The following is a 143,870-nucleotide window of genomic DNA, read 5'->3' as shown; positions in this document are numbered from 1 at the left end:
CCAAAGAAAAAAAAAAAAAAAGTATATTGACCACCGTGAAGGAAGGAAAGCTTTATAAGAAAATATAAAAACCTACTACGAGCTATCGAGACATGAAAAGACACAGAGGAAACTTAAATGCACGTCACTAAGCGAAAGAAGCCAATCTGGAAAGGCTCCAGACGCCGTGTGATTCCAGCTCTATGACATTCTGGAAAGGGCTCAACTACAGAAGCAGTAGAGGGATCATAGCATCAGGGGCCGTGGTCTCTTCTCTTCAGTGCTCTAGCCCAGCACCACTGCTCAGCCTCATCAAAAATACCTTTTGATGAATGAAAGAATGAACAAATGTGTGAATTAGCAACAAGTAAGTTTTAAAAATACTATAGACACTATATAGAAAATAAGCAAACAATAAGGCCCTACTGTACAGCACAGGAAACTCTACTCAATATCTTGTAATAATCTGTAAGAGAAAAGAACCTAAAAAAGAATATGTATATATATATACAAACTGAATCACTTTGCTGTATACTTGAAACTAACACAACATTGTAACTATACTTCAATTCGAAAAATACTATGGAATTTGCCAACCTGACCATTTTTAAATGCGCAATTCAGTGGGATTAAGCACATTCCCACTGTTGTGCAGCTGTCACCGCCATCCATCTCCAGAGCTCTCTTCGTCTTGCAGAACTGAGGCTCTGAACTCCACCCCCTGCAACCACTGCTCTACTTTCCGTCTCTATGAATTTGACCCCTCTAGGGGCTTCACAGACGTGGGATCATACAGTGTTGTTCTTTGGGGAAGGCTTATTTCACTTGTAATGTCCTCAAGGGTCACCCACGTTGTAGCATGTGTTAGGATTTCTTTCTCTTTAAGGCTGCATCATATTCCACGGTTTCCACCTTTTGGCTGTTGTGAGTAACGCTGCGATGAACATGGCTGGCTGTACAACTATCTCTTTGAGACCCTGCTTTCAATGCTTTTGGGTATATGCCCGGACGTGGAATTGCTGGAGCGTATGGTAATTCTATTTTGAATTTTTTTGAGGAACTGCCATACTGTTTTGTAGCAAGTGGTTTTGAACGAAAAGTATTTCATAAATGGGTGTTTCCCTGCAAAGCTAGACCTCAAGAGTCCTTCATGGTAGGAACCAGGTTCTTGGTCCAGGATAGGAAGCCTGAGGCCCAAGGACGAGGCACCACTTGCCCAGACCAAAGGCAGAATCAAGCAGCATCTTTACCCGAGAATTAGACGGGTGGGATCTTTGTACCCTTGACTTTTAAAGGGACCAACTGAAAAAGGTGGGCTTTTAAAAGACCAACTGAAAAAGGTGGGCTTCCAGGGCCGGCAGGTGGCGCTCGCTCTCCAGCCAGAGGCTCCTTCCAGGCGGCTGACCACCTCGGTCCAGGAGAACCCTTCCCAGCCCAGAAGTGGGGAGCATTGATGAGTGAAACGGGGAGAAAGTGGGGGAGGGGGTCACCTTCCACATTATTAACTTGTCAAAATCCTTGCTGCACTTCCCCCCCAAGAGGCTGCTCAACCATCCAGGAAACTCCCAGCAGCATATTTTCAGGCGGGGGCCTCACCAGACCTGTCTCTCTTCTGCACCCAAACATCGGCTGCTCCAGAGACAGAGATCAGCCAGAGGTCACCAGTGGAAGCCCCCTGCCCAGGTCCCTTGAAAGCTTTGCAGAAGACAGAACTTTAAAGAACTCCATTTTAATTGGAAGGCAGGGCTGGCTGCCTCTAGGGCTAGTGTTCCATGTGGGGTTCCAAGGCTAGACCCAAAGGGTACCCCTTTCTAGGCAGATGATCCAAGAGAGCATCACACCAGAAGGCCCCCTCAAGTGATGTGAAAGGGCCCAGGCATGGACTGGGGTCTGCAGAGGGTCCCCCACGGACAGACAGGCAGTGGGGGCCATAGAAGTAATGGCAAGCCACCACGCGCCAACGGCTCTACACGCCCCGCCCTGCACCCAGAACATGTCTCCTGGGGGGTCTCCCACAGCCTCCTGCTACTATCACCCCAATTTACAGGCGAGGTCACCAGGCTTCAAGAAGCTTAAGGACCTGGTTAGATGGCCCAGGTGGAATCCAAGCCCATCCTCTTAACAATGAATGTTCTCCATGTGGAGAGAACCACGACACGGGCAAAGCCAACAGCGGCAGCAAGCCCGCAGGAACAAGAAAAGGAGAACTCAGCTCGGGCTAGAAAATGCTGATGGGAAGCCACCCGTAATCAGTCTCCACCCGCTTCCTCTCACCAAATAAATTCCAGTCTGAACTAGAACAACTAGAAATAGCTAGAGACAGGCTGCAGATCCAGCATCAGGCAAGTCACCCTGCCAACCAAGTCCACCCCTGGAACCTCAGTCCTCCCCCAGAAACCTCGTGGAAGTTCTGTGGTCACCACTGGGCGGCAGTGGGGCTGGACCTGCCCCTGGAGTGACAGGTGGCCATGTGACACTGTAAAGTCACACTCCCTACTGCTCACCCCACACGGATATAAGTATAAACCTCCGCTCACGTGTGATGCACACACGTGCGTCCTCACAGCAAATTTCCAGGAACACTGACAACAAATTCTCACAAACCCACAGGCTGAGATACCACCATTGATCCTATCGTCCAGAAATCAGAATCCAGCCCGGGTGAGAGTCTCCCAAGGTTGGAAGCAGGTGGCAGTGGGGCCAGGTGCCTTTCTGGAGGCTCCGGGTTTGGACGAACGCAGTTCCTTGCTGGGTGGAGGTCCCTGCTTCCTTGCTGGCTGTCAGCCAGGAGCCAGTCTGTCCCTCAGAGGCTGCCCACATTCCTTCTCGTGCTTTCCATGTGGCTTCCCTGCCAGGAACAGGGATGGACCTCCCATCACACTCCACCTGGCCCTGCTTCCTCTTCTGTGGCATCTTCTGCCTCGGAGAAAATTCTCTGCTCTTAAGGACTCGTGTGATTAGATTGGACCTGCCCGTATAATCGAGGATAACCTCCCTATTTTAAGGGGCATCTCTCTAATCACTTCTGCAAAGTCCCCTTTGCCATGTCATGTAATATAGTCACTGATACTAGGGGTTAGAGTGTGGACATCTTTGGGGGGAGAGTGGATTCTGCCCCCAGTGGGTTTGGAGCAAGATTTTATGGACCGCACTGATTTGAGATGATAAAAATATTTTTCCAGGTTGAACATGGCCTGTAAGACTCCCCCACTTCTCAAGTCTTTTCTTCAAACAGATTCTAGTATTCGTGGTTGCCTCCAGGGAGGGAGGATGGGGTGGTCAGAGAGAAGCAAGACAGGCGACCTCCTTTCTCTGTTTTCTCTTTTGTATTTTTTGACTTATTCCACAGCACTTTATCACCTGTTTAAAAATTGTTTGTTTGTTTTTTAATTTTTTTTTATTGGAGCATAATTGCTTTACAACGTTGCATTCGTTTCTGCTGTACAGTAAGTGAATCAGCTGTCTGTATACCAATATCCCCTCCCGCGGGGACCTCCCTCCCACCCACTCCCATCCCACCCATCTGGGTCGTCACAGAGCACCGAGCTGTGAGCGTCCTGTGCTTTATAGCAGGTTCCCGCTAGCTATCTGCTCTATGTGTGGTAGTGTATACACGTCAATCCTCATCTCCCAATCCGTCCCACCCTCCCCTTCCCGCCCTGTGTCCACACGTCCATTCTCTATGTCTACGTCTCTATTCCTGCCCTGCAAATAGGTTCATCTCTACCAGTTTTCTAGATTCCACATATGTGCATTAATATATGACATTTGTTGTTCTCTTTCTGGCTTATTTCACTCTGTATGACAGACTCGAGGTCCATCCGCATCACTACAAATGACCCCAGAATTGGTTTTTTTTTTAATTCCACCTTCTGCATGGCTATGCATTTCTCATTATCAATGATGCCCTCCCCCAGAGGATACACCCCCCAAATGTGACTGCTATTTGGAGTCGAAAGTTGTTGGCTTTCATAAAAATTGCAGCCTCTGGTGTGGGAGGAGGAACTGTTTAATTCTTTCATAACTATTAGGATACCGACACTTAAATTTATTTAAAAAATCACTTAGGGAATTCGTTGAAAGTGCAAATTCCTAGACTTCATTTAGGAGCCCTGGAGGTTCTGATGCAGGTGGTCCATGGACCCACTTTTAGAAATGTTACTTGGATGAGCTTTTCACCCCTCATCCCAACTCGCTGTGAGACTGGACAAAGTCTTCATGTCTTCGCATCTCCAGGACTCAGTCGCCTCACCTGAAATATTGGGGTTAAAATACAGTTGCTGCCTGTGAACAGGGGGATGGGCTCCAGATGCAGGGCACAGGGTCCCGGCACTACCAGTCTGTGGTTAGTCAACAAACATATGCTGTCTGGGGGAACTAAGACACCCAGGATAGGGATCCTTCACAGGTTCAAGAAAGAACAAATTAGTAAGTGACTCACAAGTTCAGTAGCAGAATTATCAGGCAGCGGTTCAGAAAACTGTCTTTGGAAAAGCAATTAGTAAGAAAGGAAGAGAGGGAGAAAGAAAAGCAACCACACTGGATTGTGATGATTCAAGTACAGAAACCGTAAGAGCCAGGGCTTTGCTCCTCTGTGCAGTGTCCTTGGGCGTCAGTGTGTTGTTGGGCATCAGCCAGCGAGCTGGGAGAAGCTGGTCAGCTGGTGAGCGCTCCTCTGGGGCCACATCCTATGCCCAGAATCCCGAAGCATCCCTGGAAGCCACGCACATAGACTGTTCCCTTTGAAGTGAGTTTTCCCAGGATGCCATCTTCCTCTTCCATAGATAAGCGTTTACATCCTCCCTGTCCCATGCCTTAAATAGAAGCACTGATCAACAAAGTCCAAACTTCAGCTCTGTTGACTCAAACATGATCCCCCGTCTCTGAGGGCCAAGGAGAGAGCTGGACTAGGTCCCATATTTATGTGACTCGGTTTAAAGTAACTTGAAATGCCCTGATTAGATCTTCTCCCCGTTTATCGGTCTAGTGTAAAACAAAATAAAGAAGGGAAAAAAAACAACCCCCAAGAGAAGGCTAGCTTGAGACACTTCTCTGCACAATAATTTCCTCTTCAAGAGAAATGCCTGCCTGAAAACTGCCAAATGAAACACATGTTACCAGGCAGAAGGATTCAGCCCTTGGCATCCTCGGAAAAACATGAATTCAGGCGTCAATTCCTCCAAGGACAGATGTGTGTCCCCCAATTCCTCACACCCGGCGAAGGCTCTGTTGTCAGAGCGCTGCCTTCTGACGGGAGCTCCCACTTCCCTGATTATCCTGGCCTTTCTCTCTAGGACCCTCGGGCTCTTTCTCATCAGATGAGGTCGGAGGGCAGATTGGTAGGAGTTTTAGTAGCAATTTCCCTCCTTTTTTCCTTCGCAGACTCCATTTCTTTAAATGCAGAAATCAGCATTTAAGAGGTTGAGGGCAGGGCTTCCCTGGTGGCGCAGTGGTTGAGAGTCCGCCTGCCGATGCAGGGGACACGGGTTCGTGTCCCGGTCCGGGAAGATCCCACATGCCGCGGAGCGGCTGGGCCTGTGAGCCACGGCCACAGAGCCTGCGCGTCCGGAGCCTGTGCTCCGCGGCGGAGGGCAGTTTCTTAGTAGCGTGCTGGGAGCTCTCGCCCTGCATCTCTGGGCAGTGTTACTCTTTATGGTGGACTGATGTTTCACAGGATGCCGGGAACTAAGTCCATTGATTCAAAAGTGGTACCTTTGCCCCATAAATAGCATTTATGGACAGACAGTCTCAGGTGGGTAAGTGTTGTGAGTCTGCTGTGCTGCAGGGGGAGGGAACAAAGCATTCCTGGATGTTGGACAAGGAGGGGCCCGGATGATGCTGGAGGGACCTTGGAAACTCTTTAGCTCATTGTCCCCAAGGATCCTTTGGTCATGGTCTTTCTTTTACAAAGAACCTCTGCTGGACAAACGTTCTTATTAAATAATTATGTGTCTGTTTTCAATGCCTCAGTTACACAGATGAAGGGCATAATAAGATAACCAGCATTAGATCAGAGCTGCTGTGGATCCAGCCCCAAACAACAAACGTCAGGTTTAAACTGGAATGTCTTTGCTTCTCTCATGTGAGCCCCACGTGCTGCCCCACTGCCCCTCACCTCCGTATGGAGGGTCAGGAGGGGCAAGAAACGTCTCCCACTTGCAGCTGCCCTCAAGCTTCCTGCCGGGCCCCACCTTAGACCCTGCCTGTGTCACACCTGCTCGTTGCCCGGAAGTCCAGGGTGGCCCCCTTGAGGGCGACACGCCCACACTTCCCCGCAGGGACAGGGCGCGGCGTGCGGTGCGTGGAAGGAGCGAGTGGCTGGGATGAATGCGAGCCTGGCGCCAGGCTCGCCACAGACCCCTTGTTCTCTAACTGTCCCACCACTGCCCCTGGGCTGTGCCTGATAACAGACGGGGCGCTGGTCATGACTCTACTACGGGGAGACGCTCTAACATGTGATTCTAAGGATCACTCTTCCCAGCGTCCAGGAAAAATGAGATTCGCCGTGACCGAGCAGTCTAAGGAACCTCCTCCTTTCTTCCGCCTCTAAGACACGCCTCTTCTGAGGCCGTCAATGCTTTTCCCTTCCCTAGGGCACATCGCCCCTGCCTCTGGGGCTGGAATCCGCCTAGATCAGTTCCCCTCCCTTCGGCTGTGCGTCTGGACACGATCGTGATCGCCCAGGACAGGCCATTTCCAGAGTCTTTGAGTACCTGACCTGGGAAGCCATGTAGCACTTTTGCACTGAGGAGCCCCTCGGCTGGCTGGGGGCCTCCCAGCCTAGTCTCCTGGGGGGGTTACCAGCCCCTCAATCTCCCTCTGCTTTCCTTGTCTTCTGTGGGCAGCTAGAAATACACACACACTCCCCACATATGTATATACACAGAGACCACACATATGTACACACAGCTACATACCTACCCTACATATGTACACACACAACCATACACACTCCTCACATATGTACACACACATAACCACATACACCACATATGTCCACACATAGGTTACACACAGAGACCACACATATGTACACACAGCTACATACCTACCCTACATATGTACACACACATAACCATACACACTCCTCACATATGTACACACACCCCACGTATGTACACACACGTAACCATACACACTCCTCACATATGTACACACACATAACCACATACACCACATATGTACACAACTACACACACAGACCACACATAGGTTACACACAGAGACCACACATGTACACACACATCGCCACCTGCATCACACATACACATGCACATAACTACATACATGTCCCACATGTGTATACACACAACTACCCACACCACACATGTACACACACACAACTACCCACACAGACCACACATATATACACACAAACCACACATATGTACACACACAACTGTATACCTATCCTACATATGTACACATATAACTACACACCCCACGTATGTACACACACATAACCACACGCACTCCTCACATATGTACACACACAACCCATACACCACATATGGACACAACTACACACACAGACCACACATAGGTTACATACAGGAACCACACATATGTATACACACATCACCACCTGCACCACACATACATACACACATAGCTACATACCTACCCCACATATGCACACATATATAACTACATACTTACCTGACATATGTACACACACAACTACACACACCACACATATATACACACACAACTACACAGAGACCACACATATGTACACACAGCTACATACCTACCCTACATATGTACACGCACATAACCACACACCCCACGTATGTACACACACATAACCATACACACTCCTCACATATGTACACACAGATAGCCACATACACCACATATGTACACAACTACACACACAGACCACACATAGGTTACACAGAGAGACCACACATATGTACACACACATCACCACCTGCACCACACATACACATGCACATAACTACATACATGCCCCACATGTGTATACACACAGCTACCCACACCACACATATACACACACAACTACCCACACCACACATGTACACACACACAACTACCCACACAGACCACACATATATATACACAAACCACACATATGTACACACACAACTGTATACCTATCCTACATATGTATACATATAACTACACACCCCACGTATGCACACACACATAACCACACGCACTCCTCACGTATGTACACACACAACCACATACACCACATATGGACAAAACTACGCACACAGACCACACATAGGTTACACACAGGAACCACACATATGTACACACACATCACCACCTGCACCACACATACATACACACATAACTACATACCTACCCCACAATGCACACACATATAACTACATACCTATCTGACATATGTACACACACAACTACACACACCACACATATATACACACACAACTACACAGAGACCACACATATGTACACACACAACTACACACACAGACCACACACATGTACACACATAACTACATGCATGCCCCACATATAACTACATAGCTACCTGACATGTGTACACACCGAGACCACACGTATGTACACACACAACTACATACACAGACCACATATACATATGCACACAACACATAGTATGCACACATAACTACATACATACCCCACATATATGCACACACAACTATACACACACCCCACGTATGTATACACACATAACCACACAGATGTACACATCCATGTACACATATACATGTGCACACGCACACATGTATACACACACACACACACACACACACACACCCCTCAGAAGAACAGTAACTCTCAGAGATAGTACAGTCTAATGTTCCTTTGAAGGAAGAGAATATGTTTCTGGAGGCAGCGTGCACTACAGGTCTCTCCCCACAGAGGCAGCGGTCTGCACCCCCGCACACGGTCTTGCCCAGCCTTTTCTCTTCCTCAGCCTCTGACCACGTGGGAAGACCCACCTTGCACGAGGGTCATTGCCTTTCAACAGCAGCCCCTCTTCCCTACTGACCCTCTCAAATACACAAACCTCAGTGGAAGCTTTGGCAGGATGGGCTTCGCTTTACATGGGGCTGGGTCAGTGCTCGGGGACCCCAACAGCTCTTCACAACACTGACAACTGGTCTCTTTCCAACACTATTTTGTTTGTGGAGCCCGTGTCCCCAGGTTGGAAATCACTGCTTGAGCCCAATGCCTTCCTTGGACAAATGGGAGAAAGAAGGCTCAGAGAGGCACAGCAATTTTCTTGGGGTTGCACAGCAAGCCAGTGGCAATGAAGATAGCTTATCAGTAATGGGTTGGGACTGTCACCCCCTGAACTATATCCCATGATTTGGCAAAGCTCTCTGATCCCCTTTGAAGAGTAACAACTTCTTACCATCGCTCAACAGAGGGGGTTACTCGGGGACTTCGTTCTTTTTCAATGATAAGTACTCCTCCCAGGGACAGTGCCCAGGACCCAGGCCAAGCTGCTCTAAGCTGTTCAGCACAGAACGATCTCGGTTCCTACAAAATCACGGGAGCTTCCCGCCCATCCCCCCCACCCGGCCTCCTGCTGCTGCACCGCCACGTGCACAGCTGGGCCTCGGTCCACGCCGCTCCTGTACCTGGACGCCCTCCCCAGGGGTCTGCGTGGCTGCGACCTCACTTCTCTCAGGCTTTGTCCCAATTCCATCTCATGAGAGAGGCCTTCCTGGACCACCCTTTCTAGGACACAAGCTTAAGAGGGCAGGGGATTGGGTGTTGTTCGTTCACTGCTGTAGTCCCAGCATCCCATGCATGAGCTGCCCAGTGGAGGTGCTTAATACACGATCGCTGGGTGGATGAACTGTCCTATCAGGAAGAGAAGGCAGCCTTAGTGCATATTTTATAGACGAGAAAAATGAGACCCAAAGAGGTTATGCAGCTTGTCCGAGGCCCCTACTTGGTCACCTGTCAGGGCCAGGAGGTGGATGCACAGGTGTGGAAAGGGGCACACGCATGGTGGGAATGGATGGACAAAAGACAGGCTGGAAACTCGGACGAGGCCACGTAATTTGGCCAGGGTTTAAGCAGGTGAGTGAATGTTCACAGGAATAACTTTTACAATTGAAAGAGACAGGCTAGGGGATTATTGACAGTGTTTTAAAACAAGAAGAAAACTTAGGGAGCAATTAGCCTCATTTCCTCATTTAATAAGGTGTAAAATTGGCACCAGAAGTAATAAACTTACTGGTCCAAGTTAGCCTGCCAGTAAAGAAAGGGCCAGAACCGAGGTTTTCTTAAAAACTCTCAACACGGTGCTGTTTGTTGTATAGATGCATTGAGATTGTTCAAGCTTTTAATCGAGCGCCAGCGATCCTCTGTCCTATAATAGAGGCATACAGTTCTTTTTAAGAACTCTTACTGAGATAAATTGTGCTGGCTTTCTGATGTGGTCTGTGTTCTTTTTCTACTGTCATGTAGGAAACTGGCCCCCCCTCGGCGACTCAAAGCAGCCCCTTTCTTATCTCGTAGTTTCCGTGATGACGGTTGGCTGGGTTCTCTGCTCAAGGTCTCACCAGGCTGAACTCAGGGTATGGCCACAGGGGCTGACAAAGTCTCAGGGTGCTCTTCCAAGCTCTCCTGGTTGTTGGGAGAGCCCAGTACCAGCCGCCTATAGCCCCAAGGCCCCGGTTTTCTCGCTGACTGTCAGCTCCTGGAACCTCCCCCAGGTCCTTGCCATGTGGCTCACAGCTGTTTGCTTCTCACAGTGGTTTGCGTCTTCCAGGAGGTGGGGAGCCTTAGAGAAGGTCACGCAATCACCTTGTCATGTAATGTAACCAAGCATCCATCCTCTCCCCCATCCTCACGCGTCCACCGGGAGGGGGTGTCAATGAAAAACAACGTTGCCTGCCATATCAATAAACAAAGGCTGCTGCAGCCGTCAAGCCATCACATTCCAGCCATCCCAATGGCGAGCCCCAAGGGAGCTCAGGATGGAGACAGGATGCCTGCTCTCAAGGCATCGGCCACTGCAGCCACCCCTATCCAGCGCACCCTGGGGAGACTCAGGATGAGAAAGCTCAGGAGACCGGCCCCAGGGAGCTGAGCTGCATATCAAAGGAATGATTTCCAGCAGCTCAGAGTTTTGCATCCTCCCACACAAAGAAAAGCGCTAAACTCCTTAACTTAAGATATCTGTGTTTTTTTTGTTTTTTTTTTAAATTTATTTATTTAATTTATTTTTAACTTTTTGGCTGCGTTGGGTCTCCGTTGCTGCATGCGGGCTTTTCTCTAGTTGCTGCGAGTGGGGGCCACTCTTCCCTGCGTTTCGTGGGCCTCTCATTGTGGTGGTCTCTCTTGTTGCGGAGCACGGGCTCCAGGCACAGGGGCTTCAGTAGCTGTGGCTTGCGGCTCCAGAGCACAGGCCCAGTAGCTGTGGCGCACGGGCCCAGTTGCTCCGCAGCATGTGGGATCCTCCCGGACCAGGGCTCGAACCCGTGACCCCTGCACTGGCAGGTGGACTCCCAACCACTGTGCCACCAGGGGAGTCCCTGGTTTTCTTTAATTAACAGTAATCTTTTGATGTTCCTACACCTGGTCTTTGTTGCAAAAACTCTAGCTCCTGGCTTCTCCCTTCCCTCTTTGGAGCAGTCCCTCAGAGCTATGAGAGGCCGTGTCCAGGGCTTAAGTCCTCAGTTTTGTCTGCCAAATAAAACGTAATTCTCAGCTTTCATGTTGTGCATTTTGTTTCAGTAGACAGGGGTTATACCCAGGAGTACCCCAGGGGGGCTGGAATCTTGCAGGCACCCTAAAATCCTGCTATAACACAACTGGTGAAACTGCTCTCCTTCTGTGGCATTTCATCAGGATTCTTTTGAGTTCATTTCCTACCTGATTTCTGAGAAAAACTTCTGGGGGCAAATTGAAGAAAACCTCCAAGTCGACCTTTGCAAGAATTTAACAATTTAACAACATTTCATGCGGATGTTAATGCTGACCTCTCTTTGAACCTCAGTACATTGACTCCCCACCAGAAGTGGCATGTTTGGAATGCGATTTTGTTTTATATCATGCATATACCCAGCTGCTGCACCAGCACAGGTATCTCTCAGGGCTACTCAAAGCTTTAACTTTCAAACCCCATTTCTACCACATTTGCCAGAGCCCCCGCCCCTCTGTGAGTCTGTGAGCTGTCCTGCCCGCTTCTGGGAGCCCCTCCGCCCCAGGTTGACCTCTAGCCTCCTTCCCTGGTGGAGGCCTCGTCCGGAGAGGAAGATGGGGAGAATGAAAGAGCTTCTGAAAACTTCTTTGTTCGCTTTGATGTTTTGGAAATTCCATGAGGAAGGAATACAAAGTTCTTTTGTCTCTAGGGCACTTAATTAATGAAGAGTCACCAAGGGGCAGAACTGAGGGATTAAACCAACAAATGCCAAATCTAGGAAGCAGATGCCTGGGCAACCTATGTATTTATTCAGCCTTTGTGCTGTTTGTGACTGAGCTCCATAAACGCTCTTACAAGAGGGGGAAATCCTCCACCAAGAGGGTTTCATACCAGAGAGGGAAAGAAGAGTCTGTTCTCCTGTCCCTCCTGGCTTCCCAGATGTTCCTTTGATGCAAACTCCCTGGCTCTGGCTCCCTACCTTCAGCTGATGACCCAGCTTGTCACAGCAAATGCCCCCGAGAATAACACAGCTTATAAACTACAGTGGCTTCTGTTTGTGTTTGTCTCTAAGAAGAAACTGTATTTCTCTATGAAAGTGGTTATTCTACCACAAACTATCTCCAGCTAAAATTATTTTAACAGAGTATTAAGCAACGATTTTAGAAAGTTTAAGGAATTGTGGGGAGCAGCCATTATAAATCCGTAAAAGAATGATTTTTAGGGCTTCCCTGGTGGCGCGGTGGTTGAGAGTCCGCCTGCCGGTGCAGGGGACGCGGGTTCGCGCCTCGGTCCGGGAGGATCCCACGTGCCGCGGAGAGGCTGGGCCCGTGAGCCATGGCCGCTGAGCCTGCGCGTCCGGAGCCTGTGCTCCGCAACGGGAGAGGCCACAACAGTGAGAGGCCTGCGTACCGCAAAAAAAAAGAAAAAAAAAAGAATGATTTTTATTGCGCAGCTCTGGATTGATAATAAAATCAAACTCTGATTCTCAGAATGTTTTCTGATTTGACGCTCTGGTTAATTTAGTTTTCAGGTGACATAAAAGCCAGTCTAAATACTTGTTTCAGTGCTGATGTGGAAACCGTTCCTAAAATGTGACGGTTGGAAAACGTAGACACTCCCCTTTTGGAAAAGAAAAGGTGGTTAATTCTCTTGCCTCCCAAGTTTACTGGACGGAATAGGAGCCCTTTAAGGACTCTTGCGATAGCTACGTTTTAGGATGTCTGCCCAGCTCAGAAGGACCGCTTTACACTGTCCTACCCTGGTGAGCTCTGGCCGTGCTTGCGGAAATGACCTTGGCCGCTGGTCGCGCGGAGCTAGCATCTGCCCAGGAGACCCAGGCAGAACATTTTCCCTGGGAATTCGGGACTAGGACCAATAGCAAGAGGTCAGCTTCTCCCAGCAGCAGTGACAGCCCGTGAACTTGGGAGCTGACACAGCCATTTTCTATAGAAAGTCCACCGTGTGAGCTAAGGAACAGAGAAAGCCGGTCTGTTAGGGAAGAGGATTGAAATAAAGGTGAAAGTTGGAGAGTGTGTTCACCCTGGTCCCAGCTCCAGCTTTTCCTGAGGCCCAACTGCATTTCTGCCTCTACCTTCCATGGCCCCCCTTCTAGACTTCCAGGAAATTGCCCATTTCCACTGAAGCTCATTCCTGTTACCTGATGTTACGGATGTTACCAGCATCCCAAAGGAAGAGAACCCAGTCCCTGAGGCCGTCATGCTGACCGCTAGTCCCCTGGGGGGCTGGATTTAGCTCCTCTTCCCCGTCCTCTGTTTTCTGGTTCCACCATCTCCCACCATCCTGGCATGAAACTGGGATGTTGCCTTCAAGGTCTCCCTCTGTCCCAGAGCCAATCAGATGCCAGGACCCATGGATTCCTCCTCTCTCCATCTCTCCCTGTGCTGACTTAAAATTTTTTTTTTAGTTTGAGATAATTGCATACTCATATGCAGTTGCAAGAAATAAGACAGAGAGATCTTGTAAACGTTTTACCCATTTCCCCAAAGGTAGCGCCTTGCATAACTATAATATAATATGGCGCTGATACAGAGACACAGAGAAGACCATGGGAAGACCAGGCAGAGGTTGGCATGATGCTTCCAGAAGCCAAGGAAGCTGTGGCCACCTGAAGCTGGAAGAGACAAGGATTCTCCCCGAGACCTTTCAGCAGGAGCACGGCCCTGCTGACACCCCGATTGCAGACTTCTGCCCACCAGAACCAGGAGAGAACAAGTGTCTGCTGCCTTAAGCCACCTGATGGTGCTGGTTTGTCACAGCAGTCCTAGGAAACTGATGCTAACCTCACTCAGCGTTCCTCATTTGTGAAATGCGCTGTGTGTGTGCTTGTTTTTGTGCAATTTTATTTCGTGTGTAGATTCGTGTGACCACCACGACAAGACAAAGAAAAATCAAAGAAAAATCCCATCCCAAGGATCCCTTGTGCTGCCCTGTCATAGCCAAAGCCACTTCCCTCCCTTCACCCACCCCGGTCCCTGGCAATCACGCATCTGTTCTCATCTCCATAACTGTGTGCTGTAAGGAATGCAATATAAATGGACTCACACAGCATATAACCTTTGAGACTGGCTTCTTCCACTCAGCGTGGTTCCCTTGGGATCTTTCCCAGTTGTGTGGGTACCAATGATTGGGTCCTCTTTATTGCTGGGTAGGATTCCAGGGTATGGACGTGTCTCCGCTTTTTAACCATATTCACCTGTGAGGGACCTTCTTGTTGTTCCCAGTTTGTGGATATTATGAATAAATCGACAATGAACATTTATGTAATCATGAGTGTGGAAAGAAGTTTTCGTTTCTCTGGGATAAATGCCCAAGAGTGCAACGGCCGGGTCATATGGTGAGTGCATGTTGAGTTCTGTAAACAGCTGCCCACGCTCTTTCCCAGGGTGGCCGCGTATCATTTTACATTCCCACCAGCCACGTGTGAGCGACCTGGTTTCCTCTCATCCTCATCAGCATTTGGTGCTGTCATTATTTTTTGTTTTAGCCGTTCTGGTAGGTGTTTAGTCTCCTAACTCGTGGTTTCAGTCTGCATCTTTCTGACTAATGGTGTTGAGTATTTTTTATGTGTTTATTTGCCACCTGTATGTCCTCGACTGTGAAATGTCTGTTCGTGTCTTTTGCCCATTTTCCAGTTAGATTGTTTTTCTTGTTACTAATGAGTTTTGAGAGTTCTTTATTTATTCTACATGGAAGTCCTTTGTCAGATATGTGGTTTGCAAATCTTTTCTCCCAGTCCGTAGCTTGTCTTTTCAATCTCTTAACAGGGACTTCTGCAAAGCAAAAGTTTTAAATTTTGATGAGGTCCAATTTAATCACTTTTTCCTTTTATAGATTGTGCATTTGATGTCAAGGCTAAGATCTCTGCCCATCTCTAGATCCTGAAGACTTTCGCCTAGGTTTTTTCTAAAAAATTTTTTTTCTTTCTTTCTTAGATTTTTTTTTCATTGAAGTATAGTTAATTTACAATGTTGTGTTAGTTTCAAGCGTACAGCAAAGTGATTCAGTCGTATATATACTCTTTTTCTGATTCTTTTCCCTTACAGGTTATTATAAGATACTGAGTATAGTTCCCTGAACTATACTGTAGGTTCTGTTGCTTATCTATTTTATATATAGTAGTGTGTATATGTTAATCCCAAACCCCTAATTTATCTCCCCGCTTCCCCTTTGGTAACCATAAGTTTGTTTTCTATGTCTGTGAGTCTATCTGTTTTGTAAATAAGTTCATTTGTATTATTTTTTTTAGATTCCGCATATAAGCAATATCATAGTATATTTGTCTTTCTCTGACTGACTTACTTCACTTAATGTGATAATCTCTAGGTCCATCCATGTTGCTAAAATGTTTTAAATTTTACATGTAAGTCCACAGGCCACTTTGAGTTCATTACATAAGATGTTAGGTTTAGGGAGAGGTTTGTTTGGGCTTTTGGTTTTCATGTCCACAGTTGCTCTGTGCTAACTTTTAATAATTGGTCCCTGTCCTGTTAGTGTTCCTTTTGAATTTCACTCCCTTAAAAACCCCTTGTTCTGCGTGTGGTGTGGAGGGTCAGGAGGGTGGAAGGTGGGATGAAGGGGTGGGAAGGGGAAAAGAGGAGCGGAAAAAAGGGGCGACTGTCTGGTCATGGTTCAGGCATTCTTGAATCAAATGACACAACATTCTAACCCTAATTCCTGCCTGCCACTGCCCTGCCCACTTATGGTGCTGTGAGGATAAATTGAGGGCATGTATGAGAAACTAACTTATAACCATACAGCCCTTAGCAGACCTGGAGTTCTTTTTGTTGTGAGTCCTGTATGTGGTCAGTCAGTGTTATAATGGAATCCCACCGGGTCACTTACAATCCTCCCGTATTTATAAAGCACACTTCTAAAGTGCTTTCATACACTATCTGCCTTTGCTCTCATAGATATTTATTCATTTTCAGTCAAAAACATTGAGACTATTACTCACCCATCCTTTATTAAATGAGCATGTACTGAACATTTTATTTGTGCTCACAGTGAAATAAGAGGGAAAATAGACACAGGAAGCAAAGTAAAAGGACAGATATTTACAAAGAGAATTGGAAATGTTAAAAAAATGATTCTTCAGTGATCAGACACTGAGTCTCAAGGGCAAGCAAGCAAGCCTCCGGGGCTGCAGAGCTGGCCACACAAGCTGGTGCCCCTGGGGGGCTCTGACTCTGGTGAATTCTCTGTACTTGGTTTCCAGTTCTAGTTTCCAGAAACCTGATTCTGTTACTGCCCTGAGAGTGGTTCTATCTCGCAAGGACAGACACAAGTTAACTAGACTCACAGGGACTGATGTATAAACCTGAAACTGCTTTCTCCGTCAATCATGGGAGATGGGATTGTTGAAGGGGTGGCATGTCTCAACTTACAAGGCTCATTCTTCTGCAGGCTGGTCCCAGGGCAGCTGGATGACACACGCTGCTCTGTCCAGATAGAACTGAAGCCAGGCCGGTCTGGGGGTGTGGAAGGTCTCTCACCCACTCCTGGGCAGTGAACCGAGAACGCTTAGTCAAGCTCCCCTCACCCCCGGCGGGGCTGGCGTGGCCCTGCCCATGTTTGAGACCGGATTTCTATGGCTGATCAACAGCTTTCTTCCTCTGACACGGCCTGATACAATTCATCAGGTTTCTGTTGCTTAACTTAAAATCTGGTCTGCCTCGCCTCCCCAGCATCACCGCCAGTGTCTCCCAGCTCATCCTCCTTCCGATTTGGGCGATCCCCCAAGTTGGCTGCCTCAGTGGCAGGTGATGTCCAGTGTACGGAATTGACCAGCTCGACCCCTGGTTTTTAGGAAACCGTGTCAGCGCAGCCCTGAGTTCTAGCTACAGATTGACACACAGGGTTTCTATTACATTGGGATAGACTTTTCACTGAAAAATTGAGACTTTGGAGAAGCTGTGAGCTTTATAACAGCACTTTCTCTTCTCTTTTTCACCGCCATGTGTGGCCCTCTAGGGATTCACCCATATGCCTCGTTCCAAAGCAGCAGCTCGTCAGCAAGAAGAGGTACACGGGCTGAGAAGGAAGAAGCACAGGGGTGCAGACAGACAGGAGGGCCGGCCCGCTCTGGAGGCACCAATACGGTGCCTGGCGAGCACTTTTCCTTGTTTACGCCAGGTCACTCTGGCGCCGGGCAGCTGAAGAATTCCGGCCGTTAACCCCAAATCCGGATAGGATGGCTCCTAGGAGGGCTTCACACTGCAAGGAAACTCACATCTGATTAACGATCACTTTCTGCCAGAGACAGGCATCCCCTCCAGCCCGGCTGCAGCTGTGTGTGCAGAGAAGGAGGCATTTTCAAATGCTCTTTCACAAACTTATTTCACTCAGTTTATAAGCGCCCCAAAGGGCAGACAGAAGTATCCATCACATGCGAGAAAGTAGGGCACTGTGACTAAATAAAAGATTGCCCAAGGTCACTCTGCAGCTGGGACTAGAGTCTGAGCATCGGGGCCCACTCTCCTCGGGGTGACCCGGGGAAAGCCCTGCACGTTCTCAGTCTGCCTGACCTTGACCTGACGTGCAGGGCAACAGCAGAAGCAATGCAATTTGCCTTGTCTACATGGCCTTCCTGCTGGTTGGAAAGTGTTTGCTGGCGGGTGTGAACAGGAGCTGGGGATGGGGTAGGGTGCTGGTGGACACCATCAAAAGTCTGTGTCTTGGGACTTCCCTGGTGGGACAGTGGTTCAGACTCTGTGCTCCCAATGCAGGGAGCCCGGGTTCGATCCCTGGTCAGGGAACTAGATCCCACATCATGCCGCAACTAAGAGTTCGCATGCCACAACTAAGGGGTCCGCCTGCTGCAACTGACACCCAGTGCAACCAAATAAATTAAAAAAAAAAAGTCTGTGTCTTTGCAAAGTTATTAAACCTGTGAAATTTGCACAGTGTCCAGCAGATATATATTGCGATTTGGGCCCTCTTCTGCCAACACAGGGTCCTAAGAAAACCTAAAAAGTGGGAATGGGGATTCTAAACGGGCCTGGAGAAAGTCAGCCGAGGATCCTCAGGGTGGAGTCTTCACGTCCTCCTTCTGGGCAAATGGGCCAGGGGCCTGTGGCCTCTCCCTTACCCTTCTTGGGCCTTGAGTGGAGGGTTTAGAGTTGACTCCAAGCCCTCAGTGGCACCCGCAGACCCAGTTTTCTGTGCATTTGAGCTCTGGGCTTCTTTGCCGCGTGGCTTTCCTGGTGTTGTGTGGGGAGGGCTGCCATCTGCCCCTGTGCCCGTTTTCAAGGACTCTTAGGATGGGGAAATCAGTGATGCGATCCTCCCACCTCTGAGCCGCATGCCTGAGCCCTCCCACACACAAAGCTCTTGTGCATGTGACGAATCACACTTGCCCGTGTATGTGGGGGTGGGGTGGGGGGAGCAGGGTGTCACCAGGAGGTGCCGGAGGCCAGTTCAGTTCATGCTCAGAAGCTTCTCATCCCTGGGCCCTGCCGTCCTTGTCCTTTCTCGGCCGGCCTGAGGGTGGGCACCAGCTCCCGCAAATCTGAGTTACAGAGAAAGCACCTCTTCTGTGACCTGTAGGACGCTGCGTCAGGGATATGAAAGCTAAGATAGCTTTCAACTTTCCCAACTTTTTGTATTGAAAATTTTCTAACTTACGGCAAAGTTGAAAGAATAATCTTGACATTGATTCATCACTTAACATTTGGCCTCATTTGTTCTCTCCCTGTATGTGTGTATATATAGACATTATTTTGCATATATCTTATGTATGTATATGTACACGTACGTATGTCTGTACCTATATCTGTATGAACTTGAATTATTTGATATCTAGAAGTTGCAGGTATCCTGATGCTCCACTCGTAAATATTGGGTTGGCCAAAAAGTTCGTTCGGGTTTTTGGTACGATGTTACGAAAACCCTAATGAACTTTTTGGCCAACCCAAACTAAAAATAAAGACATTATCTGTTATCACCATTTATACTACTGTTGCGCGCAAGAAGTTTAACTTTAATATAATAATACTATCTAATATTCAATCCATATTCAAATTGCCCCAATTATGTCCTTTATAGATTGTTTTAAAATCCACGATTCAATCAAGAATCATGAATTATATTCAGTTGTCACGGCTCTTTCATCTTCTCTAACCTAAAGCAGCCCACTGTTCTCTTGTCTTTCATGAATGATATTTTCAAAGAGTCCAGGCTGGGCTCTGTTTTTTCCCTAGTGTCCCATAATTTGGGACATTGTTTTCTCTTGATAGATTTGAGGATGGACGTTTTCGGCAGAAATACCGCACGGATGAGGTGTGTGGACAAGTGCACCCCATCAGGAGACACACGCGATGACATGCATTTGTCCCGTTGTTGGAGATGTTAAATTACCATTTAAAAATATACCTTATCCTTTAGTAAGTAATCTGTGAAGTGACATTTTGAGATGATGTGAATATCCTGTTCCTCAAAAGCCTTCTACCTAATGGTTTAAGCGTCAATTGTGATCCGCACTTGAACAGGTTATTACATCAGTGGCTCCAAAACGGCGCTTTTTCTAATTCTATTGTTTCTTCTCTATTAATTAGCTGGCTTTATTCCTTAAAGAAGACCTGTCCCTTCACCGCTTTTTTTTCTTTTTTTTTTTTTTGTGGTACGCGGGCCTCTCCCTGCTGTGGCCTCTCCCGTTGCGGAGCACAGGCTCCGGACGTGCAGGCTCAGCAGCCATGGCTCACGGGCCCAGCCACTCCGCGGCATGTGGGATCCTCCCGGACCGGGGCACGAACCCGTGTCCCCTGCATCGGCAGGCGGACTCTCAACCACTGCGCCACCAGAGAAGCCCCCTTCACCACTTTTTAAAGATATTATTTTGGATTCATGAGTACTTTTCTAAAAAATTCAATGTGTTACAATCAAACATCTTTTTACACCCAAATCATTCCAAATTTGTACAGTGAGAGGCCCTCCACGTCTGCTATTTTCATGTGCCCTCATGCGTCTTTGGACACTTCCTTCTTTCTGACATTGTAAGACATTTCGGACTGACCTTGTACTTTCCCTGCTCCAGGCCTGGAGTCTCATTTTTCTCTTTGGTGGAGAAAAGTGTTTAGAAACCAAGATCTGGGTACTAGGTGTGCTCCCTGCAGCTGTGTCATTGTTTCCTTATCTCTTCAATGGAAAAGGACTCTCTCTCTCTCTCTCTCTCTCTCTCTCTCTATATATATATATATATATATATATATTTTATATATATATATATATATATATATATTGTGTGTGTGTGTGTGTGTGGTACGCGGGCCTCTCACTGTTGTGGCCTCTCCCGTTGCGGAGCACAGGCTCCGGACTCGCAGGCTCAGCGGCCATGGCTCACGGGCGCAGCCGCTCCGTGGCATGTGACATCATCCCGGACCGGGGCACGAACCCGTGTCCCCTGCATCGGCAGGCAGACTCTCAACCACTGTGCCACCAGGGAAGCCCCAAAATATATATATTTTTAAAAATCATGAGCTCATACTGATGGTGCCTTTACCTCCAGTGCAATGTCAGAGGGTTTGTCCTCACATTCCCACATCTCATATTAGTTTATCTCCCATCACAGCAAGAATCCTTGTTTCAAGAATCCTTGTTTCCCGACTTCCCTGGTGGTGCAGTGGTTAAGAATCCGCCTGCCAATGCAGGGGACACAGGTTTGAGCCCTGGTCCAGGAAGATCCCACATGCTGCGGAGCAACTAAGCCCGTGCGCCACAACTACTGAGCCTGCACTCTGGAGACCGAGAGCCACAACTACTGAGCCCATGTGCCACAACTACTGAAGCCCGCGCGCCTAGAGCCCGTGCTCCACAACAGGAGAAGCCACTGCAGTGAGAAGCCCGTGCACCATAACGAACAGTAGCCCCCGCTTGCCGCAACTAGAGAAAGCCCGCACACAGCACTGAAGACCCAGTGCAGCCAAAAATATATAAATAAATTTATTTTTAAAAAAAAGAATCCTTGTTTCCAACATTTATATATTAACTCATTTGCCCAGTCATAGAATACATGCAAAATAGTTTTGTAATTTCTACCCCAATATCACTACTGAAAACAAACTTATTAAGTAAATTCCAACTTTTTTGTGGTTCTTTTGTCCTTAAAATATATCCCACTGGAGGGTCCATAGTCAGAGAAAACTTTTCAAAAGTTACTTGAATTCACTGTTTTTTTTAATGTGGTTATGATATCAATTTGATCTATAGTTAAACTCATCTATTTCTGCTTGTAGTCAATTGTATTTGATCCCAATAACAAAAGCCCAGAAAAATAGAGTCACTTTATATGAAACATGCATACAGCACCATGACAATGAAAGATATTATTCAGGAATTCAAAATTAATTTCAAGTAAACAGAAGATATTTCTCAAGAGATTTGGAAACATAAGGTTGACCAGACGTAGAGGATGTATTTTTCCATCACTGTTCTTTTGAGCTATCTTTGGAGGTGTAGGGACACTTCCTAAATAGTCACACAATAAACAAGGGCAAAGATGAATTTGAGATGCAGGAGTAAACCCTAAAAGATGATCATGGACCAACCAAGAAAGGAAAAATAGTGTCTGCGGAAGGAATACACAAGCGCCTAGTAATTTCAATGGATGCAAAATAAAATAAAATAAAATAAACCCTAGGATGCACTGGATATTAAGACTTGCCAGACTTTTTTTTTTTTTGGACTGGTAAATAAGGTATAGAAGTAACTGACAAGATAGGGTCACAGTGAGGACGGTCCGTATGAAACATCGATGTTTTGGGTCATTTTTCCACTGATGTAATACGCTGTTGCATTGTTTCTGCTGGAGACGCTGCTGCCTTTCGATTTACAAATTGTTTTGACCAAAATTTGGCAGCTCAGTGGCTACCTTACATCTTTATTTTCCCAAAGTGTGATACGTAATATTAATTAAGATTTCGATTCTCATGGGATTCAAATTCCATAATTTTTAAACTTTGTGATACAAATAACTCCGACCTCCCCAAGGAGCTACTGCACATACAACAATAAAATTAAAATGTCAGATGTGAGTGAAATATGCTTTTCTGCCTTAATAAATAACTGAATACATGCATACTGTGAATTCAAATAAATTCCCCTGTGCCTCCTCTTCAAGTTACCTAGCAAGACGGTGATTCATCATCCCGGGTTTCCCTGGAAACCATTGATAAGATTTCAAAACACTTCAAAACAGTATAACCCTTCTCTTGAGATGTTTCCTTGCTTGCCTAGGAAACCTGTCTCTTATTTTGACTCGGGAGTGGACGGAATGGAAATTCTTATGCCAGGAGCAAGACGGTTTCTGAAAATTCCTGAGAGGAGGGTCAGCCCCGAGCATGAGGGTCCACAGACGTTTCCATCTCTCCACCCACTGGATTTAGTCCACCGCCCTCCTGTTAGGGGCCCTCACGTCCAGGATGACAGGGATGTGGGAGATCTCTGCCCCGAAGGCCACAGCCCTCATTCCTCACCATCCTCCCGCACAGCTGGAGGTGTCAACTTTTGGGAAACATGGAGGTGATGCAGTGTGTAGTATCGTGGGTCCCTCTTCTAGGTTTCTTGCTGTTACCTAGATAATTCATAGAAACCAAGCCTGGAAAAGCACATCCCACCCTCTCCTCCTCCAGCCCAGAAGCTGTGGTGGTAGGCACACGTCTGGGGGAGGGGGGTGTCTATCAGAGCCTCCCCTGTCCCTTCCAGCCAAGGTCCGGTCCATGTTCCCAGCTCCCCAGGGAGCAGAGGGAGTGCAGCACCGAGGTCAAGGTCAGCCTCTCCCCCTGGTCTCATCAGAAGGTGCCTCAGGGCTCCAGGGGGCTGTGGGGGGGGGGCGTGGCGAGTGTCCCGTGGGGATGAAGACAGGGAGGCAAGTGGAGGGAACTGTGTGGAGACCCGACTGGCCGTGTGTGTCCAGGAGTGGGCGTGACTGGGCAGTGGGCCAGGATGGGCTGAGACCAGAAGGAGAGGAGTCCAGCCGCCACTGGTGGGAGGCTCCGTGGGGGAGGGGAGGGAGGGGAAGCCCAAAAGGAATGTTCCAGAAGGAGTTGGAAGCATCAGTTTCTAGCAACAGGGTGAAGAGCCTCCTTACAAACACATAAATCCCCTTTTTAGAGAAAGCACAATGATTTTCAGGAAAGTAAAACTGTGTCACTCAGGCTCAATTTTGTTTTTTGTGTTTTTGGGGTTTTTTTAAGATTTTTTTTTTTTCTTTTTGATGTGGACCATTTTTAAAGTCTTTACTGAATTTGTTGCAGTATTGCTTCTGTTTTATGTCTTGGCTTTTTGACCACGAGGCAGGTGGGATCTCAGCTCCCCAACCAGGGATCGAACCTGCACTCCCTGCATTGGAAGGTGAAGCCCCAACCACTGGACTGCCAGGGAAGTCCCTCAGGCTCAATTCTGAGTGATGAGTTTGCCTCAGGGTGAGGTCTGATTCCCGGCCGCCCCAGCCCTGTCGGAGGGAGAACCAGGGCCCCGGTGCCTGGGAGGGCAGAGGAGGGTTTGGGGAGCCTGGCTGTCCCCGGGCACACAAGGTGACCGGACACCACTGAGCCCTTGGGAGACGTGGGTGGGGACCTGGGGACCCTGCGTGTGGGACGCAGCATCTGCAGGAAGCCTGAGGTCGTATGAACTGTTTCTTACCCTCGAGAAGGAAGGAAGACACCCCCGGAGCAGCGTGATGGAAGAGTTGAAGGCCCAGTGTCTGGAGCTCAGGGTTCTGAAGGGGGAGATACAGGTGGGTCCCAGCAGGTACAGCGAGCCTTGGGGTCCCTCTGCAGACAACTGAGGGAGCCCACAAGCCTGGCGGTGGCTTAAAGGCGGCTGAATGTGCCCCCCTTGGAAAAGTGGGAGATCTTCCTTTCCCCAGGAGAATGGGGGTACAGGCTGGATTCAGAGGAACCGCAGGCAGGTGGAGGGCATAGCTTGCGTCTGGGGCTTTTCACATTCCCGCAGGTGCGGCCAAGCCTTCCGTGCGCCCGCAGGCCGGTGTGTAAGGGAGCCGCGAGGTCTCAGTTCACACCTGGCACCACGCTCCCCTGATGGAGGACCACACCTTGTCAGGTGGGGACGGGCTCCTTCGCAGGCGGCTCTGCTGCTTGGGAAGGAGAGTGGGTCTGCTCCCCTAGCTCCAGGTCACACTCCTTCTCACCTCCTCAGGGATGTCAGTCCTGAATCTCCCTTGATCCTGCATCCTCCGTGTTTCCAGCTACTGGGTGATTCCCATTAGCAAATAAACTAAAAACAAACACACACAAAACCACCTGGGGACCTTACCTGCTCCTCTGGCTGCTCCCTTGTTTTCTTCTCCCCTTCACTGCCCAGCCTCTTGAAAGAGCTGCTTTTTGCACCTTCTCTCCTCCCATATCCATAGTCTCCTTCTGTGCTCTGTTGGGCCTCGTGGACACAGAATCGGATTCACCACAGTCCTCGATTCCTGGTCTACCCTCGTGGTCGATCCGTGGCTGCCCCACATTTGTTTATTTACTTACTAGTTAATGTTAAGCACCTTTGAACTCACCACCCAAAATGAAAGCTGGCACATTGACAATGACCTACATGTCACCACATGGTCTTTCTACACCTGCCCATCCCCTGGCTTCTGCCACCGGAAGCTGATCATCACCCTGACCCTGGGTGCGTCCTTCTCCGGCTTTCCTTTCTGTATAGTTTTATCACCTTGCTGGGTAATAATGAAGAGGTCTTCTCTCCCATTCCCACGTCTTTGCTAAGGCCCTAGGGCCGCAATGAACATTCCTGTAAAGCTTCCTGTGGTATGCGAGCACCGTCTCCAGGGTTTGTCTCTCTTCTTTTTAAATTACTTTATCCAGAACTATTTTCAGTGTGCACAGATCTGTCTCCCTCAGGAAATGCACACAACAGCATGTCCTGTTTCGACTGTCCTCATGTAAAGTTGTCACAAAGTCCACTGCAAGGATGTGGCCCTTTACCTGCCACCTTCCTTATGGGATGACTCACGGCTGATGCAAATGATTCCACCATGAGCGTACTGATGGCGTAACTTCCTCTGAACTCAGAATCTTTGAATCTAGGATCTTCTGGAAGCTTCTTCACGCACACGTCTGGTGCTTGCGCTGGGGTGATTTGAAGGCTGATGTTTGACCAGAGCTCTTCTCATGGCCCCCCATGTGGCTTGGGCTTCCTGCAAGCATGGCAGCCCTGCAGGACCCCGTACATGGCGGTCAGGATTTCAGGAGCAAATGTTCCGGAGAAACGGCAGAAAGTAGGTGGTCCCTTCTGTCCTGCTTCAGACATCACACAGCATCACTTGGCCATACTCTGCTGGGTGAAGCAGTTACAGTTCTTGTAGCTTCGAGGGGAGGGTGCAGAGAATGCACATCTGGATGGGAGGGGTGGGTTGGTGTCATTTTTAAACCACAGACAGCAAGGGAAGGAAGTTCAGTCTGAAAGAAAGGGCAGCTCTGCTGTGCTGAGAGTTCCAGGAGAGAGCACGGTGGGCTGGAGGTGGGGTGGTGGGAGCCCAGCCTGGGAAACTCTGAAGACTTGGTGCCTTGGTCACATTCTCCCAGAACCTGAGAGCTGGGCGGCTCCACAGTGCCCTTAATCCAGCCACACAGGGAGAAGGACCGACTGTCCAGACTCAAAATTGCTGAGGGGTCCACGCCTCATGCTCTTCAAGTGTCTTCCCCACTGTCGTTGGGGCTTGACAGCAGCTCCCTGAGTAAGATAAAATGAGTTGAGGTTTACCTGGAACAAATCCATTCTAATGAGAAAGAAGAGGATCGGACAACTCTAGTAAGAGTGTTTGGGATCCATTGGCTGTTTGGCTGGAGAGAAGGAAGCAGGCTGGAGCTGGCAGAGGGGAAACAGACTGAGGACGGGGGCGGCCAGTGGCCTCAACGGGGCCGTGGGGTCGGGAGCTGAGTGGGAACTGATAGTTTCTTAATTGTGAAAATGGGAACCAACGCCTCTACGTTACTTTTCCAAAGATAAAATAAGCGTCTATGTGAATGATTAGTAAGAGAATCCCGTGTCCTTCATTTTGCTGTTTTTAAGGTGCGAATAATTTCCCCCTGGGGGCCTTTTTGAGAGAGGGGTCTGGGACACAGGGCCACTCAGTGACAAAATCCTGCCTTCACAGCACTCCAAACTCAACCGTTATCCCCCTCTGTGCTCCGTGGATGTGTAAATATTACTGCTGCCATGGTCACTAGCTGGAGTCCATCCCCGTGCCCCTCACCATTCCAACAGGGACTCTGTATTGGAATCCCCTCAAACGAGTAGATGCCAAAAACTGGTAAAAAACCAAAATACACCAAATTCCAAAACATGTCCTTGATCAGGACCTGTAGCTCAAGAGAGTTTCTCGTGGCAGGGAACGGAAATGCCTGTCTTGTAGTTGTTCTACACGCTCCCCGTGGGGGAGGGGTGGGTGTGGCAGCAGTCACAACAGTGTTTCTCAAGTCTTTCTTTCCTACAGAGTCCCGCGGGGGATTTTCAACATTTTTCACAAAGATACCTGGATTACTAAGAAGATTTTTTACATTATTTTCCTTTTAAAAAAATCTTTTGGTAGCAGTGCCTCATAGCTCTGAGAATACCAACCACATTGCTCTATGTCACTGTTTAGTGGGGACAAGGTTCCCGAGGTGCAGACTAACTTGTGCTCATCCCAAGAGTCAGACAGATTTGGGCATGTCTCTGTGGCCTCTGGGCTGATGTCACCAAGGTCATGTTTGTTGAGAGCCTTGGAGCTTCCTGGGAGGTAAGTCATCTGAAGGGGAAGAGCACAGGGTGACCCAAAGCCAACTCGGGAGGGGAGGGGCCCCTGTGATCCAGGACAGTGTCTATTCCACAAACTGCTCATGGCCCAGCCCATACAGACTCAGGCCTGTGTCTTAGAAAGAGAATCTGGAAATTAAGAAGTGAGCTAGGAATGAACAGACTTAATGTTCCACTAAACTTCTCCCATTCTGCAGTGTGGACCATGACAGGGACAGGATGTAGAATGGGTGGCCTTGTAGCCTGTCCATCAGTGAGCTGGAATCAGGGGCTGACATCTCAAACCTACCTGTGGCTCAGAATGTGGAGACAACTCCTAGGAGCTGTGCATGGAATGGTTTCTGCATCAGGCAGTTCAAAGGGCTTGAGGAGAAGGGCAAGCCAAGGAATAGACCAGAGATGATCAAGGCCCAGCAAGGAGACCTGGCAAGGAGGCAGGGAGATGAATCATGGAGGACTTCCTTGACTTGAAAACTAAGCAACAACTAACATCAACCAACTAAAACAGACGGCTCTCATTTCTCAGCTGTCGAAGTGGCAAAGATAATTTAAAATGATCATTCCAAGGGGCAGCTAAAACCATTAGGGGAAGAGTTGACAGGCTGACAAGAGCTGATGCCTTTCATCTACCTTAATGTTGCCGAAAGTGGGGAAGCTAGACATCGTGTACCCCCTGAAGCTCTGCAATAGGAAGGTCTCAGACCCACCTGAGAAGTACTATTGCTGATAGATTGAACCTGAACCCAGTCGAGCCTTTAGACCTAACTGCCCATTCACAGCAAATGGGAAGTTGAGAAGAGATTTAAATGATGCCCCAATGCGTCAGACAGCCAAAGCCAGAAGTGAGACATTCTGTTGGACAAGTGACCCGGAAAATGATCAGATTGTTTCTAAGAAATAACTGGCATGGAAAAACCAGAAGAGGATGTAAACTGTTAAGATTACAAAAGAATTAAGAGTCATATTATCTGAAAGCAAAGAGTAGGGCAAATGAACCATAAAGGCACTTCTGAGACAATCAGGAAAATTAAAGGTAGATTGGTTATCAGGCAATATAAAGAAACTATTGCTAATCTTTTGGGTGTAATAATGGTATTATGTGTGTGTGTTTAGCCTTGATCAACTATTTGGTAGAGATGAACACTGGAGTATTTATGAGTGGAATGATATGCTATCTGAGATTTGTTTTCAATACTCCAGAGTTTTTTTAAAAAGCTTTAAGAGGTCAAATGAAACACAAAGAGTAGAATTTGGGTGAAACGTTGACGTGAGTGATGAGCTCAGGGAGTTCATCATACTCTTTTCTATACTTTTGTGTATGTTTGAGATATTTTCATATTAAAAGATAAAAAGAAATTAGTTCCTCTGGATTGGCAAAGGCGTGGAGAATTTTTTTTTTTTCTTTTTTTTTTGCGGTACGCGGGGCTCTCCCTGCTGTGGCCTCTCCCGTTGCGGAGCACAGGCTCCGGACGCGCAGGCTCAGCGGCCGTGGCTCACGGGCCCAGCCGCTCCGCGGCACGTGGGATCTTCCCGGACCGGGGCGCGAACCCGCGTCCCCCGCATCGGCAGGCGGACTCGCAGCCACGGCGCCACCAGGGAGGCCCTGCTTCAGGTCTGTATTATCCAGCTTATCAGTTTCCTCTGGTTTTATCTTCCATTTCTCTCTTCATTATGTTCTTATTTTCCTTAAAATCCTTAAGCATATTTATAACAACTGTTTTAAGGTCCTTCTCTGCTAATTCCATCACTTCTTCATCATCTGCATCATTTCTGGGTCTGTCTCCATGACTGATCTTTATCACGGTGATGTGTCACGTTTTTTCACACCTTTGCATGTAGTGAATTTCGACTGGATATTGGACATTGTGACTCTTGCATTATTGAATGTCCAGCTTTTTGGGGGTTTCTTTGGTCTTCCTTTAAATAGTATTGCAGGGTTTTTCGGCAGTCTGTTAAGTTATTCTTGAATCAGATTGATATTTTTGAGTCTTGCTGTTAAGTTTTTAATGCCAGGTTTAGAGTAGCCTTTACTGTTGGGCTAGTTTTATCTATGACTAATGCATGACCTTCCCGAGCTCTTTTCTGAATGCCTTGTACATTCTGTGAGTTCTCTCCGCTTGACTGGTTGGAACTGTGTGAGGTCTGGACATGGTTAACCTTACCAACCCCCTAATAGTTGTTTCCCTGACCTTGGAGAGTTGGTCCTATGCAGGCACGTTATGATTTTCACCCAGAGACTCAAGGGCACGGAAGGAGGCTTCGCAAAGAGCATTGTTTTCTGTGTAGCTCATTCCACTCCAGTGCTCTGCTCCACAAATTCTGGCCTCCTTGGCCTCTCTGAACTTCCATCCCTGATGCTCAAGTCAGCGAGATCTCTACGACCTGCTTGGATTCCCTCTCCCTGTGCTGTGGTCCAGAAAGTGCCTTCCGGTGGAAAGCTGGGGCCATGGTGGCATTCACCTCCTTTGTTTTCCTTCTCTCAATATCCTGCACTGACACACCGACTTTGGTCCAGTGTCTGAAAGCTGCCGTTTCCTGTATTTTGTCCAGTTTTCTCGTTGTTTATGGTAGGTAGGCAAGTTCAGAGCTGGTTACACCTCCTGACTAGAAACAAGAGTCCAACTTCATCATTTCTTTTAAAAAAGTCATATAACCAAAAAAAAAAAAAAAAAAAAAAGTCATATAACCAGTCTAGAAGCTTCTTCTACAAAATGAACCAAGACAGAAATGAGATCTAGTCAAAAATAGAATCAGTGTTTTATGTCCAATATGAGGGACACTGAAGGGAAGAAGTGACCATGACTCATTATTTCTTCATGTGTTGTCTTTAGAGGAAGAAAAAAAAAAAGTGGACGAAACGAAACAACAATAAACCAGAATAGGAGAGGGAATCAGTTCCTATATGCCTGAAAGACTTTTCAAGAATTCCATCCTTAGAATGAATAATCAACAAGCTCACTGTTTAAAAACAAAACCAAAAATAGAAACAGACGTATCCTTTGCTCCCCAGCCACTGACCAAGAGCAAGTTCGGAAGACTTGGTCTACTACCCACATATAATAGTATCTGGATTCAATACATTGCAAACTTGCATTGACCTCCACGGCAGGCACAGAGGGCTTTGAATTTCCAACAACAGTGCTTGAGTGGAGAGGTGTTGGTACAAAACCACTTTTACTAAGAGTGTGAATTCGAAACCAATGAACCTGTTTGAGAGCAGTCAACAAGAAGGGAGGATGAACAGTGAAATGCCCACTCATTTTCTCTTTAGGAAACTCCCCACTCTCCTCTCTCGCTCTCTCTCTCTCTCTCTCTCTCTCTCTCTCTCTCTCTCTCTCTCGCACGCGTGCGCGCGCGCTCAGGTGCAGGGCAAAGCAGGCTTCTCTAAGTGCTGGGAGAGTTGTTGGCCTGGTGGAGATCACATCTGATCTTCCAGGGTGGAAGTGGGTTTTCTAGAATGTGGTTCAGGCCAGCCAGGGGGATACGAGCTAGCCACAGCCACCCATGTTCGCAGCTGCAGCTGTATCTCCAACATTCTGAGCTGACCTCCTCATGGACTTCCACTTGTAACACAAAGAATCAAGTGTTTTCCCCGATGTGAGGTTCAGGTTGACTTTGCAGAACTCAGGCAACATTTTGTCTTTCTTCATTTAACACTGGATGTGTATGGATAACTCAGGAGGAAAAAGCAGCAGTGGAAAATATTTGTTTTGCACAGCCAAAGGCTGGTAAGAGCAGTTAAAGTTCCTAAGTTTTCCCAGAAGACTAAAAGGAACTTCAGCTGAGCTCCTGTTGGTCTACGGCAGCCCCTCTATTTTGGTGAAGTTGAGCTGTAAAGTCACAGGCAATGGTATTCAAACCAGACGCCTGTAGGCAATTTTCAGAATCGTGCCGTACATTCAGATCTCTGGGTGTAAAATTATTTTTATAAAACGTGATGGCGGTTTCGTTCCTTTAAGCAACTCTAGGCACGACAGACGATGCTGCTTGAAAGCGACATTAAAAATGGTGCAGGAGCCGCAAGGAGGTTGGCCGAGTTCTCCAAACGAGGGAAATTCTTGCTCTCCGGCTGGCAGCGGCTGGCTGTCTGCCTTTGGATATAATCAAAGCACGCAGCCAAATTAATTCTGTGTTCAGCTCCAATTTTGAGCTCCGTAGGGGCTGTCAGACCAGACCATCCGTGCGGGAATTCGGGCGGCTCAGCAATGTGACCCCACCCCCGACCACCGCCCCACCCTGTCCCGTCCCCAGCAGCCCTCTCCCCTTCCCTTCCTTTCTTCCTCCACAAGTGTTTATTGTGCAGCCAGGGCTGCAGTGGGGAGCAGAGCCCCGAGTCTCATGGGGGTGCAGACGTCACGGAAACAATCATAGTAGAGAAGGTGTAATTACAAAGTGAGATCAGTTCTCTGGAGGAAAGGGTCATGGGTCTAACAACGGAAGCAACCAAGGCCAGGGATGGAAGAGCATCTCTAGGACACGCTGGGGAAGAAGCTCCCTGGGGGCGGGGCAGGAAGGAGACGATGGAGAGAGACCTGTCTCCAAGGAGGGGACCCCACGCATGCCAAGGAGGCGTCAGGGAACCGAGAGCAGCTCCCAGATGTGATTTTTCAGGTCTCAAATGTGACCCTCTGTTCATCCTGTCCCCAAAGAGTTCTCTGCTAAGGTATAGCACTCTATGGCCTGACAATGCGTTATTTTGGTCCTCCTGAGTCTGTCCAGATAAGGAAATTCTGGCTGTCTCCCATCGGAGAGACCAGAGCACCTTGAGGAGAAGCTGTACCAGACACCCAGCACATGTTCGTGGGCTGACTTTGCCCATGGCACTCACGGCGCCTACATTTTTTTTCTCGTGTGCAGCTCCCACCGGGACATTTTAAAGATTCACAAGCTGTCGTAGAATGCTTCGAAATACTCTTAAAGAATCAGACTACATGAAATCTACCTCTACAAAAATATTTTAGAGCCGTGATAAACAAAGAGCATTTATGTTAAAGAAACAGGGATTTAAATTTATCCTCAGAAACTAAATGAAAGGCCTGACATTTCCCAAAATTACAGCTTTTGAATTACCTTACAGTTATTCCTTTGGGTGTAGAGAAAACATAAATCAAAGGTACTTCGGAAGACTTAAAACATACCAGCGTGTGTCACCATGAAAGAGAAGCTATGATCTGAATTCGTTCTCAAATCATCTCTCTAAAAGGCTGAGTAAGTATTTTGAGTTTTCTCTTCTGGAAACAAAGAAAATCTTACTCTTTTTTCTTAAGCCGTGGGTACTTCTGTAAGGATATTACACTCGGTATTTTTTCCCTCATGTATTATATTTTGATCCAGACACATCTACCATGTTCAGGACAACTATTATATAGTCATAAACAGGAGGGAAAATCTGAACACTATATTTTCCAGTAGCATCTCTTTAAAATACAAGGTTTTCAAATGTAAAGAAAATGGGAGTTTCCCAAGGGAGAGAATGCTTTCAAGTTTATATTCATACTTAGTTTCTGGTGAAATGCTACCATTAATTAGTGGGTGCTTGGCCTTTGGAGAAACACCACATTGCAAAAGTTTCTTAACAAAACGTCCCCCAGAACAGAGAGAGAGAGACGGGCAATGGTAGGTGTGATCCCAGGAGGCTGGCTGTTATCCTGTGCGGAGAATGCTTTTAGTTAGAATTCGAGGCATCATCACAATAATAATGTCAGTATTATTTCCTTCAACTCAAATTCTATATCACTGCCTGAACAGTCACTTTCTGTGCATTTATACACCCGTTTGGTCATTTGGTCCAAGACCTACATCTCATCACTTCCGGCACCCACTTTTCTTCCATCAAAATTCTTCGCGGGTGATCCACATCATTGCCGGCCCCAGCCCCAGGCGTAGGGTCCTAGTTCGGAGGCTCATGGCATTTTTTGTTGATAACAGAGCTGCCCTGGAGAGTCTGCGCAGAATTGGAACTTTGGCTGAATCAGGCACAGGTGGTTGCTTCATTTACTCTTCTTGTAGGTCTTTTTTTTTTTTTTTGCGGTACGTGGGCCTCTCACTGTTGTGGCCTCTCCTGTTGCGGAGCACAGGATCCGCGGCATATGGGATCTTCCCGGACCGGGGCACGAACCCGCATCCCCTGCCTCGGCAGGCGGACTCTCAACCACTGTGCCACCAGGGAAGCCCTGTAGGTCATTTTTATTAAAATGTATTTTCCATTAAACTTATAAGCTTAACTCGCTAAACTCATAAACCTTCAACTTAGACAGTGCTGTACGTCGATTATATCTCAATAAAACTGAAAAAGAAATGCAGTTTGCTTCCATCAGGAATTTTTCACCACGTCCCAAGCTGTGTCATGCACTTTTGTTGGAGTTACATTGGAATAGTTTAAAATCATATGATATTCAGCTTTGACTCTAATGGCATTAATGGATGCAGGTCTGTAAGTTACAGCCCCAGGCTGTACTTTCACAATGAAAGTATTAGGCCAGTTTTCAGGCCCAACTGACCGAATAATGCATGCTTGCTACTTCACGGTGCAGGAATAGGTCCAGACACACACGCTCCCGTGCCTATGTACGGGCTCCACTTGGGGTCGTGCAATTGGCACTGGTCCCTATTCCTCCATCCTATAACAGGATTTCTAGTTGGTTTATGGTTACACGACAACCAATTAGTGAACAGAATGCTCCCAGCACCAGGCTCCCTTATAGCTGGGCGGGGGGCTGTTTGAGTGTGCGATAATGAAACACAAAGGAATTCTACTGAGTGCAGTTGCCAGGAAGGTTCTTGTTTTCCTTGTGAGAAAAAGACAACTGGCAGATCCCATACCCTTTGCCCTCTCCCCCTCTTGCTGACTGGAAAATGGACCTGGTACCCAGAGATGCAGCATGAAGCCACAGCCTGAGGATGGCTGTGAAGGGAGATGCAAGTCTAGTTCCCTGAGCTTGTGCATCAGCCCTGGACCGTGCACTCAGCCTGGGAACTGGTCAGGTTAGAAAAATAAACCCCTTCTTCGGCATAGCCGCTTTCCGCCAGGTTTCAGCTGCCTTCAGCCAAAAGTTGTCCCGGCAGACTGATCGAATGATGCATGTCATATGTGTGATATGCACAAGACGCAGTTGCTAGAAACATCCGGGAAGGGCGTGCCCTGGGCGTGGGTGGGCTTCATTTGACCAAGGCCAGTACCTATGAGTCCCTCTCATACTCATTAATGCTCTGCATACGAGAGTCTTTTAAACGGACATCGCCTTTTTTTCACAGCCTCTAGGCTAGTGGTTGTTGAACTTTGGGGGTCATGAACCTGTGTGAGAATCTAAAAAAGAAAACCTCCGGATATCCTCCTCGGAGGACACACAGACCAAAGTAAAGAAAAGATAAGCGCACCATTTGAGGGTTTCAGAGAACTTCCTAAAACCCATCGAGGGGTGCTGGCTGCAAACGTTCTGTTCTGTTCAATCAGTTTTGATGATGCCTCTCTAAAGGCTCACCATGCTAATCAACAGGATGCTAATTAGGTACTTGTCTGATTTTTAATTTTGCAAATTGGGGTATTCGTTTTATTCCTTGCAATTTACTAATTCTAAATTATTCTCATTTCATAAATCATTATCTATAGCAAAAAAAAAAAAAAAAAAAAAAAAAAATCACCGGTACAGCGTAGGAAATCAAATGGCACAAAAACATATACAATGAAAACTGAGTTCTTCCCCCAAAGGCAGGACTCCAGGCCCTAGCAACCCCATGACGGAGCTCCTTGGGTGTCATTCCAGGAATGTTTTGTGTGTAACTTCCATAAATGGGAGATTTTATAGTCACTGTTCTATTTTGTTTTCCACTTAGTATATCTTGGAGATCCTTTCGCACCAACTATTATAGATCTGCCTATTCCTTTTAATGGTCGAACAGTGTTCCATTGTGTAAGCGTACTGTGATCTATTTAACCACCTCGGTACTAATGGACATTTCTGTTGAGGCAGATTTTAAACTCACTCTTGGTTCAGCAGGCTCTGTGCTGTCTCCATGCCAGCCATTGAAATATGTGGAGAGAATACAAACTAATTACATCTGCTTAACCGAAGGAAGTTAAAAACAAAAAGCCTGTTACAAACCCCTCCCCACTTTTCATCATGTCCATGTAGAACATTCTGAAGTCAGAAATACAATTTCTGCTCTTTGCCACTTTCAGTTATGCAAGTCCCCGTTTCCTCCTCTTGCTGGGGTTTTTGTTTCACAGGGAAACATCACCTGGGTATGGTAGGAACGGGGTTCAGCAAAGACCTTGGAGCCAGACTGCCTGGGTTCGAATCTCAGCTCCACACTTTGTAGCTATGTGACCTTGGGAAAGTTACTTAACCTCTCTGTGCCTTACTTTCTCATCTGTAAATGTGGATAATAATTTTACCGGTTGCACAGGGGTGTCAAGAGGATCAAATGAGTTAAAATCTCTGAAGTTCTTAGGACTGTGACACACAGAGAAAGCGCTAAGTGTTGGCTGTTACTTGTCTAGGTGGCCGTGGAATAAAACTGAGGGGTCAGTGGCTTCTGCAGTGGTGGTGTTGCCCACGGTAAGGAATGCCTGGAGCCTGTCTCAGAAGCCTCCTTGACCTCTGGTGCAGAGGCCCACATGTGTGCTTGCACACTTGTGCACACACAAGTACACCCCACACACACCGCCCAGGCCCATCCGAGGTCTATTGAGCCAGGGATGGTGTGCAGGAGGGAGGGACTTCTGCAAAGTCCTCCTGGGGACCAGCATTAACCAAATGAGAGACTGTGCGTCTGCCTGCACGGTGCCTCCCATGGGGACGGGAAATCCCTACAGCCCTGGGCATTAGCCCCTGAATGCAGAACACGGGGTAAGGCCCAAACCCCGGCCTGGCCTGGGGGGCACAGTGACCAGCGGGGATAAACATCACTACCCCTGATGAATAGGAGGTCTGAGAAGGCCCATGGCTGAGCACTGCCCCATTTATTCCTCCCATCGGGGACAGTCCAACAAGCCCTAGAGACATCGTTCGTATTAGAGAAGCCTCCCTGAAAATAACTGCCTGGATTTTAATTAAGGTTCAGCAGGAGGTGACTGAAAAGTGGGCCAGTGAGGAGAAGCCAGGATGCCCAGGAGAGGAGTCTGGAGCCAAAGCTGGGAAATATTTAGAAATCACAAAGCGAAATCCATACCCATCCCCTCCTACTCAGATATCATTTACATTTCCTTTCTGTCTACTGTTTTACCATAAAATGAAAAACTGAGCTTGTCTTCATGCTTCAGAGCACCCAAGAATCAGATGGAAAGCTTGGTAAATACAGATTTCCTGCACAGGTCCCACAGCATCTGACTCAAAAGCCCTGGGAAATCTTGGAATCTGCATTTTTAATACAGATGAGAATGCCTGCTGGAGAGGCCTATTCAGGTGGTCCGTGGATCACACATAAAAAATCAGGCCAGAGCTTCCCTGGTGGCGCAGTGGTTGAGGGTCCGCCTGCCGATGCAGCAGACACGGGTTCGTGCCCCGGTCCGGGAAGATCCCACATGCCGCGGAGCGGCTGGGCCCGTGAGCCATGGCCGCTGAGCCTGCGCGTCCGGAGCCTGTGCTCCGCAGCGGGAGAGGCCACAATAGTGAGACGCCTGCGTACCGCAAAAAAAAAAAAAAAAAAAAAAAAATCAGGTCAGTGGTCACAGCAATTATGTTTTTAAAAATGTCCTTAAATAGTGGAGCTATTTCATTTTCTCAAGGTTACCAAGCTGGTACCCACTTCACTTCCTCCCAGAGCTGTGGATCCAAACCTATGGGAATCCCAAATAATAAGGATATTTTAGCTAGAGCTCTGTTCTGATCTGACTGACTTGCAAAATACCCAAATAAGAGTAAATATTATAAACCTTTGAATAATGTATATATTTTGAAGGCATTTTGAGAATAATTATACTAATAAACCACCTTGTTGGAAGTGAAATATATGAGTACTGTGCAAAGTTCTTTCTCTCAGGGACAGAGTGCTGCCTGATACATCCAAGGTATCCAATCATACTTCCAGCAGAATTTTGGAATATATCACGTCACAAACAGAAAATGGAGTCGCTTTTACTTGGATATGAATTTCGGAATGCAAAACCAATTTATTTTTGTTTTGACAGTTTTAGATACATTGTGCATGGCATCGTGACACCAGCCATCAGGACATCTCTATGCGTTTTCCACAAAGCTAATATTTGAAAAATGATCACTGTCGCCCAGGTCCTGGGAAAAATACATAAACCTCCAAGGTCTGTGTAAATTATTTCTAACTAGGTCAAGTGCCCTGAGTCCCTCAAGACACATTCAGCGCCTTTTCTGTCTTTCTCAACTCATCTACCACCTAGGAAATGTGATAATTAGAAATATGTAAAGGTGTTTTGAAAAATGACTTGCAGAACTGGAATATGATTTTCCAAATTATTTTAACCCATAATTGTTTTCCTATTAATTCACTAGTGGCACAAAGAATACACCTTCCTACAGCACTTCCCTCTACACGCAGGAGGTTGCATTTGTACATTTCAATCTCACACGTCATTAAGCTGACTTGGCAGCGAGGATTTTACTATAAATTCTGCAGATGTTGATTCTAACCAGGCTCAGGGTCAAAAATGAAAGTGACTCGGTTCTCCAGACCCCTTCTCTTCTAGGATTCCTTAGAGTCGCCAGGCAACCACCCTGCCTGCTTGACTCAGGTGACCGTCCAGGGAGGCAGCTCACCTGAGGCTGCAGGTGTTGGCCTTGTGTACCCACGCCTGCTATTCTCACCTAGGTGTGATCATCCACACCTTGGGTGTGAGCTGATTTTGTGCTTGGAGTGTAGAAAAATATGCTGTTGTGTGAAAGATAAAACAAACACTCTTTTTTTTTTTGTCCTAAAGTGTGAGCTTCCGCTGAGCTGAACATATGTAATGTTATAGTGGAAAGACCAGTGAACTAAAACAAGTAGAGATAGAACTTTCTAGAATAAAATCCAAAATGGACTCGCCACAAAACTTTCATTTGTTTGATTTTTAAACGTCATTACAATGACACACAAACCTGTTCAGGCACTTGGTACTTGGCCTCCATCCTCCCAAGAGAATCGGTCAGCAGTGGTCATTGGGAAGTTGTTTATTCAACAAGTCATTCATCCAAGAATGCATTGAGTGTGAGTGTGCGTTTCTCGAGCGTGAGCTGGACACTGTCGCATCTTCCTTGCCCAGTGTACAGTGTGTGAGGGCACAACAAGCAAACACACGGCTCTAACACGGGCAGATTCGGGTTATATTTGTGGTAAGGGCAGAGGGCTGGCACGTGGGCTTGCGTTTTCTGGGTTTCACGCGTAGCAAGCATGTCCTCAAGAGGAGGACAAACTGACCACCTGGAAAGCATAATAAAGCCGCTAGCTCAGTGAGGTCGAAACAGCCGCAAGAGCAAAGAGCCAAGGAAACATAGTTCACCTTGTATCTCCCTTATTTGTCCAACGATCTGAGTCGTGAGCGATGCACGGGTGTTTGTCAGCAGCCAACGTTGTACGTTGCCAAGAAAGGCATTAAAACAACTACGACAATTTACTATCTTTATCAGTTGCCCAAATAAAGGACACGTTAACACTAAAAAGGCTTAATCTCAGGATCAGGGAGCGTGATCTGCTTTCTGTAAATCTGGCTTTCATGAAAGCCCTCCGGGCACTGTCCTCATTCCTCTCATTTTGGGGGGACAGGTGGAAGCTTAGCAGGGCCAACAAGAACCTGTGCGCCAGCATCTGGGAGACACCCCTTCGTCGGCCCGCGAGGGTGGGGGTTATGGGCATGGGTTTCTAGTTCACAAGGACCATGCTGGCGGCTGGGTGGAGGATGAGCTCAGGGGGTGGGGCTGGAGTTGCAGGTACAGGGAGAGGTGATGGTGGCCAGGACCAAGGTGGAGCCCCGGAGAGAGAGGAGAAGAAATGAGGGGGCGTGACCCGGAAGCCTTAGAGGTCCATGTGATGGCGCGGGGGGGTTGAGAGGGGAAGCCCTGTGGAGGGTGTCCGTTCAGGTTTCCACACTGTCTGCTCCAGCTTCTCACTGGCTTTTTTGGTCTAAAATATCTCAGTGACGCCTTCCATTCTTCTGTTTGGAGCCTAGAACTGCTCACCCCTCACTGCTCCCCACGACAGCCACGTCCTCCACAGCTTCCCTCCCCGACCACGATGCTTAACCAACCCCTCCCCACTTCCCAGTGAAGCCGTTCGTCAACGCCTGGGACCCCCCCAGTCCTGACCCGCCGTGTTCTCAGACGCTCCTCTTGGCCTCACTGCGCGATCAAAAGCCACACCGAGCCCATCTCCCCCTTCTGTCGCCCACACCCTCCGGCCCCTGACATCCAGGGCAGTGCAGGGGCTTTGGGACCCCGGGCTTCTCCGCGGCTAATCCGACCCACACCTCCTGTCCGGGTCTGTCACCTCCTCACCCCAGTCCCCCAAAGCCTTCCCTTCCCTCTGGGTCTAACCTGGCATTAAGCCCGCACACGACCCTTCGTAGAGCAGCGTAAACCCCAGCGCCTCTGAACCCCTCGCTTGTCCCCAGACTTCACCTCATCAGAGGCCTTCCAGGCCGTCCTGATCTACACCCGCTCCTTCCCCTAAGGTCACGGTTTTCTCAGGGTCCCTCATAGCGCTTAACCTCCACCTGATCTCACACTGAACATTGATCTTGTTTGCCGGCTGTTTCCCCACTAGCGCGTGGGCTCCATGGGGACACGGATTACACCCCCCGGGCCTGGAACAGTGCCGGGCAACAGAAGGTACTCAATCAGCATCTCTTAGTAACCCCCTTCCCCTGCCCTTCCAGAATCTTCTCAGGATTTCCCCTCCACCTTGGGGTTTCTTCTCAGAACCCCCAAATATACAGCCACACTCTCATTCAAAGCCCCGTCACCCAACAGGCTCCCCGCTCCCTGGAATTCTTTCTTGGTCCACTCTCATGACAGTGCCTCAATCTCCCTTGAGTTTTGAATATTTGCCCCTGCTCTGGGCTACAAACTCCTGGAAGCCCAGGAACTGACTCCTCTCCCTTGTTGGGTCGCCCTTGAGCCTCTGCGTGCCCACGACGGCACCCAGACCACATATACCGATGAGCAGCCTGCTGGCCCTTCTGCCAAGCTGCCTGCATCCCGCTGAGGTCCATGCTGCTCCCTCAGTTTTGGTGGTTCTTTTGCTGTCCCCAAACTGGAAATTGCCTTGAAAATTGTACCATATACATATGACATGAACATAGATATTCTTGTATTGATAAAAAGTAAACCAATTGAAATAGAAAGTTGAGAAAAATGACTCGAGATATTAAAAAAGTCATAGACACAACCAGCTAATTTCTTCCAGTTTTTCTTCTCCCCTGTTAGGTACGCTATTGGCTCAGAGAAGCAAAGCTTTAAAAAGACTATTCTGCCAACCTGGGGCAGAAAATATTAATACAAGCAATTCAAACAACAGGTTAGCAAATCTTGGTGATTCACTTTCCTTAGGAGGAGTTTTTTTTTTTTTTTTTAAATAAGGGAAAAAATTGCATCTTTATTTTCATGAACTTTTAACTGAACATTAGCATTTCCTTCAAGTATGCATGGAAGCAACGAACCTCTGTAATATTAGAAATTCCTGTGATTTTGTAAACAACTGCTAAATCTCAGATATTTTTATGCCCATTAATGTGTTTGCAGCTATTGAAATCCTCATCACTACCTGGAGCTTATGGGGGATACGAGACCTGCTACTAGACAGTGCTATTTGGTACATAAGGCACATCACAATTTAAAAAAATCTTTGGGTAACTGTATGTAAGGATAATTGCTTTCATTTGTGATCCCAGGTCACGAATGCACATCACTTGATGCATTTATGTGATTCTGAGGTGTCTACAGACTTCAACACACTGTCAAGGGGGTCATGGCACAAAAAGAGTTAAGAGCCCTGAATCTCACTCCCTAGTTTTCATAACCAGACCCTGGAGGTGCAGGGAACTGGAGCTATAACTTTTTTCTTTCACATTAAAAAAATTGTGGTAGGGCTTCCCTAGTGGCGCAGTGGTTGAGGGTCCACCTGCCGATGCACGGGACGCGGGTTCGTGCCCCGGTCCGGGAAGATCCCACGTGCCGCGGAGCGGCTGGGCCCGTGGGCCATGGCTGCTGAGCCTGCGCGTCCGGAGCCTGTGCTCCACAACGGGAGAGGCCACAGCGGTGAGAAGCCCACGTACCACCAAAAAAAAAATTGTGGTGAAATGAACATAAATTTACCATCTTCCTGATTTTTAAGTGGTTCCCCCAGTTCAGCAGCGTCAAGCACACGCATATTGCTGTGTAACCCACCAAGGATGAGCTCTCGGGTGGAAACGACTGGGTCTTAAAAAAGGAAAACTTTGTCTATATGTTCACTGTACCTCAATAAAGCTAAAATTCCAAAAACAAACCCAAAAGGGAAAACTTTGGCTAACTGCAAATATTTTAAATACTCCTGATTTTAGGGAAACAGCCACAAAATAGTAATGCCCAGCGTGCACACACATCCCGCCAGAGATCTGTGAGGGCAGAGTGGAGACACCCGTCTAACCCTGACCCACAGCCGGGTTGTCAGTGAAACTGCCCTCTGGCTTTGGGCATTTGCTTCTCAAGCAATGGCCTTTACGCCATTTCCTGCTTCTGATGTGGCACGGCTGGGGGCGGACAGAGCTGGGCGTTGGCCACTGGGCCAGCTGGGCCTGTTCGCTTTTCCTGAGTCTCAGGGCTCCCATTTGTGAAACCAAGGTGGTCCGGGGGGTTAAAGAGAACCAACCTTTCGTAGAGCACAGGCGCTAAGCAAAGCCTGGGCACTTGGCATTCCCTTTTGCCCCAACATTCAGGTTACTTGACTATTTAGGATGAGGTCATTTCAATCTATTCTATGTAAAACTCAATTTTTATTACAGCAAAAACCAAGGTCCAAATATACGTTGCCCTTGTGCCAGGAAATGAATCATTAGGGCGTGTCATTTTTGTTGGTGTACACTCCATTGAGTTCCATCCCTGCCATGCTTTTCCCTTTGAACTCTTTTTATTTATTTATTTATTTTGCGGTACGCGGGCCTCTCACTGTTGTGGCCTCTCCCGTTGCGGAGCACAGGCTCCGGACGCGCAGGCTCAGCGGCCATGGCTCACGGGCCCAGCCGCTCCGCGGCATGTGGGATCTTCCCGGACCGGGGCACGAACCCGTGTCCCCTGCATTGGGAACGCGGAGTCTTAACCACTGGACCACCGGGGAAGTCCCTGAACTCTTTTTAAAATATGAGCTGGGTTTGATGCCTTCACTGCTGGACAAGTTCCACTTACTGTTAACACTGGTTGTAAACCCAACACAAAGCCCATTCTACGCACTCCAGTAGCCAAAGTCATCCACATTCTGAGATGCATTCTTATGGCAGAGATACGGGTAGTTCCCTCATGCAACACTCATTTATTGCACAAAGCTCTGGGGACTCAGAGACGAGTTTAGACACGGTCACTGCCCCAAGGAGCTCAGTGTGGCTGATGAAGGAAGGACAGGTGTTTCACCTCAAGAAGAGCCCAGGCAAAAGCAGGGAGCTCTGAGAAGGGGAGATAGTCAAGGGAGCTCTGCAATTGCGGGTGGGGAAACCCAGAGCTGACTGCACAACGGGCACTAGGAGTGTCTCTGGGTCTTCCTTTGTATCCCATGGAGGGGGGAGGAGCCTAGGCAGGTGGACTTATGTGAGAGGGTGCTGGAGTAGCTTGGCCATAAAAAGGAATGAGAGCAGAGACACAAGGCAGAGGTCGTTAAGTCCAGGCATGGCAGTAGGAATGGTTGGAGGACCAACTATGGGCTGCGGGGATCTGCAGACCAGACCCCTGGAGGGGAGGGTCCCAGGACTAAAACGGGGCTTGGCGGCTGTGGCCAGGTGACCGGAGACTACCTGAGGGGTGAGGTCTTGGTGACCACAAAGTAAACGATTTGGTGCACGCCCCGTCTGAGGTGACTGCTCGACAGTCAGGCGAAGGCCAAGGCAGGAACTGACCATGCGCAAAGTGGCCCTTTTCCTGGGAAATCAGAGCACAGCTTTTTTCAACGAAGTCTTTCTTCTGAATATGTGGTCCTCAAAAACACCTACAAATACCATAACTGTATATGCCAATTATTACCATTATCAATGTCAAAATCAACATCAATAAAGGACTGGAAATTTTAACCAAGCTTCTTGGAGTAGCCTAGAGAATATTCAGTACAAGTAGAAAAGTCGTTCACGTTCAGACTAGTAGTGCCCAATTCCGGACGTGCGCAAGCCAAGGAAAACTAGTGTGACTAAGTTCTCTTCATCTTTACCTGACATCATCCAGGTGTGAGCGGGATGTTTCCCTTTTAAGAGCAAACCCGTCAGCCCTCAGCTTTCCTGTTTACAGCAGTAATCTGGGAATACTGGGACCTGAGATTAAAGGGATGCCGGCCGCCATAACGCCACAGCCTCCGGGGCCTGGAGGTAAACTCTGGTTGCTGCAAGGAAAGCCTTCAAAGGGGTCATTCGGGGACCTGGGCTTTGCTGCCTGACTCTTCCTCACCTTTAGGTCCCTGGAATTCCTTCTGTTCAATTGGGACAGTGGAGGGCTGCCCGGAAGGTTCTATGGGACCGGCCTGATGGCGCCTGTATCACCAACACTCATGTGCCACTCGCTGAGTCACTCGGCCACACTTACTTGCAAGGGAAGTTGGAAAACACTTGAGCTGTTTGCTCCGGAAGAAAGTAGGTTTGGTGACCTAGCCAGTCCCATCCCAAGTAGTTTCCCCTTTTAAAGATTTACCTTCCTCTGCCCCTCTGACTTTTGCATTAACCTGGGCAGAGACCTCCAGATACTTCCAGCTGGATTCCTTCCCTACCTTCCCCCAAGCAAGCCACATGCAAAGGCCTTGGAGAAGGAGGCGGGGCTGTGAGTTGACTTCTGTCCTTCAAGATCTGTTGGAGGTCCCATCCCCCCAACCTATGAATGTGACCTTATTTGGAAATAGTGTCTTTGTAGAAGTAATCAAGTTAAGATGAGGTCACACTCAATTCAGGTGGGCCCTCATCCATGACTGGGGTCCTTAAGAAAAGAGAGGTTTGGATGCAGACACGGGGCAGACGGCCAAGCGATGCCTTGATCTTGGATTTCTGGCCATCGGAACCTCAAGAAAATAAGTTTGTTATTTTACGCCACCCGGTATGTGGCACTTTGAGACAGCAGCTCTGGATTAAAACCTCCACTTCTGCCACTGGCCGTGCAAGTCAGTCAACTGCAAAATGGGTGTCAGGATACGGCTGGCGGGGCTGGAACTGAGAAGCACGGAGGGTACAGGTGCACCCCGAGGTTCTTGCTTGTACAACATGCCCCAGGCCCGTGGTGGGGAGGAGGTGAGCCTTTTGTGGTTCCTGTACTCTCTCTCGGTGCTGCAGACACCCTGTTCCCCAGGTCTGGCCTGGCCTTGGGCTCACTGGTGCCTACTCAGCCTTTGGCCTTGGATTCAAGTTACTTCTCAAGGGGGCTCTCCTTAGCCCCACTCCTCCCTGCCACCTGCAGGTGGGGCTGGTCTCCATCAGTTGCCCCCCTACCCTCATCCTGTTCTCTCCCTGGGCTTGGTGAGCGCAGGGCCCGTGGGAGTCCGGCCTGTTGTAACCTGATGAAGATGCCCGGCCCTGCCCGGCCCTCAGCTGTGGATTGTGGGTTTGGGATTGGCCAGTTCCAGGTACCCAGGGCCAAGAAAAAGGAAAGCCACCCACTTGAACCTTTTGGGTGCTCTAGGCAACACTGATTCCCATTAGTTAGTTGATGACTGAGATCCCTATATTTCAAGAACAATTAAATCAATAGCAAGAAAACAGATACCCACTAAACCAACTGTCACACTGTCACCTAGGGGAGACCGGGTTGGGATGGAGCCATGGTTCTATGCACAGATACTTACACTAGGTTTTGTGTTTTATTAAAAGTCTGGGTGCGTACGGAAAAAAAACACACACACTTATGTTAAAATATCCAAAGAAAATTTACTGCAACTTTCGTAGAATTGAATTTGTCCTACAAGACATGTTGCATAGGAAACTATTTAAAGCCCCTGAGGAAAAAAAATCTCAGTATTTAAGGTGCGACTGGTTTTGTTTCTTCTTTGGGGAAGAGTGAGAGACGCTCTCTGGGAAGACTGAAGGCGGAGAGTGAAGAACCAGTACGTAAGGTGATTTCGTGTGATGATTTGGGGGAATTGTGTATCTTGGTTCTTGCAGCATAAAACGTGTAGTGTTTTTTTTTATTGTTGTTTTCTAGTCAGTTGGCCTTCCGTATTTGAATCAATAGATATATAAGAATGTTTTAGCCCAGTAAGGGATTTACATTGATTATACTAAGTAATTAGCATGTTTCCAGAAAGCAGATTTAGAGAATGAGATGCCAGAACCCCAGATGGCCCAGTATCACTCACGTAAGCACAGCGCGTATCCTGGCCCCTTCCTGGGGATCAGCTCTCTTGATCTGCCAGTGTTTCTTCATCCCTGTCCCTCACTCCCTTCCAAGATGCACGCACAACGCAACTGTAGAATTCAGCACAAGTTGATCTCCGACCATCAAGGTTATCAATGCAACAGTCCGCCAAGTCCCAGATTTTATGTGGGAAACATTTTCAGATGACATTCGTCCTGCTCAGATAATCTTCATATTGTTTAAAAAAAAGAGATTCCTCTATGCTATTTATTTCCAAGGAGAGACGGGCACACCGGGAGGGGAGCGGGGTTACGTTTTAGGTGGAATGAAGTAGAGAGTTTGGCAAACGGCAGCAGGAACCTCTGGACGTCAGCGTAGGGTGTGCTTGTGGTGACGTTTTCTTCGTGCCCAGAGGAGAGGCTTCGAGCTCTGCAGCGAGCACTCCCCTGTCCCCGGGGAGAAGCAGGACCTCTCAGAGCTGCAGGGGCCGCCTCTCTCCACGTGGCGTAGCTCTTCTTTTGGATTAAGGGCGCACAGGCAGGGGCCGTAGAGAATGCCACCTGCCCGCCGCCTTCTCATCTCAAGCGCACCCAATCGCTCCTGCTGGATTTCACTCCTCCTGCTAAAGCTCAAAAAAGCTTCCCTTGTGCTGTGGCCGTTCCTTTACTGCAACACGAGGCCAAGGTACAGAAGGTAATAAAAATCACAGGGAATCGCAGGCCTAGGACAGCCTCAGAAAGAAGGCGCACGGACCACACTCATTTACTGAAACACCACGTTTCCTATTTGATTTCTTTTCTTTTTCTTTTTTACAGGTACAGAGGCAAAAAGGTCCAACATCTGAACGAGTGTCTTTCCGTGCTAAGTGTTGAAATGCAAAGAGAATCCGGCAATCAGAAATGCCCCCATGACCCTTAAATACATATATACATCTGTAACATAATTTAAAAAGGTCTTTATAGAACATAAAAACCTCAACAGTATCTGCCCCTATGAAGTATTTTCTTTCTCTTTTTTTTTTTTTTTACCTTTATGGTCCATTAAAAAATTAGATACCACCTTTCTCGTACGCCCCCCCCCATACTTTAAAAAAAAGTTATTTAAATTTATACTTAACAAATAGAAAGCTATTTGATTGGCAACAACCTGCAGTAGAAATTCCCTCCAGGTCTCTCCCGTGACAGAGGAGGCGGGTGGAACATCGCGTGTGCTCGGTCCTGGGTGTGGATCCAGCCAGGAGGGACCCTGGGTCTGTCTGAGCTGACCTTCCCTCCCTCCCCAGTTCTAAGTGCCCGCCTGGGCATCCGGGGCAGACAGAGGGCACGCACCCCGGAGCAGCCCTCTGGGAGGGCGTCAGAAGGTCGCAGACCCGTTCAAATCACGAGGTCGTCGTGGTCCACGGGACTGAAAGCGGCCGCTCGCAGGATGTCCAGGGAGTTGACCATGATCAGGGTCCCTGTGAGGTGTTTCCAGCGCTTGGTGATGGGGTTTTTCATCTTATCCAGGCCAGTGTGCAGCTCCTGGATGACATCCCGGTAGCTGTCCCCGACCTGGTGGCTCCAGGTGAGTAGAAAGTCGTACGCAGGCTTCCACATGGCCTGGGTAGTGGAGTTGTCCAAAACCAAAAGAGAGAGAAAAGATTAGGGGACACTGAGAGACTGGGTCCTAGAAGCTCTCCTAGTACCAGTATCTCTGTTCATCACTGACACAACTTTTTTTTTTTTTTTTTTTTTTCAGTACGCGGGCCTCTCACTGCTGTGGCCTCTCCCGTTGCAGAGCACAGGCTCCGGACGCGCAGGCTCAGCGGCCATGGCTCACGGGCCCAGCCGCTCTGCGGCATGTGGGATCCTCCCAGACCAGGGCACGAACCCGCGTCCCCTGCATCGGCAGGCGGACTCTCAACCACTGCGCCACCAGGGAAGCCCCACTGATGCTACTTTTAAAAATTTTATTTATTTTATTTTATTTATTTTTGTTTTGCGATACGCGGGCCTGTCACTGTTGTGGCCTCTCCCGCTGCGGAGCACAGGCTCCGGACGCGCAGGCTCAGCGGCCATGGCTCACGGGCCCAGCCGCTCCGCGGCACGTGGGATCCTCCCGGACCGGGGCACGAACCCGGGTCCCCTGAATCGGCAGGTGGACTTCCAACCGCTGCGCCACCAGGGAAGCCCCCTGATGCTACTTTTTAAAGAGTGAAATGAACCCAGAGAAGCCGCCTCCGTCCTGGGCCAGCACATTTCAGAGGGAAGAACCACACACCTCGTGTGAGAGCAGGTGTACAGTACCAAGCAGTGACCGCACAGATAGAAAGGGTTTCTCTCTCCTCCAACCTCCCGCAGCACTTTCCGTTTATTTAGAAATTCATCACATCCATCAGGGATGCCCTTATTCTTGGGACTCCAGCTTCCGAGGTCCTGCAAGGCTGACTGTCTTTCCAGAAACTTAAAGTGACCACCACTAGACAAGTGAGAAAACAAAGACTCCCTGAGCAGGAACCCAACCAGCCTTGGCCGAAGCTGACAGCATCCCAGGCATGCATTTCACACCGTGTGGGGCAGAGCCCCAACCAGAACTGATCACCAAGGGCTCCGTCAAGCACCATCGGGCGGAAGGTAATTTAAGGTCAGGATCAGGGACGAATGGGCAGCTCCGAGGATGCTGTTCCAACGCCCCACTTGACGGGAGAGTGGCCTTGCCGCCGCCAGGGCCCGGGCTCACAACTAAGGATCCCGGGAAGGATGAGACTCGCTCCCGCTCGGCGAGAGCCTGCTACGTGCCCAGCACCTGCCTTCACGTTTTACCTATGTTGTCCTCGTAAAAACGCTGTACAGTAGACATTGTCCTCACTGCATTTTACAGGTGGAGGGAAGGGCAGCTCCACTCACCTCGCTGTCCACCACCCCATTCCTGTCCCGGTGAGGAGACTCGTATGCGTCCATCTGCTGCTTGGACACCTTGGCGAGCTTCTCGGCCAGCTCCCTCCAGCGCTGGGCCACCTCGACCGCCGTGGTCAGAAGCACGAAGTCCTGGATGAGTCTGACCACCAGGCCCTGGCAGTCCATCTTCAGTAAGGCCTAAGGAGGAAGGAGCAGGCATGAGCCAAGACACAGGGCAGGCTCTGGTTTCACGGGAAGCCTCTGCACTGCAGAGACCACGAGCCAGCACCCTCAACACTGCAAGGCCTGAGCGCCAGCACTGCCGGGACTCCCAGGTGCAGGAAAAACCATGATCTGTGGGAGGTACTGGGTCCCCCGCCCACAAATTCTCGTCCTCCTGGAACCTCCCAACGTGACCGAATGTCAAAGTAGGGATCTTTGCAGATGTAATTAGCTAACATGAGGCCCCATTGGACTAGGGTGGGTCTCTCATCCAATGACTGGTGTCCTCATAAAGAGAGAAACAGACATGCAGAGACAGAGAGAAGTAGTCCACGTAAAGATGGAGGTAGACATGGGGTGATGCAGCCACGTCACTGGAGCCACCAGGAGCTGGGAGAGGGGCACGGGCCAGACCCCCTCAGAGCCTCCAGGAGGAGCCAGCCCTGCCGACACCTCCAGACCTGTCACAGGATAAAGCTCTGCGGCTCAGAGCCTCCCAGCTTGCGGTACTTGGTCGCAGCAGCCCCGGGACGCTGACAGGCAGGGTGCGTGGGATGACAGCTGTTCATCTGTTCCCTCCCCGACTGGGGCACCTGGAGAGGTGATGCCCTTTGCCCAGACAGCCAGCTCGGCACGGCCTGGGGCTCAGGGCAGGACAAGCTGACGTCTGCAGGTGGGGAGCCCCAGCGGGCAGGAGAGGTACAGGTGAGGGCTCAGACCCAGGCCTCTCACGTTCTCGAGACACACGAAGGCCTCGCGTGGAGGGGAGGCTAACAGGACCAACAAGAAAGTCTCCAGGATTGATGGGACTGTTCCCTTGGCAAAGCTGCGAGAGCCTTCTAGTCTCTAGGATGGGGATCACTAACTATGGAGGGACAGGGGCTCAGGAGGGAAACGAACGCCCGTCAGCCAGGAAGGAGGCAACGGGCAGAGCCTTGCCCAAGTCCCGGCACGGCCCGAGCAGCACAGGGCCACCTTGGACTCGATCCCCCATCCAGGAAAGGGGCCGGTCAGTCAGGTGGGCTTCCAGCACAGCGCTCGACGTCCTGTGGGTTCTGTGCGGCCCCAGGCTGGAGGCTGTGTCACATTAGCATTTCTGGCTCAAGGAAACAAAGCCACATAAGCAGCACAGACCCGCAGCCCTCCTGTCCGCACGCATCACCCCAAGCACAAACCCGCAGCCCTCCTGTCCGCACGCATCACCCCAAGCTACGAGCTGCACGGACGGCTGCTGCGTGTCGGGCTGCGGGTCCGGTGAGAGCCGGTACAATGAGTGTGCAGCTTTGGGCGGCCAGGATGGAGCCCCAGGCAGGGGGAGAAGGCGCGGTGAGAACCAGACTCTCATCCGCAGAGCCTCTGCCGTCCAGCACATCCTCGGGCTACAGCCTGACACCTGCAGAAGCGACGGGGTCTGAGACCCCCTTGGGTGCTCGGACGTCGAGGATGCAACCAAAGAGACGCTGCTACCAGTCACCGGGCCCGGCCTTCTTTCTGTCCCTCTATGCTCTGTCCAAGCACCTGACGTCACTTCAAGGCTCCGAAGAGAAAGTGTTAAAAACAGCAACTGACCAGGCAGCAAGGCCCTCCCCAGCTGAGCCAAACGCACGGCTCACGCGCTCCCTCCAACATCCCGTGAGGACGCAGGCGGCCTGGCGTCTCTGCAGCATCAGTCTGCGGGGCTGCTACTTGAAAGAACGCCGCTATTTCTGAGTATTCTCACCTGCGTTTTATGTTTATTTGGGGGGAACTTAACAAATGAAGAAACGGTGACTTTTGGGGGAGTCCCTGAATGCAGAGGCTGATGCCCCAGCATCTCAATCTTTGCCTTTAAAACATAAGATCAATCTGAGGCCGTCCTGGGTCCGAGGGGGCCATAAAGGTGGGAAGGCAGAAGGGAGCTTGAGGACCACATGGTCCTTTTCTGATTTTTGTTTTTGATTTTAAATAAACTACCTTCATTGAGTATTTCCAGTGAGCCAGGTGCAGGGCGCATCTACCTCTCAGAACCCCCATGAAGGGAAGCCAAGCTCACCCCAATTTGCAGGTAAAATCGGAGGGAAAGGGAGGGGCTCCCATACCTGGTGAGGGGCTCCAGGCAGCCTGTCCCCAGCTGCTACCCACCGTGTGGGTTGCACGGTGTCTGTTTTATAGACCCCGAAGAGGCTGGGTGGCTTGTCCAGGGTCCCACAGCTCGAGGGCACAGAAGTGGAGGCAGGCCCAGACCTCCCGGTGCTCAGGCCAATGGCCTTTCCAACTGTGTGGGCACCGCGTGACATCAGGAACCGGGCACGAGGCGTCATCTCAACGATTTACAGACTTCAGAAAATGGTCTCTGAACTTTGGTATCTTCAAGTGAAATTGTTTGAAAGAAATTAAATGTTTACTAGATTTGTGCTGCAGAAGATGTGAAGAGTATACAGGGGTGTGTTTGTGGTATGGGGGAGACGTGTGATAAACTGGTAGAATTCTGGATTTAAATTCTTTTGCCTGAATAAAAAACAACAACAAGGTCCTACTTATAGCACAGGGAACTATATTCAATATCCTGTGATAAACCATAACAGAAAAGAATATGAAAAACAATGTATATATATGCATAACCGAGCCCCTTTGCTGTACAGCAGAAATTAACACAACGATGTGATTCAACTCTACTTAAATAAATTAAAAAAAAAAAAGTTTCAAAAAAATTCTTTTGGCGTGGTGTGGTTTGAGCCCAGACACACAGGAGAGGCAGGGTGCCCTCCAGCCACGCCTGGTGTCCTGAGAAGGCGTCTGGCCAACCTCCCGTGACAATGGTCCCACCCAGGCTTCCTCACAGTGTCCCAGCAGTGTCTGTGTGCTCAGTTACCAGGCTCCGCAGGTGGCCTTGTTTTCTAGGTAACAGAACACTTCAGAGTCACCTGCTTCTGATTCGGGTATCCCTGGCGGGGGCGATCAAAGCTGCTCTCTCCCAGGACACCGGGTGCAGGCACAAAGGTCCTGAGAAACTCAAACCCTCTCTCTGGCCCCGAGCGGTCACAGCTGGGGCAGAGCGCTGCCCACACCACCGCCAAGGGGTAGTTCATGCATTTTTTTTGTCTGAACGGCACATTCTGGGTGCCCACCAAGTCTCAGCAATAGAAAATTTCTCAGGGGCAGGGATACGGTGCTGGAACCTTTTCCCTGTAGCATCCTCTTTAATTTCTGCACACACACCGGTATACACAGGTGATACCAGAAATAAAGCACAAGGCTGGTTCCAGCTGGACTCTCGCGAGCTGCAGTGACCCATGACTTAAGTCAGGGTGGCCAAGTCTGTTCCAAGGGCAAGACAGGACCTATTTTTGGCTTTGCGGGCATGGCGTCTCTGCCTCAGCCCCTCGACTCTGCCCGTGGGGCGTGAGAACAGCACGACAACACTTGAATGAGTGGGCAGGGCTGCGTTCCAGTAAAATTTCATTTACAAAAGCAGGTGGCCCGCGGGCCAGTGTGTCAATCCCTGTTTGAAGAGACATTCTTATGAAAATACAACAAAACATCACTTTGCTGTATGTTCACTTCACCCCAGTCGTGCTCCCATTCCTGAGATGCTGAAACACCAGAAGGGCAGTCACCATGGCAACCCTGCTCCTCCCTGTAGTAGCAGCCTTGGGCTGTGGGACCACCTGGCAGGAAGTCCCCAGGAACCTCCCTAAGTGCACAGCAGGTAGTTAACTGTGTCCTCTTCTGAAGGATAAAGAGATTTTGCTCCTGATTCAGAGAATCCCTCCACACTGTCCTCTCCAGCCCTAGCTCTCCCCGATCTCAATCCCCCCTTATTTCCATTAGTTTTCAAGGTTCTCAGTGTTGATTTCACCCTGCACCTCACTCCTAAAGCAACCACCCACCTTGACTTATATCCTACAGTAACTTTCCCTTTTTCAGAGAAACTTCTCTGAGAGCCCAGAGCATCCATCCTTCCTTCCTTCCTTCCTTCCTTCCTTCCTTCCTTTCTTCCTTCCTTCCCTCCCTCCCTCCCTCCCTCCCTCCCTCCCTCCCTCCCTCCCGGCCAGGAGGACAGACACCCTGCCTCTCGTAATCCCCAAAGTTGCGAATAATCTCTTACACTGAAAGCGTGTTGTTGAACGAAAATACTTCCAGTTCAAGGAGAGCTGGGTTCCTCAGGGTTCTGTCTGCCACCCTCCACACACACACACACACACACACACACACACACACACGTGATGGCCATCACCCAAATCCACGCAGCTCTACAGCACGAGCCAAATCCTCCTCTCTCCTCAGTCCTCAGTGTTGTCATTAAGTCCTGGTACAAACACATAGCAACGTCTTCTGCTTGGGCTTTCGACCACGCTCAGAAAACCCTTCCCCAAACCCACAAAGTGTATGAGAAGCAACATTAATGCCCTAAAAACAGAGGAACGTACTCTGTCGTTTCTTGCCTTCATGAAACAAAACAAAAACCGACATCGAAACCCAAGGCTCAGAGAGGGGAGGAGAGTTATACACACACCAGCAGGGCTATTCAGTCCGGTCGCTGCAGTGATAGCTCTCGACACCAGCAGGGCTGTTAAGGCATCCCCTGTCATTCTCAGGCCTTGCACGCCCCGAAGTGACACCCACTGCCACGCGCCAACGCTGGCTCCTCCTGTCTCGGGAGGGCTCCTACAGCTCGCAGAATGTTGTCACGGAACGAACAGGGACAAGTGTGCAGAGCCACGGGGCCGGGACCCGGCTCGGAGCAGAGCTGGTAATGGTGAGACCAGGCACCACTGCCCTGCCGGAGACCGAGGACCAGAGCACCTGCCCGGCTGGGGGGCGCGCAGGCTCCACGCAGACACAGAGCCGCCTGCACATGCTCTCCAGGCGTGTACAGGATGCAGAATATGGACAGCGCAGGGCAAACTCAGGGGACTGAGGAATACCGGCAGTGTCTACACTGCAGACCAGTAACACGGGCCGCCTCTGGGAGACGGGCCGGGCACTTCTGCTGCTGGCCCTCAGGACAGGCAAACAGCACCGCAAAAAGCAGCATCTGCTGTTTTCACAAACAGAAAAGTCAATGAGGATGATCTTCATTCTGGAAAAAAGCAAAACCCGGGGTGAGCCATGGCAGCGGGGCCGACCCCAGGACCCCAGGAGCTCTGACGGTCAGCACCGGCGTGCACGTGGCCTGGGAACTGCCACAACCCAGACCCAGGGCCGTCGGCCATCCAATCCCCACCCGCCAGGGCAGGATGCAAGAACACCCCGGGCTACGGCACAGGGCGCCCTCTTGCTACGGTCGGCCAGGTCTGAAGGTAGATGTAGGTAAAAGCCAAGGGATCCAGGCACAAGCGTGTGAGGGGCTCCCCGCCTCGCAGCACTTCCGTTTGACCTGTACTTTCCATCTCTGACCTCTGCTAAAAATGACCCGCCCACTCATTGCCTTAACAAGAGGAGAATCCAGGGATGTGTGTGAAAATTAGATCCTCCACTGCCAGGTGTCCCGGTATTCTGAAAGAATGACACTCAGAGGGTGTGTGTGGGGGAGGGGGAGACTGGCTGTCACCTGAGTGGCTCTGAGACTAGAAGGCAGCAAGGAGCAACACACCTGGGTAGATCTCCAAGGAGCAGGGACACACCTGGATCCCCAAGGAGCAGGGACACACCTGGATCCCCAAGGAACAGGACATACCTGGATCCCCAAGGGGCAGGGACACACCTGGATCCCCAAGGGGCAGGGACACACCTGGATCCCCAAGGCGCAGGGACTCACCTGGATCCCCAAGGAGCAGGACAACCTGGATCCCCAAGGAGCAGGGACACACCTGGATCCCCAAGGAGCAGGGACACACCTGGATCCCCAAGGAGCAGGGACACACCTGGATCCCCAAGGAACAGGACATACCTGGATCCCCAAGGGGCAGGGACACACCTGGATCCCCAAGGCGCAGGGACTCACCTGGATCCCCAAGGAGCAGGACAACCTGGATCCCCAAGGAGCAGGGACACACCTGGATCCCCAAGGCGCAGGGACACACCTGGATCCCCAAGGCGCAGGGACACACCTGGATCCCCAAGGCGCAGGGACACACCTGGATCCCCAAGGAGCAGGGACACACCTGGATCCCCAAGGAGCAGGACATACCTGGATCCCCACGGGGCAGGGACACACCTGGATCCCCAAGGCGCAGGGACACACCTGGATCCACCTGGCTCCCCTTCACGTCCCCTAAACACTTAACACCCCCCTCCCCAATGCCCACAGAATAAAGCACAAGCATTATCCAGCCCAGGTGGCTGCGTGCCTCCCTCCCATCCCCCCATGTATCATCATCTTGATTCAACCCAGCCTCCGGCCTCTCCCAGCCTCTGGTTCTACCCCATCCCGTTCCTCTGTACCCTTAGCCCTTGCCCATACTGTACTTTCAACCCGACAGCTCCTCCCTGTTGGATGGGATTCTGCACATCCCTCCCTAAGTCAGGGGGGATCTTTGCCTTTCCCTGGTCCACCCATGCCAAGGGGATCTTTTCTTCGGGGCCCATTACGAGTCTGTCTTGCACTCCTGTGGTTGTTCACTCGGCATCTCCCTCAGGGGAAGGCCCAGCACCCAGCACCCGCACTGAGCACACAGTAGGCACCCAAGAAGTGCTGAATGAGTTTGGGGCGCAGACACCTGCCTGGCTGGCGGCGACGGCTCTTCCGAGCTCCATCAGAAGCTGCAGCCGTATACCCGCCACCCGTTCTCGCTGTGCCCATTCCAACCCACAAGTCCCCCCAGCTAAGAGATCCCCAGGGATCAATGACCTCTAATGCCTGGGGACTCTGGGAGCCCTGTCCACCCTGGTCACTCTCTTTGGGGTCAGCCCAGCATCATGCCTCCCCCCATTTTCATTATAGTCGGGGGGGCATCATCGGTGTTGGATGGCCATCCTCTGTCACAGACATGCATGGCTTCTACTGGAGAGCTGGGCAGACCGGGGACAGAGGGGCATTTTCCACGGTGGTCACACCATGCGGGTGAGCAACGCAGCAGAGGCACAGCAGGAGGTCATACGGGTACATAAGATGCCTCTGGACCAGCTCTGAGATTGAAAATATGCACTAAAACAACAGAAAGAGGGGACGGAACCAGAGAACAGAAACATGTCTGACCTCACGAGACTGCGTCCAGATCAGATTCTTAGCCTGCATCCGTTCATTCATTCACTCATTCATTCACTCATCAACCATCTGGTTGTTTCCTATGGGCCAGCATCCCTTCCCTCGTGGAGTTCATATCCAGTTAGGGTAATGACAAGAACCATGAATACAAGTAAACAAGACCATTTCGGATTCGAGAAAGCACCGTGAAGACAATGCTACAGTAACACAGACGGTCAGTGACCCAGAGACACAAGGTTGCTTTATCCAGGGTTGCAGGAAAGGTCTGACAAGAGGACATTTGAGCTGGAATCTGAAGGACGATAAAAAGCCACGACGTGAAACTGGGGGAAGAGAATTCCAGGCAGAGGGAACAGCACGTGCAAAGGCCTGGGGCAGGGCAGCTGGGTGTGTCCAAGATACAGAGAAAAGGCCAGAGTGGCCGGTGTGCAGGGGCAGGTAGGGGCCCCCGCGCTGTGATAGGCGGGGCTGGGTCTTACAGGGCCTGTGGGGCAGAGGAAGGGGCTGGACCTTGTGCTGAGAGCAGTGGAGGGATGGACAACTCAGTTCTTGATTCTTTCTTCCTTCCCATCTCCCCGCAAATTTACCATCCAAAACCTTCACCACTTCTAATTCGTTCAATCACTGCTTCCAAACCAAGGAGCCATACTAAACAGAAAACTACCTTCAGAACGAGAGCGGTGGGGAAGAGGTGGTCTGGCTGCGACACGGCCGGAGCGGGGGCGGGTTAGATCAGTGGCTGAGGCCCCAGGAAGCCCGAGTGCTCAGTGGTTTGTGCTGCGACAGGGCTGGAGCGGGGGCGGGTTAGATCAGTGGCTGAGGCCCCAGGAAGCCCGAGTGCTCAGTGGTTTGTTACGTCCCTGGAAAAAAAACACCTGGTTTCCAGTGACTCCTGAGACATGCTGGGATAAATCAGCCTGTGGTTTCTAGAAGTCTGGCCAACCATTCAGATCTGCCAGCCCACAAGATGAAGAGATAGGAGAGGGGGTGGTGGGGTGGGGGGTGGGGGGGAATGCTGCAAAACCGGTTTCACTTCTGTACCGCAAATCTAACCTGTCTCAGGGCCACGTTCCTGCCAAGGTCAAGGTTCATTTCCTCCTCTCTGGGAGTCCTGGTGGCTGTGGGCCTGGCGGGGGGTGGGGGTGGGGGGAGGGGGGGCAGGGAGATGGTCTTGGACGCACACAGACCCCCGTCCTCACACACAGTAACCCAAGGAAGCCACCTGAAAAACCTGCTCTCAGGGAAAGTTCTCCAAGTTGAATAAAACAAGATGGAAAGAAATGAGCAGGAAATGGAAGTGAGAGCCGCCTCTGTGCCGCCCAGGTTGATGCATCCTGCACCTCTGCCGGTTGCAGGTGAGCATCTTCTAGCTGTGACGAAGGAACGGTCGATACCCTTTATGTTCCATGAATGCACATCATTCCACCGTCCACGGAGGATCCCGGCTGGACGCTCACCCCGGCCCGCTGTGCGAGGTCCATCGCGAGGGCACCGGGCAGCTCGGGCTGCAAGCAAGCTCCGGGAATCGATCTCACAGGTGGGCCGGCGAGGCGAGCCCCTGAGGGGAGGGTCCTGGGGCCCAGCTGTGCAGGGGCCCCATCCAGCGCAGGGGTAAGCTTCCTCTGCTGCCCATCCCCACCCCCGCCTCACCCCTCCCCATTGCCATGACAGCCGGCTTCCTCCCCACCTCCCCCAGCTGGAGCTGCCATCGCGACCCGTCAGCGACGGATGCCCCCAACGACCCCCTGGATGCCACCTCCAGTTCCCGTCTCCCTCCTCCGGGCAACGTCAGGTTCTCGCCTTGCTCCACGCATCTGGCACTTTCTAGTATCTTGGGGCCACCGACAAGGGGTCTTTCTTCATGCCCCGATCCCTTGCCGGACTGCAATGCATACTCCCTGCAGCAGGGGTCATGCCACCGTGGACCGTATTCCCTTCTGTCCCCCCAGCCCCACGGGGCAGCCCAGGACGTGCATGCAGTGATGACCCTCGGCTGTACACCTCCGCCCACGCGTGCATCCTCACTCACGCAGACACGCCTGGCCCATCCGTTCCAACAGGCATTCACTCAGGATGGCAAGTGCTGGGGGGAAGGAGGGGAGTTGAAGCGGCAGAAGTTCAGGGGCGCTGGGAGTCACACCTCACAGAGATAAGGAGGCGAAAAGGACTGCGTGGGGTCGGAGGAACATGAGAGAAGAGCCTGTGACCGAGGCCCGGGGGTTTCCCGTGGGAACAAAAACTAGGGGCGTGTCCACATCACGAGGACCAGGGAGAGGCCCGAGTCGGCTTCTATCACAGAAAGAAGTCGACAGAGAATGTCCGGCACAGATCTGACTAGGGATGCCCAGAGGACATCAGGCTTCTCCCAGGAATAACTCCTCCAAGGCCACCACAGCCGAACTGTGGTGAACAGTTAAGAGTGGACTACCTGAGGGCGTCATGACCGGCGCAGAGCCCAAGCCTGTTGGAGGCCGTGATCGGGTCCAGAAAGCTTCCCATTTGGCTTGCGGGCCGGCTGTGCCCAGCAGTGGGACTCCCCCCTCTTTACTTCTTAGGGTCCAAGTTCCCAGTTGTGCTGGCAAAACAGAGGCCGTCCTCACCCCAACTCCAACACACGCAAGAAGGAGGAAGAGGAAATGACACAGAGAGAGGAGAGAAACTTCAAGTAAGGCCTGGAGAGAAAATTTCACAATAAGATAAAGTCAGACTTTGGGGCGAGTCACAGATCCCGCTGGGAATCTGATGAAAGGATGGCTCTTGTCCCAAGAGATCTAAACAGGGGCGGGTGGCGCACAGGGTCCCCCCTTGCGTCCCCGACCGGGCAGGCAGAGATGCATTCCGGACCTCCAGAGGAGCTCACAGATTCAGCAGGAGGAGACCTGGACGACCCTCGCCGCAGTGGCTCCGAGCTGTTTGGGGGCCCCTACCGGTCCCACGTCAATGCCTATCCCCAGGGCGTGTGTGAGTTTCAGGGAGCAGAACGGGGGCCCAGACCCCGGTCCACTGACTCCCGACGCCACACCCGTTCGCACACGCGCAAGGGCAAGGCTGAGGCTGGACCGAGCCCCATCCTCTAGGAACCCAAGCCCCACCGGGCACTTACCATCATGAGCTCCTTCTGGAAGGATTTCCGGTCTTTGTTCTCCGTGCTGTTGCAGTCCTCCTTCAGCTTCTCCAGGACGGACGCCACCCGCTCGGGCTCGCTGTCCAGCTCTGCCCGGCAGAAGAAGGTGAGCGGCAGGTTCCCGTAGCCCAGGGCGTCGGCGAAGGAGCGCCAGCTGCTGATGTTCTCCATGAGCAGCGTGCGGACGGAGGCGTAGATGTAGGTGAGGAACTTGCACGGGCGCAGGATCTGTTCCAGCAGCAGCGACGTGCTCAGCTCGGGCCCGGAGAGGAGGCTGGGCCGCGCCTTGCCCACCACCAGCACGTTCTTGGCGTGCACGAGGCCGACCCTGCCCTGGTGGTAGCCGATGTACCACTCCTTGGTCCACAGCTGCCCCTTCAGCCGGATCTTCTCCTCGCTGAGCAGGGCGATGGCGTCCCCCTTCTTGTACTCCAGCAGGTAGTGGTTCTTGCTCTGCCGCACCACCGTCTTGAGTAACTTGCCGAACTTGAGGCTGGACACAGGGCGGTCCTGAAAAGTCGGGTACTTGGTGGTGGCAGCAAACGGGGACAGGATGATCTTCCCGACCTCGTTCTTCTTGAGGAACCGTCTCTGCCCGGATGGCTTGACGGCACTTTTCGGGGGTGGCTGTGGGGTCTGGACGCAAAACTGGGTCAGGATGGCCTCCTGGTCGTCTTTCACCTGGACCCGCAAGGTGAAGTCGGAGAGCTCGCTGGCGTTGTGGCAGCTGATGGAGAAGATGAGGCGGCTTACCTTGCCCAGCTTCACCTGGAAGCCTCTCACGGCCTTGGCCTGCTCGCTGGCTTTGACCTCGTAGTTGGTCATGTTGGAGAACATGCAGACTCGGAGATCCTGGGGCCTGGACAAGACGAACTGGTGCTTGCCCCAGAGCTGCAGTGCCACTGGGGCCGGGCTCGGGGCCTGGCGGGTGACCTCGCTGACCAGTAGGGTCTTGGGGGCACAATCATGCCCGAAAATGGTCACCACCGTCTTGAAGGATGGGTGGATGTGTTTGGGGCCATAGAGACCCACGGTGACTTTCTTATTGATGAAGTCCCAGACCGTGGAAGGGTAGAGGATGTTCGGGCCGTGGGCAACGATGGCCAGGTACATACAGGGCTCCAGGTCGTCCAGCTGGGCCTGGACCGTGTCCCCATAGCTGTAGGTGTGTGGGATGGGGACATAGGGCCCCTCCTTTGAGTCGCTCCTCAGGCACTGGAGGCCCACTGTGCTTTTGCTGAAAATGTCACTTTTCACCTCAGCTGAAACCTTCATCTCCAAGATGATGTGGGTTTTCACCTCCAGGGTGCTCAGCTTCACCTCCAGCACCGGGCTGATGCAGCTGCACCTGTCGCTGTTGAGCTCCAGCGGGGGGTCCAGCAGAGCCTTCATGGAGATCTGCTGCGTCTCCCCTGGAGCCACGTGGCCTTCGGGCACGTGGATGCTGATGCTGGTGTCGGGAAGCTGCACGGCGCCCCCCGAACTCTCCAGCTTGCACACGATGTTCGTCTCCACCGCTTGGGTCTGGCCCCAGCCGGGACTTTGGCCCAGCAAGTCCAGGTCGTGGCAAGACCGGGCCAGCTTCCGGTGGCTCAGCCAGGCAGCCCGGAAGTCCTCCCGGCTCTGGAACTGCTCGGGGGCCGGCGATTTCAAGCCCGTGAAAAACCCCGAGGATGCGGGAGTGTCGGACTTGGCTTGGAGGACGGAGAGTTCCGAGAGGCTGTAGGAACGCTTGCTCCGGAAGAAAGGGTTGTCGCGCCTGACCGTCGGCTCCGCGTGAAGGCGGCTGGTGGCCGGCAGCTCGCCGAGGATGTTGGTCGTCGCTGAGCTGGACTCAGTGCACGAGGACGTGCCCGTATCAAAGAGGAGCAAGCCCACGGTGCTTTGGGGAGTCGGTAGGTCCACGCCGGGCAGCGCTGGCACATTCCCATTGAGAAACGGGTTTGTCTGGACACCGTTCCAGAAAGGATTATTACTGTAGGTTTTGCTCGACTCCCTCCTGTCATCTGTCCATCCTCCGAGCAAATCTAACTCCTTGGCTACTTCGTCCGGGCTGTCTGGAAGATTGTCGATCATCCCACTGTCACTTAAGGTGGAGTTCCGGTAGTTTAAGGGCTGCACGTAAGAGGAAGGGATGTAGCCCATCTCCGTGGTGTTGTGTGCGTACCACCACTCCCCGCCTGACGTATCCAGGACGTAGAGGTGGTCGCCCTTGGAGAACTTGAGGGTGGTGAAGTTGGTTGGGCAGTAGTCCTTGATGGCAATCACTTCCTTTGCATTTCCAAAGGGCGTGGGATTGTCTACTAGCAAGGCACTGGGAGAAGGCACTGCGTAAAACACAAAGAACAGGAGGTGAGGGCGGGCCCTCAGGGCGAGGCAGAGCATCGTCAAAACCAGGGAGAAGAGAGGTCTGGAAAACCATCACCCCCGACAGGGAGACGACGACGTGTGCGGCAAGTAAACGACAGAAACAAACCAAAGTAAAATCTGGTGGGCGATTCACCTGACCGACAGCCTAAATCGAGCGCTGTCTCCCCAGATTCTATCACATCCCAACGCACGGCCTGAGTCAGGTGGAAAGGCCACAGAGAGTCTCCACCATCCACAGAAACATGAATCAGCATAATGGGATTATCAATATGTCCCAGGTTTTAAACATCTCATTTTGACCCAACTTTTCTTTACTGTTACTAACTTACCGGGACTGCTGCTAGGTTGAAAGAGAAGCTGAAAGTGATTTACTTAGAAAACACAGTGATGCTGCGTTAAGTGACCCACTGCATGTAACCAGGGACTGGAAAAGACCTGCAACAGAATCTCTCGGTGTCTAAGAGCTGATTCCATGTCCTGCCTTCAGCATAAAATACATAAACCAAGGGGAAGGTTCCCTTGACTATCAGGCCCGTTTCCTAGTTTCCAAGTTGAACCCATTCTTCATCAAACTGTTTATATGAAATAAGATTTTTGAGGTTGGTCTCTTACAACCTCTTTTTTTTTTTCTTTCTTTTTTTTTTTTTTCTGTACGCAGGCCTCTCACTGCTGTGGGCTCTCCCGTCGCGGAGCACAGGCTCTGGACGTGCAGGCTCAGCGGCCATGGCTCACGGGTGCAGCCGCTCCGCGGCATGTGGGATCTTCCCGGACCGGGGCACGAACCCGTGTCCCCTGCATCGGCAGGCGGACTCTCAACCGCTGCGCCACCAGGGAAGCCCTCTTTCAACCTCTTTTAAACGATCATTCAGAACAACATGGAAATGGTCTCTCTGTTACCCCTTGAAAATCAAAGGTTTAGGTCTGGTTGTAATTCACATTCTTTTTGAACAACTCTTTAAGCAATCTGAAAAATGCCAACACTTTAAACAGCGACTCAAGCTAATTTATGGTTCTTGGCGTTCAACTGCGTGTTACCAAGGTAGACAGCAATTGGAACAGCAAAAAAAAAAAAAAAAAAAAAAAGTCATCTAAACAAGTAGGGTGTGTTTTGAAAAATAACAGATAATTAGAAACCTAAGTGTTTTCTCTCCCTCCCATACATAACAAAGTACATATACTCAGAGGATGAAGAAACTTCTTGCTGATGGAAATAAGCCCATATATTTCTCTCCAACCGCCCCATCCCAACCGTCCCTTGTTTTACGGTGTTTGCTGCCTTCCTGTAACAAACAAATGAAAGTAAACTTCTTTTAATTGCTTCTGTAAACAAGCAAAGAAAGGACTACATTTTGAGTGGAACTACACCTACATCTTGTCTAATATATGATTAAGTCAACAGACATCCTATTCTACCAAATTGGTCCTCCTCCCCCCCAAAAAATCATTTGCCAGTTTCCTTTTCCTTTAAAAGGAAACAGTGAGGGGACTTCCCTGGTGGTCCAGTGGTTAAGACTTCGCCTTCTAATGCAGGGGTGGTGCGTTTGACCCCTGGTGGGGGAGCTAAGGTCCCACACACACACACAAAACCCAAAACATAAAACAGAAGCAATATTGTAACAAATTCAATAAACACTTAAACAAATAAAAAAGGTCCACATTAAAAAAAAAAATCTTTAAAATTCAATAAAAGGAAATAATGAAAATTAAAGTGCACGTCCTCAGCAAAGTCTCAGGCAATAGAGTAGGAAGCTTCTATTTATTTACACGAACTAAATTACAGAGATATGCTTCTTAGCAGGGTGTGAACCTGGGCCTCGAAGGCTGTCACCTACCACCCTGTCTGGGGTGTCGGGGAGAAGCTGGTACTGGGATCACCAGACCTGGGATTTGAATCCACACCCTTAGCAGCGGTGTGATCTCTGGAGCCTGACATTCTTCACGATGGATGAACCACCTTCCCTCGACGGGCTCTGGCAAGGATTAAGCAAGACGATGGTGATGACGTGATTAGCACAGTGATGCTTAGTACAAGGTAAAGACTCACACGATGTTATGTTTAAAGAGACATCTTCGGCCCCCTCCTAATGTAATTTTTCTCCATAGCACTGATCATTGACCAATATAAAATGTACCATACACATCTGGGTTGGTTTTGCCGGGGAGGGCGCCATCGCCCCACTAGGGGGTAAGCTCTGTTCGGCTATGTTTTGCTCGCAGTGGTGTCCTTGGAACAGGGCCTGTGTCACGTAGCAGGTGCCCAATAAACACCCGTGGAATGAATGCTCATCCTGTGCGCTTACAACAGAGACGCCACATCCGTGTCACTGGGACAAGGTGTTGTCCAAAGGCTAAGTTAGAATCCTCCTGGGCTGCGCCCTTCTGCTATAAAATCACACTTGACCCTGAAGGGGGGCAGGGACTAAGAACAGCCAAGTCAGAGATAATGGCTTCGAGGGGCGGTGGCAGAAGGCAGATGGGTTGGCTGGGGTCAGGGGATAATATAAGATTTCCCCTCCCACTTTGTTTTCCAGCCACAGGCTCCAGTTTCCTTGACACATCTCATGAAAATGTCACGTCAAAATTAAAACCAAATGAAGATCAAAGAAAGCTGGCCAGCTACTAAAATCTTGTTAGAATTCCTCAAAAGTTATATCCCTATTGTGTCCCTCCAGAATAATTCCCTTCCAGTAATATTTTTTAAATTAAAAACCAAAGCTATTAGGCAGGCTGTGTACATAACCTGAGAAAACGTATCAGTGCCAATGATCACTTTAGTCTTCTTACCAGACCAGAGAATAAAACTGGTTTTACTCAAAATTGCAAGCACTCTCCTTAGGAGAGGAGCAGTAATAGATATGTCACTCAAGGATGAGGCTTGTCTGATGGGAGACGGCGCCCCTTCCTGTTGGGCCCCCCGTGGGAGTGGACCGCGGCGTGAGCTCCCTTCCAAGACCAGCCCTCTGTCAGACAAGGGCCACACAGACACCTGGGGTGTACACAAGGCTGGGGCTTCCGGCCAATCAAACGCAGGGAAATCCGTATCGAATTCCATCTTAATGAATTCTGGAGAGTGTTGCCAGATTCCCAGGTACCTTGATTTTAATACAAGAAAAATATGCCTGGGTGTCAGGAGGTTCAGCTCACTGAATAATACATTTCCTACCCTCTGCCTCGGGTCTTATGCAGGAAAAACATTCATTAGGGCAGAAGATTCTGCAGCAGATATTCTGGTTGGAATAGATTCCCACCTTGAAGCCGTTTCTACCATTGGCACGTGTGGGGAGCAGCTGGGCCGAAATGCTGCCTGGGCCACAGCCTGCCCCTCGGCAGTGGAGTCAGGGGGTCTCTCCCCGCCCCCTCTGACCCCCCCCCCCCAAGCTAACCAGCCCCTCCTCAGCCTTCCTCCCCCAGCTGCAGTGTTCTTTGAGGAATAACAGCTCCTCCTAGATCAACATCATCATCTTTTAAAATTCAGCTCTCTGCCCCTCGTTTCAAAATCCCAGCCCAAACGGCATGACTTGAGCTCCCAGTTTCCCACTTCAACCATGACTAGCTGGGTTACAAAGTAAGAAAACAATGCCCATCACCAGACTGCGAAAAACAAACGGCGCGATTATTCGCAGGAACACCCCGTAGGTCCACTGCTCTTATTAATAAAACCTCATGATTCCCTTGCTAGTCTTTTGTTTAAAAGAACATTTTAAGCGATGCTCAGGGCCACAAGCCTAAAGGACAGACAGGAAAGAAGGGGAAGTTGAGGATAACTGGAAGAGAGAAGAAGAAAGGCAGAAACAGGCACGGTATGATTTCAGTACATCGGGGTCCTGCATCATGATTTTATCTGGGAGGTAGCAGATTAGCTCCGGAAATATTTATTTAGCACCGATTTTGTGCCAGGGGCTAACGATACAAAGGTAAAGCGAAAGCTCTTGCCGTTGAGCCGTCTGTGGGCAGCGCAATGGATCATTTCAACAGAATTCGGTGAACGCGGTGGGAAAGTCAACTGACGGTGGTGATGGTGATGAGGGCGATGAAGTACAAGATGCCAGGAAGCTCACGGGAGACACTGACCGTGGCCAGTGAGGGCAGGATGGACTCTAGAAGGAAAATGACCCGCTGGCATCCACCTCGGTGTCCAGAAGATAGGCTTTATCACCAGCCCAGTTTTACGCGGCTGTTAGGGAAACCCCGGGGCCACCTCTAAACCAGGGGTTGGCAAACTCTGGCCCCCGGGCCAAATTCAGCCGGCCGTTTCTGTAAAGTTCTGCTGGAACACAGCCATGCCCATTTGTTTTCTCTCTTCCGTGACTGCTTTCTTGTTACAATCTCGGAGTTAAATAGCTGTGACAGAGGCCGTAGGGCCTACACAGATTCAAGTATTCACTCTCTGACCTTCTGCAGAGAAAGCGTGCTGACCCCTGTCCCCGGACCCCCTTTTATTCTGCAGTGGCTCTCAGGACCTCATCGACTTAGTACGCTCTCCTTCCCCCTACTTTTGTACACCACCAAGCTCTTACCTTAATGTCACCAAAACTCATGGAAAGAGAAACAAATTCTGCATTAAGAAGAAGTTTCATTACAAAGAGGAAAATTCAAAACAACCTCCCAACCCATCAAAACAAAACAAGTGGGTATTGTTCCAGGGCTGAATTCATAACATGATGAAGTTTAGAGAGCTAAGATTTAATTCTCTGAACGTGAACTTGGCAGCCTGTAAGTAGAGGAGTCCTTGGGTCTTAGAGCTCTTGCAAACCCCAGCCAATGCTATTCCCAGGAGCTCACCTTTGACATCATTAAAGCTTGTTTCTGAAAACCCTTCACTCAGGTCAATCAAGGTCCCCTCGGACTTGCACCGCGGGAGGCCGCTGGAGTTGGCAGCTCGGATGCGCTGAGCTGCCATCTTGAAACTCTCTTGCCGGGTAAACGGCTAAGGTTTCATATTTCCCCTCCAGTTATTCCAGCAATTGCTGAAGCTTCTGTCTCAGGCAACCATGCTGCGCTACGGCATCAGCTCTGCAACGTGCTTCTTCCTGTGAGCAGGGGAAGAAGAAAGGAATTTCCCTTGAGCAAGTGAAACACGGTTAAAGAGTAAACTGATGGCAAGTGGGAATCCTCTTTCTTCCAGAGGCCGTGTCACTTTTCCTGGCCCGAGGGAGCAGAGCAGGGCTCACTCCCCGGATTCTATGCCCACTTTATGCCCGTCTCATCTGTTCTCTCACTGCATACAGCCCCGGCAGTGTTCCCTATCCTGCTGTTTGCACTCCCTCTTCCTGGGGCACAATGAGGCTTGTGAGATCTGCTTGAGCACCTGGCCGGCCCATTCATTACAGTCAAAGAGGAGGACAAAACAGGATCTGTCCACACCGCGAGTTCCAGGGTTCAGGGAAGGGGAACTAAATCTCCTTCTGCCCAGAAAGTGGCTGGTCCCATCGTAGGAACAGCCACCGCTGGGCAAGCAGCACTTGGCATCGCTGCAGTGGGTTTGAGGGGACGGCTCCCTGCCCACACGCTCCCTAAATCCTCCCTGGACCCCAAATAAACAAACACAAATAAGACACACGTGGCCACTTGTGGATATAAGGTATTCTTGTGTGACTTCTGCAGACGAAACGTGGCATATTCACTGGATCACTGTGCTGTTACCAAGCCAGCAAAGGAAATGTTTGTGGGAAAGAACACAGATTCTCTCCTAAGGCCTCGGTTTCTCTGGGAAACGGGCACCCGGGCATGTGGCGGGTTCTGGAGGTGAACAAGGTGACTGGCTCCAAGCAGACCTCTCACCAGGGCCAACGGACAGGAAAGGACCTGCCAGGAGCCAATTTCAGAGCAGGGAACTTCACATGCTCTCCCAGAGCGGACCTGGGCCGGCAACGCTCCAGCTGGCCACAGCTGGCCACAGCTGGGCCGCAGCACTTGGAGCAGAGGGGTACCCAAGGGCAGGTGAATTTCACCCCAGTATGGCTGGGTTCATGTAACCTGTCCTCAGGTCCCTTGTTCTTTGACTGCTGTCCACAGGCAGCTGGAAATTCGTCTTCTGACACAGGTGGGTGGCCCTACTCATGCGAGGGACCTGGGGGCCCAGCGCCACCCTCTGCAGCTTCTGCAGTGGGGATGACACGGCCCGGCCCCAGGCTCTGCGTGCAGTAACCATGCAGCAAGCAGACGGAGTTTGCATCCACACTCTGTGTCTCCCGGGGATGACCCTGAGGTAAGCAGCTTACACAAGATTCACTTTCATCTCTGTAACATGGGGTAGTAACAGCACTGTTCTGATTCGATTTGCGTGAAGGAGAAAAAGAGAACCCAGGCAAGGCGCTGAGAACACGGGGCAGGGCTCAGTGCCTACGGGAACCCCCCCACCGCCTTGGCCAACGCAGGCGCGCATCAGCAGCCCCAGTCCTGGCTCTGAGGGACCCGCTGGCAGTGGCTCCAAGGTGGATTCCAGGTCATCCCGAGGCCACAGAGGCCGCATTCCTGCACCTGAACACCCTGAAGAGAAGACCTGGGTTATGGGCTGAACGCGTCCCCCTCCAAATTCATTTGTTAAAGTTCTAACACCCAGTGTGGTTATATTTGGAGGAGAGGTCTTTGCCGGGGGGCGGGGAGGGATGAGGTTAGATGAGGTGGGTGGAATCAGGGCTCTTACAGGAGGAGGCACCAGAGAGCTCGCTTCTCTCTCTGCTGTTTGCCAGGTGAGGACACAGCAAGAAGGCAGCCGTCTGCAAGCCAGGAATCGGGCCCTCACCCAAGATCCAAATCAGCACCTTGGTCCTGGGCTTCGCAAACTCCAGAAATGTGAGGAAATAAATTTCCATTATGCAAGCCCCCCATCCTACGGCATTTTGTTACAGCAGCCCTAGCTGACTCATACAGTGTGTGAGGAAGGCAGAAGGGGAGAGCAAGGGCCCTGTCATCCTCAGGGCCAGGGGGCCTAGACACACATGCACAGGAGGCAGGACAGCAGTGGCTGCCTCTCTGGGGAGGGAGCAAAGATGGGCCCGGGGGTGACACGTCCCTTAAATACATGCCCAACCTGCGCCCAGACCGCCGTTCCTCCCACCCACATCCCATCCTGGAGTTCTCCAGTCCATCCGGAACACCCCCCGCAAAATACACAGACACAGACACACACACACACACACAGATACACACAGACACAGACACACACACAGATACACACACACACACACAGATACACACAGACACAGACACAGACACACACACACACACACACACACACACACACTCTTCTATTTGTGACCATGGATCAGCACTCACAAACATGCCAGTTATTTGAAGGAACGGGTGAAGCACCTGGATGGTTTCCCCAGCTGAGCGGGATCCCAGATTACTTCCATGCCTGCCCTGTGAGGTTACAACGGATGTGACCACGCGCTCGGACTCCCTTTCCCGCCCCCGGGCTCCTCTTTGCACAGAACTGTGCACGGAGCTGGGCCTCCAGGAGAGGACAGCACTGACCCAGCTGGAGGCACGAGGCAGCTGTGGCCAGGCTGTGCTGCCGGGCTTTGTCTCCCGGTCCCCACGCAGTTGCATGGCTCCTCCGCATGCAGGGTCCACCCTCTAGCCGGGGACACCGGCCCCCACCCATCAGCCGCTGTGGCCGCACGGCTCTGTCCGCACAGGCTGTGTCGGAGCCAGACCAGATACCTGGTCACCAGGCTGTCACGGCTCTGCCCCGACCAGGCAGCCTGTGGCCGCGTGTGGAGCTGTTTACTGAGATGAGAGAACGTGAAAATACTTTGGATCCAAAAAATGAAGCCTTGTTTCCTGGCGGGAATCAACGCAGAGGATAAAATGGGATTCGTGGGTGGGCGGGCGGGGAGGAGAGCTTTATGATGGTTTTGAGCCCGCAGCCTGTGTGTGACGGGTGGGCTGTCACATTAATGACAATTCCTACCTGAGATTCTGGGTCTGACCGGGCCTCTTGGGAGGCGGCAGCCAGACACAGGGGAAGGAGCCGGGAGGCGGCACAGGGGAAGGAGCTGTGGGTTACGGCCAGGGGATGCGGGTTACGGCCAGGGGATGCAGTCAGCTGCGGAATCTGACGGCCCCCGCCCAGGCCAGGCTGCTCCCGGGACTGGGACTGAGAGGCACGCCCAGAGAGGGGACCACCCTTCCTGCTGCACGTCCTTCAGGCCCCTCACCCCACAGGCTCCTGCTCAGGACACGGGAACCCCAGCAGCGGGGTGCGTCAGGACAAAGGACGCCAGGGCTCTCCCGGGGCAGCGCATCCTGACCACGCTTCGAGAGATGGAGTGAATGAGGCCCCGGTCCTGGCCCCCACCGCCCTTGGGAGTATTCCGAGTCCCACTCACTATGGGGGTGCGGAGCATCTGGTGGGGGTTTTAGAAGAAGCCCAGACGGGCGCAGTCTCGAGGCCTTACTGCACAGCCCTGCTCCCGAGGACCCCAAGGCCTGCTGTAGCAGCGAGGCTCCGCAGAACCGGGCCAGCTGCCCAGAGGAGGTGAGGTGCGCCTGGGTTCTAAGCGGGGTGGGCGGGGGGCATAGCCAGGCAGCGCAGGGCACGCAGGCCTGGAGGACACGGCGGGCTGGGCACAGCAGAAGCTGGAGGGCAGGGGCCAGATCGTGACGGCCAAGGGTCTGGCCTCGGCCCGGGACGCTCCGGGAAGCCACAGGAGGCTTCTGATGACATAAATGGAAGCAGCAATGCCGTTCTGTCTTTGAAAACTACTGACACAGTTTAGGAGAAGCTGCTGAGAGAGCTGGTGGAGGGGAGAGACACAGGTGGACATGCCAACGGGGAGCGGACATCCAGACGAGCCCCAGCCCGCCTCAAAGCCCCGCACAGACGGCCACGTCCTCAACAGAGGAGCTGGCTGAAGTCCGGATGGGGTGGATTTGACCCAGGGCTGGGAGAGCGATAGCCGAGAACTCAGCTGAGGCCCCTACAGGACACCGGGACAGCTTGCCAAGGGCGGCCAAGGAAAACGGAAATTAACATTTAAGAGCGATCAGATTCCTGCCGCCCCTGCCAACAAGGCAGGAGGGCTGGGGGCGAGGGGGGGGAGGGCCGCGGAAAGCAGGGCCTCAGGGCTGGGCAGGGAGAACAGAGCACAGACCACCACTGGGACTCTGGGAGACAGATCCTTGTTTCTGTTTTGTCACTGATGGGGGATACAGTGATTACCCTGAGCCGCTGTGTGTTAGCAGCTACATAAAGAGATGTGCAGTCCTTTTAAAACACAGATACACGCACTGAGCTTGCCATTCAAGGAAGGTGGAAGCCACTAACTGCGCGGCCCTGACAACGTCGCCACTTACCAGCCAGCGACTGAAGTCTGAGTCTGATTCCCGGACCACCAGAAGCCTCGTTCACAGGAGCTTCAATGCGCCCATTCACTCTCTCTTCCTCGGGACCAGGACCCTTTTGTCCCGTGATGCTCAATGCCCCGTGGGCTGCCCAGAATGGCAACTTTTCCCAGGGCCAGGGGGAGACCGTCCTTGGAGCCAGTCCTGACATCCACCAATACATTTGCAGAGAGTGCAGACACCAACCTTCGCCTCGGGCATGTTACTTTACAGCAGAGAAAGACAGGCAGGCAGCCTGGCTGGGCCACGCCTGGGGGCTCGCCCCTCCTGGCACCTCCGTGAGCTGACACCCTCAGGGTGAGGGCTCAGGGCTGAGGCTCTCTGTCTCCGCCTCCTCCAGACCCCAACGGAGGCGCAGCTACAAGATGCTGTCAGCTTCCCGCCCTGCTTCACAGAGCTCACCACACCTTTGCGGCTGCCTGTGGCAGTCAGATCCCTGAATACTCCCTCCCTGGTGCAATCCATATGTGACCTTAATTTTCTCAAAGGTCCCTCCTGCAGCTCAAAACCCTCCAGGTGTGACTTGCTTTTAAAGGTGGACATCCCGCCCTGGCACTCAGAGCCCTCCACTGCTAGGCTCACCTGGGCACCCAGGTTTATCACTTACCTCCACCCTCATGTGAATCAGGGACACACTTCTCAAGCATGTGTGTTTCACCTTCCGGAGCTCGCTGCCCTCACCTGTGGCACCAGGAAAAGCGCCTTCTCTCTCCCCACCCTCTTTCTGCTCCGCCCTCCTCCCCGCAGCCCTGCAAGCTCCAGGTTGACTCAATGTGCTGACCTCAGCTCTGTAGCCAGTATCCTGGAGCCTCAAATTCAAGTGGCCCAAGTTCAAGGCCACGCCACTTGAATTAATCCCTGCTTCATTAGAAAATAATTGTGGGAAACTGAGTTATTTGTAGTGAGGTGGATGGACCCAAAGTCTGTCATACAGAGTGGAGTAAGTCAGAAAGAGAAAAACAAGTATCATGTGCTAACACATATATATGGAATCTAAAAAAAAAATGGTTCTGAAGAACCTAGGGGCAGGACAGGAATAAAGACGCAGACGTAGAAAATGGACTTGAGGACGCGGGGAGGGGGAAGGGGAAGCTGGGATGAAGTGAGAGAGTGGCATGGACATATATACACTACCAAATGTAAAATAGATAGCTAGTGGGAAGCAGCCGCATAGCACAGGGAGATCAGCTCGGTGCTTTGTGTCCACCTAGAGGGGTGGGATAGGGAGGGTGGGAGGGAGGGAGACCCAAGAGGGAGAAGATAGGGGGATATATGTATATGTATAGCTGACTCTTCGTTATACAGCAGCAACTAACACACCATTGTAAAGCAATTATACTCCAATAAAGATGTTAAAAAAAGAAAAGAAAAGAACGTGGGGGTAGACGACCTGATGCTCTAACGTGGGGGTAGACGACCTGATGCTCTGATCTGCTCGCAATGAGCTCACAAAGGTTCACTAACACTGCATTTTACTGCATGTTATACTACTAGTATATGCTGCTATGCGCTATGCTGTTTTCTCTATGTTTTAACCATTTCTCTATTTTCTTATTTAATTTTTATTATTATTACTTTCATTATTAATTATTTTTACCATTTTCTTATTTATGTACATATTTCAAAATGTTCACAACAAAACATTTTTTTAAATTAGGAAAGTCATGCTAGGAAAACTTCATCACCTGCCTTTCCACGAGGGACGCGTCAGGAATGACGGTGTGTGTGTGTCTGTGTGTGTCTTCTTTTGACTGGGAAAAACTCTAAGGAGCCCTAAATCCAAATGCCCAGGCGGTCTGAGCCCCCTCACAGCACAAGTGGACGTGGTTGGGTTCCCACTTACCGACAAGTGACCCTTGAACGCCAGATTCAATCACCGAGGGCTCCCCTTTAGGACTGATGGACATCCAGCACCTCCCAGGTCCAAACCCAACTTGGGGTTTGCCCCAAACCTCCTCCCCAACTTCACCATCTCAGCCCACAGGTGAAGGGCTCACTCAGCCAGCCCCAAAGCCCATGTCCCTCCCCACCGGCCCCTCCCTTACCCACTCTCTGTGGAGGGTGTGCACTGCATGTGTGCACGCCACTCCACGCCACCACGGGCAGCTCCGGCTGAGCTCCCCTCGGCACCTCCACGCCACTGTCACCTCTCAACTCATCAATCAGCTCCCTTCCACCAGGTCTCACGTGTCCAGCTCTGCCTTCCCACAGTCCACCCCTCAATTAGCAAGTCAGGACTTTAAAAAAAGCCAGTCGGGACTCTGTTCAAAACCCTCCAAAGCTCCGTAGGTCTTCGTGCTTACAGTGCCCTCAAGGCCAGCATCCTGGGTCCTGCTGGCTCTTTGGTCCCGTTTCTTGAAGTTCTCTCCCTCCCACTGCAGGGCCTTTGCACATGCTGTTCCTGCATCCTGGGAGGCCCCTGCCTATTATTCGCCGGACTGGATCCCTCACTGCGTTCAAGCGTCTGCAACAGCAACACCCCTCAGCCCACCCTCTTCCCCTACTTTCCTTTTTAACACTAGACATATCCTGTGCTCTTCGCTTTCTAGCCTGATTTCTCCAAGAGAACGTAAGCTCCCCGAGGCCACGGGACTCAGCCTGCTTCCTCGCTCCCTGGGTTGTGACAGGCCTGTACAGAGCAGGCTCTCAAACGTGAATGAGCAAATGAACTCCATTTAAATAAAGAATACAGCTTTGGAGCTATCTGGTAGGTATCCCTGGGATAATCTCCTTGAAAGAGCCCAGATCCCCCCAAAAGTGTCAAATGTCCCCCCAGATGGCTGATGTGACTTAACTATACTCAGCAGGCTAAGTTTAGGAATCTTACCCTCTTTTGGAAATCCAAGTTATACATTTCTGAAACACTGACGCGTTAGCTGCGTGGGCACCTGGGATGTACCTGGGCAGCTTGGCCTACAAGTTTGGCCACCCTCCACTAGGGTCTGGACTTCACCCACGGGCCCCAGGAGCCACCACGTCTCCGGGACAGCCCGCAGCTGCACGCACTCTCGGCCAGGGCGGCCGGCACTGGACCTCAGGACAGCTCAGAAGGGTAGGCTGTGGAAGCCCCTGCATCCCCCATCCCCGAAACCACGCCTCGACTTGGGAAGCCTCCACTCCCCCCTTCACCTCCACGTGGTAGGAGTCGGGTCTAAGAAGTCGGGACACTAAAGCTTACTAATGTCTGAGTCACAACTAATGAGCTTTTCTTATCTTTAGTATAAAGGCCAATTCACTTAGAGAGAAAAGAGCCTGCTGCCAGCTCCTCCCTGGTAACTACGGGGCTGGCCTCAGAACAGACAACACCGTTGTACAAGGACAGACTTACTTACAGATTCCGGTGGCAAACTCGCGACCCCGCACACAGCCCCTCAGCTACCCCTGTGGATCGGCCACTCCCCAGATCCTAGAATCCCAGAATATTCTTGTGGGGGCCTGTATGCCAACGTTCTGCCCGAGGAACAATTAAAAAACAAACCAACCAAGAAAAATAACGGGACACGAGCATCTGCAGGATGGAGAACACCCTGGTCAGGACCCCAGCGTGTGCACAGCCAAGCGCCAGGTCCTCCGGGTGGCCCAGACCCAGGAAGGTGCAGAAGGAAGGCGCTGGGCCTGGACCCCTCCCGCAGGAGGGCATCGCGCATCGAGACTGCCTTTGGCTACTCCCTGGAGAATTCTGTTCGTGCCTTGTTTAAGATGACTCATTCTCCACATTTGACTTTAATTTCTGGAGTAGGAGTTTCATGTTGATTTCATCAGCTTTCCTCCGGGTTAAAAAGAAAGCATGAGTTTCTACCCGCTCCGGGGGATGTCAGTCACCAGGCTCTGTGGACAGACACTCCATCCCATCTGTCCCCACCTCACTCTCTCCCCAAGAAAGAACATGTTCCCAAGGATGAAAGTAATCCAGAGATACCCTCCCTCCCAAGCTGATCTGCTTCCTGTGAGCAACTGCCCGATACCCAACGCCCTGGGCTCCCAACCCAACGGGCCGCCGCGGAGAAGCCGACATGCCCGGTCAGGCTGCAGGGATGGACCAGGGACACCTGGTTTCACACACCCCCCCACGTTAAGGAAGAGCCCGCGAGGAAGGCGAGCTGGTGGTGACCCAGCGGGGTGACAGTGAGCCTGTCTGCGCGCCTGTGGACATCTACGACATCCTTTTCCCTCCAAAGCAAACTGCCCTGGAGGGAGGCCCATCCCACAGACTCCAAACAGCACCCCAGCTCCCCCCGCCTCCTGATCTTTGACCCGACCGGTCTGGGCAACGGCCCAAGTGGAAAGGCAAAACGTGACTGGTGTCTCCTTTCCAGGCTCTCCTCTCTTGGCAGGGAAGGCACAGGCTCCGGTTTCGAGAGCACGGTCCTACACAGCGAAATTCGAACCTTCCCATTGCGGTGGCGGGACACTTCCTCCCACCTACAGGAGCCTGATCTCTAGAACCCTTCTGTATCCACCTGGAGCAGAGCCGAAAGCACTGCCCGGTGGCCTGGAGGAGGGCTGCCTCCTTTGGGGGGAAAGCGCATGGCCCCATCGGAGAGAGGGGACCACAGGGAATCAGCTGGCCATTCCAGTGTTTGGGATGTATTTCACTTTGGTTCAACAGTGACCTCAATTGATGAGCAGCAGCTATTGGAGGCCCCCAGCCGGCCATCTGGGCAGAGTGATGAGGTTCGCGGGCAGCATCGTGTGTCCTGGTCCCCGGGCACCTGCCGAGCAGGGGACCACATTGCCTGGGTGAGCAGCCCACGAGAGCTGCACCTACTTCTAGGAACAGGCTCTTGTGTGCAGGCGCTGGGCTGGCAACATGCACACGTTCAAGGCCTTCTCTGTCCACGCAAAGCTGGTGACTCAAGCTCAACACCCCCTCAGGCTCTACGGGGTGCGTGGGAGGGGACCCCGCAGTTCTGGGTGCCCACTTCTCACTTGCTGCTTTTATGGTGTAAAGTGTGATCGTTGGAGAGAGCTGGCCCAATAACTCGGGGTGTTTTCACCAGCCAGTGACAAAGTAAGAAAATCAGTCTGGAGAATCACGGGTTGTGGGTAAGGGTCAGGGAGGGGAAGGGGTGGCCAAGCCCCTCTCCACCGCCTCTGCGGGGCCTGAGCCTCTTACGCCCTGGCTTCTTGTCTCCAGCCTACTTGATGCCCAGCGGCGAGACTGTGCTTCAGGGTGGGCTGGACCAACCCCATCATTTTCTTGGGTAAAAACAACAATCTCAGACTTCCCTGATGGCACAGTGGTTAAGAATCTGCCTGCCAATTCAGGGGACACAGTTCGATCCCTGGTCTGGGAAGCTCTCACATGCCGCGGAGCAAATAAGCCTGCGAGCCACAACTACTGAGCCCACGTCCACAACTACTGAAGCTCACACGCCTAGAGCCCGTGCTCCGCAACAAGGGAAGCCACTGCAATGAGAAGCCCGTGCACTGCAACAAAGAGTGGCCCCTGCTCGCCGCAACTAGAGAAAGCCCGCGCACAGCAACGAAGACCCAAAGCAGCCAAAAATAAAATAAAATAAAAAATAAATAAATTAAAAAAACAAAACAACAACAATCTCAGCTTCTTCAGAGGCTCCTACAGTCTGCAGACGTCAATCCAAACCTGGCTTGTCTTTCCAGACCCTCCTTGCACTAACTCACCCTCCATGTCCGCGTCACACTCTCATCTGGATGCCCGATGCCCTGAGCTCGCCAAGCACAGCGACTGTTTCTTTCACTCTGCTCCAAACACCCCCACCCATCCCCCGACCTTAAGCCTCCATCTCTCTCCGCACCCCACTGACTTGAAGACCCAACAGTGCCCCCAGTTTCTGCTACGTTAGAACCTACCCATTTGAGAGAGACCCCCGTCAAACAGTGCCTTTGCAGACGGAATCCTACCTCTTCTCTGAGCTCTCTGGGGACTCATCCGTCATCTTCTCTGGACACTTAACTGCTTGCAATCTGGGCATCACAGCTGTGATTCTGCACGTGATTTCTTAGTTCCCTGACAACTACCCTCGTTTCCTCGAAAGCCAACTGGATACCTGGCTCCTCTGTCATCCTCCAGCAGCAAGCACAGTGCCCGGCCCAAGCTGGTGTGTGGTGTCATCTGTTGAAAGGACAAGTGCGCCACCCAAACATCTATTCAGCATCACCGTGCAGCGGGGACCACCAAAGACACGAGTGGATGGAGACCTGGTCTCCTCCCTCAACTGCTGATCATTTAGTTGGGATGACAATGTGTATGAAACTGACCCCAGGAGGAGGGGGAGGGGTGATGCCTCCACCACAACTTCCGGGCCTGCTCGGGACCTTCTGGGCCTGCACGGACCTTCTGGGCCTGCCTGGGGCTGGAAGTCCAGACACCTTGGTTTGCCCAACACACCGTGTGTGCTATGTGGATGCCTTCCACCCACATGTCCTCCTGTCCCATCACCCTGCTGCTGACAAACAATGGCAAGGAGTTCAAAGATGACCCGACACATGCATGTCAAGTGCTCCCCAAGCATGGGGTTTAGGAGGTCTGGTGGGGTGGGGTCAGCCTCCCCGAGTCACATGGGAAGAGCTGCAGCAGACAGGCTGGGAAGTAAAATCTTGTGATCAGCCCGGACTAGAAAAACTTCCCCACTCTGGTCCCCAGCCAGCGACTAGAAAGAAAAAGCACGATTATCTCGGCAGATGTTACAAAAGACATGAGAAGAGAGGCCCATTCACTTGATGGGCTGGTTGGGGGTAGACTCAGATTCCTGACCCCCGTTTGATGAGTTCAACAAAACTGCAAAACACAAGCACTGGAAGGACTTGTGGTTTCCAAACATTGACCATTGATCTACTGTCTTCCTTAAAAAAAAAAAATCAAATTACTGGGCTTCCCTGGCGGTCCAGTGGTTAAGACTCCGTGCTCCCAATTCAGGGGGCCCGGGTTCGATCCCTGGTCAGGGAACTAGATCCTGCATGCCAGAACTAAGACCTGGAGCAGCTAGCTAGCTAGCTAAATAAATAGATAGATAGATAAACAGATAAATAAATAAATGTTTTAAAAAATCAAATTATTTAATATTTCTCTTTAAACCAACCTACTTTAACAATGTAAGTTTATTCAAGAAAGTTATTTTAAAGGCAGCTTTCTATATCTTTAAAAAGGAAGCTTCTATCCTTTAAAAAGAAAGGTCTTCCTTAGATATACTGATAAATCTTTTCTAGTATATATTAACTTAAAACATTTTTTTAAAGTTCATCTTAGCTACCATTCTGGGAAACACAAAGTAGCTGGTGCCACTCATTTTACAGGTGAGGAAACTGAGGGTTTTTATTGAAAGAGGTTTTCCCCGGGGTTCATTTCTGAGACTCAGATGAAAATGCCGGGTTCAGACAAGCTAGCTTGCCTGGGGAGGCAGCTCCTAAGGCTTCATGATGCCCCCAAATCTTGATGGTTCTCATTCATGATACAGGTGCCACATCTGAGCTCAAGTTCAAGTTTAAGTGAAGACGGGGGAGGAGGCAAGAGTTGCAGAGACCAAAGTGGTAGGGGGGTGGGGGGCGGGTGATGAGCAGGGTGAGAACACTCCCCAGGCAGAGACCAGAGCCACGCCCACCAGATGGTACCACTGGAAACAACCAGCAAATACAGCGAGAGCCTGTCGATGGGCCCCCAGAGCTGGGAGAGAGACGGCTACATGCGGCCCAGCTCCTGAGGACCGAGGCGAGGTCAGTGCTCAGCTGACTGGTTCACTGCTGCCTCTCAGCCAGACCCTCCCCTGGATGGAAGAACTGTTCCAGTTTTATCCACCCATTTATCGAGGATCTGGCATCTAGCCCAGCAAGCAACCAATGAAACTCATGGAATGAACGAATTTCTTTACAGAAGTTCTATGGTGTCCATGAGCTACGAAACCAATCACTGATCTATATACTTCATCAATATTTATTAAGGGAAGTAGAGAGGACAGGATTCTTATTCTGTCTCCCATCCCAATACCCCTCAAACGATCTGTCCTTGGGAAATCAAAGATGTAGGTGAAGTGACTTACGTACAGCACTGCTTACAGTGATCCAGGAGGGGTTCTACCTCCAGGACGGGTTACGCAGTTGTTAAAATTTGTTTTCTAATACTCAACAGAATGGAAAACGCACACAACAGAACGCTGAGAAAAATGAAATCCACAAACTTCACAATAAAACTCATTCCACTTTGTTCTTAGAAATGTATATTTACTAGAAAAAAGAAGAGTAATTTTCACACCAAATGCTGACAGCAACCGTGTCCAGGTATGGCAATTGTATGGATCATTTTGTTCTTTATTTTTCCTAAGTTTTCTACTTTTTGTAATTAAAAAAAACACCCACACACATTTTATAAAATCAACTTCCAGTCTCCTTCCCAAACACCATGTGTCCAGCAGGTTCTTTCCAGCCTTGAAAGGCCATTTTCTGAGCATGTATAACAGTATGCCATCTGTGGGGTTAATTCCGAACACTTTCAAACACTTGACTGAGCGCCTAGAACGATGTATTAATCCCAGTGGATCTAAATCCAGCCTTCCCAATTCCAGCTCCATGACTTGGGGAAAGTCATTTTCCCAATAACTGAAAAAAATGCACTCCTATTCCTCCTGGCCTCATGATTCTACTAACTAGGAAACAGAGGATACCTGACTGTGATATTGTGATTTATAGTATATAATATATATAGTAAATAAATAAATAAATGCATATATATATTATATATATATATAGGTCTGTGTTCTATTTCTGGCACAGAGCTCCTAAAACCCTGGGGGATTTCTTAAGCAAATAGAGCAGTAAACGTATCTTTTGTTATGTTAATGAGGTGACTTTGGGGCCGCCCCCAGGTAACCTAAGGATGGGGGCTTTCAGTCCTGCCCTCTGACTTCTGCGGAGGGGAGAGAGGCTGCACAGTTGCATAGATTACAGGTGGCCAATGATTTAATCAATCCTGTCTGTATAATGAGCCCCCGGTAAAAGCCCAAGGCTGGAGTTCTGAACGCCTCTGGGCTGGTGAACACACGGAGATTTGGGGAGGGGTTGCTAGGAGAGGGCGTGGAAGCTCCCCACTCTTTCTCGATGCCTTGCCTTCCGTGTCTCTCCCATCTGGCTGTTCCAGAGTTATATCTTGTTATACTAAACCTGTAATCTAATTAGTAAAACGTTTGACTTCTGTGAGCTGCTCTGGCAAATTAATCAAACCCAAGGAGGGAGGGTCACGGCAAGCTCCAACCTATAGCCAGTTGGTCAGAAGCACAGGTGACAACCTGGACTTGTCATGGGCGTCTGAAGTGGGGAGGTGGGGGGCAGTCTTGTGGGACTGAGCCCTCAACCTGTGGGACCAGACTTCATCTCCAGGTAGAGAGTGTCCAAATTGAGCTGACCGGCTGGACAGCCAGCCGGTGTCTGAGAACTGGCAGCCGTTTTTGGCAGGAGAAAGCCCTTTGCAGGAAAGAGCTCTCTGCAGAAGGCCCCTCCGTCCTGTCACTAACCTTAAACCAGGTGCCCCCATGCACTACTCACCTCTGGCCCTAGCACACCTTTCAAATCTTTTGATCACGAAATCCTCTGCCTAACCTGTTGGTTCCTCCCGTAGATGGAAGAAGTAGAAATGAAGAGTAAGTAATTACCGGATGACGGGATCTCTTCCCCAGCTCCCCCTTCGGTAATTTCGCCAACAAACTGTGAACAAAATAGTATCTAAATAGTATCTAAAGATAGACCACGAGGAGCTGACAAGCTATACACAAGCCTGCGCGCAAGCCTGCACGCAGTGGGGGATGGCCACAGCGCTGACCCCCTACCTCAGTGATTAACTGAGACGACTTCCCTGTCTCCCTTCAAAAGCTTTCATGGCTAAGCAGAGTCTCTGGAGGTGGTTTTGGGGGACGCTGAGTCCACCATCCCCCCAGACTGCCAGTATTCCGATTAACGGCATCTTTCCTTTCTACCAACACTTGTGAGCACTGACTTCGTATGCGGCGAGCAGCGGGACCCGATTCAAAAACAGAATCATTCCTGATGGAAAGTCATCACTAAAGCTTCGACCAGCGGGGCTCGTTTTCAGGTCTGAGGAGGGGGGGCACCCTGACCTGCTGCTCACAGAAGGCTCCCAACTTTCCACCACTATAAACGGCAGGGTGGTTGGCGGCCATCTTTATCCCTAATCTTCCTCTGAATTGTGCATTATTTTCTTAAGATGACTTTCTAGTAGAGGACAAAGCGTTGCCAAATGCTTTCCTGGAAAGCTGCAGACATTTCTCCTCGCAACAGCACCGGGGGTCCCTTTTCACCCGTCTGCCAGCCATTTGAGAAAACCTTCCCTAATATGACAACTGGGCAACGAAATACCAAGTTTAAATTCACATTCCTTTGACCATCGGTCAGAAACTTTCAAATATGGATGACGTCTTATTTCCCGCTTCGTGACTATCATTTTGCATCCTCTGCTTGATTAGAGTCTGAAATTTCATATCAGTTTCAAATATCTTCCCCACTGTTGCTCACGCACACCCATCCATTTGCTAACTTCAGGTAAAGTCTCAGTTCTCTGACCCTATCAATCCTTCCTTTGTGATTTCACCCTGAAGCACAGAAAAGGCTCCCCTAATGAAAAATTTGATAAACATTTCACATCTATTTTCCTCTATTTAAAAAAAAAAATGGTGTGTGGACTGACATCAATGTACAAAGAATTTATTTTGCTGCTCAGCAAGGAACTTTACAAAATTAATTAGCAAACAGCTAAGCGATTACTCCTTTATCGGTTCCCGAACAATCTGTCCCCTCCGTGATGTCGTCTTAATGCTTTTTAAATGTGTATAGAGACACCAGGGTTTGAATCTGGCCAATTCCATGTCATGAGTCTGCCTATTTTTATAACAACACCAGCCCTTATGTAACTCCGGGAGCTTTACCAAGTTTGGCCATCTGGAAGGACCAGCCCCCAAGAACCATTCTATTTCAAAGTCTCCTATCAGTTATTTGAACCTGTTTTTTTTTCCCTCCAAATGAACCTGGGAGTAATTAAGTAATATGTCTTCCCACCTCTTCATTCCTTCAAAAAAGTTACCACACTGGGTTTTTGTTTTTGTTGGCACAGCAATGGTAAGAACTGACATCTTTATTGTATCTTTTCTTCCAGAAATATGGTGGGTCTCTGTTTATTTAAAAATGAGTGCCAGGGGGCTTCCCTGGTGGCGCGGTGGTTGGGAGTCTGCCTGCTAGTGCAGGGGATGCGGGTTCGAGCCCTGGTCTGGGAGGATCCCACATGCCGCGGAGCAACTAGGCCCGTGAGCCACAACTACTGAGCCTGCGCGTCTGGAGCCTGTGCTCCGCAACAAGAGAGGCCGCGGTAGTAAGAGGCCCGCGCACTGTGATGAAGAGTGGCCCCCACTTGCCACAACTAGAGAAAGCCCTTGCACAGAAACGAAGACCCAACACAGCCCAAAATAAATAAATTAATAAAAAAGAAAAAATGAGTGCCAGGACAGTGTATAGGGACTGGCACACTCTTCCTGTAAAGGGGCAGAGTGTAAATTACGCTCTGGGACCATACGGACTCTGTCAAAACCCCTCAAATCCAGGCAGTTCCACAAGTCCAAGCGATTCCACCTCCGAAGTATGTGGATCTGACTTCTGCTCTCTGCTCTCTGCTCCCAGCTGAGCACCTCATCTCTCTCAGCAGCCTCCCACCTGGTCTCCCTGCTCCTCCGACCCCCAAAACACACCACGAAACCATTCTCCTTAGAGCAGCTGGGCCCCTCAGCAAAGTAAGTCTCTCCAGGGGCATTTCCCTGCAGTCTCGAACCTCCTTATTGGGACTACGTGACTATGGCCCCACCTGCCCTTCCATGGCCCCGTTTCCTTCTAGTGCACTCAGTTTCTGAATTTAACTCATTTCTGTCGCAGGACCCTTGCACCGGCAGTTCCCTCTGGCTGGCAAGCTCTGTCCTGCAAACTTCACTTGCTGACAACTCTTGCCACTCAGGTTGACTCAGGTCAAGGTCACACTTCAGAAGAAACCCACCTGACCACTCACCAGTGTAGCCATGCTCAGTCTGACCTTTGTGCCTCACTGTTCCCAAGTGCAAGAGGACCAGAGAGAGAGCTTGCACATGGGAATCACGTGTGCACACACAGGGCACGGGGGCCCCCAGGCACGGTACACACCCCCACAGAGTTTGTGGTCATGCTGTTTACACTGACCCAGTTCACGCATAAGCCCTGTACTTTTCACCAAGTTCGAGACACACCTCTTTTTTTACACACCACCGTGGTCTGGAACGCTATGAGTTTCACTGCAGCAAAGAACTAAACTTCCTTGTCTCATAGGTGCTATACTAAATGAGGTAGTACAATTTCTTTATAAACCACTAATCACTCCATAAATTCTATCTCCATCGCTAGTTACAACTGCTGTGGGTTGTGGGTAGTGAAAGTTCGGCGTCACTGTACCTTATTTCCATTTGCTTGAGCCATTTAAGGCCCGACCACGGGGTTCAGGTCAAGCACTTAAGCAAGCATCTTTGGGCTAAAACCTAAAAGCCACCAGCTTGGGGAGAGGACGGCACGGAGAAGTCACATATGGTCACGTTTTTCTAATACCCTCTTGTGATGAGTTGAACTGTGTCCCCCGCAAAGGATACTGAAGTCCTAACTTCCATACCTGCAAATACAACCTTGTTTGGAAACAGGGTCTTTGCGGATGACCACGTTCAGATAAAGTGCTACGGGTGGGCCCTCCTCCAATAGGACAGGTGTCCTCACAGAATGGGGAAATGTGGGCACAGGGTGAAGATGACATGGAGACAGGGAGAAGGCGGCCGTCTGCAAGCCAAGGAGGGAGGCCCGGGACAGCCTCTCCCTCGCGGCCTCAGAAGGAGCCAGCCCTACCGACACCTCAATCCCGGACTTCAGGCCTCCAGAGCCAGGAGGGAATGAATTTCGGTTGTGCTGAGTGACCCAGTTTGTAGCAGTTTGTGCTGGCGGTCTCAGGAAAGTCACACACCCTCCTAGGGGTGTGGACACAGATTCGGCTTCTCAGACCTTCCTTCACTCTCCTTGGCCGGCGTGGCCTCCTGCCCCCAGCGAACTTCTCCCCGGCTTCCTCTCTTTCTGTCACATCTAACAAATGGAACTCCACGAAGCAAATGAAAGTCAAGACCCCAAAACAGAGTCCCGGCCTCTGCAAAGTGTGGTCTTGCCTCCACACTTCCGGAACACTCTCTCCTACGATCCCAAACTACCTGGCCATCGCCCAACCTCCACTCACCTCACATCCCTGACGGCTGAGTCTGATGCCGGGGGCAATCGGACCTCTATATCCCGAGTGTTACTGTGGGAAATCTTGCTAAGTTACCGCAAGCGCCCCGCAGAGGCATTTCTCGGTGGCAACCAAGTAAGTCGGGGTGTGCAACAAGCTACTCTAACCAAGATTCCGGAGCTCTCCGAACATTTCGACTCACTGAGAACACACTAGAACCATTAGAAAATAGGAGGCCAGTGCCCCCTAAGCTGCGGGGAGAACCGGGGACAGCCCCCCGCCCCGGGCTCCACCGCAGGGGCTCCGAGGCCACGAGGTCAGGTTCCCTCTGAGGGGGCCCAACCGGTCTGCAGCAGGACATGCGCCAAAGGAACAAACATTAGTAACACGGAAAACACCCAACGTAGTCACAGTGAAGAGGCACAACCCTGACAGAAATTTCCAGCCGCTGGTAGAAGCCGAGTGGGAAAGCAGCTGAGGGCGACAGATGAGGCTGCAGGGGGCACTCGGGCGCCCCAGGGACACGGAGACGGAGCGGGCAGGAGAGCACAGCTCCGGACACAACAGAGATTTAATGGGACCCGCTGTCCGGAAGGAGAAAGGCCGGCTGAGGGAGTGACAGGCCGGCGGGGAGGGCAGAGGCCTGCAGGCCAGACAGCCTGCTGATGGGCATTTAGGGCATTAATACGTCTTCTGGCACAAGCCGGATCCCACCTTCTCTCATTCCTCGACTTACAAGAATACTGGGAAAACACCAGGGAGGAAAAGGCTGCTTTGGAAACATTTGTTGTGAGCGGATACAAGCTCATCCTCTCCCCCCAGGCCAACCGTCTCTACAGCCTAGGAGATAAGCAGTTCCTTTCATCCGGCACCACAAAGGGGAGACACGGCAGGTTTGCACGCTCAGCACCTTGCCCCCAGCCTGGATGTGGAAAGGCCCAGCTCTGTTCCCTGAGGCCCTGCTTGGCCTTCTAGCGCGTTCCTCACCTGATCCTTTATCACCAGAGTCTTCCTCCTCCGACTCCTCCCCTGTAGGCGGGACTAAATTAAGGCTGACAGCATCCTCCAAAGAAGGAAGAAACACAGGGTTTTGGGGCCAGATCAGAGTGTGACCAGCAGCTCCAGCTGTGTGCTCTTGGACAAGTGACTTAACCTCTCTGAGCATCTATCTGTATCACCTGCAGCAGGAAGATAGGAAAATCTGGCTCACCAGGTGAGCGCACAGGAGGCGCTCAATAAGGACCATTCCTCGTCATCGTGCCTGGAGATGAACGCCGGCCGGCCCAGCACTGATGTCCCCAAAGAGGGATGTACCAGGGACTCAAACCAACTTACAAAGTCTCCTGCACACCACAAAGTCTCTGCATTTTCACTTGGAGGCGTTGGCATTTAATCAAAACCCAGGTCACCACCCGCTCACCTTCGATGACCTCCCCTTCATCCCTGGTGGAACCCCTCAGATGGGCGTAACTTAACTTCCTGGGGCCTCCACTTCCTTGTCTATAACTTGGGGAAAATTACACTCTTGACCTCTTCAGAGTGTGTGGATAAAATCTGCTGGTTCATGCCGAGTGCTTAGGGAAGAGCCGGCACACAGCTCTCCCCAAGGCAGGGTTTCCTGCTCTTGGTGCCAGAAACACTCTGGGTGGGACCATGCTCTGCGGGGGACCGCCCTGCCCACTGCAGGATGCCTGGCAGCACCCCTGGCCTCCACCCGCCAGAAGCTGGGGGCATCCCCACCCCCAGACAACCCAAATGTCTCCAGGCACTGCCAAGTGTCCCCCAATATCGCCCCTCTGATAACCACTGTCCTCAGTGAGGGCTATTGTTATTAATGTTATTTATCCTCTTCCTTTACCTTTAAGTCTGAGCCCCGCTGGTGTGTTGACACCTCTTCTCTCTGGCTCCCTTCCTTCCATTTCCAATCTCCACCTCCCACGCTCCACCCCATGGTCACGCCCGGCACCCCTGCACCCCAAAGGGCTCCTCTCAACAGTTTCCCCACCCTGGATGCCAATGCCAACCACCTGGAGAGGCTTTAGAATAACACAGTCCCACCTGGAGATTCAGCAGTATTTTTAAAAAGCTCTTCCGGAATTCTAATGCACACACAGGGCAGAGAATCACTGTGCAGCCCGGACTCACTCACCAGCCACCAAAGAACCTACAACAGTCCTTTCACTTAGAACCCAGGCTCCATTGCCTCAACTTCAAATGGTGGTCCGAGGTGCCCCCCGACCTCTTGGAAAAAAGCCCACTTGTTCAACCCCCTGCTTCATTCCCACCCAACCCCCAGCTACAAGGGTCCCAAAGGCCAGCTAACAGGTCCCCTCCCCAAATTCGGCACACTCAGCTGGGCATGCTACTCACTGTACCTGGAAGGTTCCCTCTGGCTCCTCTAACCCTGGCCAAACCCATCTACCCTTCAACAAATCCTCCCCAGACGGCTCTGCTGTCACTGATCCCACACCTCCACCCATCACAAAACCACCCAAGGGCAGTTTCTGGGTCTTACACACAAGGTCCTGGGTCAACACACCCAGGGAACTAAAGTCCTGGAGGCAAGTTCTGCAGACATACACGAGGCACAGACACAGGGACGCTCCAGAGGGATGACTCATCCCCCACAGGGCACAAGCCCGCAATGCGGGTGATGTAAGCTCTGCGAATCCATGGGCCACTGTGCCCTAAAAAACATTTGACCTTGAAGGGATCAACATGTGTTTTTATTTTTAAAAATTAATTAATTTATTTATTTTTGGCTGTGTTGGGTCTTCGTTTCTGCGCGAGGGCTTTCTCTAGTTGCGGCAAGCGGGGGCCACTCCTCATGGCGGTGCGCGGGCCTCTCACTGCGGTGCACAGGCTCCAGACGCGCAGGCTCAGTAGTTGTGGCTCACGGGCCTAGTTGTTGTGGCTCACGGGCCTAGTTGCTCCGCGGCATGTGGGACATTCCCAGGCCAGGGCTCGAACCTGTGTCCCCTGCACTGGCAGGCAGATTCTCAACCACTGCACCACCAGGGAAGCCCTCCACATGTGTTTTAACAGGTTAAGTGACGGCTGGAGGCCAGACAGAGGGCCCAGTACGGAGCAGCCTGATGTGGCCTCAGGAATGCCAGGACCTCTTCATGGCCTTCAACCCCAATTCGTGGTGTCAGTGTTGCTGCCTCCAGAACAGATCCAACCGCACTTCGCTGGGCGTTGAGTCTGAATTGAAGCAGATCACAGGAATACCAAGCACCTGGGAGAACTCCCCGCATCAGAAGGGCCCCGGGAGCATCAAGGCTTTATTTTTAGAAGCAGGACACATTCTTCAAAGAAAATCTTTGCAGAAACCTTGAGCCAGAACTAGGTAAATACGAAGCAGCTCTGTCAGAAGGGCGGAAGGGGGAGGCGTGAGAACAGGTCTGGGGAGGAGACGGGTCCACCCGCTAGCCCACCTGCTGCCTGCCCAGCCCCATCACTTCCTACCCCAGATGGAGGAATCATTCACTGACCATCCACCTGCACGAAGGGCAGCATGAACACTTTACATGCACCAGACATAGCCATTCCACCCCAGGCACACGCACTCAAGGGAAAAGGAAGTGGATGTCCACAGAAGGGCTCGCGTACAGATGTTTGGACTGGATTCATTTTTCATAATGGCCCCAAACTGGAAACAACAGTGACGTCCAGCAATAGGATAAAATAAACCAATGGCGGCACATTCATACGGCACCACTGATAGGAAATACACGTCCACGCCACACCGAGGTGGCCCACGGCCACGAAGCTGAACACGGAAGCCAAACCCAGGAGCACGCGTCTTATAGGATGTATGAGAACGGGCAGGTGGACCCTCAGACGTCAGCAAGAGTGGATGGCAGGAGGAGGCGGGGCCAGATGGGGAGGGGCACAGGGAGCCACTGGGTGATGGGGACACAGCGTGAAGGAGTGTGGGTGACGCAGGCGTCAAACCTCAAGGATGCATGACGTACGAAAGTGCAACGATGACATGACACGCCTTTCAGAGTATAAAGAAGTATAAAGAAGCAACCGAAGCAGAAACGTGGGGTTTCTGCCTGCAGTTCGGGAGCTAATCACAGAGCTGGGCTGAGAACCAGGCCTCCGGGGAGCCTCCACTGACTGGAGGGTTTCACTGCGCCGGATGGAATTGTCTGGCATCACCTGCGGCCGAAGCCCCAAGCCTGGCCCCCACGTGCCTACACGCACCAGGGTCTTCGATGACCTGTTTCCCATCCACACAGACAAAGGCCTACCTGACTGCCCCTCCCCCTCTCCCTCCCCCTCCCCACGTGGCCGCTCTGAGTCCCCAGGGGCCCCCGGGATGTGCTGTGCTGGCTAACACCTCGCCAAGGTGCCCTGGGGTCAGCGAGGCCTCGGATGGGCTGGTTCCCAAGCTGCTGTAACAAGTCACCCCAAATGTGGTGGCTTAAAACAGAGAAACCGTTCTCTCCCACCTCTGGATGCTGGAGGTCTGCAGTCAAGGTCTCTGCAGGGCCCTGCGCCCAAAGGCTCGGGAAGAATGGGATCCAGGCCTCTCTCCTGGCTCGTGGCGTCACAGGCAAGCCTTGTCTTTCCTTGGCTTGCAGGTGCCCCCAAATCTGCCTCCATCTCACGTGGCCTTCTTCCCTGTGTCTCCACGTGGCTGTCTTCTGAGGACACCAGTCATGGGATTAGGGTCCACTCACTTTGACTAAGCCAGTTACATCTGCAAAGGCCCTATTTCCACAAAAGGTCACATTCCGAGGTGCCAGTAGACGTGACCTTCCGGGGACACGATAGCACTTGGACATCAAGTAACAGGGGAAGGCAGGTCGGGGGAAGGCCAGGCAAGAGGCAGGCGGCGGGCTGGTTCCTGCCCAGAGCAGCCCCGCGGGGACTTTGGCCCAGCCGCTGGGCAGGTGAGACCTGAGCCCTTGTGAGAGTGGCCTGGGACTTTGTGGGACGCTGGCTGGGAGTTAAGGGAACGTCCCTCTTGTCTAGTGAAGCGGTCACATGCCCAGTTAGATGCAGAGGTGTCAACCCCTTTGGGGCCTTCTTTACCTAAGACACGCACATAAGGGAATCCAGTAACAATACGGGTGAAAACTTGCAGGTAACTCGGGTTTCACCCTCAGCTCCAGTTAAAAGAACTTCAAGGAGCACGTTCTTAACTGTTACGCTTCTCACGGGGCAAACAGAGCCTACTCTGATGACAGACTGTCTGGCGAAGATGCTGGGTCAGTCGCTGCGTCAGTCACTAAACTTTGCCGTACCGCGGGGGCCCGCGGGACCCGTGGGCAGGTGCAGGGACGTTCCCGTCCCCTGTGTGCCCATGCTAGGGCAAACGGGGAACCTGCCAGAGTCTGAGGGACGTCCCAAGTCCTTAAAGCAATAGGCTGCCCTCTGCCAACACCACATTTGTGGTCACCAGCCCTGGCACCCCGGGCTCCCCTACAATGGGACCTAATCGCGTGACTCTAACTGCTCATTTAATTGTGTGTCTCTCCAACCAGACCGTGAGCTCGAGATCAGCAAGGACCTCCAGCATCCCTGGCACACAGCAACGATCTCTCAATGAGTAGCACTTACACCAACCAAGGGCTTACAGGTTGCTCCAATCTCACAGTATATGAACGGGGCGGCTTCTCCAAAGCAAGATTTCTTACGTTCATAGCCTTCTTCACGTCTGTCCTGAAAACCTGAAGGTTATCAGAAGTGGAGTCCTTTTTTTTTTTTTTTTTGCGGTACGCGGGCCTCTCCCGTTGCGGAGCACAGGCTCCGGACGCGCAGGCTCAGTGGCCATGGCTCACGGGCCCAGCCGCTCCGCGGCATGTGGGATCTTCCCGGACCAGGGCACGAACCCGTGTCCCCTGCATCGGCAGGCGGACTCTCAACCACTGTGCCACCAGGGAAGCCCAGTGGAGTCCTCTTTAATTTAAGTCACTAACTTCAGGGGTGCTAAGCACTTGTCATGCACCTTGTTAGCTGCTACAAGAACACAAAGAAAAGCAAGACCACCCTGCTCTTAGCAGGCTCGCGGAAATGATGAAGACACAGACGCGAACTACAACAGAAACCATAATACAGGTAAAACAGCCAACCCCATCCACTGCTGTCAGCTGAATGGTGTCCCCCCAAAAAAGATATGCTCGAATCCTAAATCACAGACAGGGCCTAAATCAATCACTGGTGTCCCTATAAGACACTGGGATACAGAGACACAGACACACAGAGAGAAGATGGCCACGTGACGATGGAGACAGAGACGGAAGTGATGCAGCTCAAGCCAGAGGGCGTCAAGATGATGGGTAAGCGACCAGAGCTGGAAGGAGGCCAGGAGGAGTCCTCCTTGAGCCCTCAGGGGGAACCTGCAGACATCTTGACTTCAGACTTGCAGCCTCCAGATTGGAGAGGATCCATTTCTGTTGTTCAAAGCCATGCAGTTTATGGTCATTTGTTATGCAGCCCTGGGAAACTACAGGTAGACCTCCGAGATAACACGGGTTCAGTTCCAGACCACTGCCATAAAGCACATATCAAGATAAAGCGAGTCACATGAACTTTTTGGTTTCCTGGTGCCTAGAAAAGTTACTCTACACCCTGTACTGTAGTCTACTGACTGTGTAACAGCATTGCCTAAAAAATGTGCAGGGGCTTCCCTGGTGGCGCAGCAGTTAGGAATCCGCCTGCCAATGCAGGGGACATGGGTTCAAGCCCTGGTTCGGGAAGACCCACATGCCGCGGAGCAACTAAGCCCGTGAGCCACAACTACTGAGCCTGCGCTCTAGAGCCCACGCGGCACAACTACCGAAGCCCGTGTGCCTAGAGCCCATGTTCCGCTCCAAGAAAAGCCAACGCAATGAGAAGCCCGCGCACCGCAACGAAGAGCAGCCCCTGCTCGCCACGAGAGAAAGCCCGTGTGCAGCCACGAAGACCCAACGCAGCCAAAAATAAAATAAATAGAATAAGTACGTGTATTAAAAAATAAAAATAAATTTAAAAATGTGCAGGCCTTTATTAAAAAAATACTTTATTGCTAAAAAATGTTAACCATCATCTGAGCCTTCAGTGAATCGTCTTTTTGCCACAGTCACATCAAAGATCACTGATCATGGCTCCCCAGCACAAATATAATAGTTATTATGTGAAATAGTTAAATAAATACTTATTTTAAAAAGTAACAAAAAGTTTGGAATAGTTGAAGAATTACTGACACGTGACTCAGAGACACAAAGTGAGGAACTTTTGCTGGAAAAACGACGCCAACAGACTTGCTCGATGCGCGGTCGTCACAAACCTTCGATTTGTTAAAAAAAAAAAAGTATCTGCGAAGTGCAATAAAACGAGGTGTGCCTGTCGCCCCGCCCTACCCCCACAGCGTTTGTTGGTCGTGTGCCAGGCACTATTCTAAGTGCTTCTTAGAATCAGGCACTGATTTACATGTCACAGCCACCCCATGACACAGACGGTTGATCATTCCCTCCAACCACAGTCGAGAAAACCGAGGTGCAGAGAAGCTAGGTCACTGGTCCAACGTTTCCCAGCTGGGTGGCCGCAGGGCCTGCTGCGTGAGCCCAAGGCTGGTGTGAGCCCAGCACAAAGATGGCAGGGTTGGAGCAGCTCCTTTCTAGACCATTCTGAGACCACCAGCTGCTCCTCCCCTGTCCGCTGGGCCAACAGCAGCCCGGCTCCTGGAGACCAGCGCAGAACCCCCAAGCTGGGCTGCTGGGCAGAGCTAGCAGGATAGTCCAAGTGTCTGCTCTGTGATTTTGTTCTGTTTTTGTAATCAATGCATAAATTAACAAACCTGGCGTGAAATCACTCCCTGTTTTTCTGCAGAGACTCTGCTACAAGTCTGTACCAGGCAGAGATGAAATGGAATCCAACCGACCTGACAGGTTTCCTGCGGGGAGGGTGAGTTCACCAGAGGCCCTGGAATCCAGGTCCCTGGCCTTTTGATAATCAGCTAATTTCCTTCCAGTTCTGAGGATGACACAGGAGAGGCGCTTGGCCAGGGAGAAAGTGTGACCTGGTTCCAGAGGGCAGTCGGAGAAGCTTTCCTTTCGCCTCCAACTAAAAAGTGCCCGGGGATGATTATTTTATACAGAGGGTGAGAAAAAGGATCAGGGGAAGAAAGAAATGACCCACAGTAGAAAGGGGCTTCTCCTCAGCCGTCCCGTCCTCTGCTTTGCTTTGTCACCATTCATACCCAGCCGTCTAGCGGCATCTTCTCCCTGCTGCCACCCCCTCCCCCATCTTTCCTCCTCCTCCTGGTCCGCAGGAAGGCTGTGCCCTCTGTCACCCAGAGCCTCGGCTGGGACCAGAGCCCCGGGCGGCACCGGCAGCTGGCTCGAGCCCAGGGCTCATTTCTGCATGGCCCCTGAGCTGCTGCTCTCCTCCCCTCACCTCCCCCGAGGCGGCTCCTGCCCCAAGCCTTGGACACACTGTTCCCATTGGGGTTGGTGACGAGGCCACCAGAGCCCCAGGTCCTGAGGGCATTTTCCTACGTGCGTCTTACCGGGCCGCTTTCTAACCACTGACCTCTCCATGGCCTCCCAGGGTGACGGCCCTCTCCTTCCTCTCTGAGCTGGCCTTTGAGGCTTGTCTTGCAGGTGTCTCCCCAGCACCTGCATGGCTGGTCCTTCCCCCTTCCTTCCGAGATTTCCCCTCCGTCTGCCTTCAAGTGTCCAATGTCCCGGGTCCATCCTTGTCCTTCTGCTCTTGTCGCCTGCAGCATTCTCCTTAGGGGGCCGAGCCACCCCAGGGAACAGGGCGGGGATGGGACCACCTAGTCTCTGCTGATGCCCAAAGCCTGGTCTGCCTGGCAGCCCTGTCTCTGCAGCACCTCCCACATGCCCTCAGGATGGCGACCTCAGGGCCAGCATGCCTGTCTCATCTTCCCCCACCCGAGCCTGCCCCATTTCCCGCATCCCCATTCCAACAAAAGCACCGCCCACCTCCCCCGAACCAGTCCGTTCTCTCGTTGAAACAGGAATTTTTTTTTCTGGAAAGCATCGTTTCTCAACCTTGGCACTACTGACATTTGGGGCCGGATCATGTTTTGCTGTGGGACCCGTCCTGTGCACTGCACGTGGCCAGCAGCACACCTGCCTCCACCTCCTAGATGCCAGGAGCTGCCCCCAACCTCAGCTGTGACAAGCAAAGATGTCTCCAGACGCTGCCAATGTCCCCTGGGGACACCACTGCTGCAAAGGGCCAGACAGAGAAGGTCGTGGGCTTCGTGGGCCACTTGGCCTCAACTCCAGCCACTCAGCTCTGCCCCTGAAAGGCAAAGACGGCCACAGACAGTGAGTGCGCATGGCTGGGTCCCAATAAAACCTTACTTACAAAAGCAGGGTGCATGCAGGATTTGGTCCTGAGGCCACACGCCACTGGCCCCTACTTCGGGCGTCACCTGCTCTCTGGCCGGCTCCCATCCCCTCCGTGCCTTCTTCGGGGCACTACCCATGCCTCACCTGGACACCCACGTCCTTCAGGTTGCCTGCCACCTGGACCCCCTACTCAATTACTCAGGTACGAGCCCACCCTGACCCTACAAAAACAGAAATCGTTTGAATTCTAACTAGGAAGATAACACCCTTTATCGTGGGCCAGGCCCCGTGCTATAGGCTTTATCAACTAATTTAAATCTCCAAAGCGGATCCGGTGAGTAGAGATAACGAAGCAGATGTGGAGAACCAACTTGTCCTAGGACACACAGATACCACGTGGACCCCACACCTTCATCCTACCTGGATCCCACGTGGACAATTCCTGCTGTCACTGCCCGACACTGCCCCCCCCACGGTGCCCTCCTCCCCCATCTCCTGTCTCGGCCCCTCTGGGTCCACAGGCAGGGCCACGGGGCCGAGGGGTGGCGCTGGAGGCCCGCGGCAGCACAGACCAGCACTCGCATCCTCGGAAGGGCTCATGCCCTCCTGGGGACACGGGCCCAGCAGATATCCAGGCCGGCAGCCGCGGGCAGCATCTCAGAGTGAGACCCATGGTTCTCAGCATCCGGTGGTCCTGGCTGCCTCTGTCCAGCTGGTTTCCTTTCTGGGAGGTTTGTATTACACTTAAAAATCATTAAAAACGAAAAAGAATATACTTTGTTTCCCATAAAAATGCTAAGCCAGAGGTTTCCGGTTGATCTATTCTTTATCAAAACCTAGGAATGTCAGGTACAGTACTCCCGAAGCAGTCGCCCTTATGAGGTTTTCTGAACGTGCCCAGGCCCAAAGGAAAAGAAACAAGAAAAGAAACGAAGCAGCAGCTCCCTATGGGAACAAAGCAGGCAGAGATGGGGGGGACCCGAGCCCGAGCCCCCCTCCCACATGCCGTCCTTTCTCTGTTTCGCGCCCCCCGCAGTTAGAGAGCAGGCTCCCAACACAGCCTCCCAGCACAGAGAGGGCAGCTTTCTCGGGTGCCCCCGCTCGGCCAGCCCAGGACAGGATTAGGGTCGGAGCCAGAGGGCTGGAGCCGGACAGCGGCCGGGAATCTACCCGCTCCCCACCCACCCGGAGGTCAAAACCCCTCCCTCGCAGGATACAGGCTCCTGGGCCCACCTTGAGGTTCTCACTGGGTAGGGACAGACAGGCTGAGCTGTCACTCAGATTAGCACCATTTGCGTTGAGCTTAGTAAAGGGACAATGACAGCAAGGTGGGAGGTTGCAGGAATGCCCTAGGGTAGTGGCAGCAGGGGGGTGGTGGAGGGGGAGGAAGGTACTGGAATCTGGGGAGACAGGGAAGGGCTGCTCCAACCTCCCCACCCCCCGCCCGCCTTTCTACTGGAGGCAAGGGAGCCCACCTGATGCACTGATTTCAGATGAACCCCCCGGACCAACACCCCCATTCCCCCGCAGGTGTGGAAAGAGCACGAGGGGCAGCCCCAAGGCAGTCACCGCGTACGAGGCCCAGGAGGCTGCTTTCTCGCAACAAGTCTCCCTGCGGTCCTGATGCAGGCGACCGAGGGGCCACATCTGGAGAGACGCCTGGCCTGATGCCCCTCACTCAGTAAAGCAGCACTTCCCGGCACTGCCGTGCTAGCTCACAGATGGGTGAATCCACAGGACCTGCCACCGCATGACAGTGACCCAAGCCAGTCCATGCCAAGGGCGACTTCAAGTCCAGGGCAAGCCCTGGCTCTTGGAGACCCATAAGATGCCAGGGACAGGTGTGCAGGTGGAGGGACAGGGCTGGTGGGGGCAGGGAGCTGGAGTCTAAAACTAGGGTCTCGACAAGAACTTGGAAATGAGAGAAGATGGCTCTTAAAATTAAGTCAGAACATCACAGGGCGATGGATCCTAGCAGCGCTATTCACAACAGCCCAAAGGCAGAAACAACACGAGCATCCGGTGACAGATGAACAGACCCACACAGCGGGGTCCCTCCATACGGTGAATGTCACTCAGTGCGAAAAGGAAGGACATTCTGACACATGCCGCAACGTGGGTGAACCTTGAACACACTACGATAAATGGAAGAAGACAGTCACAAAAAGTCACGTATTGTGCGGTCCCGCTTATAAGAAATACCCAGAAGAGGTAAATCAAGAGAGACAGAAAGCAGGTCAGTGGCTGCCAGCAGCTGGGGATGGGAGGGATGCCCCGTGGCTGCTTCCAGGTCTCCTGTTGGGTTGGTGAAAGGCTTTGGAACTAGAGGTGGTGGTGGTGCAACTTCGTGAACATACTAAGTACCACCACATCGGGACACCTGAAAATGTGCCCACCAGAAACCCAATTCGGGCTAAAATGTGTGTGTGCACGGAAAATAGTCTGAAAAGATACCTTTACTTAAAACATTGTATACGTTGAGATGCAGCTTTGTTATAAGCGGGGTAAACTACTAAGGAACGGAGAAAAAAACCCCTACATGTGGTCAGGAGGGAGGCTGGTCCAGCAAAGGGAAGAAGCCATAACAGGAGGAATCAAGGCGAACTGCACCCCAGTTACGGCCAGGAGGCAGCCGCTGGTCAAGGGTGCTGACCCAGAGCCCCCAGGCAGTGCGGTCCCACTAGTGCAAGGCATCCCCGGTAGGGACAGATGCGGGGAATCGGGGGTGGGGTGGGGGGGCGGCGGGGTGGGTTGAGGACTCTGAACACGCAACTCAAATGCGCTCAGCAAAGATGGGAACAGACTGGGGCAGTCAAAGCAAGCTGCGGGAGGACGGGATGGGGGCCTGGAGGCACCTGGATGCAGAGACTCAGGCCTCCCAGCCTGCGGGCCCTCGTCCTCACCCCTGTGGGTTCACCTTCATGACACCAGATCCACTGCTCCACCACGATGTGGGAGCGAACTGTGAAGGCACCGCCCTCCCCTCACTGCAGCCCCCATCCCCATTCTGCAGAAGAGCAAACTAAGGCACCACTGAGGGCCGGTGGGCAGAGCCACACAGCTTTACTGACTGAGATTTGCATGCGGACGGGCTTGTTTCAGAGTCCAGGCCACACCCTGTGGCCAGGACCCCATCAACCGGAGCTTAGTGAGATTCACTCTGAGGCCCACTCTTGAGTGGTACCCTGAAGAATGTCTACCAAAACTTAGCATCCCAAGGAGAGCAAACTACTTCCTAGCGACATATGCAAACCTGCCTCGTGACAAATATTTATGCCCAAGCAGATGGAGGCCTGGTTCTTAAGTTACATTAGGTCCACTGGGAATCTAGAGATCCCTGGGGTGTCCTCTGATGGAGCCCGATGGTCTGGGCCTTGGCCCATTGAACACAGTCTTCATCAGTAACAGGTGTGTCCCCGTGGGGTTTATGGACCTCTAGCTGTCAGTCCATTTAGAGGGTCCTCAAGACCCCAAAATGATAGGTACAACTTTACAGGTATAGCTGATTTTCTAAAGGGAAAGCCCATAGCCCTTATCAGAGTCCTCAAATGATTTTTGCCCTCGAAACCCCAGACTTGGAGGAAGGCCTAAGACCGGCTTGGAGATAAGGTGACCGGGAGATAAGCCCGTGTTGGGTCTGACTGAGGGCCTGGAGGTCTGCCCTTGACCAAGAGTGGTCAGCCCAAGCCCAGATGAAACTCTTCTTTCCTTTATCTGGTTATTATTTCTGTTGCTTTTTGTTCAGTCCCAATGATATTTGCTCCTTTACAGAATGGGGAGGACCTGGCTTATGAAAATCACCTTTGGACTGTAGCTGACCTGGGTTTGCTCTGATTCATACCTGAAAATCGGAGATGCTGTGCGGGTGGTCAACAGGGGCACCTGAGCCCGCGCGTGCTGCAACTACTGAGCCCTCGAGCCGCCTCCTCACTCTCCCGGGAGTTTCACTGCCCGGTCCAGGCACACCCCCAGCCTGGACACCCCATGGCCCCGTCCCCTCCGATGGGTCAGCAGCAGATACCACGTATAGGTGAACCAGTCCACTGTCTGCCTGCCGACGCAGCAATTGAGGACCAGCTCAAAAGGGTCAGTGGGGCCCGACCCACTCCTAAGAGCAGGGAGCTGAGAAAGTCAGAAGTGGCCCAGGGGCACGTCGGGCACGGGACGTGCTGGCTGGTGGGCGTTCCTAGGCCAGGTGCGCACTGGCTGAGCAGCAGAGGCCGGGTGACAGGGGAACGTGCAATTCGATTCTTGAAGAGCAGTTTCACTTCTCAGATCCCGGTTCCCAGGTCTTCTGTGATCTGGGGGCTTGATCTCTGGATCTTTCCAACAATCCTCCCACTTCTTCTCTTGAGCAAGTTTTGAGTGCATATTCGATTCCTTTTTATCTCTGAGAACCTTCTGAGACTGGCTCCATCTTTACAGATGAGGAAACCGAGGACAAGGAAATTAATTTATGCAGAATGCTTATGTGCTCCTAATTGAAATCTGTCTCTGCTTGGAAAAGACCAATGCGATAAGCTCTCTGCATAGACATTTTTCTGACCCAAGAATGAAATACAGTCACTCAGTCCTTCCTAAATTGCAGCCAGCCCAGTCAACTTTAAATAATGAACAAAAGGGGAAAACTCCAGCCAGAGATAGGGAAACTGGGGTTTTCTGATTAGATTGGGAAGTTCTTTGTAGTCTAAGCAGGTTTCATCGAGAGACTGGAAGGCTCTGGGAATAAACAACAGTGGAATCTTTTTTTGACTCACCTCTTTTATCTCCAGAGCCTCAAGTATGTTAAAAATGTCTCAGCAGTCCTAATGACACGCCTGCTTTTAAGAAGGGTGAAGAGGCAGGCTGGTGATGAGATTAAAACACAAGACCTGTAAGGATGCAGACACCGTTTCTGGGGGAGCGCGTGGGTTTCTCACCCACCCGCATTCTCCAGGCTTCACTCCGTGGCACCTGACCTCACAGTCAACTGCAGCCTTTATTTAATGAGGCAGCACTTACGTGAGGCTTATTCATACAGAGGTTTTGAAAGAGGCTGAGCGCTGCCTTACATTCAGGCAATGCGTGGCCGGGTCCCCATCCGCCCAGTGGGTCGCCTGCCGACCACTGTGATGTCAGACCTCACCTCCAGAGGGCCCTGCAGGCCTGGGAGGCCAGCCTTGGTTGCTCTGTCCTGAGGACACCTGAAAGCCAGGATCTCCCTTACATACAGACTGGCCCCGAATCAAACCTCAAAAGTAAACCAGTTAGTGGTGGCCAGGGCATGGGGACAGGGGGCAATGGTAGTAGTTACTTAATGGGGAGGGCGGTCTTCTTCTGGGGTGATGAACATGCTTTGAGACCAGAGACAGGTGGCGGTCACACAGCACTGTGAATGCGCTACATGCCGACCAATCTGTACCCTTTCAAATGGTCAACTGAATGCTGTGTGAATTTCAGATCAAAAAACAAGACAAACTCACACAATCAGAAACTGCGGAGATCCCGGGTCTGAAGAGTAACCCCTGCAGAGCAAGAATTTGTCAGTGACTGTACATGTGGTCCAGACGGTGCCGGGCCAGAGTCCCCTGACAGGAAGCGTGGACAAGTCCAGGCAGCTGGACAGCACCAGCCTTTGAGATCAGCCAGCTTACTTCCTAACTGTATCCTGTCCGAAGGAAATGTACCGTTCTAAGAGAAAAACTTTAATTCCATCTGTTTATTTTGACTCTAAAAATTACCTACGTGGCTCACGTTTCTGACTCACAGTTGACAGCTACCGGCCGGAGTAGGACTCGGGGATACTGGCCCACGTAGCTCATGTGTCCTCCCAACAAGGAAGGATGACTTGGGGCACACACACAGGCTTATTAATAACTCTCTGAACTTGAACTTGAATGAGGCACTCTCTGAGCCTCACTTCTTGTCTGTAAAATGGGCAGAACATATGGAGTGTTCCTGGGCTGGAGGAGATACGACAGAGGAGGGTGAGCGGAGGCTGGAGCTCCCGCTTCCACGGCCACTGGCAGGATCACGGGAACCAGCCTTGACCTCCGTCTCCCCACAGAGCTCCTCCTTGGCTGGCACACCCCCCCAAGGAGCTGTCGGGCCAAGTTGTTACTTGCCGGTTACACTGGTCCTTCACAGGGGTCTTAAAGTGAAGGGAACTGGAGCCAGGCATCTTTCCTGCTCCCTCACCTGGTCCATCACCTTGAATAGCAGCTTCCACCGGCCCTTCAATAAACTACTCCTGACAGTGATAACAGAGGGGGAATTATATTCAAATCACAAAATTAGGCACCAGCAAAACCCTGGGAAGCTCTGCCTCACAATGAACTTGAGATAAATCAGATCTTGAATGTTAAGAAGCAAAGAGGAAACACTGCATTTATGTTTCTGGAGGAAAAAAAGCCACACAAATTGGCCAGATGTCAAGATCCCATTTTGGTCACAGCCAGTGGGTGGTCTCTTTAAATGCTGGGAGACACATGCCCACTCCCCTAAATTCCGCACAGGGCCCATCTGTCATCTCCAAGGCAAGCAGAGGTGATCCGCCAGACTCCCAGGAACCCCTAAGGACAAGAGGAGAACAGCGGGCACTGCTCCAGCTCATCTTGAGATGGAAGGCTGTCCACCTCAACCTCCTGTTTCCTCTTCCCAGAGGTCCTGCTGCCCCGGGTATCCTGGCTCAGTGCCGGAAAAAGCAAACCACATAAATGACACCCAGGGGAGTGCCAGAGCCAGAGAGGGGTCCCAGGTGGGGCCCCACTGACCTCCTTTTCTGCTTTGCTCAGGAGGGGGTCTGCACCAGACCCCCAATGCAAACGCAGAGGTGGGATCCTGTGGGGGTCAGGCAGGGAGCCCTGCCGCACCACCGCTGGCATCTATCACGTTTATCTACAGAAAAGAACCCAGCTGCATACTTGCTTGCTGGACTTCAGAAACCCCAGCGTTCAGGCCCATGCCAGTCCAAAAGAATGTGAGGAATGTGGATGCCTTTCACTGGGTTTCACTGCAACCCAAACAGACCACAGCCTCCAGGGCTGCTTCCTGGGCAGAAATATTTTAAGTCTCTAAGACCTCAGCGGGGTGAGGATTAGCCCTGGGACAAGAACACTCCTGAATTCCTCACCCACCATTAAAAGTCCCCGGTCACAACCTGCAAATGTCCCCAAACATTCTTTCGGTCCTAAAGCACTGGCTGATACCGGAAAACAAAGAAATGTGATATAAAAGATGGGGAGGGAAGAAAGTTGAACCAAAGCCAATCATCTTCCCCCAGGTGAACAGGAGGCGCCCAGGACGTAAAGAATAACCTTCACTAATTCAAGCACTTTATTTGGAACGGCTTTTATTATTCAAACCTGACCCTGAAAGGAAGCAGCCTCTGAGCTGTTCCGTCTCAACTCCCCTCTTCACCCCGGGTCTGCAAATGACCCCTTTAATTTATACCCACTCCTTTCACCTGGAGAGGAAAGTCTCATTTTTTTTAAACACATGAAGTCTGCACTGTATTATGTAGATGATCTTACTCAACTGATTTTACAAAAGATGGCTTTTCCTGCTAGTATTGCCAGCCGCAGGAATAAAGATCAAAAACGGCTGAGAACGTATCCCCGAACATTCTACCCGGCCACCCTTTACGCTCCCTTCTGCTGGGAGTTGCCGGATGCCTCCCATTCTTACTCCTGAACACGGGCTAATGCTTCCTGTTAACATTTTCTGCCATCGTGCTCCTTCCCAGGACTAACCTCTCCCAGACCCACACAGCCAAACGCGTCGCACCTCGTCACTGGTGGCCATTGTTCGGGAAACTCAGAAACTCTTAGGTTTTAAGAATAACTCCTTTGTGTAAACACACGGGACAGCCAACCTGGGCTCCTCCGTCCCCAGGCTGTTCCGGGAGGAGGACAAGCTGCCCGGCTGGTTTCTGGGGAGAGCGAGAACGTTCCACCGGTGGCCACAGAGAGGAACGTCGCAGAGGTAAACAGAAACCAGGGGCTGTTCTGGGAAATCGCCGGTGCCAGGCACACTGGCGACATCTGACCTTCCCACGTGGGGACACGGACAGCTGACGAGGATGTGAAGACAGGGCTGCAGAGCCGGGAAGGGCCGAGAAGGGTCATGGGGAAGCAACCTCTCCCTCCCGAAGCTCTGCGGGCACACGGGGCCCGTCTCCCAACACGGGTCTGTGCCTCTCGGTCACGACACAGCCACCTCCATGCGGCAGGCCCCGGTCCGGCTGCTCATCAGACACCTTGTCTGCAGCACTCACCTGCAACCGGGCCCAGCGACGTCAGAGGACCAGTCCCAGGGCCTGGCCTTCTGTCCAGAGGAGGAAGATGCTACCAGACAAAAGGGGGAAACATGACTAAGATTCAGAGTCTCGTTCAGCTGAAGAACTCATTTCCACCTCTTCCCTCCAAGACTCTTCCACACCAAGAGCAGATTATGTTCTAAACTGCATTTATCGGGAAGGTGAGGACGGCAGTGGATGGCTGGGATGGGGCACCGGGACCCCTTTGCACCCCGGCTGCTGGGAGTGTGGCCGGCTTCCCAGAACTGCCTCCTGGAAAGAGGCACTCCTCCCCCCAGATCATGGCCCCGCCCTGGGGCGGCTACAAAGGGGTGAAAGGATGCCCACCACCCCTCTCCCAACCCGGACGAGTGGGAAGTGCAGTCCCAGGGCCGGAGTGTCTGTGGGGTCTCCAAGGGCTTCCCTCTGCCCCCAACCCCCAGTCTCTTCCAAGGGGGCCGACCCCAAGAGGGCGTCACAGTAAACCTGCATGGTGACCTGTGTCACCGTTGGCTTCTGGGAGCCCAGCCTGCCACAAGGGCTTTTTTTTGCTTGTGTCTCCCCGATGCTGCACAGTCTTCCCTCACCTGCTGTTACTTCTGCTGCAGAGACGGGCAGTGTTGGCTCAACAGAATAATCTTATCAGCTGAACCCAAAAGATGTATACCTGGTGCCTTCCCAGCAGTGGGGTTTCCTCCCCACTTGCTGGTCATTTAGGAGGTGGTTACTAGCAAGCAACCATGGAGGCCATGTCTGTGACAGATTCCTTAAACAAGGATGCTGATGGATGGTGGAATTGAAGGTACCACCACCGCATGGCAGCCCCCCGCCACCCCAATGTTCTGGACGGCAGTAACAGAGCTGCTCCGAGCTTTACAGGAACCCTGCACCTGGGCAGACTGTGAAACAGGAGGAAACTTCATCCTGGACACCTTCCCTAAATCACTGTCCTTGCCGGAACAGACAGCCCAGAACAGACCCTCGGCTGCGAAAATGATTCACATGCAATTGCAAGGAGCATCACCAGAGGGCAAGAATTACCCCGAGATGCCGGGGCAGCTGGCCGTCCTCAGAACATCGTTTCCCCTTGGGACTTCCACGGTTCAATGAATTCCGGATGTACTGAAAGCCCAGAGGGAGGGAGAGGGAGGCACGGAAGGAAACCAACCAGAAGCAAAGAGAAAATCCGGCAGGTGTACAGTTAACTCTCGAGGTAGAGACCGACCTAAGCACACAAGCAATGTACGAAACCACAAAGGCAAAAGCAAAAGCTCCAGCGAAATCGATGAACGCCGCGAAAAAGGCAGCAACGACCGAGGAAGTATATTCAATGTGACAAAAGGTTTAGATCCTGAGAAGATGAGAAAATGCGGGGATGAGGGAGAATGTTCAGGACTCAGAGGCCGCTGTCCACCCATCGCGTGGATTTTGGATGCGTCCGCCACACTGCTCTCGGGTCCAAGGACCGCGGGGTATCATCAGGTGACTCGCGGTACCCCAAAGACTGTCAAGACAGAGCAGGTGGGAACCTCGTTGTATTAAGGGGGCGGAGGCACTGAAAAGGCCCGGGGCAGGTGAAACATTGCAGAGGTAGCCTCTCCGAAGTGGGTTCATGGTTTTTGTCTGCTTTTTCTGACTTCTCTAAGCTTTCCACTTTGTTCTACGGTGAGAATAGTATGCACTTATTGTATTCTCTTTTGTTTGCAAGTCACTACACCAGCCTAAAAACTTGGATGTCTCCTTTCCTTTATAAACCCCAAAGCCCCCGTATCTAGGCTGGGGGATGGGACTTTCTATCTACCCTATATCCCGACCAGGGGCCCACACTGCTGGGCCTCTGACCCCTGCACGGGTCCATCTGCAGGCCCTTCAGGAAGGGCGAGAAGTGGCTGGGGGCTGGCGAGGCCACGGGGTCTCCCTGCAAAGAGCATCTCCGTGCAGCTAACGGCCTCGGCCTCTGGCATCCACGTTACTGCTCACGCTAAAGCCCATCTCCCAGACACAGAGTGTAACCGTACACTCTGCGGAACCAGAGCAGACCGCTGCCAGGTCTTTCTGAAGAGAAAAGTATGTTTCCCCTCTCAGTCCTTTTGCAGCATCCTCATTCACTGCGGCTTTAGGCGCCGGGCCGCTCAGCACTTGGGGCAAGGGCCTAGGGAGCCACTGGGCTTTTCTCTTCTCTACTCCAGCAGGCTCCTGGGTACAGAGCTTCTGTTTACAGCCCAACGGCCCTGAAGCTGAGCTCTATTCCCTCAAATGGACCCTGGCAGGTTCCTGGATGGGCCATGGGCAGGTACAAGTGCACACCTGGAGCGCTCTACCCACTCGGTGTTCACAACTCTGGCCGTGAACAGTCATGCCGATGAGGTCCAGGGTGCGGGGGATTAGGTGAACAGGACCGGCTGGCCCCTTTCCACCTCCCCAGCTCCAGGCTCTACCTCTCTGGAAGCCCCAGGCTTCTGCACAAAGACCAGCTTTCCTGACAGGAGAGGGGTGTGGTCCTTCGCCCAAAGAGGGAGCCGCCAGTCACCAGGGGGCCCATCAGTCCCCATGGCCCCCAAAAGAAAACACGGGACTTAGTGTATGTGGACCAAGTTAGCCCAAAGCTCTGGAGTGTAGAACACGCCTAATTCCCTGATTTTCTCGTTTGTTTCCAGACACATCAGTGCTTTTATTAGCCGAAGTTTGGGGGAAATCTCCGAGAACCAAAGAGCTGTAAAAAGCAATGCTGAGAAGACTCTGTTGTCTTCCAGAGCCTCCAAGCATGAGTACGCGGTCCAGTGAGAACAGCACTGAGGGCACCCTCACGCATCACTTAGTAGCTGTTTTAGCCACAGCTTACAATCTCGGCTGACGATGTACCTACAGAGTTAATCCTACCTGAGGAAGTCTGGAAAGCTCCGTAGGTAAACTTAGAGGTTCAAGAAACGCAGACAGTAGACTCTATTCCAACAAAGACAGAGATGACGGCCCTGTCTTCAATTCTCACCCCAGGACAGGCCCCAACAAGACACTCAGCCATTCTCTCCACTTGCCCTCTGTCATGAATCAAATTGTGCCCCCCAGCCCACGCCTATGTCGAAGCCCTAACCCCCAGACCCTCAGAATGTGACCATATTTGGAGAAAGGGTCTTTATAGAGGTCATCAAGTTATAATGAGGTCGTTAGGGTGACTCTAAACCCAATATGACTGGTGTCTTTACAAAGGGGTAAATTTGGAGGCAGATACACACACACAGGGAAAACTCCACATGAAGGCAGGGGTCAGGGTGATGCCAAGGGTTGCCAGCAAACCACCAGAAGCCGGAGAGAGGCCTGGGACAGCTTCAGAAGGAACCAACCCCGCGGACACTCAGTCTTAGAGTTCCAGCCTCCAGAACTGGGAGACAATAAATTTCCGGTGTTTAAGCACCCCCGCTTGTGGTCATTTGTTACAGCACCCTGGCAAACTAATACAACCTATCTGCAAAACGGGATTAGGAATTCTCACCATGCTGCCTGTCTTCGGAGCTGAAAGTGACAGATTCAGAAATGCTCTGTAACCCCGGATCCACCTGGACCGACAGCTTGGCCTGTGTTAACCCCACGAGAGCCGTCCGTGCTGCAGGACCAAGCCTCTCGGGGCAGGACCTACGTGGCCCTTTGATGTCACTGAACACCCACACCTGCGTGCTTTGTTCCTACGATCCCAGTATGCGCCCAGTGGCCCTATATCCACGCAGACGCCCGACACAGTTCTTCAAAGCTGGAGGGGAAGCGTTTCCAGGGGGTTTTTGGGGAGACTGGAAAACCAGGAAGCTTTTTCCTTAGGTTTCCAACCGTCACGATGGAGACAGACGGATCCACCAGCCAAAGCATCCTTTCCATCCCGCATCTGACAATAGCTAGACTAGGATCTCTCCGCGGCAGGGCTCGGTTCTCGCCCACCCCTGACCCACCACACCTGGAAACACCTAAGTAGCAGCGCTAAAGCACACAGCAGAAGCCAAACCCAGCCCGACACACGTCTCTGCCCGTGAATGAAGAACAGTTTTCAACAGCTGGAGGAGAAAATCAAGACTATTTCATGACATAAAAACTATATGAAATTCAGGTCACAGGGTCCAGAAATATAATATTATTGAACACAGGCACACCCGTCGTTCCTTTACGGTTTGCCTGTGGTTCTTTTGTGTGTCAATGACCGAAACACTTACTGCCTGGCCTTTTACAGTAGAAGTGTGCCGGCCCCTGCTCTACACCAGCCCTACCCAGGCCACGGGGCAGAGGGCCAGGCCGGGGTAGGCTCAAGCCACAGAGAAGTGGGCAGCACCCGCGGCGGGTGCATAGCCGAATGGCCGAGGGCTGGCCAGGTAGCGGAAACGGGAATGGCCCAAAGGTAAACTCATCCACTGGAAACTGTTTACTGGAGCTGGCTCCAACCTCCAGTGAGGAGGGCTCCCGGGCCCAGCCCTGAGCGCAGGTTAGCACCATCATAGCACTATGGGATGCTCAAGGCACGTCGGGGTCCTGGGGCCTGGCCGTGGACTTCACCCTCGGTTTTTCATTGTTTATGGAAGAAACTACAAGGCCACCAATTGACAAAACTGAGAAAAATCACGCTTCTGCAGACTGACCTTTGTATTTAATGCTAACAAAATAAACACTAGTAACACTGTTCACTGAAACGGCATTTAGGTACGTGGTGGGTGATGCGGCCGAGTGAAATCGGGCCTGATCGATGGGGCAGAAGCTTCTTCCACAGAATACGGAACTGGTTCACCTACCTATCCTAAAATTTCACAACATTTCAAATGGTATAGATGGTGCGGTAAGGAATACCCTTTCCTCTCTCGTGTATGAAACCAATATTGAATATGAAGCACAAAGGGGGTATTACTGAGACACACATCAACCAGACGCCCACAGTGGTTTCACCCTGTACATCTGTGGGTTCCCACCTGGTGCCTGACATGGTATCAAGTGGGTGGTTTAGTTCATTGTGCGCGGCCGGCGTTTCTGAGCATCCTTCCTCCCTGGCAGGGCGGGGAAGAGGTCTCTCAGGTATGTCTCTCAGGTATGTGGGTGCCCACACCTGTGGCCAGAAGGCTGCAGTCTCCTCCTCCTTTAGGCTTCTGCTCCCACTGGATGCAGCTGGTGGGCCTTGTTACGGCCATTTTAATGGATTTAATTATCACAGAAATAATTATGTGAGATGAGCAGTTTCCAGGACTCGTCAGGTGGAATATTTTGTAAAAGACTCGATAATGGGGAATCGCTTAAAAACAGGCTGGTAAACTAGACCACGTTAAACATTTAAGGAAAAAACAATAAAACTCCGGAAGAACTCTGGACTCAGACAGCTTTGCCAGCCTTTGTGTTGTCACTTAACTTTAAATGGGGAATCAAGAGGATGTACTAGGTTGTGGTGCATGCCAGACACAGCCATGAAACGCGCACTCGGAGAAAGACCTTCACCCCATAGAGGAAGACCGGAAGATCCACGTACACTGGCTTTTTCCATTAAAAAAAAAAATTCTCTTTCTTCCAGGCTTAGACTAACTTTTTCTACTCACTGACCAATGACTTAGGGACTTCTACAATCTGACCCGGGTCACAGTTCTGGGCTCCCAGCTGGGCTGGAGGCTTAAATCCAATGTCTTGATGATCACCACTTAAAAGCTGATGAGGGGGCTTCCCTGGTGGCGCAGTGGTTGAGAGTCCTCCTGCCGATGCAGGGGACCCGGGTTCGTGCCCTGGTCCGGGAGGATCCCACATGCCGCGGAGCGGCTGGGCCCGTGAGCCATGGCTGCTGAGCCTGCACGTCCGGAGCCTCTGCAACGGGAGAGGCCACAACAGTGAGAGGCCCTCGTACGGCAAAAAAAAAAAAAAAAAAAAAAAGCTGATGAGGGCATGCTGCCGGGGGAAGTCCTAGGGGTTTTTTTTGTTTGTTTTTTACATCTTTATTGGAGTATAATTGCTTTACAATGGTGTGTTAGTTTCTGCTTTATAACAAAGTGAATCAGTTATACATATACATATGTTCCCATATCTCTTCCCTCTTGCGTCTCCCTCCCTCCCGCCCTCCCTATCCCACCCCTCCAGGCTGTCACAAAGCACCGAGCCAATATCCCTGTGCCATGCGGCTGCTTCCCACTAGCTCTCTACCTTACTACATTTGTTAGTGTGTATATGTCCATGACTCTCGCCCTGTCACAGCTCACCCTTCCCCCTCCCCATATCCTCAAGTCCATTTTCTAGTAGGTCTGCATCTTTATTACCGTCTTGCCCCTAGGTTCTTCATGACATTTTTTTTTTCTTAGATTCCATATATATGTGTTTGATGCTGACCGTAACCTCCTCCTTTGAATAATCGGGGAGCCGGCGCCAGCCCAGGGCTGGGTGTGGGAGCTTCCACCTGAAGAAAGGCAGCCTGGAAACGGAGGCTTCTGAGATGGTCCCCAGTCAAACCTGTGGGCTCACAGGTCAGCGCCACCCTTCACTGGCCTGATGACCTTTGCTCCATGACCTAAGTTGACTCTGGGCCTTGGCTTCCTCAAGTGTAAAAGGGCTCTCATATCACGCGAGAGATTACTCTTTTCTCTCTTTTTTCCTACTTTATCATCTTTTTTCTCCGTATCACATGAGAGTATACTCTTTTCTTCTCTTCTACTAGACTATGGACCACCTTGAGGGCAGGGACCCTGCCTTTCTCTTCCTTGAAACATAAAAGTCCAGAGATTTAAGCCAAATACACAGTGGAAAACTCACAAAATGCTTATGGCATAAATGGCTGAGAACTTAACTTCTTACACGTGAACAAAGCAGTGGTTCTCAAACACAGGCACGTACCAGACTCACCTAGAGGGTTTGTTCAGACCCAGACTGCCGGTCTCCACCCGCCGAGGCCTGAGCCGGGCCTGAGAATATACATTTCTAACTTGCACCCAGGTGATGCTGGTGCAGCTGGTCCCTCGACCACACTGTGAAAACCACTGATATCATGCACGGTAGCTGACAAGGTGCTTCTCCATCTGGCCTCCTGGTGGTTGGAGGTGGGCAAGGCCGGCATCACCGTGTCCTTTTCAGCAGACGAGGGAACTGAGGTTCAACAAGGGTTTCAATGACTGACCGAGGTCAAGAAATGGGAAGCTGGGATCATAAACCCCGGTGCAAAGCAGCCCCCATGACCTTGATGAACAGACTAACAGTCCAGTGCAGAGAAAACAAAGGCAGAAAAAGGAGATTGCAGGGACTTCCCTGGCAGTCCAGCGGTTAAGACTCTGTGCTTTCCATGTAGGAGGCGCGGGTTCGATCCCTGATCAGGGAACTAGGGTCCCACATGTCACGTGGCTTGGCCAAAAAATACAAAAAGAAAATATTAAAGAAGAAAAAGACAAAGCAGGCTGCAGTCAGACCAGATGTCTCCACGTGAGGGTATAACATGCAGGCCTGGGTTCCAACACTGAACGCCTTCCTTCTTTCCTTCTTCCAAGACAGCAATTAGAACCACACGCCCCCTTCCCAAGTCCACTGAAGTAGGAAGAAGTGCAGTATCCTGCCTGATGTTTATGAGCCACAGGAAGGGAGTTTCTGTGCCAGTCCTGGGAGATGGCACAGAAAGAGCCTCCCGACACACGCAGAAGAGGCTGAAAATCCTGGGACCAGTCGGTGGTGGAAGCTCAGACTCTGTTGGAACAGGGCCTCAGATCCCAGCTCGGCCCCTGAACGTGGGACCCCGGGATGTGTACCCTTGTTCCTCGGTGCCGGGTGGGGCGGGGCATTACCCGGCCTGTGTGAGTGGCAGCCTCGGCCCCTGCACACGTGGTGTCCAGCGCTGGTCCCTTTCTGCCAGAATCCTGACAGCTACCTCCTTCCTCAAAGCTGCCCTCCTGCTGGCTCACCCCTCCTGACCTCGGCAGAGCTGGGGCAGAGCTGTCACGATGAGGACCACCCACCCTCTGACCTATTGGATTCTTCTTCCTGGGGACCCTCACCCAGGCAACCTCTCACCTTAGCAACTGTGAAAGAGGCAGGAGGTGGGAATTGCAGCTGGAGCCTCCCTAGCGGGCCTTTCCAGCTGACCCAAATTCCCCTCCACGCCCGACTCACCCAGAATGAGGCCCCCGAGAGGCCCCTTCCCCGCTGAGCTTTGCAGAGAGGGCTAATTTCAGTTCCATAAGCCTAGCCGAAGCGGTGGAGAAAGGGCGGAATACCTGCTTTATAAGAGCATCGAGTGATTTGTCACTCGTTAATCTGCTATGTATTGCAATATCACAGACCACCCCCTACTTTTAGATAACAAGTCCTACTCTCAAAGACATGTAGAAACTGGGTCAGAAACAGAATCACTGCAACAAACATTTTCGGAAGCCCGAGACCTGATTCTGGTTATAAGAGGACCATGCTGTATTTTTATTTTTTCCCCCCAAAGTGAATCCTCAGCTTCTTAATCACTTCTTTGAGATAAGCACAGTGCTACGCAGAAATGCAAGGCGGTCTCCAACCTCGGAATATCCTACTTTTTGAACGAGACTTTTTAAAAAAATGCAATTTCCCCAAAAAAGTTTAAAAAAAAAAAAAAGCCAACTTGAAGAAGCCATTTCAATGGCCGGCTCTCCACTGGAGTGGTGGGCATTTGGGCAGATGCTTGCATTAGTGGACACAGGGCTGGGGGACCACACTTCCCCACCGCCAGCAAGGCTGGGCAAAGGGCGCAGCTCCATGGGGTCGTATCTCTCCGATCCCCCAGCTCCTAACTACAGGCTGGAACGCGTGCGCAAGTGTGGAATCAGGTCCTGGTCAGAACCCTCCAGCCCAGGTGGTTATTATGCGACATGAGAGGTGGGTCGTGTTTACCATCCCTCACTCCCCGCCAGAGCCATCTGAAGCTCTACGATGAGTCTCTCCTCCCACTGACTGCTCTGCATACCTACTTATCCTTACCTTCGTCACAAGCAACCACCAGTTAGGTGTAAAAGGATAACAGCACTTTAAACACAGTTCAAGCTCTCCTGGCTGGTGCTCATTTGGTTTTGAGGGACATGAGGTTAGAGTGTCAACAGATCCCTCTGCCGTCTCCCAAATCCTCACTCTGGCTCTGTTCCTTGCAAGCTACAGAGGGATGGACGACATAAATACAACATGTGGGTCCTGCACTCTAGAATGGAAGTTTAAGAGAAAGCAGGTACCTAAGGCTGAAAACAGAAGATGCCAGGACATAAAGCTGCTGGTGTGAGTACAGAACTAGATGGAGAGAGAACCCCTGGATGGAGAAGGGGCTCCTGGGACACGGAGAGGGTACCATCTGGGCCGACTGGGCTCCAAACAGGTATCGAGAGGATGCTACGCACAGGGGTCAAAAGTCCTTCTGCGGGTGAGGTGCCCGGTACCTCTGGGTCCCCATCACTCCCCACACACACCTGAGATCTCTCCGATGATCTTCTGAACACCCTTTGCTTTGCTGGTGACTGACAGTCGTGAGGACAGACCTTGGTGGCTGTCTCAGCTCTCGCTGGGCGGGGCTGAAATACCTGCCTTTCTCACGACCCACAGGGAACAGTCAAGCCTGGATTTCGTGGAGGCCACACCGTACTGGACTTGTGTGCGATCAGTTACCCCCTTGCTGTGCTGTCAAGATGCCCTCCAAATGGGCGGCTACAACCCCTCCACAGCAGCCAGGCCCACAGCCCTCACTCAGCCTGCAGGGACACGCTCCCCAGGACAGCCCCTGTCCTCCAGAGGGACGATGCTAAGGTTCCTCGGGAGCGTCCCCAGCAGTCACGGGGACCACGAGCTCAGCAGTAACTCACCCTGCATTTGCTTCCCCAGCTTCCTCATGTCACCCTCCTGCATCCCATTCCTGCTTCTGGGGACCACCTCTCCCCAGAATACCAATCCCCAAGTCCTCGCCTCAGGCTCTGCATTCGAGGGTCCCAAACGAGAACAGACGGCCAACGCCAAGCCCGCACTAGGCCACTGGGGGCCTTCCGGTCAAGACACGACCGCAAGCCCAGCTGAGTGATGCGTGTGCACATCCCTGGTCATTTCTGGTCAGAGCCGGTGGGCTATTTTGCACTGTTAGAAATTCCCGATTTAGAAAGCCAAGGAAATATTTGGTTCCATTAATAAGATACACTTACACTCAGCTAAAACTGGAGAAAAGCAAAGGGTATTTATATCCCGACTGACATTTTTACATTAAAAACGTATAAAGGCACTGCGGCTCACGCAGGTCCGGGCTGGAGGCCATCAGAGTTCATCATGGTTCCTAAGGAACCTCTGACTCTAAGCTGGGCCCGTATCCCGGTTCAGGCCCCGTGGTCCCAGTGCACAGGCCAGCAGGGAAGCCCACCCCCACCTTCTGAAAGCATCATGAGTTAGGACCTTCGGTCACCCACACCTAGGGCTCTGCTCGAATGCCACCTCCTCAAACCCCCAGGCTTCTGTGTTACTTTCCTAGGCTGCTGCTACAAACTGCCACAAACTTGGTGACTTAAGAACAATTTATTCTTTCCGTCTGGAGGCCAGAAATCTGAAACCAGTTTCACTGGGCGAAAGTCAAGGTATTGCTGGGTCTGGTGCTTTGTGGAGGCTCTAAAGGGAGAATCCGTTTCCCTGCTGGCATCCTAGCAGCCACCTGGATTCCCGGCGTGCGGCCCCTTCCTCCATCTTCAAAGCCCATCACTCTGTCTCTGTCTCCATCATCACATGGCCTTCTGCTCCGTAATCACATCTCCCTCTGCCTCTCTCATAAAATGACAACGGTCATTACATGACATTCAGGGCCCCTCCGGATATACGGGGTAATCTCTCGTCTCAAGATCCTTAAATTATCACACCTGCCAAGTCCTTTTTGCCATCTAAAGTCACATGCACAGGTTCTGGGAATTAGCATGTGACTATCCCTGGGGGGCCATTATTCAGCCTACTACACACCCTCTCGAAACAACACAGCTTTTCCGCCCATGCCTCCACCTGGCTTCAGGGATCACTTCCAACATTCTTTGTTTATCATCTGTTTATTTCCTTTCTCCTCCACCAGAGAAAATGCTCCTTGAAGGCAAGGACTCCATGCTGTACATCCGGAACCACCTGGAACACAGCAGGCACTCAGCAAATTGCTACAGAATCCCCTCAAGGAATCAGCATCTGTATCTTTCACAAGCTCATCTGTAGGGTCCATGGGCAGGAATCCACCCTCCTGACTCAATGTTGCATCCCAGCCCCTGCACGGAGCACGAGGTAAGATGCTCTGAGTACCTGCTGCCTGAACATAAAAGAAAAGTCCCCCCAGGTACCTGTGATCTGCACCCCAGTTTTGGAGCAAATGATCAGCTATCTCCCGGATGGTCCCAGCCGCACCTACACCATCCATACTCCGGCTCCCTCACCTTCAGCGATTATTCCCCTACCCATGAACACAAAGTGCCCTTCTCCCTCCTGCCACCACCCCACCTGGGGGCCAGGCTTAAGCTCTCCCCAGCTTGGCCCCATCCCACCAACCTCCTTAGCACCCACTGCCAATTCCCTTCACTCCGGCCAGATCAGCCGCCCACCAGAAAACTCCTACACACACATCCCACCCCCTCCTGCAAGGCCCAGTGGCTAGCCAGGGCTCCCACAAAGAGACCTGTCATTCCAGGTTGGTGACACGCACGCCACCCACCCCTGCCCCCCCCCCCCCCCCGTTAAGGGACGGCACTTCCGGGCAGTCCGGTGCAGGTGAGCTTGTGATGCCTCTGGTTCCCTGGGTGTGAGCCTCTGATGAGCACTTCTGTTCTCCAGGGAAGATGACGCTCCATTTCTCCCGTGCCCTCCAGCCTCTGGGCTTCGAGTGACAAAGCAGGAGGACTCTGACGTTTATGAGCTACTCGAGCCGTCCGGCACGGCCTCCGTCCATAAAATGGGCGCAGCATGGTCCACGACCGCCTGACCGCAAGCTTTACCCCAGCAGGTGAGAGCGACCGGCCCAGCGCCGGCACGAATAAGTGTCCAAACACAAAAGGGACAACCCTGGAAAAGCCACAGGTGCCACCAGCCAGCCAAGAGCAGGCGACATCCCTCCTCATCTGGGAGAGACCAAGAGAGACCAAGCCCGAGGACCACAAGGTATCACCGGGGGTGAGGTGGGGGAGGTGTTAGGGCCTCCAGATAAAATCCAGGACACCCAGTGAAATTTGAATTTCAGATACACAGCAAATAATTTTATTACTCTAAGTATGTCCCAAAGAGTCACACATACTGGGATGTAGTACATTTTTGCTTGCTAAACCTGGAGGAAGGGGGGTGTGAGGGTGGGCCCCCAGGCTGTGCCAATCAGAGGGGGCTCCCCAAGAAGTCCAACCTCAAGGGGAGGAGAGGTGGGAGGTGGCCACCCTGGGAGGGGGCAGGGTGAGCCAAGCCCCCATGGGTCCAGGTCCTCTCCTTCCAGAGTTCACTGACAAAGAGATGCACTCCACGGTATCAACTTCCCATTAAAGAGCTTTCTCAAAAAAGAAAACCTTTCTTGCTAGCTATAAAAAGGAGTCGTTGCAAGCATATTTTTTCATGCTGGCATAATTCTACAAGAAACCACAAACAAAGCCGTGATTCCGACAACAAAGATTGCCATGGAAACGAATCACCTCCATCCTGAAAATCATGACTTCACCTCACATTCCACCAGAAACCGACCCCAGATTGTTACCAGAAGAATCCTTGTGCAAACAAACACCAGCCAACTGTGGCTGAATGGCAGGAAGTGTAGCCGCTTTTTCTAATTTTAACTTCCTCCAGGAATGCATTCGTTCTAAACAGGCTGCGCCCAGGCTCCCCAGACCCCGCGTTCCTTTAGTAAAAACACCCACCTCCAGGGGCCACAGTGAAATGCAGATTTAAAGCTGCAGGGCCGGGAGGAAGTGCACCCCGCGCCCGCCCGATGTCCAGTGCTGACTCAGATTTTCTCCAAAAATGACTAAGAGACTAAAGCAAGCAGTTGGAGCAGGAAAGCACTCCCAGACCAGAGGGTGAGCCAAGAGGGGAACAGAAAGGGAGAGACGCCTTGCGAAGGCAGCAACAAATAATTACAATAAGTGGGACCTAATCTCCCAGCCGCGACGCCTTGGCCAAGACCGAGGACCCACGGGCCAGAACTGGAAACGCCTGGAAAACAGTTCTGCAAATTATCGCCCAGGACTGGATTCGGGAAGTGCCTCGCTGGATTTCTGAAGCCCGTGTGGGCAATTAAACTGGGAGGCAATATTTGCAATGCTCACAGCCAAGAAAGGCTTATTTTCCAGAAAATTCAAAGACCTACGATACGGTAAGAAAAATAGGAAAAACCATGAAAACGATCTTCAGATCAGAAGAAACTGGAGCGGCCAATAAACATTAGTTTATGGCTGATAATGAAGAAAGCATAAATTAAAAGCCCTCTCACCTCCGTCAGGCCTCCTTCCAAAACGAACAGTCAGACAACATCAGGGATGGAGGGACGGTGAGGACGTGGCACCACATGAATGACCTGGAATGTGGTTGGTGGGACGTGAAGGGGACACCCTCCATCCCATGGCCAGATTTGTCCCATAGATGGGTACAGAGATGCTGTGCTGAAAAGGTGACTTGTAACAGCAAAGTGCTGAAAAGAGCTCTGATCCCCAAGAGCAGAAGGAATAAGGAAACCGAGGTCCAGTACATGGAAAACCATGTCAGAGAACTGCAGCTGTGGACCTCAAGAACACGCGAGCCAGGAGGGAACACTCAGAAGGGCGTCCATCAGTTACCTACTGCTGCGTAACAAAAGACCACAAACAGGAATCCAGGTGTGACTTAGCTGGGTGCTTGGCTTCAGGCTGCGGTCAACGCCTAGGCCGGGCTGGGGTCTCACTGAAGGCTCGACTGGGGAAGGTTCTCCTCCTACACTCCCATGCTTCATGGCAGCGCTCGGTCCCTGGCTGGCTGTTGGACTGACGGCCTCAGCTCCTTGCCATGTGGGCCCCTCTATATGGAAGCTTGCTTCGCCAAAGCTAGCCAGAGAGAAAGTCCATTCTCAAGAAGGACGTTATAATCTTATGTAGCCCATTCGGGGCAGGGACACCCATCACTTTGGACGAATTCCCTCAGTTAGAAGCAGGTTGCTAGGCTGGCCACATCCCGGGGAGGATGACACAAGGCTGTGAATGCCTGCAGGCGGGGACCACAGGGGCCACGTTAGGGATGGCCAGCCACAGACAGAGAGCGTGTGGCTCCATTTACATAAATGAGAAGACATGAAAAACAAACGATATTGCTTAAGGAGACGATGCTAGCTAGCTATGCTGTACAACTATAAATAGCAAGGGAATGACAACCACAAAATTCCTGAGGGACTACTTTGAACACCTATATGGCATATCAGATAAAACACATTCGGAAGGGGGCAGGTGAGAGGGTGTCGGGATTGGGGAGGGGCAACAGAACTTCAAAGTCAAGGTAAAGTTCCACTTCTTGGCCTTGGTAGAGGCTATACCAGTCTATACGAGTGTTCACTGTTTCTGCAATTTGCTATTCATCCCAGATATTTAAGTTTTATTTGTATCTATTCAAGATTTAGGGACCACATGGCTTGGCCCCTGATACCCCACGGAATAGAAGGGGCAAAGCACTGCAGGGCTGGGGATCGAGCCACTGCTTCCCGTTCGCCTCACCCTGCAGAGAAACAGACCAGCTGTGACCTGAAGTAGGGCCCCACCTAGAAGTCCTCCTCCCAAACCAAACTCACAGGCCTCCAGCTTCACCTGGAAGCCATGTCCTCCTGGTGGATTAGGACTCTCAGAATTCACCCCACCTCTTCCCACTCACTCCCCTGCAGTTAAAGGCGCAGGTCCTAGACGCTGCTGAGCTGGGCTCTTCACTAATCCAGGGCTCCCCACAGGGCCCTGAAATGCCCTGTGATTGTGGGGTTTGTCCCTCTTCAGGCAGCAGAAAACAAGAACCTTTGGTTGCTGGAAGTTGGGAGTGACCCAGACCACATCCTGTTTGGCTACGGCATGGATTCAATCATGGCAATATCATGGAACAAAAGAACTTTCTACGCGGGCTGATGGGCGAGACTGCAGCCTGCAGCAGGGAAGGAGCCCAGCCAGAGGTCAGCGCACAGGGTGACCCTGTTCGGTGAGCACACACGGCCAAGTAAGTGCATGCCAGCTGGGCCTGGGGGGTCGTGAGGTGCAGGGAAAGGGTATCTGGTCCCTGCTGCCCACGGACGGAAAGCAGACTGTGCAGGGAGCCCTGCCCTTTGCCCACGCCCTACACCCCCGGACGCAGCGGGCTCTCAAATACTTGTTGAATGAATGAGTGACAAAGCACGTTCCAGATGGAGTGAGGAAGGAAGGTGAAGCTGCTCTTGGCCGTGAGAGCAAAGCCCAAGGACCACGGCAAGGCGGCCACCCTGCTCCTGGGGCTCCTGTCCCACAGCCGGCAGAGGCACAGGGAACATTCAGTACCGAAAAATCAGGCTCTCTGTAGAAAATCCTCCACAAGCTGCACAGCCTGCTTGCACTGAAGAGCTGAAAAGACCAGAAAAGGTGTTTTCACAGCACACCCGAAGCGTGTGAGGAATCTGGAGGAGTTTCTTCCAGGAAGGCCTGGGGAATGTGGTGGTATTATCTCAAACGGGGGATGAGATCGGCACACCTGAGTTTGGGAAGCAAAGAGTGAAGAGAGAACCTTTGGGAAAGCCCAGACAGCAAGGAAGAGGCCCCTGGTGGGGTCAGAACACCGAAGCGGCCATCCCGGCTCTACGTCCATCACGTACGAGAGCCTCCGGACCCAGCACTCGTCTGAGAGAAGGGTGACCCCAGAAGTTCCCGGGACCCGAAGCTCACCCAGTGCAGGGACCCTGAGCTCCGGTTTGATGCTCGTCCGTGTAAACACATCGGCTGGGAAACCCCACCTGAGCAGGTGCCGGGCTGGGTGGGTTGCCCGGGGTCCAGAGGCGCAGCTCCCACCCTCGTCCCACCAGTGGGACTAAAGCAAGGAGCAGACCTGCCCTCATCTCTAAAACGGTGAGAAAGGGGCCTCCCTGGCGGTCCAGTGGTTAGGATTCTGCGCTTCCACTGCAGGCGGCACGAGTTCGATCCCTGATCAGGGAACTGAGATCCCTCACGCTGCACGGCATGGCAAAAAAATTAATTTAAATAAAAAGGCGCAAAAACGGCATCCAAATGGACATCCAACTCGCAGGCTGCTGCGGGGAGCGAATGGTACACGTGAAGCGCTTAGAACAGCTCTGGGTCCTCGGTCGACGCTACATAGGTGCTCGCGGTCTTACTCTCCGATGAGGGACCACGTGTGCACACGAGGGCCGCCCAGGACGGCTGCCATCTCTCCTGCTCGCCCACCTGCCAGCCCCTGGTCGCTTGCCAGCTGAATCTCATCCCTGTTCTCACGTTCAGGCTTACCTCCCGATGTATCTACCTGAAAAAATTTCAGTCCCGGCCCCCAAGGAGAAGCACGAGCCCCACTCCTTGCAGAAGTCACCCCCCACCAGCCCAGACTGAGCCTCTGCCACTCAAGAGTGCGGTCCCCACGCCGGCCACCTCCTTCCTGTCACTCGGGAGCTGGTCAGGAACGCCCGGGCGATTCCTGGGCACGTAAGATTGGCCGGAGGACGGCAGGTCCAGCTGGAGATGTGGACATTTGTCCCCACGCCGTCCTGGAGCTCGGTCCTCTAGGAAAGCCTTCTGGCCTAAGAAGATTACAAGCTCCAGGGCATGCAGGGGCCCTGTGCCCGCGTGCGTGTGTATGCGTGTACATGTGCGTTCAGTGACTTTCCCAGTGCTGGGCGTGTAACGGCGCTCACTCCCTGAGCCCTGACCCACCGCATCAGCAGAGAATATCCAAAGGAGCAGATGCCTCGATGCAGCCGTGCATGCTTTAACCAGCCATCTTCGTAGGAGAGACAGTCTCACCATCTCATGCCATTCCGTGCAGCAACCCCTGAGCCGCTAACAGGATTGGGGGACCCTCGGTCACCACCGCAACTCCCACCGCCAGCCTAATGCTCCACATTCTGAATTTGAGAGCAGTTTATACACAGGCCCATTGTCCCCGCTGCTCTGCTGCCTTTCTCAAGTTCACCTGGCAGAGATGACCCGTGTTTGTGTTTGGAAGCCGGCTGCCTCGCTGGCTGGGAGAGCAGCTCACCGTTCAAAGTCTGGTCCAGGAGAGAACAAAGAACACGCTGGCCGGAAGAGACGGGCCATGGCCTGACCTCGAGGGGGCTGGGCACCATGTTTGGCAGAAAAGGCAGCTACTAGCCCGGGTGTGGAGGCCTGGGCTTCTCCCTGGCAGGGGGCGGCCGGTACCACTGGTCGGCACTGCAGGGCACCCTCTGGACACCAGCTGCGGTCACTGTGCAAAGCAGATGCAAAAGCAGAGGGCCATTCCTGGCCTGAGAGCCGTGCCATGGAATCCCTGCCACCCACTGGCCTTCCCTTCCGCTGCTTTGTCTCTTTTCTAAAATAAACTTTCTTTCAGAATAGGTTTAGATTTACAGAAAAGATAGCACAGGGCATTCCCATACGCCAACCAACACCTAATTTCCCAGTGATTAAATCGTGCACTAGGACAGCCCGTTCGCCAACGAATGAGGATGACACGTTATTACGATCTAAAGTCCGTCCTTTGTTCAGATTCCCTTAGTTTCTCCCTAATGTCCTTCTTCTGCTCCAGGATCCCATTCAAGTGCCACATGACATTCAGCCCTGTCTCCTGAGGCTCCTCTGGGCTGTGACAATTCCATAGACGCTCTTTGTTTTCAACGACCTTGACAGTTTTGAGCAGGACGAGGCAGGTAGCTTGTAAGTGTCCCTCAGCTGGAATGTGTCTGATGGTTTTTTTCATGGTGAGACTAGGTTTGTGGATTCAGGGGACGAAGGGGGCAGAGGTGAAGTACCCTCATCACACCGTATCAAGGGCACGTACTGTCAACAGGACTTAATACTGGTGATGTTGACCTTGGTCACCTGGCCTGGCCTCTATGAGCCCCCTTCTCCAGGTCCCTCCCTCCTTCTCTGCTGAAAGTCCCCCTGCATCCATTGCCAGCCAGAAGGGAAAAAAATACAAGCTTTTCTATTTATTATAAAACAAGCAACAGAAGTGCTCAGCCCAAGTGCAAGAGAACAAAAGCCTAGCGCGGCTGCAGGAAGCTCTATGTAAAGGCCCCTCAACCACACACACACTGCCCTCCGCTCTCCTGAGGGTTTAAGCTGGCGACTCAGAACTTTCAGCTGACTATAACATCAACAGGAAGTCACAACCTGAGAGGCCTGGATAAATAAATAGAGGTGAAAACCAGGCCTGTATTGATAAAAAAGCAATTTCTAGGAGAAGGGCCCAAATACCACCTGTCCTGTTTGGGCCTCTATACATACCTGGCCAGGTGACCTGGGGGGCCCCCCTGCACGATGGATGGATTACCTGATGAGGTCCCTCAAGTCTGTGGGCGTCCCTCAGAGGGGTCACTGGATGAGAGCTGGGCCCCAAACCCTAGGAGACGCCGGCACGTATGGGGACATACACCGTCCCTGACACTGCACTCTGCCCCAGACCCCTGTGCTCTGGAGTCATCAATCAGTTTAGAGAATTGCTCAGCGTCTGTGTGCAACCTGGAAACTTCGGGTGGAGGAGCCCCGAGGATGAGACGGGAGGAAAGAAACACATCCTCTTTTAGCTCCTTTCTGGAAGAGAAGCAGCAAAGTGGCTGGGGGGTGGGGAGGGAAGAGAGAAGCCTCCAAGTCAAACCACTTTTGTTCGATTTTTGACCCTCAAAGTTTGGGGGAACTTCTTGATGCCTCGGTTTCCCCAAACGCTGCATGAAGAGGCTCACAGTGCCTGCTTCCTAGGTAGGATTCTAGAACCAGGCATGAGCCTCCAGGCAAAGGAAGGTAAAAGCTGGTTACAGGATGAATTCAGGCCCTGGATGGAAGGGGCCCCAAGCTCGGGGGCAGCAGGACGTCTGGGTTCAGGTCTGCCACGGTGGCCTTGGCACGTGACTGAACTTCCCCAGGGAAGTTTTTCCAACTGTGAAAGTGACAAGGGGCAGCAGCTGCGGGCAGAGGGCTCAGTACTGCGCTGCCCCAGAGCTCACAGGCCGGAAGGATTCCTGTTGGGGAAAACAACTCAACCCAAACCAAGCTCCTTTCTCCCGAAGAGCTCTCCACAACAGAGCCGCTGGACACTGGCAGGCACGGCCAGCTGTGCACCAAGCCAGTCCCAAGGAATCACCGTACCCCCAGCCAACACACACCCACGTCCCTGCCCTGTCTCCTCGGGGGGCCAGGCCGCTACCAGCTGGGCTGAGATGTGAGCCAGGCATACTCCACACGCGCCTGTGATCGGGGTTAAGTTTCACGATTATCCCCATCGCAAATCACCACGTGTCTCGGGCAGCAGGCCTGAGCAGTTAAGGATGAGCTGCATGCCCCGGGGTGGGCACACAGACTGGCTCAGAGCCACCTCATTCCTGCCCCTCCTCCCACCCAGCGGCCAAAAGCAACCCAGTACCTGCCAGTGAACGGGGAAGCGGTGGGGGGGCTACAGCGAAGCCGGAGCAGCTGTGCTGGGCACGAACCCCTCACTCTTTCTGAGCTAAGGAAGCTGGTCCACGCAGCGAGGGAGCAGAGCTCCAGCCTCGCGGAGCAGCTGAAGGGCCAGCCCATCAAGGCAGGAGCCTCAGGGCCAAGTGGAGCTAAAGATTCCAGAAGCTTCTGGGCTCCCAGAGGGTGTGGCAAACCCAGAGTTGCACTTCAGGTTAACTGTTAGCCAAGGGCTGCGAGTCCACAGGGCCGCCCACCCTACCCGCCCCCCACACTGCACGTTTTAGGGGGCAGCAAAGGATCCAGTTCACGCCTTTCCCGAATCTCCAACTGACCTTCCCCCAGGTGAGGAGCTGACCCACTGAGGCAAGTGAAAACATTCCCTCTCGAAGGTTCCAAACCAAACCTACCAAAGTGGACGCAGGAAAAAGACTTCGAGATTGGCTCGCACTCGGGTGGGCAGTGCGAGCTACAGCCCCCAAATTCAGGCTTCAGAAAAAGGAGGGGTCTCTGGGAAGCGTCCAGCTGAAGGGACGAGGCAGCCTCCCTGGCCCAGAGAGTGTGTAACGTGCATTTCTTCTCCGGAAGCTGGAATCACTATCAGCCTGGTACCACCGCAGAACAGGCAGTGATGAGATAGCTCCTTGCCGGCTCCGTTTCGGAACGGAGCACTGAAACTACCAACCTGCAGCTCATCCTGCAGAGAAGCGAAGGGAAGGTGCTTCTCCTGCCGGAGGACGCCTACTACAATTCCACCTTAGGCAGCGAGGCTGGGAGGGAGATGTCCAAACTGGAATGCACAGGAGTGGGTGAGCTACTGCTTTCAATCAATGCAGGGGTCGTGAAGAAGTGCTGACATCACCTCCTCAGACCACGGCACTCAACTCGTCCCAGGGACGGCTAAGGAGCCGCGTGGCATGGGTAACATTGGTGTGGCCGGAGAACGCTGTTCCGCACAGCTGCCGAGTGAAAAAAGGCTGCAGGAATGAGCACGAACGACCCCGTTCCTAACACCACATCCGTGTGACAGTGATGGGGTGACAGGCAGTCAGATGACTTTTCATTTCTCCTGCAGGCTGTATTTTCTAAATCTGTGATAAGCATGGATTACTTGTAAAGAAACAGAGAAGACAACCGATGGCCCCCCTTTTAGAGGCACTGGGTGGCTTCAATTCTTACATTTCAAGTCTACAGAGTGACAGTCGTCACAACGCATTTGAACTATATCGACTCTTTAAACAACCCGCAAAGGGGAACGTGGCTTTCTGGGATGAATGCGGGGAAGGGGTGGGGGGTGGGAGCGGGGGTGTGCCCACTTTTCACAAGGAACTCCCCCTTCTGAATGGTCTATTCAGAAATAAGCTCCCCCAGCACATGTACGTGGGAGAATCCCTCAAACTCTGCATCAATCCACTTGAGTTTTCATTTTTACCACAAGTACCTATAAAGAAAAAGGCGCCTCAAAAACGCTGTAAAGAAAATCTAACTAAATACTGTTTAAAAAGGGCAGGCTAAGCCAATAAGCGTAGGAAAAGATGGTCAGTACACGAATCTTTAGAGAATGCAAATCAAAACCATGGGCCGTCACCTCACACCCCTTAGGCTGGCTACGGGCAAAAAACGGAAACTGACAAGTGTGGACGAGCATGGAGAAACTGGAACCCTTGTGCGGCGTTGGTGGGAATGTAAACTGGTACAACCGCCGTGGAAAATGGTATGGAGGATCCTCAGAAAGTTAGACATAAAACTATCCTATGATAAAGTAACCCCACCTCGGGGTATCTGTCCAAAGGAAGTGGAAGCAGCATCTCAAAGAGATATCTGCCCACCCACATTCACAGTAGCGTGATTCGCAATGGCCGAGAGGTACAAAACAAATGTCCAAGAACACAGGGATGGATAAACAAATTGCGGTCTCTCCATGTAACAGAATATCTTTCAGCCGTAAGAAGGAAGGCAGTTGTCACGTGCTACAACCTGGATGAACCTTGAGGACATTATAAGTGAAACAAACACCAGTCACAAAAAGACAAACACTATATGATTCCACTTATCTGGGCTGTGTAAGAGTCAAAGTCACAGAAACAGAAAGTAGAACGGTGGTTAGTTATCAGGTGGTGCTAGGGGAGAGGGGGAAATGGGGAAACTTTTAATGGGTAAGTTTCAGTTTTGCAAGACGAAAAAGTTTTAAAGACCTGTTGTACCACCATGTGAATACAATTTACACTACTCAACTGTACACTTTAAAGAACTGTTAAGATGGTAAATGTTTTACTAGGTTTTTTTTTTTTTAAACCACAATTCAAAATAAATAAAATTTTTAAAAAGAGAGGGAGGGGGCTTCCCTGGTGGCGCAGTGGTTGAGAGCCCGCCTGCCGATGCAGGGGACACAGGTTCGTGCCCCGGTCCGGGAAGATCCCACATGCCGCGGAGCGGCTGGGCCCGGGAGCCATGGCCGCTGAGCCTGCGCGTCCGGAGCCTGTGCTCAGCAACGGGAGAGGCCACAGCAGTGAGAGGCCCGCGTACCGCAAAAAAAAAAAAAAAGAAAAGAGAGGGAGGTCCTATACAGTAGCCTATTTTGTTTTCTTCACGTAGTTTCTGGAATTTCAGTCTGGCCACGCCCCGCGGCAGCACACATGGAACTCCTTTCCACTGGGGCCTGGGGCCCCACAAGACAGGCCCAAAGCAGTTTTAAAAAAGTCTCCTTGCCAATCGCTTTACGAGGCAAAAAGTGATCCTGACCCCTAGAGCTAACAAACCAGAAAGGAAACTATACCTAAGCCCCGCTTGGGAATACAGACTCGGAAACCTGAGCGATACAGGTCGGCAGAAGAATCCACAACACAATGGAATTAGCCCGAGGAAGGTGGTTAAAAGCAGAGACACAGCCTGCTCCAGTGGGGACGAGTGACTCACTTTTCACTTGCCAGGTGTCGGTAATATTTGTAATTGTTACAAAAGCACTCTATTCTGACGATAAAACAATTTAATAAGCACCGTGACATTTTTGAAAAACCATCATCTAAGGAATGATGCCATTCAAGACATGGGTTCCAATGGGGGTCACTCTAAGCTGGGCATAGAGTCACCTAGGATGCTTTTAAAACGAAGGACGCAAGGGGCCCAGCCCAAGGCCAACTGACTCTAAGGGAGGGACCTGAGCAACCCTCACAGGTGAGTGTGACGCTCGGAGCACGAGAGAAGCCCAGCTGAGGTACAGAGGTTCACCAAGACCCCCCCTTAAGTTCAGGAGAAAGGAAGGATGGCATGCAGGCCAGTCCTCAATACCAATGACTGCAACGGTTGTGACCAACGTAGCTGGAGCTAACACAGGAAGACGTTAGGGGTTACAGAGAGTGAGTGAGAGAGAGAGAGAGAGAGAGAGAGAGAGAGAGAGAGACTGTGTGTGTGTGTGTGTGTGTGTGTGTGTGTGTGTGTGTGTGTGTGTGTGACATTTAGCCTGAAGGCCTGAGGAGGAGGGTCCACACGCATCAGGTTGGGGACCACTGTGGCATCTCAGGGACCAGCGGGCAGCTGCAGAGACGGGCAGGCCAGACAGAAAGCTCGAAGGCTGGCCTTCCAGACCCAATGCCGTGCTGAAGAGCTCAGGCTTACTCTGTGAAACCAGGAAGGCCTCGGAGTGTGCAGGTCAGGAAGAAACACGATCAGCTTGTGTTCTCAGTTCTTGGCAAAGGGCAAAGGTCATGGCTGAACCGTGTCCAGCACGCTGAAGCCGCCAGGCGTGTCTACTGAGGGAACCAAGGAACGAGCAGCAAGGACGGGGTGGGGTGGGGGTCCGCCTCCCAGGCAAAGGCAGGTCACAGAGCCACGCCAGGCACAACTGAGGCCAGCACCCAGTGCCATGTGACCACGGGGTCCCACCGAAACCCTGTCCACGTGACAACACACAACCTCCCAGACGCACAGAAGGGACCGAGCGCTGGGGAGGGGGCCCCGAAAGTCTACAGGCCAGGCTCTGACTGCACCTCAGTCATCCCCAGATCCAAGTGTTACACAAAATCAAAGCACACTCAAGACTGCAAACCCCAACTGATTAGAGAACCAGAGAACTCGGCAGGCATCACGGATGCAACGTCACAGGAGGAAAACGGCGCCCGTGGACCCTGGGAAGAGGGGACCTGGGGGAGGAAGCCTGGCTGAAACGCTCACTTTGTCCGGGGAGCAGCAGACCCGAGTCCTGACACGGCTCTCAACACGCACCAGGCACTTACAGCAGGAATTTCTCCTTTTCAATGAATGCAACTAAGCCACGGGCCACGGGTCTGCCTTCCAAACCACAGTCAGCAAGAGGACACGAGAAGCAAGCCCTTCAAGGAACAGGGCAGCAATGGAACCGAGCGTACGAGTTAGTACAACAAACGTGAATCACCCAGGAAGGGGCTCTAACCCAGTGAGGAGAAGCATTTGTCTCTGCGTGAAACACACCTGAAAATGACCCAGAAGGGGTGACAGTAAAGCGGTATCAGAAAAGGTAAAATTCAGGCCACAAACACTGAATACACACACAAGAGCATTTTTTGATTGACAAAATGGTGAAGCGATCAAAAGATCCAATTATGCTGAAAGAACAACTAACACGTACGAAGGAGAAGCTGCTAGAGTTGATCCAGAGAACTTGACAAAACCGCAGTCACGTCGGGAAACAGGAGCCCGACCCTCGAATCTGACAGCGCAGCGGACAGAGCACCATCTGGTAACACCATGAAACATAACATAATCAACGAGCATAACTTAAATGATCCACACCCACCTCCACGTCCTGGAGAAAATGCAAAAGGCCGTGCGAGTATCCAAGGGACATTCGCAAACACTCAGAAGCATTCTTGACACCCGAAAAACTCTCCAAATTAGAAAACTGTATGGGACAGCCCCTGGCCCCAGCGCAGTCAAACCAGAAGTTAACTGGAAAGTAAGAGGGAGGAAAAAGGGGAAAATAGACAAGGAAAGAAATTAAATACTTAAACAAATAACTCTTGGGTTAAAGAGGATATTAAAATAGAAACGAGAGATGCCTTGGAAAACAACAAGGACGGCATTGGGGTCCACCTGGCGCCAGGCACTCAGGTGCTTCTCCAGAGTACCATAGCACGGAAACACCGCTGTAAACCCACCCACCCCACGGCCCACCAATGGTTCTACTGATGTTGCTACTTCCAAATATCCCCCCATGAGTTCAAGCGGCCAATGAGGCAAGATCTGGAACCTTTCATCAGTCATCACTGTGGTCACCAAGGTAACCGGGGTCCCAGATCCCTTGGTGGACCAAAGCCCACCTTTCATCCCGTCAGCCGTGGATGCATGGGTCCCAGAGGACCAGACGGCCACCCTTGCTTGACGGAGGGAAGTCCAGTGTGGCTCCTCCATGGCTGGCAGGCAGGAAAACCGGAGGCACCATGACGGTAAGCAGGGAGCTTCCCATACTGCACTAATTCTTAGTTGAACATGTCATGGCTAATCAGAAAAGCACCATAAAACAGTTACTTGAGTACCAGCTCTTTAGGTACAAAGATTTACCTCTAAAACATTTACCACGCAGAGTCATGAAGACACCTTGACCGAATGTCTGGCACAGGGCCTGATGGGCGCAGATCTTGATAAACGACAGCTTTGAAGGAGGCAGGAGAGGACTGGGCCACAGCAGGAGGGCTCACATGTGTGCCAAGTGTGACAGTGCAGTGGGGGGGGAGTGGATTGAGACCCCCCCCCTTCCTGCCCAGCTCCCCTGCCGCCCCCCAGCATTAAGGTCTCTCCTGTGCTCAAGCCTTGGCTCCGGCTGGGGGTCGGGAATCGTCCCCGTCAGACGAGCCACCTGGCTGTTACCTGCCCATCCTCATCTCACCTGAGACCTCACGTTCCCTGACCCGTCCGCCTCCCGCCCCCGGCCTGGTTCCCATAAGCACCTTGTTGGCCCCAGGATTTCCCCGCCTGGGGGAGACCTGGCCCCCGGTGCGGGGCAGAACAGGTAAAAGTTGGTGGCTCAGACCCAAATCCTGGCTTCTGCACTCATGGGCCAGACAAGTCCCTTCCCCTTTGGCACCCTAGCTTCCCTGTGATCCAGACATGCTAAGTGTCCCTCCCATCACAGGATGGAAAGATGAATAGTTTAGAGGTAAAATGCTGAAGACGTTGGCTGGCATACGGCATATGCTACTGGTGTCCTAATTATTACCATCGTTATGAGCACAGCATAAAGGTGCTACGCAAGAACGCCAGACAAGGACCCAAAGGAGAGGGGATACGAAAACACAGTTTGTTAGCAAAGTGGGATTACATATCTTTGTACTACTCCTATTATCAAGGGTAATGTCAGCTTCGTTAAGGAGAGCATGTATGCTTTCTCCACGGACAGGCAATGTGTACATTAGTTTGATACGGGCACCATTCGCCATCAATGAAAAGAACTATTTCCGAGGTTTCTGATCCTTGTAATTCAGAGGAAGATAAGAGAGTCAAGGCACAGGCATCCTCAAATGCAGGATGTGAGAAAGAGTCGATATAACATTAAAAACAAGATGCCGCTGTCTAAGACGGGCCCACAGGGGCGAGAAGCGGGAGGCGTGTGGCAGCGCTGATCTGACAGGTGCTCGTGAATGAATACCCTCCAGGGCAACGTCTGGTTCTGTGTCATTTTCAATGCACTTAATCCTCCCACTCCAATAGTCCACGTATCCACAATGGGACGGCTGCATGTACGGCCTGGCATTCATGTTTTGGGTAAATAACCCCCTCAGTTAATATCCACGCATAGAGACCACATAAAAGTTTACTCCCTGGTATATTCCGATACTCGCTGCGTCCATGGACACAATAACTATCCTCTTGGTTTCAGTTTCATCATCGGTTAAGACGTGAACAAGGCCACCTACCCCTCTGCGTTTTGGGAGGATCTCATGTGTACGTGAGAGGACCTGGTATACTGACTGCCTGTAGGTGTTTCACAAATATTAGCCGTCATTTCTCCTTTTTCTCCCCAAAACATGTTAAATTTACAGCTCACTTTGTTTTGTTAAAGACAACGGAGGGGCTTGCGGTTGGGTGGGAGATGACAGCCCACCAATTTTCACACCCAAACCACTGTTATTTCTGTTCACTCCCTTCCAGCCCTGTGTGCAAGCTCTACAGAGCTGCCCGTCTGCAAATTCCCAGCACTAAAACCTGAAGGCAAAGGACAACCGCAAAAAACCTGACATATTCAAAGTCACACACGCTCAAGTTTTCCCCTTATGCCTAATTTACAGTTACCTGCTAAGCCGTAACGGCGTGTCCTGAATGCCTTACTCACCTGTTACTCTCAGGCTGCCAACACCGGACCCCCAAGGGAATCACTGCTAGTCTTTCCATTTTCCTGCTCATCAAAATAACCCTGCTTCTTTCCAGAACAATAATGACCCTCAATTTAGCAAGCAGCCAACTTCTTGACAATTTCACTAATGACAGAAAAAGCGGTGTTTATGACATCATTTTCCAGCTTTCAGTTCTGTCCCTTTTAACCTTGATAAAGTCACGGTGTTACCCCGAGCAAGTTGAGGACAGCTGGGTGTCCGACTGGAGCAGAAGTTTTTCCCCAGAAGTAGACACAGGATTAGCCAGGTTAATGTGGGTTAAATACAGAAATCCTCCACAAGACCAGCAAACTCTGCAGCGACCAACTCAAGTGGGGTAGAGAAGGGGGATGTCAGGAGGGGAATGACTGCCCGGCCTGGTGAGGTTTGCAACCTGACAAGGAGAACCAGGACTCGCCCTGCCTGTGCTCCCGAGCCGTGTCCTGGGGGGACAGCCACGCTCAGAGACCGCCAGGGACTCAACTGACCAGGGCAAGGTGCTCTCATCTGTCTCACTGGGTCCCTCTGATGTTGTTTTATCTGGAAAATCTCCACACCTTCATCAGTACCTTTTCCTTTCTGGAATATAAGATGCTGGGACTCTTTTAACGACCCGACAGTTGGCTCAGTTTCTAAGTGTCATTTTGGGTAAGAAGCGTAACTCTTAAAACTGAACACGTTGGTCATTTAATCAATCGGATGATTCTGTGAGACTCTCACAGGTCAGGAGGGAGAGGTGCCCCGTGTGGGTTGCAGAGTGGGGCGCCAGGAGCCCCAGGAGGGGAACCCAAGGCGGCTGTGGGGCATCAGGGCTGTGAGAGGAGGGCACAGTCATCAGCTCACCTCCCGGGCCCCTTGCAAGTCAGGCTCACACGTGTAATTGTCTTCCTGGTGGCCTGAGATAAAAGTTCAAAGCTGACTGAAGCCCAGAAGGACCTGCCCTTCCAGCCACCTGCCCCCTGCCTCTCACATCCCCACCCGGTGCTCCCAGAAAGCCGGCACCCCTATCGGTTCCTGGCACTCACTCAACCACCCGCTGCCCCCAAGTCCCCTCTGTGGGCACCACCCAATTCCTTCCAGTCCCCCTACTTAGTAGGGCTTCTTTGGGGAGCCAGTCCCGAACCCCAGCACACCCGGGGAAACTTGACCTCCTCTCCTGGGGCACTGGTGGCCGATTCCCTGCACAGAGGCTGTCCCTGGTGGTCTCTCCATCCCCCCAATCCCCCACAGCCCATCTGGCACACACTGGAATCGGAGTGAGGGAGGGAATGAATGAGTTCAAGTCAAACACGAGCTAACGGGGGGCAGGGGGGGCGGCTAGGGCAACGTCCCAGAGAGTTACAAGAGGGCCTGGCTCTCAAGCCCCCCAAAACTCCATGAGGTGGACCTGGCACCCAGAGCAAACAGCCAGCACGAAAGGACAGCCCGAAAAGTGCCGCCTCATCTACCACCAGTGAAAAATGACTCATGGATACCTCGGAGCCAGGACAGAGGAGGCAGCCAGGCCCCCTGCAGAACCACACGCAGGACACAGGCCAACAAATATTCCTCCCATAACTCAGCCTCCCTCTCCTGCCAGAATGAAGAAGTCCTGTGACACCAGACCACAGCTAGAAATCAAAATTACGGCCTTACCATCAGCGGAAGGCACTAAGTACTTTCTCCTCTTACTGAACCCAAAGGTCTCAAAAAGCAAGTCTGGGCCGTCACCGTGTGCCAAATCAAACCGCAGCTCATCAAGGGACGCAGCTCCAGGAATCACTCAACGCCCACAGTGACAGGACCCTGGGGAGCTTGGAGTGCCAGTTCCTGAAGCTGAACGCGTGGAAATCGGACTCGTCCGCTTCTGGGAAGGAGTGAGCCCTGAAGACGCCCCCCAGAAACATCTCCTAGGTTTTAGGACACACGGTTTCCCCCATATGTTACTGTTTCTGAAAGTGGCATGTATGTGCTCTCCCTAAAATTGAGATGTGCACTTCCAACCCCTGTCCGCGAAGCTCACGATGCAGAGAACATTAGCTCTCTTGATGATCAGAAATCAGTTCCCCTCAGAGGAGTCCCAGCAAGGCTAAGACTGGTCTCAAAGTTCACCAAGTCTTCTTCAAAGTACTTAATACCTTCCACTGATGGAACTTTCCTTTGGACATGCTTTTCTGAGCAGCAATTATACGGTTCACTCAACCATTAATATAGTTACAAGTTCTTCATACATTTTAAGGATAAAAGAACAAAACTCATTGGAAGAAGAAGCTTGCATGTATTGAAAGATGTTCACTGCAGTGCTGTTTATAATTTCAAAGCCACTGGAAACTGTCCATGAATGCGGACTTGTTAAAGAGGGTGCATCCCCAAACAAATGGGATGCAAAGTACAGGATGCAAACCTGTACTTATTGATCTGGAGATATGTCAACGATTTTCAATAAAAAGCATAATGTTCATTCAACAATGAATGACTGATTGAAGGATTACTACACATCAGGTATCCAGTGAACTAAAAACAAGTTCCCACTCCACCGTCCTGTTTTGTTTGGAAGAGTCTAGATTTACATGTGAAAATACCTGAAAGACACAAAAATGCCCAGAGCAGTTACCCTGAGTGGCAGAATTCCACTGATGAAACTTTTTTCTCCTTTCGCATTTTCTAAGGTTTCTAAGATGAACATTCGATTACTTGAGTAACTGTGGGGGGGTGGCGGGGGGGACTTAAGCAGACAGGGTTTTTTTAAGAAAAGAACGAAAAATCACAGCAAACTCTTTCCCTCTTCCCATACAATTCATATATCTAGAAAGGACGTATGTTGAACACAAGATGCTTCACCTCCCTCCCCCACCCCCCAAGGTAGCTAGGGCAGGTAAGGCCTTCTTGCAAAGAGGCACAGAGGCCTCCAGCCACTGGCTGCCGGTCCCCCCAGCCTACCAGCCAGGGTCATTCTGGATCCCAGGTCTCGGACTGGGGTGTCGCTTGCCGACTCCACCCCTCTCCTCACTTGTCACCTTCCAGTCTGTGAAAACTTATTTCAGCTATTTCTGTTCCCTGACGATGCGTTGGGTACAAACAACAGTGTCTAGAAGCACACGACGGACGGTTAGTCACTTAATTCTTGAATACCTATAATGAATTTCAGTTGTGCAAATCGTGTTGCTTCATATTTGATTGACGGAAAAGAAAGAGCCATGTACAGAAGACTCCAACATGGGCCTGAAATGTGGCCAAAATTTGAAACGTTGGTTTCCTAATCCAGCACCTAAAAGTGAGGTAGCCAAATGACTGCCGACCGGCACAGAACCAGAATAGAGCTGTCCTCCTAAAAACGTCGGAAACGCTGACTTCCGAAGCCACAAGGGGGAAAAACCCACAACTTCTGCAAGAGGGTATTTGGGACGGGATGATGGGGAGGAAACGTGAGACCAGACCATAGTAGGTGACGGCTTTTACACCATCACTACCGCCACCACAGGCTGCCCAGGGGCCCTGGATCACAGGCCCTGGCCCAGCCCTTCACATGAATTACTTATATGTGCTATCAATACACCAGCTCCAACCATTATTCCCAGTTAAATTCAAACACGGACCTTTATTTTCTACTTCTGTAAGGGACATATACAAATATTTGACACCACTTGTCAAAACGACGCTTCTCAGGGTAATTTTAAAATGCTTAAAGGTACCTGCATTTTTCAGATACTCCATTTACAGATGGTCCCTGACTTACATCTCTTGACTTTACGAGGGTGTGAAAGCAATATGCATTCAGTAGAAATAGTACTTCGAATTTTGAATTTTGCCCTTTTCTGGAAGCTAGCGTATGTGGGTTTGACGCTTTCCCATGATGCTGGGCAGGGCAGGGAGTGATCACCGGGGCCAGGAACCGACACACCTAAAATGATTCTGCACCCCGACAATCATTCTGTTTTTCACTTTCTGTATAATATTCAATCAATTACGTGAGATATTCAAAACTCGATTACCAAACAGGTTTTGTGTTCGATGATTCTGCCCAACTGTCGGCTACTCTAAGCGTTTGGAGAACGTTTAAGTTAGAGAAGGCTAAACTATGATGTTGGGTAGTTTAGGTGTAATTAAATGCACTTTCAACTGACGATATTTTCAGCGTACGATGGATTTATCGGGACACGACCCCATCCTAAGTTGAGGAAGAGCTGTATTTCTCTGTATCCGAAAGCTATAAACATTAAAATCCTTCCCAAAAGGGCCACAGCATGAACGGGTAAACAAAGGCGGGAAGCTGGACTCAATGAAACGGTAAAGGGCAGAGCTGCAAGGGGGCCACTGGACAGCGTTTACAAGTCAGCTGATCATCGTTCACAGAAATTACTTCTATCCTTTAGCGTCATTTTTAGCTGTGAAGATGTCTAAGAAGGCTCTCGGCGCTGAGGCTATCCGGTCCCTTGGTGGGGCACCACCCTCGGTCTTCATCCTGGCTGGTCCCTCTTCACTCACCGAATGTGCTGTCTGTGCAGCGAGGATGCAGAGATAAAGATGCAGCCCCATGCCTAGCAGAGCCCCGCCTAGGGGGACAACGGACAGGTGAGGAAGCAGCGGTCAGCTCCTGGCCTGGGCAGTCAGGAAAGCCTTCCTTGAGGAGCCTCAGGGAGCTGGGACTCAGGGGCAAATGAGGCCCCCAGCCAACCCCCAAAAAAGGCTGGTGAAAAGGCACGGGGGCGAGGGAGTCTTCTAACCAGTTGCTCCCAATGACAACCACTCACACCCACCTCTATCCCTGACAGTCCCCAGGCCGCCCACACCCCCTCACTGGACCCTCCATCGCTCCGCGCTGGTCCTAACACCCTGTCAGCCCCCAGCGAGGCTTCCGCAGCCCGGAGCATCCCAGGGCCTCTGACTCAGCTCTGGGTCCTTCCTGCCTTGATATCCTCAAAAGACAGTCCTTTTTCTTTTATCACTAACTCAGTGGCCTATACCCCTTGTCCTTGGTTTTCTAGAAGCTTCCCCACTACCACAGTCACATGGCCCTAACAAGCCAAACCCAGTGGCCCCTAGACTTCCGGGTGTTAGTTCTCTGATGATTTGTAACCAGAACTGTCCCGTTTGCACGGGGCTCCCTTCCCCCACACCCCAACCTTCTCCTTGGCTTCAGGGACACGCGGCACACATTCTCCCACCTCCAGCTGCTTCTCTCCCCCGCCCCCTGGCCTTCCCGCCCCATCTTCATGGGGTGACTGAGAAGCGTGCTCCCAGGCCCACTCCACGCTCAAGGCTGCAGCGAGCTCTTCCACGATCACGGGTTCGGCTCTAAGGAAGCGAGGCCCGAGCCAGCCCTCTCTCACACGGGTGACCCCTGACCAGCAGGGCGGACACTGCGTGTGTACAACCCAAGGGAGATGGCTCCTTAAGTCTGCACCTGCGGGCCTGGCTGGCCCCTTCCTGCTCACGAGCCTGGCTCCGAAGTTCAGTGACACTCCCCTTCCCACGCGCCCGCTGCCTCTCAAGGAAGCGCTTACATTTTAAATGACTGGACTGCTAATTATGACGGCGAAAAAGTAATCAGCTTACGCGAGCAACCAAGCTCAGACGCGTGAAGAGCCCTCAGCCATTGAGCTTCTCCTTTCTTCAGCCATTGAGCTTCTCCTTTCCTCAGCCATTGAGCTTCTCCTTCTTCACTTGGACGGTCCTGGGAAGCTCCCCTAGGCGCCGGCTCTCTGCGGCGACATCCGAGGTCAACTCACCAAACCCACCCAAGGGGCCATCTCCCCAAGGAGCGATCTCTCACTTCACCCTGGACCCCCCCTTCCTCCGCAAAGACCCGTCTCCGTTCCAGACCGGCAGAAGCAACCAAGGCAAAACAATGTCGTCCGCCACCGCGGAGGGGCCACCGGAGTCAGACTGGCGACTGGCAACTGGGAACATGTGGGCCCTTCCTCCACGCCGAGGCTTCTGCTGGAAAACCTTCCCTCACCCCACACGGAAAACGTTCACCTCCTTGGCCTCAAATACAGGGTCTGCCATGCCTAATCTCAAAGCACACCTCTAATTTTCTTCTTACGCAAATTCCCTACATCCGTGGAGTTCAACCCTGGATACACACAGAATGCCGATTCCACTGGGCAGCTTTTAAAATACCCCAGGTGATTTTAATGTGGAGTCTGAGTTTTGAAGCACTCTACTCTTGCTGGCCAAACTAGGCTACTCGATGACATCCAAATCCTCTCAGTACGCATAGCTCCTGGGCAGCCATGGTCCAAGCAGAAGCCCAGGCAACCATTCCATCCATTCTACAAGGGGGGCTGAGCTGCTGAGCTCAGTGCGATGAAAGGCAAGCTGCAGCCCACTCTAACTGGCTACACAGACTGTCAAATACTCAGTTATATTGCCAGACCCGACTGGCAGCTTGAAATCAGCCATGGCGGGAGGATTTACACCAGGGCAGTTGACGGACGCTACCATCAAGACGCTTTGTTCTTTTCCGGGGAGCAGGTTGCCCAGCACACTTCGGGCTCAGGGACCTGCAACATGGAAAAAGCCACGAAAGGGAACGTGTGAATTCCTTCCAGGCCTACGGAGCTTAGGAGGCTTCCCTGTTTCATAAGAACAGGGCAGGCTTTTCCTCAGTGAAGCAGACCGGGAGAACAGGGAAGGGGAGAGAGATGGGAGGGAGATCTAGTAAGAATACGGAACCACAAAAATTCTTTCTCGGAAAGGATTCTTTTCAATTTGTTCAGAAGAGTTGGGCTACCAGGCGTCAGCTCTGAGAGTTCCCCGAAGACCTAGCTTTGATGGAGCAGGTAGGAATAATCTCATCAGTATATCCTTTATTTGACTGTAAAGTGGAAGGCGGACCCTTAGCTTACATTTACTCAACAGCCTTTCCATAATCTTAATCTTATTCTAGTAACCTCATTTGCCCAGAATACCCTCTTTTCATGGTACGAGGACAAACTTCAGAGCAGATTCTGTCTGAGTTGTCCCACCTCCAAAATCGCAATCTTCCAAATACATCAAACTTTACCTTGCAGACCGGGCGCAAGGGCACGGCTCCCGGGGAGCAAAGGTGCAAACGGGTTACTTTCCATTTAGACGACGAAGATTCCAAGGGTTTTAAAGATTTCATCACCTTTTTTTGGTCATTGTGTAAGGGAGGCAGGCACTCTGCTATCTCCATCCCTGTGTCTTCACGCTCCTGAAGTTGTGACCTGTTTCTTTCGTTCTGGCACACTGGGAGTTATGATGAAGAGCTCTGGGCCCAGGCAGGTCCAGAATCAAATCAAGCACTTACTGGGACGATTAGATTGGAGCAACGACTTCAATTCTAGCTTCCCTGTAAAATGGAACCCCTAGCTGTTTTTGCAAGGATAAAAGTGTGCACACCGGGGCTTCCCTGGTGGCGCAGTGGTTGAGAGTCCGCCTGTCGATGCAGGGGACACGGGTTCGTGCCCCAGTCCGGGAAGATCCCACATGCCGCGGAGCGGCTGGGCCCGTGAACCATGGCCGTGGAGCCTGTGCGTCCGGAGCCTGTGCTCCGCAACGGGAGAGGCCACAACAGTGAGAGGCCCGCGTACCGCAAAAAAAAAAGCGTGCACACCAGACCTGGTCTATCACAAACCCTCAGCAAGCTATGCCCGTTAAAAAACACCCCGAATCTTGACTTAAATTAGTTGAACTCAGTACACCGTTCTATCCCCACAAGCCCACATTTTCTTACTGAAGGTTTGGGAAGCTACTTTCTACACCTGGTGGATGGGAAGCAGTGAGGCACGATAAGGAATTTCACCCTTCCTAGAAACACATCACACACCCTGTTTCTAAAATACCTTCGGCATTCTCTTGCCTTCTAAAGGCTGAACACCGCGACACCCTTTCCCCTGAGACGCTGATACTCATGGCATCAGACACGTGGTTCAGTAACACACGATGCCCTCGGGGCCCGGGGAGAAGCAAGCCCGGGCTCCCCGGAAGACCCCGAGTAAGTAGCTGGACGGTCCCCTTGCGTGAGGGCTGACTGAACTGTTTTTTTGTTACTCTCCAGGGTGTGATGGGAGAAGATGGGACTTCTATTGTGCAAACAGCTGGGGAGGCGGGGGACCCAGCTCGCTGGAAGCCCAGTGCAACGCTGGATGGCCCCCGGGTTCCCCTCCGGGCCACGCAGTCACAGTGAAGTCTACTTAGCTGCACGGTGACCCTTCCTAGTTCCTGGTTATCAGGCAGTGACCTCAGGGCAAAGAAGTCCTAGTGTCCATCTCCAGGGCCTTAGGAAATATCCCAGGGGCCCGAATCCAATTCTCAGAAGAAAAACTGCAACGTGGCCCAATTCGGGTGTCGAATTTGAAAATAACAAAGCTAAGGGAGACCCACGTGGATGGAGCAAGGCCCACTGGCTGAACAACGGCTTCTCCTCAGTTGAGTATCGGGCAGGCACACGGCTGGTTCCTCAAACACGGAGCCATGGAGGTTTGTCCCGAGCATGGGGTGAGGTCAGCCAGGGCCCAGCACAGCGGTTAACTCCTAACCTTGTTCGGGCCAAGGGCTCCCCTTAAGAAGCTGAGGGAAGCCAGCTGGCCTCCTCCCCAGGAAGAAGGAAGCGCACACACCCTCCCACACTTCACAGGCCTGAGTGCCAGGATTTAATCTCAAGAGTGGCCTCCCAGAACCCGGGGTGCAAACCCCATTGACGTTAGCAAGTCTTGTCCTCACACTAGAACCATCAGAATAAGAAAAAGGTCTGTTGAAGCAGCCGGCAGGAAAACAATTCCAGGCTGCTGGGTAACCAGAAATCCAGTTAGCAAAGAGCAGCAGGGAAGAAAATCCAGGAAGGCTCCCCCTTCCCCCCTACGCGGAGAAAATTCGGGGCACAGTACCAAGAGCTGACGAGCCCCGGAAGGACTCTTATCAGCAACTTGCCCAGACCATTTTCTGGGTCCCCCCTGTGTCTGGGCTGTGGTCAGCTACTAGACATTGGGCAGAACAGAGTGCGGGTGGGAGCGACAAGGAAAAAAAAAGGAAACTATCAAATGACAGCTGGGGCCCTGGAGACCTGCTAAAGAAAGGGGAGCTTCCTTCACGGCGGCTTTGCGAGGGGAACAAAAGGCAACCTGTGTGGCACCTCCGGCTTTCGGTATCAGACGTTAACAAATGATACGAGTTTCTCCCAATTGTTTGAAAAGCCCCGTAAAGCACGATGCCAGAGGCTTGGGACAACAGGAAAAAAATTAAAGCTCACAGAAGCTTCTCGGGCACCGCAGGTCTGAGCTGGTCATTGTTCATGTCGTAAACAAGGGAGCCATAAACAAATGCCTGGGAAGCCAGGGCTGCTCGCAGCCTGAGCCCTGCTCCCAGGACCAACTGTTCCCTCTCGCGTCAGCAGGCCTCGGCATTCTGGATGGCCGGGCATCGGGCCTGTGACTCCTGGGGCCGTCTTAATGTCAAAGCCCCCTTACACATCTGCCCACGTGCAGAAAGCAGACAGGGAAGGTGGATTGGGGAGTTCTGTCTCCTTCCAAGCCCCCCGTTTTCTGAGGGGCTTAGCCTGGGCCGACTGTACTGAGCAGGGAACCAGGAACCTTCTCCAGACCCCACCAGTCCCTCCTGGCGCCCGTTTCCTGGTCAGGATGGCCAAGTAGGAGATAGACTGTTTTATTTGATGACGAAAGCAAGGGACACCCCTGCCCCGCAAAGTATGGCGGCGGTCCACCCAAGGGTGTCAGAACGCTGTGCAAACCACCCAGTAACTTTTATGGTGCTCTGAGCAGCAGACTGAGAATCATTACCTTCATTCTTTCAAGGCGAGGAACCAAAACCACAGCCGATCCAGTCTGAGCCAGTGGTCTAGCCGACTGCTGGCTTCTCCACCTCCAGCCTACAGAAGGCATGGAGAACACCACACACTGGCAAGGGGACTCAGCCTGAGAAGGGAGCCTGGCCGATACACCCAAACTTTGGTGCTCGGAGACAAACCCATTTAGAAGGGTGGAAAGGGGAGAGTTGCACAAAGGGACTGCCTTCATTTGGTCAAGAGAGGCTCCACTGGTAAACGTATCGATTAGATCGGCAAGCCTGTGAAATGTGAATATCAAAGAGTGTAAATACTGAGGCCGGTAGGAACTGTGGGATCAATGATGGTTTGTTTTACTGTTTATACTTCCGATTTCTACCCAGAGAATATATTGCTTTTGTGATCGGAACAAAAGTTATGCGAACTTCTTACTACTGACAAAGCACACGGTACCGATCTGCTGCACTAACTTGGAAAGAATAAGCACGGATAAAATCCAGCCCGGCGTTCCCTTTTTAAATCTCATTGACCGGTGAGGCTCCACCGGCCTCTCCGCACGCAGGAAGCCCGGCCGCCGTCCCGCTGCGCCCCCCTGGCGGCACCGCCGGCCGCCCAACACCCCGGGGAAGGGCCAGCGCGGCCTGGTCCCACTGGCTGCACGACCGGCCCCGGGCTAGGAGTCGCCGCACTCCAAGGCAGGGATCCTACAGACCACCAATCCGCACCGCGGAGCGGGCTTCCCGGGAAACACCACTCAGCAACGTGCGTCTCTGCCGGCCGTCCCCACCCGCCCGCCGCCGGCGCTGTCACCTCGCGGCTGCTCGGTCCCCGGACGGCTAAGCCAGAAATCGGGGTTTTCATTTCCATCCTAAAATGAAAGGTCTCCGAAGAAGTTGAAATATGCATTGTCACCAAGTTTAACCCGGGACCGCGCGCCCTTCCCTCCCCCCCAGGGCCGCGCCAGAGGAAGCCCCGGCCCCTCCAGCCCTCAGAGCGCCCAAGCCCCCCGAGCCGAGCGCCCCGAGGACGCGTCCGGTCGCCGAGGCGGGCCACCCTTCAGGGTCAGCCTCGGGAACTGCAAGGGCCAGGGGAGAGGGATCCCCCGGGCGTACGCGGGGGCCATGAGTGCCGCTCCGGGTCCGGAACCCCGGCTCGCCCGCCTGCGCCGGGGTGACTAGGTCCCCCAGGAGCACGAGGGGCGCGAGAGGCTTCCCGAAGCCGTCCGGCGCCAGCCGCGCCCGGGCACGCCGGAGCCCCGAACTCAGGCGGCAGGGGAACGAGCAGCGCCCGCGAGGCGTGCAAACCCGCCGAGCCCCAGCAGGCGCCGCGGGAGAGAGGCTGGGAGCGGGGCTGGAGCGGCCCGCAGGGGACAGCCCGGGGTGCAGCCTGCCTACCTGGCTCGCATTGCGTCCCACGGGTTCCTGCGGCTCGCCTCGCGGTCTGAGAGCTCTCCCGGCCGGCGGCGCGCGCGGATCCGCGGGAACCACCGCGCGGCGGCGGTGGCGGCGAAGGGCCGGGACAGCCGAGAGTGCCCCGAGCGCTTGGCCCCCGCCTCCGCGGGCGGAGGGTGGTCCCAGCGCGGGGGCGGGGGCGGGGCGCGGGAGACCAGGACCAGGGAGCCAGCTGCTGGGGTGGTCTCCCGACCCGGGCGGGGTCCAGGGGGCGGGGGTTCGGAGGCGGGGCCGCGGGCGAGGGGTGGTCCTGCGCCGGCGCTGGGCCTTGGGCGGCGGGGGTAGAGTCTGAGCCGAGCCCCCTGGGGAGACTGGGGTGAGAGGAAAACCTGGAGAAGGAGGTGACGGGTCCTAGCCTGGGCCTCCGGGAGGCAGGGGCGGAGTGTGGACTAGCAGGGGGAGGGGCAAGCTCAGAGGGGGCGGGGTCTAGAAGGCGGCCGAAAGGCGGGGCGGGGTGTGAATAATTAGTGGGCGAGGCTATAGTGGAGGGGCGGGGCCTATCTGAAGCTGCCGAGGGGAGGGCGGGGGTGAGGGGTGGAAAATCAGGGGGTGGGGCCGAGCCTTTGTCGCCTGGAGGCTGGGGGAGGGGCAAGCGGCGGCGGCCGGTAGGCGGGGGTGGGGTGTGGTCCGCGGGGGCGGGGCGAGGGCTGAGGGGCGTGGCCGAGCCGGGGCGCGCGGGGAGGCCGGGCGGGGGAGCGCGCGCAGGCTAGGTCTGGCGCCGCGTCTCCCCGAGCCCCGGCGGGGATCCGGCCTGGGCGTCTCCTCCTCTTCCTCCTTTAGGCGCCGGCAAGGGAGAGAGGTCCAGGCGGCCGGGCGCCCCCGGGATCGTGGTCCTTGATACTGAGCAAATCTAGAAGTGGCTGTTGCATATCGACATTTTGGCAGCGCTCAGAAGACCCTGGCATCTCCATCCTCCCACTCCTTCACTGGGAGCCCCAAGCGGAGACCCCTGGATGAGGTTTGGATCCGCAAGCTGGCGTTGACCAGGCCGCGGACGGTGGCGCCTAATTCTCAAAATCCTTCTTACAATACACTTGTCTAGGACCGTGGAAAAAAAGCAGGTGTGAGACTGCGGACCAGCGCAAAGTTTAAGAAGTAAGAACCAGAAAAAGGCAGTCGCATCGAGAATTACAAAGAACTTCCTGCGAAGCAGATCGCAAATGGAATACATAGCGTCTAGCCATTTACACTTTCAATGGCCGGTACACCGCTGGGTCACCAGCGCCTAGAACATGCCTGGCACGTAGCAGGTACTCAATAAATGCTCTGTGAATGAACGCACCACTTACTGTGTGGCAAGCACTTTCCATGGACTGGAAAATTTAATCCTCAAGAAATCCCACACTTGGCTACCTTCCTTAGTCCATTTCACACATGAGTAGCCTGAACCTTGGAGAATTAATTTGACAGCAACAAACTGGTAGAACCAGAATTTGACCCGAGGCCACTCCAGAGGTTGGGCTCTACCCACTTCGGGGACCACCAACTACCCTACTGCAGGCCTGGAAGCCCCCTGCAACGCAGAAACCAGAGGGAAGCACAGGTCTTTAGCAGGAGAAACGCCAACATTTGTTGTTCCGTGGCCAGAACTAGACACTCCTTGAGTCATTCGTCACCATTACCTAGCAAAGCCAAGAGTATTACTATTCCCATTTTGTAGGTGACTTTAGACCTATGTACTGTGTCATGATCCCTTGGGGCGTGAGTCTAAATTTAAACCCAGTATTTTCTGGATCCCAAGCCCTTGCAGCCCGTTGGTCTTGGAGGCCTCCCTTTACCTCAGGGATCTGGCTTTCTACCAGCTCAAGTCCGTGTTGAAGTCCGTGTTGAATTTTCAGAAGGAGACACAGGAAGATAGAGACATGGATCTGGAAGGGTGGAGACTGGTGTTCTGATTTGGGTGTCATCTATGTGTTAGGACAATTGAATTTCTGAAAATGGATACAATTAGCCCTAAAATATATGTTGCAGATTTCAAAAGGAAGCAGTCACCCTGAAAGGACAGGTAGAAAAACCTCGGAGAGGAGAAGGGTGTCTAGGGTGTGTGAGGGCCCAGGATGTCCTTAGTGGTATAAGAACACGTTTGGAGCACTAACCTGGGAGCCAGACTGCTGGGCTTGAATCTCTGTGACTGAGGTTCCTAAATGAGAATGAAAATCCAGTGGAGCATGCAAAGTGCGTAGCAGAGGGCCTGGCGCAGAGTAGCATTCGTTATGCTTTAGCTACTATCATTACTGCTTTTCCCAACGACTAATAGCCTTACTGTGTAAAAATGCCTGTAAAGTGCTGAACAAGACAGGCCAGTAGAGAATGGACAAAGGGTATGAAAAGACAATTCCCAGAAGCACACAAATGGCCCAACACATGGAAAAGTTTGCAAGGGCAAAACACAAAAACAATCAAATAAGAAAGTCAAGGTCCAGTCTGGGAAAAGCTGAGTTCACTGATCAGTGAGGGAGGAAGAGGTGTTAAAATGCACAAAGAACAAATTGCGGTAGAAATGCAGGGTACAGTGCAAATAAGCAAAGCACCTGCTCCATTCACCTTGAGGGACAAATAGCATGTCTCATGGTGTCCACAGCTGTCCCAACCCAGCACTTGGTATTGTGGTGCCATGAGCATCTTCAAACCAGCCGACATCCTTCGAGAGGATGAATTTATGGAAGTCAGAATGTTTTGTTTGTTTTTGCTTTTTGCGGTACGCGGGCCTCTCACCGCTGTGGCCTCTCCCGTTGCGGAGCACAGGCTCCGGATGCGCAGGCTCAGCGGCCATGGCTCACGGGCCCAGCCGCTCCGCGGCACGTGGGATCCTCCCGGACCGGGGCACGAACCCGCGTCCCCTGCATCGGCAGGCAGACTCTCGACCACTGTGCCACCAGGGAAGCCCTGGAAGTCAGAATGTTTAAAGAGAGTTGCGGAAAAGACATGAACAGATTCTCCTGCACTCTCTTACTGCCGAAGATCTTGGATTTGAGGCAGGAATGAGCTGGAGAGACAGTGTCCCATGGCCAGGGGTAAGTTGTCTGTGGACTGTTCTGTCTTTGGTGTTCTGGAAGGCAAGGAGGTCTCAAGATGCTGCTCCTGTTAACTTTATGCTTTCTCATCCTGCCAGTTTTTCCTACTTGCCCTTCCAAAGGCAAAAGAACAGAAAAAAAACATGAGCCATACTTAACATTCAGTGACTCAGTAAGCATTTCTAGTGGAGACATTCAGCAAAATCGATAACTTCGTTTTTTAAGTACAGAAATAATCCATGTTTGTTTCAAAGGATTCAAATGATTAGAGGAGTAGGGTAACAAGTAGGCATCGACCCCCAATTTCATACCCTTTCCCACAGTTAACAGAGTACTGTGTCCACCCAGAAACTTTTCTTAAGCATTTACATATATGTGAGCATGTGTGTATGTATATATGATACATGTGTGTGATGTGGGTGTGTGTACATATACATATAGGAGTGTACATATGCACAAATAAATAGAGTACTGAAATCAAGCTGCCTGGGGTCGAATGCCAGCCCCACCACTTAATGGCTGGGTGTTTTCTCATCTTGAGATGGGCACAATACTTGCAATGATTAAATGAAATACTTTGTGAAGATTGCTCAGCGTAGAGCATACAGCATTTATAAATATAAGCTATTGTTATCATGTATACACACACACACACTTACAAGTTATTCTTTCATTCCTGGTTTTTTATCAGCTGTACATAGACATACCTTTTGGAAGCCACCTTAGTTCCCAAGGAGCCGACCTCATTACCCTGAGGGAAAAGTGTTGATGAGAGAGTCCAAGAAAGTGACCTTCAGACTTCACAAAATGACTTCACCTGCCAAATTCCTCCAGGAGTGTGGGCTCCTCTATTACGGCATGTACTCAGTGTATCGGAGAAAATGCCGTTTTAGGAAGTCTCCTGTGTGTAGGAAAGTGAAGTTAGAGGAGGCTGGAGTGGATTTGGGCCGTCAACATGGCAGCGCTTTTATTTAAGGGAGCGGTGGTGTGGCCAACCATCACCACCAAAGATTCATTCCTGGG

The 143,870-nt window shown here is 51.9% G+C and overlaps 1 protein-coding gene across 2 annotated transcripts; it reads right to left on the bottom strand.

The window, feature by feature from the left end:
- Positions 1-46,625: 46,625 nt before the first annotated feature.
- On the bottom strand, positions 46,626-139,863 carry SH3BP4 (SH3 domain binding protein 4). Of its 2 annotated transcripts, none has more exons than XM_082841337.1 (5): positions 139,777-139,863; positions 66,338-66,585; positions 59,165-61,512; positions 48,720-48,908; positions 46,626-47,432 (listed from the first exon to the last, which is right to left on the bottom strand). In XM_082841337.1, exons 2-5 carry the CDS (start codon positions 66,453-66,455, stop codon positions 47,208-47,210), a joined length of 2,880 nt encoding a protein of 959 aa, XP_082697463.1. In that variant the 5' UTR covers positions 66,456-66,585; positions 139,777-139,863; the 3' UTR covers positions 46,626-47,207. The 2 variants fall into 2 exon arrangements, with proteins under 2 accessions (XP_082697463.1, XP_082697462.1); XM_082841336.1 differs by lacking the exon at positions 139,777-139,863 and adding an exon at positions 70,859-70,891.
- Positions 139,864-143,870: the final 4,007 nt, after the last annotated feature.

Source organism: Leucopleurus acutus (assembly GCF_964270905.1).
Source record: "Leucopleurus acutus genome assembly, chromosome: 6".
Lineage (NCBI taxonomy): Eukaryota > Metazoa > Chordata > Mammalia > Artiodactyla > Delphinidae > Leucopleurus > Leucopleurus acutus.
This window is presented reverse-complemented; position numbering and strand designations above follow the sequence as displayed.

What these genes read in the sequence shown, in the direction of transcription:
- SH3BP4 (XM_082841337.1), bottom strand. Translation starts at nt 66,455, where the DNA reads ATGGCAGCTCAGCGCATCCGAGCTGCCAACTCCAGCGGCCTCCCGCGG. An exon ending in AAGCTTTAATGATGTCAAAG is followed by an intron (nt 61,513 to 66,337) that starts GTGAGCTCCTGG and finishes TGTTTTACGCAG; the next exon opens with TGCCTTCTCCCAGTGCCTTG. An exon ending in ATGGGGTGGTGGACAGCGAG is followed by an intron (nt 47,433 to 48,719) that starts GTGAGTGGAGCT and finishes TCCACTACCCAG; the next exon opens with GCCATGTGGAAGCCTGCGTA.